The sequence below is a fragment of the Acipenser ruthenus genome, chromosome 2 (assembly GCF_902713425.1).
Source record: "Acipenser ruthenus chromosome 2, fAciRut3.2 maternal haplotype, whole genome shotgun sequence".
NCBI lineage: Eukaryota > Metazoa > Chordata > Actinopteri > Acipenseriformes > Acipenseridae > Acipenser > Acipenser ruthenus.
Genome location: NC_081190.1, coordinates 64,023,320 through 64,167,498, shown reverse-complemented (window position 1 = coordinate 64,167,498; position 144,179 = coordinate 64,023,320). Strand labels below are relative to the sequence as shown.

Genomic DNA, 144,179 nt, shown 5'->3' with positions numbered 1-144,179 from the left:
TGTGTGTATGGTAGGTATTCATTTAGGGGAATTTTTATCCCACCAAAGTTTATTTAGTTTGTGCATTGAAAGGTTCCAGAAGCGGGACCTCCCTTTTATTGGGAGCAGCGCACGGCCAGAGCTTGGTCACCTTTTATTTTATAGCTGTTTTTGTTTTGAATTTTTGTTATGTACACTGTGCTTGTACCCTAGTGGTGGCCACCAACCACTGCAACTGCCTGTAAATAAATAAAACCTGGACGCTTGAGCTGTATTTCAAATACAAACCCTCTGTGTCTCTCTCGTCTCTCAGCAGACACCCACACAGTAACAGAACACCCTTGTTAGTCAGGTAGAAGGGTAGCTGTAACAGTCTCGGGTGGGAAGATAAGGCACTGGCCAACATCTGTCTCCATTCTCCAATCTCTAGCAGCCTCCAATTGGGTGTCAGCTATCTCTGATATTGGCGGCGATCTGTTGATCTTCTTCCAGTGCTAATGCCAAGCATCGCATAACACCAAGTGTAGTGACCCTGGCTCAGAGCCATCTTCCATTCTGTAAGAATGTGCTTCAGGGTAGCCGGTGATGGACACAAAGGACATGCAGGGTTCTCCTCTACCCACGCATTCAGGTTTTGCAGTGATGGAAGAACATCATACATCTGATTAGGAAACTGATCCTCCTCTGTTGCATCGTCCACAGGTCTTGCCAGCCAATCTTACGCTGTTCCACATTCTCCCATCAAATCCATTGTCCCTGCTTAGTCTGGGACACACCTCATCCTTTCCTGCTTTTGCACTTCAGTAACTACCAACTTCCTCCTTTCAGTTGAAGCTGCTTTGTGCCATCTCAGACAAGGCAAACTGGGACCAAGGCCTCCTCGCCACTGTTGTACTTGCCCCATCATATCACTGATACGAAGGGCAGCCTTTGCATCTTCCACTGTGTCCATTGCTGCCCACTTTCTCCCAGTTCTCACTATGGGTGCTACCACCCTCACACACTTGAATTCCTCCGTTAGAGCCGGCACTGGCAGCTGCAGTTTCCCTTAACTGTAGAGTGCTACCCTGCGAAGGTATCGTGGAACTCCCATCCATTTCGTAATGGATGAACAAATCAAGGCTTCCAGTCTTAACTGTTGACAGGGAAACCTCATACACAGTAAGCGGCCACAGCAACCTCTGAAGAAGACCAAATTGAAAGCACCACACTTTAAGCTTGCCCGGTAATTCACTGCTGTCAATCCTCTTCAGCACTTGCACTCCCACTCAGACTGTGTCCATTACATTCCCATCATACCACCTCCCAAGAGTCTTTACAGGCTTTTCTGTTGGAATGACCTCAGCATCAATATAGAATACCTTATCCACTACTTTGCCTTTGATAATGGAAATGTTCCTCGACTTGGTGGGCTTGAACTGCATACATGCCCATCTGATGTCATCTGAGGAGTCGATCAATAGATATGTTGACAACCTTTGTGCCACAATGCTGAAGAATAGCTTACCCATCACATTTAACATAAATTGGACGGAATTGGCTGATGCTGGTAAATTATTTTTCTTTAAGGAATAAAGACCCCTCATGCTCCGCGCCATGCCCTTGGGACTACTGTAAAACAGGATTTTTTTGCAGCAACTTAATTTCGCTAATGGCCTTCAGGGTCCATTTTTGCTGCAATAAATGTTTGCACTTCTTTTTCTTTTAACGTACTGCACATGTATGAATAATATATTTCACGGCACATTAATTTTGCGGATTTTTAATAAACGTGAAATTAGCAAACATTTCTTACTCGCAAAATGTTCTTGTTTTACAGTACCTGTTTTACCCATGCTGCCTTCATCAACCTGCACAAGATTCTTAGAACCCCTGGTGCACTCTTGTAAACTCGGCATTGTACATCATTGGGTCCAGCCAATGAGGAAGCCCTTGGTTTCTTCACGGTTTGCTCCACCTCCTTCCAGAGTTCTCCACTTGATATTCTGGTAGATTAATAGGTGAAATATCAGAGGAAATTGACAGAAACGCTCCTCTTCTTGGGTCAGTGTGTCTCTTCAAGATATCTCTCCAACTCTGGCTTAGTTGCTGTAAGTATACCGTTGTTTTTGCTGGTGAATAAGTTTTTCACAAACTTGAATGGATTTTTATAAAAGCTGGTTCTTGCATGCTCCTTCCTTTTACAGCACTTTTGTAGGCACTTCACTTTGTGCAAATTCGCAAGCTTATGTTTTAGATAATATTGCAGAAGACTGAGGGCCTCCTTCTGACTTTCTTCAGCCCTCCTCCACTGCTTCCTCAGTTGCCTTATATTGCCTAAAAACGATTTAATTTTATTAAACTAAGCCAGGGGTTGATCATACATTTCCTGCCTTTTGGGATGGAGGGGTCAGTGTGACGGTCAGCTCAAAAGCCAAAATACTTAAAATAATAAAAAATGTAAACTTTGGGCAACCAGTTTAAGAATGGTTTTCTTACTTTTCAGATTCGGAATGTTGTAGCCAATCTTTGTATAGACAGTAAACACGGCTCCACAGGGACAGAACTAAGACTGGACGTTTGTGTGAAGGATGGCTCAGAACGGACATGGTCACATGAGCAGGTAAATAGTTTTGTTTTCATTCACTTTTCAGAATAATAGCATTGGATTGAGCACCTTTTAGGGAATCTGAATAAGAAACTAGATAAAAATAGTGAGGAAGTGAGAATTGTTTTTCTTTGCTTTTATCTGTAATTCAAATACTAACACACCCGTTTACCATATCTTGTATCAATGTTGGTATTGCAAATACTGTACTGTATATTAAAAAAGATAACCAGAAACCTACTAATACATATTGTGATTAGAATAGGAGCTAAACTGATCTACACTGTGAAATGTGGAACCATAACATACATGCCCTAAACAACTTTTCTTGTTGTCTTGCACAGAAGGATATTTTTACTAACAAAACAAAATATTTATTACTGTGGATTTAAGATCTATTCCTAGCAGGCTGCCCTTAGGGGTTGATCAACCTATACCCAGCCAGGAAGCCATACAGTGGTTGTATTATGTTCACCTCATAGCTCTGGGGAATCAGCCTGGATTGAATCAACCGTCTAACCAAGGTTACCCCTAAAATAAGTGGTTGATGCAATCCAGGTAGATTACATGATACTGTACATTTCTGTAAAATAATCCAGCAGTGGTTTATTCCAGTGGGATATAGATTGATCAAATCAACTCCTTCGTACAGAGACAGGTCTTATTTTCTAAAAATTGCTGAATGGGAACTCCTTCAGTGTGCATTGCAATCAGACCTACATTTTTCCAAGACACTGGTGACCAGCAATATATATATATATATATATATATATATATATATATATATATATATATATATATATATATATATATATATATATATATATATATATATTTCTGTAAACTTCATGCAGCATAGTTTTAGACATTTGACATTTACAAACATTTAATATGCATTCTTTCAAATAACAAATAACAGATGGTAGTCACAGCAGTAAAAGTCAGCCAAGAAGACATTGACAAACAAAACTTTTGCTCAGTTGCATAATTTTCACATTTCTTCCTGTGAGGAAATCATGGAACTAGTGAAACCACAAATTAAAGCTAGAATAGGAAGGGTTTAAAAAATGAATATTATCTTACATGTCATTCTTCTTATCTTGTTTCTGTTTTTCAACACACCACTGAAACTTAATATTAAAAAGATGAAGCTCAGCAATGTTCATCGACACAAGTTTAGCTGTTAAAGACTTTAAAAAGCCTTTCGTTCAGTCTCACACAAAGACTTTTTGCATTGTGAGATGCAAAAAGTCTTTGTGTGAGACTGAACTAAAGGCTACGCTCTACAGTCATTGCAAGCACTTGAAATAATGTGCAGTCCAGTATACAATAATGTACGGGGGTTGCCAAGGAAGTTATAACAGTGTAACACACCCCAGAGTCTGTTGCAGACTCCATGAATACCATTCTGTATTAGTGTAGTATCTTAGAAAAGGTGCTTTTCAGCCTTCCTGTTTTCTGCTCCTTCAGCATTCTTCTTGGTTTGCAGCACTGTCACTTAGCCTTATTTCCAGCCAGTAAGCCTGTGAGGGGTTGCAATTTCCCCCCAAGGTTTATTGAGGTGCTTGAGTACACCCGTGGGGTCACCTTAAAAGCCTTTGCTAAAAGTTAAAACTGTTTCCCTAGATTTTTACCTTTGGCTGGAGAGAAGATTTAAGGCCTGGGGACCCACTCCACACAAGGAAATTTTGCTTTGATGCTATCTCCCACAGTAGCCCTGTCACACTGTACGACTGCCATGGCATGAAGGGCAACCAGCTCTGGCTCTACAGGAAGGTAATGGACATTGCTGATGGTTTCTAACCATTAAACACATCTGGAGCTGTCATAGCTCTGGACAGTCACTTTGAGTTATAGGGGTCCCAAATCTTATTAACCGCTTTGAGAAGTAGCTACAATAGAAAATTCCCATGAAACCTCAATAAATCACTCAGGAGGACATACAGAAAATGAAAGGTCAAGTTGGCTTACCTAGGGGGCTCCCGAGTGGCACATCCAGTAAAGGCACTCCACGTGGAGTGCAGGTTGTGCTCTATAGTCTGGACGTCGCGAGTTTGATTTTTTAATTGTTTTCAGCTTTTAATCAGTTGGAGATGTCAAGTTAACTATACAATTTTATAAGTAACTTGAAATCGGCAACTTTTTAGGAACTGAGAACAATTAAAAAGGTCTAATTAAGCACATTGTTAGTTCAATTAAGGGTTTGATTAAGTAATTGAGAACTCAGTTGGAATGAAAACTAGCAGACACAGGGGTCCCCCAGGACCAGGATTGGGAAACCCTGGCTCAGGACAGTGGCGGAGGAAGAGAAAGATGGGCCCAGGTGCAGGACCTTATTGTGGCCCCCCAAACTTTAATACAACACTTGTTTTTAAACATAAAACATGCCAAGTCTATTTGTTTAGTATTTAACAATATTTAGTTCTCAGCATGTAATAAGAACATTTTCTACTCACCTACTTGAATAACAATGTGTGCTTCTTTACACCCAATGGCACACTATTAAAACACGAGTGGTCGCAGAGTTCAAAAAAGAGATGCCGATGACACATAAGACAATGCCAAGTACCAGCCTCCATGTAGACAGTTGCAAGGCGAAAAAGTTAAGAAGCTCATTTTAATTCAACAGTTTAATTTTTTAGACATAATTAAGAGAATAGCAGAACCTGTTGAAGTGAGGGAAGATTAAAACTTAATTACTGGCACTGGTAGCTACAATGATACGAATATGAAGGCTACAACATCTGCAAATATGAATGTGAGGGATAATATCACTGTTCATTTTTTTTCCCCACTGAGTCCGTGGGTTCCAGTTGCACCAGCTGCACAGGCTATTCCTCCGCCACTGCCTTAGGAGCTGTCCTTACAATGGTAACATGAAATTCTCCTGTCAGGACACTGCACTCTGATTGGCTATTATATTATTGTTTATAAAACAATGAATAATCCTAACCTTAAGGTCAGTATCCTATACTGCAGCCATTACACATCTAAAGTAGTTCTTGTTTGGCAGTGAATAAGCGTTTTTCTTACTTTAAAAAAAAGAGGGGCCGGAGGTGCTGACTTCCTCAGTTGTCCTGACAGGAACATTTCGTGGTACCTTTGTAAGCAAATCGCCTTAGCATTGGATATTTTTATATTTTCTTCTGTTATTGTCCTTTATTATTTTAAGATATATTTCCAGTTTAAGCAACACTTTTTAAAGTGTTTACTCCGGTAATTACATGTTTGTTTTTGTTTTGGTTTTGTTTGTTGTTTTTAAAGAAGAACATTCTATTTTAATTTTATAAAACAAAGAACTTAAAAGATATATACAGTTGCACCTTGTAATATGCCAGGTAATGCCAAAGCACGAATGTGGGGGTTTAATATACTATTAATGGTATATATTATGCAGTCTGGTAAAATCTAATTACCAGTAGCATATATTTGATGGGGATATTCCAAGATGTAGAAAGAAAGGGTCTGAGTGAGGTAAAAAATGGTAAGAAATGGTATGCCCGTAGTCATTCTACATTGATATATTTTTACAGAAAAAGTATTTATTTATCTTTCACAAAACTTGTTCAAATCAAACTCTAATCTTCGTAGAAAAATAAGAAGTAAAAAAAATCTGACTGTACAGCTATGGCCAAAAGTTTTCTATCACCTAGAAGTTTAGGCTTGAGACATAATTTAAAAAAACAAAAAAAACGATATGAACATAATTTAGATTATTTAACATAATGTAATGAAAGAAACTCCAAAATTATATCGCAGAAGCCTACTGGAAGCCACAATGGTAGTACAGTATTTCATGTTAAGCCCCTTTCACACTGGCATGCTCTGCCCAGGTCGTGTCATGTGGGTCGGCAACGCGATTTCACACTGCTTTGATAAAGCAGGTTGACCTGGGTGACAGACGCAAGGACACAATGCGCGTATGTGGTGTGTAATTCAATATGTTAGCATAACATTATTCAGCAAGTTTCATTTGACTTTATGAAGCAAAATGAGTTAATTCTATAGGATGATGCAAAACTTTTGTCCATAGCTGTAGTTATCAATATTTGTTCTTATTTTCTTTTGCCTTAGGATAAAACCTTGTACCACCCAGTGAGCAACAGCTGCATAGACTGTAGCCCTGGGGATAAGAAGATTTTCATGCACAGATGCGACCCTCTGTCTGAAACACAGCAGTGGATTTTCCAACACATCAATGCAACTGTTCTAGAAAAATTCAACAGCCCTGCCAGCTCCTAGGAATGCCAAGTGAAATAAAAAGGAACAGCAGATTACTCGCTTGCAGGAACTCCTAAAGCATCTTAATTGATGGATTCGGGTATTACATTTCTCATCTTTAGGAGGCCCGTTCTCAGGATCTCTTATTAATTGGAGGAGGAGGGGGGGGAGGGGGGACAACAGCTTAAGAAAGCAGACTTCCAATGTGCACACACCAGACACTCTCGACCAACAGATTCAGGAAGAGCAAATATGGGATTAAAAATGGGTGCCTTGCTGGTCAAGGTCAGACAGACTTTGTGACGACAAACAGCCAACTCTAACTTGAATCTATTCTTAGCTCGGGCCAGCCCCTCAGATTGTGCATTGCTGTGGAAAATACTGAATTTGTTCTTGTTACCAGACACAAAACTGCATGACTGTCTCTTGGCTCTCGAAGAACTACCCAGTGGTTCACAAGCTGTCCATTCACTGTTGGCCAACAATGTTTTTATAATGTGCAATGTAATGGTATTGTATCCATAATGTATATAAAAAGTCATTTTTTCTTGTTCTTACAAAAAAAGATAGTATTAGCAAAAAATACAGTGCCTTGCAAAAGTATTCAGACCCCTGACCAATTCTCTCATATTACTGAATTACAAATGGTACATTGAAATTTCGTTCTGTTTGATATTTTATTTTAAAACACTGAAACTCAAAATCAATTATTGTAAGGTGACATTGGTTTTAGGTTGGGAAATATATTTAAGAAAAATAAAAAACTGAAATATCTTGCTTGCATAAGTATTCAACCCCTGTGCTGTGGAAGCTCCCAGTTTACACAGATGAAAGAAATTGCCCTAACGAGGAAACAATTACCTTACCATTGGCCTCCACCTGTGAACCATTAAAATTGCTCTCACATTTTTTAAAAGCCCCACTGATGAAGGATCATTGGTCAGGCTGTGAATCTGAAGGAAAATGAAGACCAAAGAGCATTCTACAGAAGTTAGAGATAAAGAAATACAAATGCATAGATTAGGGAAAGGGTACAAAGCTACGAAAAAACAAAGGTACGAAGCTGCATCACACCACCCAGGCACTGCCAAGAAAAGGCCGTCCCTCAGAACTCATTGCTCAAACAAGAAGGAGACTTGTGAGAGAAGCCACAGAGAGGCCAACAATCACTTTGAAGGAGCTACAGAGTTCAGTGGCTGAGAGTGGAGTAATGGTGCACCAGTCAACCATATCAAGAGCTCTGCATAACACTGGCCTGTATGGGAGGGTGGCAAGAAAGAAGCCGTTACTCAAAAAGTACCATCTGAAAGCACGTCTGGAGTTTGCTAGAAAGCATGAGAGTGACCCAGCTGCGATGTGGGAAAAGGTTTTCTGGTCAGATGAGACCAAGATAGAGCTTTTTGGCCAAAACTCAAAGCGCTATGTGTGGTGCAAACCTAACACTGCCCATGCCTCAAGACACACCATCCCTACAGTGAAATATGGTGGTGGCAGCATCATGTTGTGGGGATGCTTCTCATCAGCAGGGACTAGGCATCTTGTTAAAACTGAAGGAAGAATGGATGGAGCAAAATACAGGGAAATACTGCAAGAGAACCTGCTTCAGACCGCTAAAAAACTGAAGCTTGGGAGGAAATTCACCTTTCAGCAGGACAATGATCCCAAGCACAAGGCCAAAGCAACATTGGAGTGGCTCAAGAATAAAAAGGTGAATGTCCTACAGTGGCCCAGTCAAAGTCCTGATCTCAATCCCACTGAGAATCTGTGGCACTATTTGAAAATTGCGGTCCACAAGCGTCGTCCAACCAACCTGAACAACCTGGATCAAATCTGCCAAAAAGAATGGGCCAAAATCACTCCGACACTGTGTGCAAAGCTGGTACATACTTAGCCCAAAAGACTTAAAGCTGTTATTGCAGCAAAAGGTGGCTCTACCAAATATTAATGTGGGGGGGGTTGAATACTTATGCAAGCAAGATATTTCAGTTTTTTATTTTTCTTAAAAATATTTCCCAACCTAAAACCAATGTCACCTTACAATAATTGATTTTGAGTTTCAGTGTTTTAAAATAAAATGTCAAACAGAACGAAATTTCAATGTACCATTTGTAATTCAGTAATATGAGAGAATTGGTCAGGGGTCTGAATACTTTTGCAAGACACTGTAATAGTAAATATGTCTACCCCAAACAGAGTGTTTGTTTTTTTTGCACGAGAGGCTCCTACAGCCCTCCTGTTTTCTAGAAATATTTATAAAATAGTTCAAAAGAAAAGAGTGTTTTCTTTTGACATTCATGATGAAAGCCAGAAACCTAGCAGATCAGTACAATTCTAGCAGATATTTGGAGCCACTTAATTTACAAAAGTAAGCCATAAAAACAGATATATTTAAAATGTCACTGCACTGTCTACTTGAGAAACTAGCTATACCTGATTATTGAAAACCCTGAAAACAGAACATATTTTTCCAATTCCTTCTATGTTTCTATAATGACTTATCTATTTGAATTATCTATTAAATATTTTAATGGAGAGATTCTCATCCTCAGTGGAAGAAGCACCACAATTGTAATATAGTATTGATAAAAATCAATGTAGCATTGTGGCAAAGTGGCTGAGTGGATGCAGATGAAGGGGTGATGCAGTGCAGTAATGAAACACACTGAGAATTATAATCCGGTTTGGAAACTGTTTTTATTTATAAACAGGTCTGGTGACCAAATAATAATCCCCGGCAATACACACCAATGTGTAGTGCACGAGGTAAATAACAAAAGTCCCAAATAATAAACACAAATATCCGTCCCACAATATACTAACTTGGTCACCAGTCCTGGGCGCGTGCAGTAGTGCTCGTGGTGGGTGATATAAGTTTATTAGTGACAGTGGTGGTGATCCGGTTTAGTGCTGGCCCTTGGCGACAGCTCTGGAAATGTATTTAGCCGTCTAGCAATGCACAAGACAATTACAAACAAACAAAACACAACACTCACGATTTCAGTTTCTGTATTTATTTTCACTGTCCTTCTCGGTTCTACTCACATTTAAACAAAAGTGAAGGAACAGATTGTGATTCTCCGCCCCCTTTTATGCCGTCACACATAACCCCTTGGTAAACGAGTGCAACCGCCTCTCCAATCTGTGGCTGCCGCGTTGTTTCCCTTCCGGGTCAATGCGTTCTTGCAACAGAGTCTCGCCTTCATCCAGATTGGCTGACTTCCCGACCCTGGGAAAGAACTGTCAGACCAGCCCGTCCAAAGAACTCTGTTCTCGCTGCTTAGCGCCCTCATAGGTTGGGAGGGAGATTTACAACCAAGAATCATTGTATTTCTGTCACAAGCATTGATAAAATTCATATAAATGTAAAGATTTAATAAATGAAATACTATACGCTGTGTTGGGAGAGATATTTTGAGTGTTATTAAAACAAATTATTAATATTAGTCAACCTGGATGTACTAATTTAGTAACAATAATGCAATACTTGTTTCTTTGGTTTGTAATATGATGTTGGTAAAATAAGAATGGAGAAGAAGTATTTCATGTAAGTGACGTTTTAAGGTTGTTTAAAATGCTGTAAGTATTGGAATCAACAAATGAGTGCTGTACTGAAACAGAGCATTACTGCATCAAATGACAGGAAGAAAGAGGTGAAAGTATCATTGTATCATACCCCAAAATAGATGGTTCGTAGAACGCAACTGTTATCGCACTTACATCTTTAAAAAAGTTATTATGGAGTTATACTAATGTACTGTAATAAAAGTTGAAAAACTAACCACAGACTAGAAAAACGAATGAGGTAATTAAAAGTGCAGTACATATTATTTATAATAAAAGCTTCAGTAAGTTTTACCCTTAAAGATATTCTATTATTAAAGAATGGAATGCATCAGAAACCATTTGGGGAAACATTTAAAACTTAAAGCTTTTCTTCAAGTTCAGGCTCAAACTGTTGAAAAAAAAAAAAAAAAAGCCAGTGTTTTTATTTATTTATTTATTTATTTTCAATAAATGCCTCCTGGATACAGCAAACTAATATGCCTGTTTTGTTTGTTTCCTAGGGGAATATCACATTGTGTTTTCATGTATAAATTAATGTTCAGATGTGTGCCTTATGGGTTTCATTACCTTGTGCTGGTGGATCTTTTGATGTCAATTTCCCAATTAGTTTTCATTTTGCATTTAATATCTTTTCAGTGCTTGAGTAGAGAATGCCATTGCCCTATTCAAATACAAGATTCAAAATGCTAAGATATAAACTATGATAAACATTGGCGAGTGCATGCAGCTAGTCATGTTGAAGAACATTGTGGTTTTACATTGTTGTAATACGTAAAAGTCTTACTGTTCCTTCGTCATGCTTTGTGTTTCACAGTTGTATGGTTTAGAAACAGATGCTGAGGTTCTGTAGCAATCACTAGCACAATCACAAATATTTTTTTTTTGTTTAGTGTTTGGGAATGCCTAACTGGAGGATTCCTGTAGTAAACATGTTGGTGCGTGTATAACTCAGCCAGCAAATAGGCAGAAGTCCAAAAGAAGAGGCCATGGTCCAAATATTCTGCTAATATTATCAACTGCTAAAAATAAAGATTTGAATGTATTTTCTTTAGTGGGTGTCTCATTACTGGAATGTTAATGTGACAGAGCCCCAGCATTTAGCCATACAGTCACAGTTTTATTAAAGAACAAGTAGATTAAAATCTCTATTTATTAGATTTTTTCGTTTACATTAAGTTTTTTTATTCTCATTTTAGGTCCATCTAATTAAATGGAAAACATAGTTCCCATCTGTTTTACAGATGCTTAAGCAATTATTGAAGAACATAAGTTTGTTTCCCTGGTACAATTCACCCAAAAGAAACTTACATTTACCTATCACCCTCAAAGAGCTACATGCTCAGTATATAACTTCAAAAAATAATTGAAGAAGACAGTTGTCTCAGATGTTTTTAGCTGTAGACTAAATTGTCTCACTACCCAGGAGATTTTTATGCATCGCCTCCAGGCAAGATGAGGTAAAGTATAGTTTCCACCTGGTGCACATGTATTTCAAACAAATCACAAAGATTAGATATGAATAATTATTGTTTGAAGTATTCTCCAAAGAATATCATAGTCATAAATCATATATAAGTACTGTATACAATATTTATATTTGAATGATACAGCTGACACTATTGTACTACACTTATGTTACATTTACTATAAACTGTTGTCCTCAAAAAATCAATAATACATAAATGGAGTGGTTAAAATATCCATAATGAAACACATTTTGTGTTCACCGATGTTAACTATAATAGCAACTAAGATGAGTTGACTATCAAACAACAGCAACAACATGCTAACCATTCAACCTGCTGTGATTACACTATGTGTGCAATATGTGTGTGCATTAATATAAAAGTTGGTATTTGGCAGACTTGTAGTCAAGTCCTCAAGGATAGCGTGTGCTAGGAACAAGTGGAGATTAGAAGACAGAATATTTAATCATACAGCGACTCACTGCAAAGACAACAGGGCTAACCAGTGATTGGATAATGTTTTGTTAGGTGGGTTTTTATTGTGCACATGTTTCCTAGTAACTGTAATATTATTTGTGTAATAGAAAATAAAAAAGGACTCATCATTAACATCTCTGAATCACAGAGCACGAATGTTCGAGTCCGAGTCACACAGGGTTGAGTCAGAGTCGAGTCTTTCTGGCCGTGACTCGAGTCCTACAAGTCTAGTATGTGGAGACTACAATAACTCTTTCGCTGCAACTAAAATAGTATATGTATGTTCTACCCTGTTTAATAGAAAACATATGTTTTGTCAGCATTCTTCTTGTTAGCATTTTCCTTTTCATTTTTTGTCTGATGCTTTTTCTTTCACATATACTAACTACTGAACAAGTGGTGCTTATGTGCCAAATGGGTTTTGGGATTGTTACTCAATTCATTTTTAATATTACATATAAAATAAATGTTGTTCAGTAGGTGGAGCTGTGGTGATACAATGCATCTTAAGGTTTTGATTTGCTGTGACTATTGTTGCCCGAATCATTCATCACACTTGATAGTCTTTTACTGAATGGAATATTCATTTATCTAAAGTTCTAACAGTTTTCAATTGGAATTTTCTGTGGGAATGTCCACAAAGAGTGAGGCGGACAGGAAGGTGGCAAGACAGAAATGCAATTCAGGCGACACTATTTTTAGCAAAATACAGAAGTTTCCAACATCTCATACAAACAATAAAAAAGCTTTTTTTCCTCTCAATAAGATTTCAAATTCAGTTATGTATCTTTGATATAGGGCATTGTTTTCCTTATACTTTTTATGACAACTGCCACCAGCACTGCTCCCAATCCATCTCGAAAACATCATTATATTTGTCCTCCTTGTATAACCCATTCAGGTGCTCATCAATCAGTTAAGGATAAGGAACCTAATTAATAATGAATTTGTCCCCGATTAATGGCCGAGCATGGATAGAAAACATTAGGCGAGGAATTTCCCTCTCTGCCTTGTATTACAGTTATATTTTTTTCTCAAAGCCTGAACAGCGTTTTGTTCTATAGTTACAATGACAGAACAGGAACCCCGCTTTGGAGGTTGTAAAAGGGATAGGCAAAAAAAAAAAACCCTCTATTTTTCAACAGCGAAAAAGAGACCCGGAGGCTCAAGATGAATGATAAGAAAACTGAATTTAACTTATTTTAAGGTACACGTAATACATACATTATTTTTATGACGTTATTTGTTATTTTTTTTTAAACCAGTTGTGAAGCTTTTTTGAGCGTGCTGAAAGTAAGTAAAATACAAACTTGTTTTCTGATATTAACAGGGTTGCCTTTTAGTGTATTTGTACGCATTTTTTTTTTTTTTGTATTCACAGTATTTTGTGCATTTGAGTCTTGCAATGAATATTCATATTTTGCTCCTTTTCCAGCTTTCTTATTTATCAGTGTACACGTTGTGATAAAACTGGTACTTGTTTCATGGGTGGGGTGACCAGGGGTAACCACAAGTAAATAAATGATTTGAATACTACCAACTACGCCACCTTGAGTTTGAAAAGGGCAAGGACCTTTATGACTGAGTAGTAATAGTCTTCCCAGAACAGGTTCTTTTGATCCCTGGGGGTCCAACACACACTAAAGGAAACCCAGGTCGGTTAAAACAAATGTTATTGTTTCTCAACAGGTTAAAATGCTCTTTAAAAACCACACACAAACTCGCAAAACAAATAGAAACTGTTAAAAATGAGGGAGAACCCCCCCAAAAAATACAAACTGAGGTAATCCCCTTCTGTTGGTAAAAGTCTCTAAAAAAAAAAAAATAAATAAATAAATAAATAATGTTTGTGCTTAGCTGCCACACAAAAAGTCCAGTAAAAGTATTGGAAGTCCGATTAAAGTTGGTTCCCAAATCGCTCAGCTACCCACTCGTCCCAACGTCCACCATCCCACATATCGAACCGCCAGTGGACCTCACTGCAACGATACGCTAACCCACTGAAGAAGATGGAGATCCCGGGGAACCTGAGAGGGGGAAGGGGGGCAAAGAAGGAGGATGTCAGGAATGTATACAACGGTAAGTAAAGCTTTCTCATACACTCCTGTGTTCTAGCTGGTTACTTCCCCTTAGCTTATCTTTGACTCGCATATCTCCCTCTCTCTCCGGGTTCTGGAACCCGACTGTTGCACCCTGGACTGGGCCACTGGACTTCAACCCCCAACGGTGGACATGTAAGTATCACCCTGGAATGGACCCCTGGACCTCGATCTCCGACGTGGAACCAGTAAGTACCACCATGGTGGGCTTCGGGCGTACCCTGATAGAACACAAAGCCGACTCAGGGTGGGTAAATATAAGTTATGGATGTACAGTTTGTAATATATCAAAGTCTCAAAAGAATAAGCGAATAATAATGAACGTCACTTCCCTTCCCTCTCTTCACAGGTCACAGGACTCCTGGCACCGTCTACTCAAACCTGGACAGCCCCTACAATGTAGCCCAGCCAAACGCAAGCACAACCAGAAAAAAATAAAAAAGATGTATACAGCTACAAAAAACACCTTTCTACAATCCCAATGAGTTTCGCAGTGTCTGGTAGCTTTAAAAAAAAAAGCCCAATATGACGGGGCATGAAAAGCAGTCACAAAAAAACAATTGGTGTAGTCAAGAAAAAAATTGGTGTGGTCTCCAATAGGTGTCGGGGCTACTGGCAAATATTGTAAATAATCACTGGGCCGTTTATTTAAAGTTATATATATATATATATATAGTAACACAGCCTTTGTTCAAGGCTTGTTTTTGCCCATTTATTGCGGTCAATTTATTTTCACAAAACCTGTTTATTTTACACGCACTGTTTAAAAGAATCATTGTATTTCTGTCACAGTCATACACTCAAAAACACAAATCTGTCTGAAGATTGCCCTGTGAGCATCTATAATGGTGAAGTCCATTTTCTGAAACTCTAAAGATAACTCACTCAGTTCTTCCAGTGCATGATACCTAAGTTCATTACAAATGCCTCTGATGAAAGCCTCTCTGCAAGTCCAGAATACATGGCTTTTTCTTTGTTATCCCATTTCCACATTCTCTGAACTCTGCATATAATGCTGGATAGGATTCCCAGACAGCCTTCACAGCTCTTCGACTTGAGGCCACCCATTTAGTGTCAAGTACTTTCCCAATTTTTAAAATGTCTGCCTCTAGTCTTTCTGCACATTCACCGAGTTCTTTCTGATTTTTGGGAGAAGCATGATAATGTGTATATAGTTTGTCCATAAATATTTTAAAGTGGTTTACGTCAGCTACTTCTTTGATTGTGTCATTAACACTGATCTCCAAGCGCTGTGCTGCACAATGCCAAATAACAACCCCTGGAAAAACATCAAGTAATAACTGAGCAACACCTGATTTCTGTCCTGACATGACTGCAGCCCCATCACAGCACAAAGCTACAAGACACTCACTGAGAATTTCCTGAGATATTCCAAATTTGTTAAGGCTGTTTAGTAGAGATGTGAAAACTCCTTTAGCTGAAGTATCAGAAAGCTCAATCAAACAGAGGAATGCGTTAGTTGGACCACTCATGTCACTGAGCTGCAATCTCAAATAAACAATTAGTGTTGCTTTCTTGCTTTCGATGATGTGGACCCGTCAAGAATAAGTACAGGTTTAGGTTTGTATAGAACTATTGCAGACACCAGCTTTTTGTGCATTTCTCCAGAAGTATGGATAAATATCCACAATATTTGCACAAGAAATTCTGGAGTGCAGAGAACACCCTAGGTCAGAACAATTCTGTATTTGTAGTTGAATATCTGTTTCAAAATCAGTAAATGGCCTGTTGAGTTTAGCAGTTTTGTAAGCTGTACGAAACACTCAAGCTGTACTTGCAAATTGCTCCCTTGCCACTCTAGCTATCATGTTTTCAAGACTGGATGTTTTAGTATTTTCTATAATTCTCAAAGCAGCCTTGTGTGCCTCAGAATTTTTATGTTCTCCAATCATTCCTAAGTGACATTAGTTGTTTTTCTTTAGTTTCTCCATAATGTGTTATACTGGATTTGACCACTCAAGTGATATTTTCATTCCTTTTGTTTTCGAGGCACCTAGACTTCCAACCTCCCTGCATGTTTTACAACCCTTTTTTTTATTATTCTACACTATCAACCAAGGGTTCTTTTCCATGAATTGTACCTTCTGAGTCACTGTCCAGCACTCTGGAAGGCTGTCATCGTTGGTTTCATCAATACTTATTGATTCAGGCTCAATCTCTTGTTCTGTTTGTATGCTGTCACACTCACAATCAGCTAACATGTCACTGTTTCTGGTACGCTTTACAGTGTCACTTTCACCGTCCTCACCATTGTATCTAGCAGCTCGCTTTTTAAAAAAACGAGTGAGGTTTATTTGAGATGCTATTATTCTTCTATTCTGCTTGTTTTTCTTGCTTTCCTCACTTCTTATTAAATTAACTTTGTTCTTTTAATAGATCTACTGTCCTGTCCTCACCTGTCAGGGCCAAAAATATATAATAAAAATGTATTCTAGACTCCAGACTGGTATTTCATAAAACAACTTTACAAAGGTTTTTGCACTTGTCTAATTTATAAGAGAGTTATAATAAAAAATATATAGCCTGTTTTTTTTTTTTTTGTTTGTTTGTTTTTTATTCTAAGAACTTCACATCATCTTATATGATATACCTGGTATTTCATTTTTCATTTCATTTCATTTGTACTTAGATACATTCTGTTATGTTTCTGTTTAGATTTACCTTCCTGCAGCCACTTATTTTTGCAATGTAAAAAATGCCACTTTTTTCTATAGATTTTTCATTCTCAGCCCTGGCTTAAGTAAACATTTTGCACAGTTTAAACAAAAAAAAAAAAAAAAATTGGTTTATTTTTTTACCACTGCATACATTTTTGTTGTTGATATGATAAACTCCTAGCCTATATCTGCTTCAGGTAATGTATTTAACTTTAAAAATAAAATGTAAAATATACATAAAGTAGGATGTATTTAGTTGTTTTTGTGGATTAGGTGCTATATTTTGACATACAGTGCTGTAATAGTGCACCTGCAAATCTCTTAGCTCGTATCCTTACATCGACCCTTTTGTCTGAACTGGTTTTTATAGGGTTTTTTTTTATTATTTAAAGGTTACCACCATGGCCTTTAGGGGTTTATGAAGAGGCAACATCCAACTCAATCCAATTTTGCATTACAAAAACAGTGAAGCCAGCCTAACTGTCTAAAGCACTATGTCCATGGATATAGGTGTGATCAAAAACATTTTTACATTTTACTTTTTTTTTTCATCTGTTTGTACATGTTTTGGTCAGAATCTCTATATATTTTAACAGCAGGTCAAAAAATAAAGTGAAATATAATGTTGCTCGTATATAATTTCTAACAAGTGTAATACAGCAAGATTGCAAACAGAATATTGCCACTAGAGGGCTCCTCATCAAACTACTTTGGCTGAAAGTGAACATTGAGTTTTGGGGAAGTTTGCTGTCTTGTGGTGCAATACAGGCAGCATCATATACTAATATATATATATATATATATATATATATATATATATATATATATATATATATATATATATATATATATATATATTAACAATAAACATGCTAATACAATGGGGGGTGCTGCAGGGCCAAGTACCACCGGGTGATTCTGGCATTGTTATCTTTCATCCGGTGATGCCATGCTAAGGGGGCATGATCTGTAACCAGGGTGGTGTCGCCCCAGGAGGTAGTACCGGAGTGACTCAACCACCCATTTTACCGCTAGACATTCCTTCTTGATGGTACTATAGTTTTTTTCGTGGGGAAGGAGCTTCCTGCTGATGTACAGGACCGGGTGCTCGCTTCCCCGCACCTCCTGAGACAACACTGCCTCGAGACCTGTCTCTGACACATCCGTCTGCAGGGTGAACCTTTTACTGAAATCAGGACTGCATAGCACTGGCTTGCTGCACAACCTTCACTTCAGAGCGAGAAAGGCCCTCTGGCACAACTCTGTCCACAGAACCGTATTTGGGGCAGCCTTCTGGTTGAGGTCTGTCAAGGGAGTAGCGAGCGTGGCGAAGCTTGGGATGAACTTCCTGTAATAGCCCGCTAGTCCCAAGAAAGAGCGCACCAGGGTTTTGGTTGTAGGAATCGGCCAGTCAGCCAAGGCTTTCACCTTAGCAATCAGCGGTCTGATCTGGCCGCTCCCTACTCGATACCCCAAATACTCTGACTCACTCTTCCCAATGGCACATTTCTTTGGGTTAGCCGTGAGCCCAGCCTCCCGCAAGGATTGCAGCACCACTGCCACCTTACCCGGCCAGTCCTCACTGTGGATAACCACTTCATCTATGTAAGCAGTGCCGTACTGCTGATGGGGCCGCAAAATATGAACCATCATCTGCTGGAAAGTGGCTGGCGCTCCATGCAACCCAAAGGGCATGGTCCAAAATTGGTATAACCCGAAGGGAGTCGAAAACGCCAGTACCCCTTCGTTAAATCCAGTGTCATCAAAAAATGAGCCGTGCCTAGATGCTCCAGCAACTCATCTGGGATAAGCGTCAAACTTTGATTTTTCATTAACTCGTCTGAAGTCAGCGCAAAACCGAGTTGAACTGTCTGGCTTGACTGACAGGCAGATCTTACAAGACTGCTGCCCTCTTCATGCAGCACCATGCATACATCAGACAGTCAGTACAGTACATCAGACAGTCAGTACAGATATCCCCTGTTATAGCTCCCTTAAACAGATAATCCCAGCATGTACAGAAATTCCAAATTTCCTTCACGTATGAATTCATCAATTTTTTCTTGATGAGCATCCACTTTAACCTGTATTTCCATCAAATGTACCCGTATCTCCTCTTCCTCTCTCAGTATTTGTTTCAATCTATCTGTAATTTCTGGGAAGGGAGTCACACGAAGCTTATTAAAATCATAGGTGTCAGCAGCACGATTCACTATTCTCTTTGAATAGAAGGAAAAACCATATTTCCTATATATACACGTTTAACAGGTGTGATACAAAAAGAAGCATTCTTAATCATGCAAACTTAATTATCTATGACATAGTTTTTCAGATTAGTAGTAAAACAATGTCTGCCATGACCTTGATAAGCTTAATTCAATACTGAACCATAATTAATTTTCTGGACAGTTATAATACAATTACCTTCCGTAGAGTTAACATATTTATTAGAAGATGATGTAACACATCCTGGCAAAAATGCATTCATATTGACGACTGAACAAGTAGACAGAGATTGACCCATCTTAATCTTGCAACACTCTAAGTGTTCCACCTGCACCCCAGTATCATCACTTTCCTTATGATTTCTGTGTATATAAAATTCCATCTTTCTAGAATCCAATATTCTAGACCATCTCAACCTTATGATGCATGTAAGATTGATTACAAATTATAACTAAAACTTCAAAAATTATCACTATGCATTGAACTAAAATAGTCTGTGAATGTTTAACTATCTGTAACACATTAGTAGGCAACTGTTCCTTTTCTCCTTATATAGTTATACAAACCTCCATTATATCTTGTGTTACTCTCTATAAAATACCCCCACAGATGTAATCCTTTGTATAACACTTCTATTGCTAATCTATTGCTACAAATAACATTAACATTAATTTCCCTTCATTCATTTTAGACATATTCAACACTACAGTATATCATTAAATAGTCAAATTATTTTCAAAAAAATGTCCATGGTATATTATTATTTATTTATTAACAGATGGCCTTATCCAGGGTGACTTACAATTGTTACAAGATATCACATTATTTTTACATACAATGACATTATTTTTTACACATTATTATTACATACAATTACCCATTTATACAGTTGGGTTTTTACTGGAGCAATCTAGGTAAAGTACCTTGCTCAAGGGTACAGCAGCAGTGTCCCCCGCCTGGGATTGAACCCACAACCCTCTGGTCAAGAGGCCAGAGCCCTAACCACTACTCCACACTGCTACCCCAATATTGACAATATTCTTCAGTTAAGAACAGTCGTTTTCAATGGTCCTATTCACAGCTTTTGCTGTATGAACAGCTCTGTTTCATTGTTGTCTCCACCTGTGTCCCCAACATCGCCATCAGAATCAGTAACCACTTCCAGAACCTAGAAGAAAATCAAGTGCAGTATTAATTCTTTTGATAACATTTGATTTAATTTCAATCTTTAATGGGTCATTCACTCTTTGAATTATCTTTCTTTCATCTGGGAATGTGTACCCTACCTGATGCAGTCTGTATGAGAGAAAGAATATTTGCTGCTTTTATCTCAATGATCTGTTTCGCTATGAAAGCTATCCACTCGCAAGATCTCTTCTGAGATATATTGAGTGCAAATCCTCCCTTTGTCTCAACACAAACAGATATCTCTGTTATAAGTAGTACATTCCTTAGACTTGAAAAAGGAAAATAGTGTAACTTGATTTCTTCTCTGAAATAATAATTGTATTGCAGTTCCAACAATCACCACCGGATGTCAGTATGTAACATGTGTTGTATACACAGTATTTATCAATTCCCCTATGTACCCTCACTACAAATATATTGCAGATGGGAATACCCATCTGCAATATATTTGTTCCCCCATTACCTTTACTGTTACAGCAGCTGTGCTGTTTTTAATTCGGAACATATCAAGCAGATTTCAGCTTTCCCTTAACTGATGACGGGTTCATTTGTAAACAAACCAAACATACTATGTATCAGCTCAGAAGTTATCTTCTAAAGTCATGTTACTCCCCCCTTTGGTTGCTGACACAATATGAAATACCAGTCCACAACCCACAAGGTGGTAACCATACGTAGTCAAATTATTTTGCAACTCCTAAAAAAACCTTCTATAGCAGCTTGAAAAGCAGCAGAAAGAAAAATAAAGAAAAATCAAAGAAAAGTTTCTCAGTGGCACACACACACAAATGAAAGTATCTATTATAGAAATAGTCCAGTAAGAACAACTAAGTATGTGTATATCAATAATGAGAGCAACAAGTTTAGAAATAAAACAGCTCCTTATCCCTTAAAAAAAATGCATAAAGCATTGAGAATTACCAGTTTAACAAAAGAGACAGAATCACCATTGTCAATCATAAGCATACTGCTGCTTTACTCAAGTCAAGACAACAGTTCTGTTGCATTCCTTTAACAAAAGTAAAAAAAAATGCTTGTTTCAAATTTATTTTAATGGTAGTCGACTTTAACCACTAAAATAATCACGTGTACAACATAAAAGTAACTGCTTTCATCACCGTTCCAATGTATTATTACACATTTGTAATTTAAAGTTTTTTTAATTCAGTTGATGTAACAAAATAAGATAAAACCACGTCTGGCTTCACTTATAGTCATTACCAAATTACCAGTAAACTTCAACACTCTAGAGTTAGATAGTATAATGTATACTTTCTTTCTCTGAGCAGTGAGTGGTGAAATATCAATGATAGCTTAAACATTGTGCCTTCAGAAACACAGTACATGCAACAACATTGATAGCTGCTTTCCACATTGACCTATTAGCCAAATTACTAATACCCTCAAAATATGTATGGATTTAGTATATGATTCAGAGGTGATTCTTAAACTCACCCGCGTCTTGAAAACATAGAACTCACACACAAAACACACAACAAAGTCTGTGACGTCACTGCTAGCACACTTAATTCACACACAAACATTCATTCATGAAAATATTTTTAATAAATTATTGCTGGCTAGATATCTTAGTTTGTTTCAGATTTACAGATCTCCAAAAACATTTGTTTTCTTTCCAATTTTTTTTTTCAAACTTTCAGTCTAACACACAGCTTTTCTTTTCATGCTAGCTTTTTTCTCTTTGAATCTGAGACAGTGAGACAGAAACAGAACCTGCGTACCAAATCAATACCACTTTGTTCTCAAGTTAACCCTCTACCAGAAAAACAAAACGTTTCTCAATATATTCCCGAAACAAACTTTGTCATTGTTGTTTTGTATATGTGCTATCATTTTAGTTCAAATTTTGCCCATTCCTTTGCATTCAAACAGTAACACAATACAAACAACTAATAGTCACATTCCAAGAATCTCATTTAGATTGCGCACATTGCCCAAACAGTATTTTTTTCTCTGTAGATATGTACCCTTCAGATTTAATTGTCAATCTTTTTTATGTTTCATTGTAATTATCACATTAATCTAGTTATCATCACCTCTCCTGTGTATGCCAATATTGCATTTGACCATTTGGAAAAGCAAACTTACAAGAAGCTCTGTAAAACATTAATTGTGATAAACATAAAACATATTATATACTAAATGTGCCAAGGGATCTGACACCAACACTTATCTTCTGATACTTCAAGAACACCTTTAATTTTATTTATTTTACCTGATATGATAGGGTCATCTCTCAATGAACGTAGTTTATCCATTTTATTTTTACACTGGAACAGCAGCGTTCACTTGGGGTAGTTTCTTAATATTGCCCTATTAATCCTTATTAACTAGAAACAATATCTACACTCACAACAGCACTTATTTATGTACAGCGATGCCCTAGACTAGTGGCTGTTAAATCAAAATAGAAGAAGCCATGCTCTAAGTACATTAAGAGTCTTACAGAACCAACAGTTCTTACATTCGCAGAATGGCTGCCAAAATAAAAAAAATAGAAAACACAGCACGCTCCAGTAGGTCCTGGAGTCTTACAATACCAACAGCGCTTACCTAATCTGGTTACATCAAAAATATAGAAAAGCCCTGCTCCAGTAGATCGTTGGAATCTTACAGAACCAACAGCGCTTACATTCAATGAATGGCTGTCAAGAGTATTATCGATCTCCAATTAATCTATTCACTCGGACATACTGGAGGTGATCAGCCTCGTTCGGTCTGGGCTAATGTTTAATTAATTCCTAAACGAGAATAAATCTTTACTAACTTTCCCTTATCAAACCTCTTACGATCGAGGCAGACAATATGCTGTCGTGCATAATATGGGACTTCCCAATTTCTGTCCCTTTGTAAGCCAGAAAACACTTCTAAATTCACTCACCTTAAAAGTATTTTCAGAAGTAGAAACTCGAGTTGTACACAGATCGAATCACTCTGCCATGCTGCCTGGTTCACAACTGCAGCCCCTCCTCATCAGAAGAAGCAACAGCAACAGGTATCTCCAGATTTCTTTCTCGCTCCTGGCTGGCTCGCCACTGTACGAAATAATGAAACTGATAAACAATATTAGCGGTGTCAAATATATATGTTTATTGGTATAGCTTAGAATAGAACAATTGTATTGAACAGAGTCGCGTCACTCTGGGCTAAAGTGAGATTGATAGAACTGAGCACCAGACAATGCATACACTTCAGTTTTTTAGATTCCAAAACACACCCTTTTAACCCTTTGCGGTCCACTTATTCAGCGCGTCTCAGGCGTCAGGTCCAATTTATTTTCACACGCACAGTTTATTTTAGACGCACTGTTTAAAAGTATTTTTTCACAGTAAAACAGGTTTAAAAGGCACTGCATATCAACAGGACACTCAGTACTACATCTCCAGCCCCGCCCCACCCCTCGTTCGCTGTTTTTTTCACATACCTCTTGATAGTAGTGCATACTGATAAATCATCTCCTGATCACTCTTTTTATCACCAAACTCCTCAATAATGTGATCCAAGTCATTATTTTATTACTATAACATCTAAAATAAGCTCTACAAATGTTTGTGATATTCTTTGAGCGCTGGATGCAGAAGCAGCTATCTTGTTTGTTTATGTTTGTGTTATCTATGTGGTGTCGGGGCTATCTGTATTCATGAGATACGCCCCTTTTTTCGGCTTCTCTCGGCTCCTATCGATCTCACTCAGCCATTGAATGGTTTTCTCAGGTTTTTCCGGAGAAAAAAAGACTAGAGACCTGTTTTTTGCGGCTTTTTGATGATGTCGGACAGGGTCCGACATTGGACCGGAAAGGGAAAATTGCAATGTCGGACCAGGTCCGACACAGGACTGCAAAGGGTTAATGATGTCATTTATGACCCCTCCTTCCTATACCTGTGTACTCATGGCAAGTTTCGAAGCCTCACAAACATTCCTTTACTTCACCAACACCACATAGGCAGGCAAGCAAGGCCCCTCACATTCCTTTGAATCTGTTATCTCTGAAATTCTCCCATCCCCCATGCAAGCAAGCAGAGCAGAGCAGAAGACTCTTCTTACATTCCTGAGCTAAAAAAAATCATATTTGTAGCAGAAAATAACGTATTAGAAAAGAATAATGAGTTATAATACAAAAACTATTACAAAATTCCTCACACCTCCTTCCAGGACCTGAAAAGGGTATTCACAGCTGCACTATCTAACATTGAGTCATTCTGCATGAATGCACTATAAAAGCATTGATCATTGTATGAGGTATCACAGTCAGACAAAAAAATTAACAGGTGTATATATTAGATTAAAGAGCAACTATCTGCTTTCTTTAAAAACTGAGTTATCAGTTCCCATGTGTTGCTACAGCTGTTTAAGTAAGATACCTGCAATTTTAACTTTCATTGTTACATTCTCCGACAGGTTTTTACACTTTAAAATTTGAAGTCCAGAGCAATGATGGTCGATCATGGAGAGCAGATTTTGTGCAGCATAAGTAAAATTAAAAAATTAAAAAATCCTACATAAACAAACTACTCTAATCCTGACTTGTTTTATACAGATGAGGCACACCAATAACAACCCACCATACTGAACCATTTGTGTGGCATACAGTATTATTATTATTATTATTATTTTGCATTTCTAGGAAAGATCACATGACTATGCTGCACAAAATCTGCTCTCCATGATCGGCCATCTTTGCTGTGGACTTGAAGGTGAATAATGAAGGTTAAAATTGCAGGTATATTACTTAAACAGCTGTAGCAACTCATGGGGACTGATAACTAAATTAAAAGAAAACCCAGAAAGTTGCTCTTTAGAATTGCCAAGGCAGTTTTGCTCAGTTATTCTTATTTCTACCATTTGCTTCTGCAAATGCCTCTGTACATTTAGTAATGTTTCCAGGTCTATGACTGGAGTACCATTGTAGGAATGTTCATCAAATATCTTGCAAAACTATCAACAAGTCTGTTTGGTTTGTTGGACTGTTCTTTTGTTTTCTAACTAATCCCCAAGGGCCTCAGTAAGAGTCATACTAGGACTTTGTACTGGCCATTCAAGCAGTTTCCAAACACTGTGTATTACCTCTTTCATTAAATCTTGCATCATTATCGTTATAAAATGGAAAGTGAAATTGCTCTCTCCAAAGTTATATCTAGACTAAAGTTGAACTTTTGCACAGCATCAGTTTAAATACCTATAAAGGCAAAAGCATGTTAATCAAATTATTGTGTGATTTATTACATTTTTCACACTGCAATTCCATACTGTTTTTCCAGAATAAATAAAACCGTGAAAATAGTGTCTCTGTTTATTCTTAACCAAAGGTTAAGAATAAACAGAGACACTAAAAGAAAACAAAAAAAAACAACTTTGCATTGACACATTAGTAGACAAACTGTAGTTTGTGAGTTTTCAGTTAGTGGACACTTATTGGTCACTAAATATAACATTTATTCTGGACCTTTTTTATACATCAAAGCCAATACCCATGAGAAGTATTACTCACATAGTTTATAACTACCACATTGCACATACAGTGCCTTGCGAAAGTATTCGGCCCCCTTGAACTTTGCGACCTTTTGCCACATTTCAGGCTTCAAACATAAAGATATGAAACTGTAATTTTTTGTGGGACACAATCATGAAGTGGAACGAAATTTATTGGATATTTCAAACTTTTTTAACAAATAAAAAACTGAAAAATTGGGCGTGCAAAATTATTCAGCCCCCTTAAGTTAATACTTTGTAGCGCCACCTTTTGCTGCGATTACAGCTGTAAGTCGCTTGGGGTATGTCTCTATCAGTTTTGCACATCGAGAGACTGAAATTTTTGCCCATTCCTCCTTGCAAAACAGCTCGAGCTCAGTGAGGTTGGATGGAGAGCATTTGTGAACAGCAGTTTTCAGTTCTTTCCACAGATTCTCGATTGGATTCAGGTCTGGACTTTGACTTGGCCATTCTAACACCTGGATATGTTTATTTGTGAACCATTCCATTGTAGATTTTGCTTTATGTTTTGGATCATTGTCTTGTTGGAAGACAAATCTCCATCCCAGTCTCAGGTCTTTTGCAGACTCCATCAGGTTTTCTTCCAGAATGGTCCTGTATTTGGCTCCATCCATCTTCCCATCAATTTTAACCATCTTCCCTGTCCCTGCTGAAGAAAAGCAGGCCCAAACCATGATGCTGCCACCACCATGTTTGACAGTGGGGATGGTGTGTTCAGGGTGATGAGCTGTGTTGCTTTTACGCCAAACATAACGTTTTGCATTGTTGCCAAAAAGTTCGATTTTGGTTTCATCTGACCAGAGCACCTTCTTCCACATGTTTGGTGTGTCTCCCAGGTGGCTTGTGGCAAACTGTAAACGACACTTTTTATGGATATCTTTAAGAAATGGCTTTCTTCTTGCCACTCTTCCATAAAGGCCAGATTTGTGCAGTATACGACTGATTGTTGTCCTATGGACAGAGTCTCCCACCTCAGCTGTAGATCTCTGCAGTTCATCCAGAGTGATCATGGGCCTCTTGGCTGCATCTCTGATCAGTCTTCTCCTTGTATGAGCTGAAAGTTTAGAGGGACGGCCAGGTCTTGGTAGATTTGCAGTGGTCTGATACTCCTTCCATTTCAATATTATCGCTTGCACAGTGCTCCTTGGGATGTTTAAAGCTTGGGAAATCTTTTTGTATCCAAATCCGGCTTTAAACTTCTCCACAACAGTATCTCGGACCTGCCTGGTGTGTTCCTTGTTCTTCATGATGCTCTCTGCGCTTTAAACGGACCTCTGAGACTATCACAGTGCAGGTGCATTTATACGGAGACTTGATTACACACAGGTGGATTCTATTTATCATCATTAGTCATTTAGGTCAACATTGGATCATTCAGAGATCCTCACTGAACTTCTGGAGAGAGTTTGCTGCACTGAAAGTAAAGGGGCTGAATAATTTTGCACGCCCAATTTTTCAGTTTTTTATTTGTTAAAGTTTGAAATATCCAATAAATTTCGTTCCACTTCATGATTGTGTCCCACTTGTTGTTGATTCTTCACAAAAAATTACAGTTTCATATCTTTATGTTTGAAGCCTGAAATGTGGCAAAAGGTCGCAAAGTTCAAGGGGGCCGAATACTTTCGCAAGGCACTGTAACTACCCACTATCTCCTCCACCCCACTTCAGCTCATCTAATCCAACCAATATATCTGCTCATACATTTACAACAATTAGTAAAACATTATTTACAATAACATTTAGGTATTGACATTGTTAAAACAAAGTATTTATTTTAATTTGAAGAAAAGCACTTAAATGTATAATGCAATGTTTGTCTTCACATTAAAATAAACATTGATAATTCTTGTAATTTTTTTATTTTTTTATTTTTGATATTTCTAAAAAATATAAAAAAAGGAAAATGTTTTTAAAAAAAACTCAGTGGCCCAAATGCAGTTCTTCATTCTTTTAAAATAACTACACGACAGTAAGGGTTGACAAGGATGGAAAAAAATACAAATTGTCTGGTAATCCCGTCTTGACCCATTTTCTAACAAATGTGTGCAGGGTGAGTAGGAGGTTTGTTCAGAAAACAGTATCTTTAAGTTTACTTATTTACTCACTATTCAAACTTAATTACTGGAAGAAGCATGTACTTCACTTATAAAATTTAGGACTCTTAAGTAAATGTCCATGCTGAGTTCTGGTGACCCCACAACAGGATTGATCCTACCCAGGCTCTTTCAATACGCTGGTTGTGTACACTGCATCCTCTGATAACAGAACCTCTACCTGGACCACGAAGAATTTCCATAATGTCACACAGATCATTGTTCTCTCCACCACGATCAACACGCACATGTGATAGTATGCCATACAGTGATGTTGCACCTAAGAAGTGTCTTTGCGGTTACTTGAGGACGCATGCAAAAATGTTAGCAGTCTGCTGAAGCCATCTACACCCCCATGGATAACAATCTTCCACCTATAAACCAATAAAAAAGGAAAACCATATTCAGCCTTAACCTCAGATAGTTAGCCAGACAGATTTTGCATTATCCTGCTGTTAACTGCCGATAGTGCTGAGAACTCCTAAACTTAATTGTGTAAAATATGAATGAAAAATATACAATTATAATTATAAGAACTTTGTCCACAATATAATTCACTGGGTTCCTACAAGGGTTTGAAAGTAAAGAAATACGTAAGGGGCAGCGAGCTTGAAGCATGTGAGTGCTTGACTGACAAAAGTGTTAGACATAGGACAGGCTGGACAGATCCCTGTACTCAAAGGACCGGGTCAGGCATCATCCTCTGGCTGCTGGGAGGCTTGAGACGAGTAAGGACCAGGACAAGACACTCTGAACTCTCATTGAGGAGGATGAGAGACAGAACATACGAAAGACGAAGCTCTCAAGTCCAGGCCAGGTCAGGCAGCATCCTCTGGTTGCTGGGCGACAAGGAGAATGAGAGAGGACAAAAGGGTAGCATCGGCTGGCAGCTGGGTGGCATGGAGAGTTAGGGAGAAGTGTCTTGGGTCCATATAGGAGAGACGAAGGAAGATACCCCCCCCCCTCCCCCCGTACAGGGCCCAACTCGGCGGGTGCGGGACTCGGCCTGCCTCAGTGGGGGCAAGAATGGTACTCGGACCTAGAAAAGAAACTGGGGAGAGTGATAACAGGTTGTGGCCTCATGAGGCTAGCACATAAGATGCGAAAGTATAGATCTGGCTACAGGTCCCCTCTGAGGAGGCCGAACCGTTTGGTCGGGGGAGTGAAACGCACTTCCTCCCCCAAAAGAAGGACCCCGCGCTCCCCGCAGAACCACACTGTGTAGATAGGAAAGACACACAGATGATAGAAAATGCTGGAAAGAGAAACAAAACAAAGAGAGGTTAGTATGACGGGCTATGGATTGGAGACCATCCGTGCTGTGGAGAAGAAATCCCCACCACCCCTATTGGGAGGAAACCTCTGGTGGACCTGGTGGAGAGGGCTGCCCAACTCCAGGCATACTAACAAGGGACTCTGTGAGCTGCTGCAGTGTCCGTGGGAGATGATCTGATATATGCCTCCACTGCTGAAGGGGACCAGCACCCCATGGTTTTAGTTAGGTGCTGGTTGATTCCGGCACCTGCTGCAGAAGTGGCTGCTCCGATTCGGAAGGAGTGGGGAGAATAAAACTGAGGGGAGAGCCTGGACCTGGACAGAAGGGTGTTGAGATGGGAAGCAAACCAATGTCTTGTAATGACGATTCTTGAAGAGTCGATGAAGAGGGGATCTGAAGGGAGACAAGAGTTCCTGGTGGCGAGGTACTTGGTTAGGGCAGAGCTGGGACAGGGAGGTGAGTCAATTTTTGAAAACTGAATGCACTAACCTTGATGTAACTGGTCTGTTTTTGAAGTCTTGATGAACAGGACGAAGTGATTTCCGGGGACTTGAGTGAGGTCGGAGTGCTGCAGGCCAATGGCTGGGAAACTGATTGATGGGACTGAAAACTTGGATCAGCGCAGGAACCTGAAGAAGGCGACTAGGCACAGCGCTTCCATGATGATGTCATCGAAAGGGGTGAAGCAGCCGCAACGGAGGGATGAGATGAGGTGAAGGAGGATATCTGATGAGATTGGTTGTCTTGATGGAAAGGTGGGAAGGAGACTTTTCTCCATGCCCCGGATCGACAGGCGGACCTCTGGGATGGAAAGGAGCGGGAGGAAAGGATGGACTGGAGGCAGAACTGGTGCTGGATACCTGAGAGGTAATTCCTGATGGAGGAAGGGGCCAGGTTAAGGGATAGCCTGAGGTGTGTGATAAAGGCAAGGAGGTGCTGGAGATTATAGGTGGTGGGAGAAATCTGATTCTGAGCGCAGAATGTGGTGAAGGAAGACCAGGTGATAGAATAAGAAGAGCGAGTGGAAGGGGATAAGGCATTTTCCATAAAGTTGCGGACTAACTGAAGGAGGCCGGAGAGTGTGGAGTTTAGTGGAACACAAGATGATCGAAAGGGGGAACTCGCCGTGGATTGGGGTCTGCTTCTGGGACCTGGCTGTGAAACTTATGGACCTGCAGGCGAGACAAAGCATTGGCAGCATTATTAAGGGTCCCAGGGATGTGACAGGCCTGAACTCTTGGCGCTGCCCTGGCCATGCCCCTTGACTGGTGTGGCAAGCTCTGCGCGAGGCTATTTAGAGATGACTAGAAATTAGCTGCCCCCCCGGATGTGATATGTGATTGAGCCGGCTGATCACTTCCCCCAGGCGGAGCGTGGCTGAGGAAAGCTAGAGTGGAGGGCACAGAGAAATTAGGTAAAAAAACAGACATGCTCAGATGGCACTTGGACCAATTCTCTGGTTCCCATGAAGGTTCAGACGAATTCATCCAGTTCTTGGTCAGTAGCCAAACTGTACATGCGTTGGATGTTTAAACCATATTCACTAAAAATAAATTTTAAAGAATACTGACATGAATCTTAAGTAATAGAAAATATACGCTGACCTTTCCCTTCCTAATATATCCTTGCCACTGCTCTCAAATAAAGCAAAACAAAAAATGTATGGACATGTGGAAAGAAATTACCTGCAATAAATGTCTGTAATTTAGTTAATGACCTTACCTCATGCACCTTTTGACAGTTCTCAATGAAATGTCTAAGAGTTGGGATATTCTTCGGATACAGAATTCACACTGAAGTAGGAAGGACAGCTGTTCCCTGCTTACATCATAGCATTGAGCTCTTCTGGAAGCTTGAGTCCACATTGATTGGTACCCACTGTGACCTAGACAGAAACAAATATTATAATCCAAATAATAGAAAAAAATGCATGGAATGTGTAGTCATAGGCAGGGTAGTGATGTAAGATATTTTTTTAAAGTGTATAGAGCAGCAGACTTGAATCTAATTAACCATTTTAAGTTTCATACTCCTTTCTACAGTAATCAGGAAAAATTAATAATGTTCAAACTAATAAAATATGTTAAATTCTCACCATGACTATCACGGTCTCCATTCATCTTCCTAAACTCTTCCAGGAGCCCCTCTAAGACAGCTTGAATAGTTGTGCTCTTGTCTTCATCTAAAAGAGTTCCATGGGCCCTCGTCACATTCCTCTCCAGAGCCTCTAACCTAAACAAATAACAAAATTGACAAATCACCCAAAAATAAATAAATAAATACAAATTAAGTTAACTATGGCAATGTATTATGATTTCCTGCACACCATTTTTTAAATAAAGTGACTTCACAACTAATTATATAAAAAAATATCCAATGGAGTTTTAAAAAAATCACTTTTAAAGACACAAGGTTTTCATTGTCTGAAGGTCACAAGGATAGTCATAATGTAGGGTCCAAATTAGCCTGCAATTAATTGTATATTGAAAACAATTCTTATTCGAGATGTTAAATTATCCTAATTTCCTACAACACCAAATTCCAATTGAAAAAGTAAAAGTAACTGCTGAGGTCTCAGTCAAATACACCTACATGGCATGCCACGTCCGTTAACAACTACTCAAAATATCAGAATAATGAGACAACCTTTGAACAAGATACATGTTAATGGAAGCTAAGATGACATGTAATTAAAACCTACCAGAAATTTTAATGAGACTGACAACCCATAGCAAAGACAGGTGAAGATATAAATACATTTAATATATATTTAATATATAGCAGCGTCTACTGTGCCCTTTTAAATTCAACTAATGATAATTTAAGGGTTCTCAGCAGGGATTGCAACTGACAGGTTTCAAGATAAACCTACCAAGAGACAAGAGTGGTTATGGTAAATAAAACCTAACAAGCAAATGTTTTTACAAAAAGGTAGGAAGTTTACCATGTGATGCAGTGAGTCCAGGTTTGTGTAGGTACACTGTCAGAAGACACTAAACAGACACAGTCATCCACCACATAGACAGATTGGCAATAAAAAAGGGGTGCAGATGCATTTCCCTGTTATCGTTTTAGGATTGTCTGAATAGATCTGCGAGTTGAAGTCATGGTCTCTTATACAAGTAACTGAAAGAAAAGAGAGGGGCTTTTTCATATTTGTAATGTTATATGTTTTAATTAAGTATTCTCCCTGCTTTTAATGCTGCTATCAACAATTCATAAATTGATGAATACCAGTTGTTAAAATATTTTAGTGCACATCTTAAAAATAAATGTAGCTGTTTGTATCCTATTAATAGAAGACACGCACTGATTTGACTAAAAATAAACATTTAAAAAGGCTTAAGGACAAATTGCTGTAAATTGACGGTAAAATTGGGCACAATTAAGTACTCAACAACATAATGAGGTGATTTATTCTTACTGATAACAATGAATTAGATACTCCCTACACTTCCGTGCCATGTGGAGTATCACTATCATTTAAGCAAATACAGTAGTTTTTTTTTAGTTTTTTTTTAATTAAACATTTTAATTTTGTACAATTCAGATAACTCTGTAATTTGAAATTAAAAATAATTTGTTAGCAGTATATTATGGTTAGAGGTTGTACCATTCAAAAAAAAAATTATACCTTCACAATGTTACATGGACTGCCTCAGGCTTCTTTTCTCAAGCAGAGTTCGTGACCTTTTCTACCTACAAAGTAAGAAACGACTTGATTGGCTTAGAGTCACACAGTACACCCACAAAATATACTTTCCTCCCCATTGGCTCCTTATGATACAGGTCAAATTTATTCCACCACGCGTTGGATACAAACTGTATGGCCCTTTTGGCTTTTAATGTTTTTTTGGGGGGGGGGTTTGTAGCGTGTAGTATTTATCAGGCTGTTCTTTATGCATTGATAGATAACGGTTCTCATTGGTCACTTTCACAACGCGTTGCCAAAATCAGTTACGCGTTGTGTCAATGCATTTATGGCCCTGATACATGTATACGTGTATACGTGTAGTACTGTGATACACTACACGTTCTATTTTGTTAACGACACATACTATTTTTACAACATGGGCCAATCAGTTCTTTAGAAATGAAATAAGAGCCAATAAAAGTACTAAATGATCCAATGAAAAGTCGCCTCACATTTTTCGTACTCTTCCAAGAGTGATCAGGGAATCTTTTTAAAAGCCGTCTCAAAACATACTTTTTAAAACTTGCCTTTCCAATTTTTTAACTTCTGTTTGTAGTGTTTTTTTTATATGCCTTTACTTTTCTTGTATTATTATTATTATTATTATTATTATTATTATTATTATTTCTGTCACCGTAAAACTTCCAATAATCACCGAGTCTTTTTTAAACGGCGAGTTATGAATAATAATAGTGTAACGGCGGGTTTGGACTTCTTGGGACGGGACGCTGGGAGGGGTGCGGGTGTGTTAGTGCTAGGTATTGGTGTGTGTGTGTGCTGTCCTGTCTTCCCCGTCGCTTGTGTGTGTGTGTGTGTGTGTGTGTGTGTGTCACCCTGTATAGGCAGTGCTGGCGTGATGCCTAGGGTGTCGTGCACACTGCAGCTGTATGAGAGAGGAGGGGGTCTGTGTTGGCTGCACTGTGATTTGTGTTTGGTTCCGCCAGTCAGGTGCTTGCGCAGGACCGAGGGTCTGAGCTATTGGTCAGTGTGTATGTAAATGTACCGGCTCTCCGGTAGGGGCTGTGGGCTGTCGGTCAGTGGCCAGAAGCCACCAACATACAACCTTATAGCATTAACATAACTAAATTGCAACATTCCAGCAACATCGTTAAAAGGTTGTGTCAGTGGGTATTAAGTATTATTATTATTTGTTTATTTAGCAGACGCCTTTATCCAAGGCAACTTACAGAGACTAGGGTGTGTGAACTATGCATCAGCTGCAGAGTCACTTACAATTACGTCTCACCCGAAAGACGGAGCACAAGGAGGTTAAGTGACTTGCTCAGGGTCACACAATGAGTCAGTGGCTCAGGTGGGATTTGAACTGGGGACCTCCTGGTTACAAGCCCTTTTCTTTAACCACTGGACCACACAGCCTCTATCTCCTCACACAGTTCTATCTTATAACAAAAAGCCACTGTATTGCACACCCCCAAAGTATAAAGCGAAAGTAAATAAGGATATGAAAAACATTAGAAAATAAACAAGCAGAAGAACAAATCTGCATTGAAAAACTGAATTGCATCTACCACTATTACAGCTATGGGGCGGTGCTAAGGTGTACAAAAGGGGCATCCTCTCCAGCAGTCAGGCCCAGGGCAGTGTTCCGAGGACCAGGGGAGAGAAGGCTGTGTGCTTGAAGAAAAACCACTAACCTCTAAAGGGACATAAAAAAACACTGTACAAACAGAAGTTAAAAAATTGGAAAGGCAAGTTTTAAAAAAGTACGTTTTGAGACGGCTTTCAAAAATATTCCAAAGCTCAGATTCCCTGATCACTTTCGGAAGAGCATGGAGGAGACTTTTCATTGGATCATTTTGTACACATACTATTTGCTTTAAATCTATTGGCTTCTAACAAACTGATTGACCCAAATGTGTACGTGTAGTAAAAATAGTACGCGTAGTTAACAAAATAGAACATGTAGTGTATCATAGTACTACACGTAGTAATTTATGTGAAACGTTTACTAAACGACACACGTTTTTGACCCAGATGGCCTTCCATACTCCTCAACATGACCCAAGTGTGGCCACATCTGGAAGTGTACCACAGCAGCCATCCTGAAGCCAATAACAGGTCTCTGCAGGTGTGTGCTTTTATACAGCTCTTAGTTATTATTTATTTATTTCTTAGCAGACGCCCTTATCCAGGGCGACTTACAATCGTAAGCAAAAACATTTCAAGCGTTACAATACAAGTAATACAATAAGAGCAAGAAATACAATAAAACAAGTAAAGTACAAGTTTGACAAACCACAATTCAATAATACAGCAGCAGGTAATAGTGATAGTTACATCAGGATATGATTAAATAGTGATAGTTACATCAGGATGTGATTAAATACAAAGTACTACAGGTTAAAAACTTGGCAGATTACAGTATTCTGAAGTACAGGATTAAATGCAGTAAAATAGGGGCTGATAAGAGCAAAATAAAGCACATTTACATGAAGGGTGATAGTGTCCCAGGATACAAACAGAGGAGTTCTACAGGTGCTCTTTGAAGAGGTGAGTCTTAAGGAGGCGCCGGAATGTGGTCATGGACTGGTTACTCACTTCTACATGGTTTGCACCTTGTAAGAAAGAGGTGTAACGTTTTTAGAGGGTCAAAAATTGCCAAAGTGCAAGGCACAATCCTTACATAATGTTTGCACCAGGTATCCAGATCCCGGCCAATTCTATGCTCCTTTCTTCATTTGAATACATTTCAATATAATTTTTAAAGGATTAATAATGGCAAAGTGCAAATTTGATAGCAGGTGCAGAACGCCAGGTGAACAGCATTCTTTATATACGCTGCATTTTTACCGGTAAAATCAGATTTTATTTTTCAGAATATTTTCCTGAATAATTATAACAGTTGATGTGTGTGTTTTTCTTGTGCTTCAAAATGAGACTAGGAACTTTGCAATCAAAAAAAAAAAAAAATCAAGTTATAAAGAAACTTTCTTCATTTTTGTCTTGTAGGTTCTTTTATTTTATTTTATTTTTAAATTTTTTAAACAATACAATGAATATAATTTGCTGTTCCATTTACAACCACATAGTGGTGCCAGTGCCACACATATTAATTCATCCAATGGTGGAAAGAGACAGGTTTCACCTTTCAACACAAATAGATCAGAGATCAAACAATACTGTACTATGAAAACCATGATTTACAATGATAAACCAACACTTTTCTGTTTGCCATGTACTCAAAGAGGGTATAGGTTTTCAAACTGTCATAAAAATGTTGCTATATGCATTTAGTCGTTCATTTAAATGGCTGATAAATAATTCAACAGTACTGTTTGTTCTTCATCTTTAAAACTTACGGTGTCTAATTTTGAGTTTTCTGAATATTGCTTTAAAAGAATAAGCTATGGATATAAAGTCGGTTTCAGTAGTTAGAATGTGTAGCGGAGTATTATGACTGTATAAATAGAAGTAACTAAAAAAGAGAAATCTGAGGAGAACAATTGAATACATTTTTTTTTTTTATCTCTGGCATCAGGTAATGAAGACTTCATGTCTAATGTCAAAGATTTAAACAAAGTTTGTTATATTAATAACAATGTGTCTTAATTCTTGAAAGAAATTGCACAAACCATTATAGTAAAGCAACTACAGTTGCTAGGTGTTTATTGCAAAAGTAGCAGTAGTGTACATTAAAAAGCTGTAGCAACTTTTGTTGTGGAATAAAAGTTAAAACTGTTTACTGGCTTGTGACAGGGTTGGTAGAATCCCTGCACTGAAAAGCTCACCTCCCACTAGCAGAGGGAACAGGAGGAACCTGTCCATCTAGCATGCTTTGGCAACTACGGGGTTAATATTCCATAGGTGCCGGTTAGCTAGGAGGCTAGTGGAGGGGAACGATGTACACCTGGGTCCCAGGTAAACAGCTAGGGGGCGGTAAGGTGTACAAAAGTGGCATACTCTCCACCAACGAGTATACCCACGCTCCACACCACTGAAGAGTTGCTTGTCTGCAGCACCTGACTCTCACTACTACAGCTCTGCTGTTCTCCCAGCAGCCTGAAGCGCTTCCACCCTGGAATCCCTGTGAATCAAAGCTGCACGTTGTAAATATGTCACTGCATTTAACGTCACAGTGCACCATTATTGTTTTGTTTATTTATGAACTTTTTGTTGCACTTTGTGGCTTCTATATAATAAAACCTGTTTTCTTCCACACCCCACCTTTTCCTGCGTGTCATTTACAGGGCCTTCCACATGGCCTTTAAAGATAATGCTGCTATAGTTTTCTAGTTTACTTCGTACACCTATCCCCTGCATTGGACTCAAAGATATATCTTGTAAAGGTTGTGTGGCATAAAAAACAAATTGTGATCAAGTAACATTCATAACAAGGGAATTAATATATGCTGTTGTAATACTAAACAAACCCTTTTTGAGATTCTAATTTGTAATTCAGATATTTTTCTTACTTTGTTTTAGTCTATTGTTTTGTAACTTTTTTCAGTCCTGCACTGTTTGTTAAGATGGTTTGTCAGGATCTGGTCTGGATTATCTAGTTAGTGATACCAACAACATATTTAGTAAGTAAGGAGCAGTTTCTAGGCTGGTGTCCCAATACTTTTGTCAAGCAGTGTATATTTTTTTACATATTAAAAAAACAAACACAAAAAAACAAATAGGCTTATTGTGGTTACTTATTTATTTTGGATGTTGTGAATTGACACATTTGGCACAAGTATCAAATCATGGTGCAAGAGCCAACTGATCCTGTACAACATGGTGTGACGGTGAGCCCCGCCCCTATGCATACACGCCAACAGTCCCTATATAGTCGGGACAGTCCCGATTTCCTAGCAAATGTCCCGCGTCCCGATGCATAGGAAGAAAGTCCCGATACTTACCCATAGAAAAAAAAAGGTAAGAACGCTTCATTATGTCTATTTTTACTGCCAAAATGGTTTAATAGATCAATTTAAAAAAATATTCTGCGAAAAAAGGAACTTTACAGAGCGTTTAAAAGGGACCAAAAACAAAGTACACAGAAAGAGTACTTGGAACTGCAAACGCAAGTCGAAAAGGAAGTTAGAAAGGCAAAGAGAGAGATAGCAGTCATTTGTCATTTCCACCATTTCAATTTCGTCCGTCGTGCTCCCCACCAGGTTCTCCCATTTTATATGGGGGAAGTTGCAATCCCCCTATTAGTATGGCTTCTCCTTTTCTACACGCATTTCGAATGTCATTGTATAACAGATTATTTTGCTCAGCGTCTGAATTTGGCGGTCTATAGCATGTTCCTATTATTATGCCCTTTGAATTTTTGTCCATTATTCTGACCCATATTGATTCGGCGTTGTTTTCTTTGTCCAGATTTAACACCTGGGCTTCAAGACTATTTCTTATGTATAGCGCTACCCCTCCGCCTCTTCTGTCCTGCCTGTCTTTCCTATACAGTGTTTACCTACTAATATTATATTCGTCTCCATCACTCTCAGACAACCAAGTTTCTGTAACACCTATCACATCATAGTTACTTGTTAGTGCAGTAGCTTCAAGTTCTAACATTTTGTTTCTGAGACTTCTAGCATTAAGATAAATACATTTAATAGTTGTCTTACCTGAGTTGTTGCCCTTGTTTTGATGTGGTCTCCCTTGTGTTTTTTTGTTTTCTCCCCCTTCCTTTCTAGTTTAAATGCTAGAAAGGAAGGGGGGAGAAAACAAAAAACATATTTAGACACTACACAACGGTTTTTAATACTGTAAGTATTGTAGAAACAACCACAGGCTCTGGGTGTTCCTTTCATCAACAACAAAGTGAATCCTATAAATAAAACTGGAGGCATTGTTACTGTGTAGTTGTTATTAAGAAGAAAAAAAAATCGAGTGAGCTGTTGTAAGAACAGACAACGTTATAATGTTATACAAACAATTACTAACAAAATAACAGTTTATAAAATTAAAAAGTAACAAGTGTGTGGGAAAAGCAATGAGGAAGAAATCTACTATGACTTTTCTTTTTAATTTGAATACTTTTAACATTTCTTAAGTGTGCACTTTTTAACATTGCACTTTGTTCAGAGTTGTGAATGCTTTATAAATCAAAACTAAATGATTTATAATTAAGCAAAATTCAAACATATTACATAACAATAATTTATTAACAATGCAAGCTTTTATTTGCTTAATCGTTACTTTTACTACTGTAACAGATCTCTGTTATGTATTGATTTTTATTTATTTATATTTCAGATGGTCTGTGACTCACAATGCCTCATTACTAATGTTGAGGCACAATGGCCTGGTTCAGTGCATGACTCAAGAATATTTAGGGAAAGTACGTTACATCAACGTTTTGAACAAGGTTAATATAAGACAAATACATTTTAACATATGTACCTAAGCAAAGTGAGCACCCGCATTTCTAACTGAATTGGTCAGGTTTTTTTCATATGTACCACTAAATTCCAATATTAAAAACTTATGTTACTTTTCAGGTCAGTATAATGGACTGGTTCCGGGTGACAATGGGTATGCGTGCCGACCATTTTTGATGACCCCATAGCTCAACCCCCAACCAGGGTCTCAGGCAAAGCTGAATTTGTCTTTATGTAAGACCACAGTAAAAACTGAGATGACCTTTAAAGCCAGGTTTGCCTGTTTAAAGGGCCTCCGGTGTCACCACAAAGAGCCTGTGACATCACAGTGGCATGTTAGGTCCTCCACAATATTACAACAATTAGGAAGGAGCGAGTCCCCCATCTCAGACAGCTGCCAGAGAATTTCAACCAGCCTGGCAGGCAGGCAAACTAAGATGGCATAGCTGTAACATTGTTGCCGGTTATTTTAGTTAGATGTGCCTACATTTCAAGTCTTTATTGTCTATTAAATAAATTAATTGTATTTAAATACATTAACAATGTGGTCTGATTTTAATATACTTTATTAAAATGTGGGTAACATTAAATATATGACACATTATAACAATCTCATAACAATATTTAGTATAATTTAATGATAAAACATAAGGCCATCAAGCTTCAAGACTGAAAAGTAAAGAAAATACACTTAATTAAAATACATTTTGTTACACATGGCAATATAGTTGTAGTAAAAGTATAAATCAAAAATGTGTGGCTGCTCTTTGAATATTAGCAGAAATGTGAACTGACAAAGATAATTAATTTTTTTTGGCTGGGGGTATTCTATTTCTTGATTTAAAAATTATAGGTAGACCTGCTGGACTTCCATAGAACGGTATTCTTGTGCGTGTGTTCTGTTCAAGGAAAATGTAAGGGAAGGGAGGGGAGGGGAGGGGAGGGGAGGGGAGGGGAGGGGGGGGAGAGGGAGGGAGGGAGGGAGGGTGGGTTAGGTCGGCCAGGGTGTCCTCGGCTCACCGCGCACCAGTGACCCCTGTAGTCTGGCCGGGCGCCTGCGGGCTTGTCTGTAAGCTGCCCAGAACTGCGTTGTCCTCCGACGCTGTAGCTCTGAGGCGGCTGCACGGTGAGTTCGCAGTGTGTAAAGAAGCGGGCGGCTGACGGCACACGCTTCGGAGGACAGCGTGTGTTCAACTTCGCCCCTCCCGAGTCAGCGCAGGGGTGGTAGCGGTGAGCTGAGCCTAAAAAATAATTTGGCATTTCAAACTGGGGAGAAAATAATAAAAAAAACTAATTGGCAACGACTAAATTAAAAAAAAAAAAAAATACATTGTAGTTTTGATTAATTTGCATTGCCGGTGCCGCATCACTTCCACTTAGCCATCCAGCAGCTCGGGTGAAAATAGTGGATGTTCTTCCATTATAGCCTATGGCAGTTTTGCTGATGTACTGCTAATTCATAATAATACGTTTATTCTAGCAGCAAAAATTTTGTTTTTTTCGCAATGACATAATGTACAATTATGTGGAGAATCTGTCATGTTGCAAAAGAACGATATGCAACCTCCAGGTTAGTCTGTTCATTGAGTAAATAAAATGCCCCATGGCAATGGCATTAAACTCTACCTAACATCTCCTAGTCTTTTATGCATTTGTTTGTTGTTCAATTTCAATTGTAGGATATGTTTTTACATGAGTTACCGGCCACTTTACAAACATGCACATAGATTTGAATGATGCAAACTACTGAAACACTATTCCATTTGACAATTTATTGTTACACTGATAATGTGGGATACAAATACAACATTAGTTTACCTGTACTCACTTAAACCCAAAAAACATGAATATTAGACATTTCAGTTGTTCTATTGCAATGCATGCTGGGACATGTGCATATTATAAAGTTGCATGCATTTATATTGGCTGCCACCAGTTCCTTACATGCACCTGATTTGGTGTTTCATACATCATTTACAAGTTCACTTGGATAAAAGTAGTGTTTTGTAGCACATCCATAACATATCCATTTATCACTTTTGACACCTCACTTTTGGGGTTTCAGAACATTGAAATGGTGTATTGAAACATGTTCTTTTAATAGTATAGCAGAAGTATGATTTTATGTTTGCTAGACTATATTTTGTTAGCAGAGTTCCTATATGGGTTTTGCTCATAAGTCATAATACCTGGCATCTGCATATGATTTAACCTTTTTCATTACGTAATATTAATTCTATTCTATAATAATAATTTCTTTATTACATAACTCTAAAATACATCTTTCCCCCATGAGGACAGCTAGCTGGTTTCAAGAATTGTCCCCCCCCCCAATGTTCAAAAGAAAGTTACGCCCTTGAGCCTAGGTCTGTATAATTTTTTTTTATTATAAAAATCCTGGATTCTGCCATTTGGACATCTCTCCTGAGCTTCATAAGGCATTTATCCGCTTTTTCTTTCAAAGTTTGTCCTTTGGAAAACAGTGAAATGAAGGCTTGTTTCCCTTCATCAAATTGTGGTTAGTTAGTACAACCAACTGTTTCACATTGTTTTGGCATTTTATTGCACAAATGCACTGAACACAGCACAGTTTCCCATTGTAAACATAGCAATAATATGTTGTATTTTCACTCCAGTCTCGGTTTGGAGTGCAAAGCTCCCGAATGTCTGACGAATATGATGTAATGACATGCGAATATGATGTAATGACCCACCTGAAGATCTTCCGGGGTTTTATCGAGAAGCTCCTCTGCATCAAAGAAATTTAGCGACTGAAACATAAATGCTTCAGGTATCACAATTTCTTTATCCTTATTACATATCTAGTTTAATTTCAAAATACAAAATAGGTCAGTGCATTTTTTTCCAAATAGATAATTAAAACTAAATTTGAATGGATTTGTGATGTTATACTTTAAAATGTCAGTAGATGTCTCTATGACTAGGCTTGTGCTGTAGTGATATAGGCAGAGAAAGTAACATAAAAGAGGTCAATTCTACGCAGTACAGAGTACGAGCAGTACAGCAACTGTTATCTACGTGTTGAATAAACCTTGTTATACATTATCTACATTTCTTTAATGTGTACAACAAAACATGAATACAATGTGAATAAAAAAATATGCAGACACTAAGCCTCTCGGTACATGTGATCAAATTACACTACAGTTAGTAAACTTACAATGTTTACATAACAGTCTAACGAGGTTCCGTCTGTCTGTTGGAGTGTAGGATCCTGCAGAATCATTGAGCCATAAAACTGTAAACATTTGGTTTGTTATATTCACTTTTTATTAACTGTTAAAGGATGCAACGAACAAAGAATTAGAACATTGCTGGGAAGATATATACAATACACTTAAGAAAGGCAGAACTGTCTATGTCTCCTCTGACACTTCTTCTTGTTTGCTGTAATTCAAAATGATGCCATGAATCTATATTTAATAAAGGTGACACTATAAAATGAGTGCCAGGAATTCATGATGAATACAAAAAAATAAATAAACATGTCCTATATTTAACTAAGAGCTCCAATATAAAAATTATATTTTTATATTTCAGCTTGACCTGTTGCCATGTTCTCCTGACACCTGCTGGATTTGACCTTTACAAAAACAAAAACATAATGCTTTTCATCAGCCTCTCTTTGTATCTTACTCATATAACTTACTGAGTGAAATAAAAACAAATTGTTATAGCCTATTGTGGCAATGTGGCCACGCCCTTGTGCGTAGTTTGTTTATATGTTACGTGTTGTGTGTAAATGTTGGTGTATAGTCATTGGTACATGGGATATAAATGGGTCTGTGTAACACGAGTGCTTTAAAAATGTAGATTTGTATTTAGGCACGAGGATGGCACAAATCACTTCACGTGCTGGTTAAAATGTAATGTGTGGCCACGGGAGTACACTTAATTAATTCACGTGCAGTTGTACCGAGATTCCAATTGAATGATTGACTAGCAATCGAGTCTCGGTACAACTGCATAAAAGCAGCATGTTTTCACTCACTGGTGGTGTGTTCGGTGAGTGGAGAACGGGATAGGAGACGGAGGTAATAATTGTAAAAGTATAAGTTGAATCTGCTCACCGTGTTTTGTCGGTATAGTTTGTTTTGTTTGTCTTTTTTGTTTTGGCAACGAGTGCCGTGTCCAGTGTGTTTTGTGTTCAAACCTTTTATTTTCTGTTTTGTTTAATTATTAAATGCTGAGCGCGATCACGCGCTCAGCTTCATCAAAACCTCAAGTCTCTGTGTGTTACTTCCTGTTTCTGGTCTGACGTCATCCACTGCAGCCGTCTTTGTGACACGTTGTGTCAGAAGAGGGATTATTAGCGCCTCCTAGACTCAGACCAGAGCAGGAGTACCGTGTGTTTTTTTTTGGAAAGAAAAAAAAATGGATTTTTTTTTGGAGAAATGGAGGGAGGAAAGACGCTAGAGAGGAAACAACAGCAGCACCCATCCTGCAGGCCAGTGACAGAGGAGGTGATCGAATGGCTGCTGGATCAGGAGAAGCAAGGGGGGCCCAGAGTAACATCAGCGCAGCAGATGCAGGCGGTGTTAAAAAGGTGCCCTGCACCGCTACTAGCAAGGCTGTTGTCCTCTCTAGCGCCCAAAGGGGAGGAGCCCGAACGTCCTACGTCTGAGTGGGAGGAGCCCGAACATCCTACGCCTGAGTGGGAGGAACCCGAACGTCCTACGCCTGAGTGGGAGGAACCCGAACGTCCTACGCCTGAGTGGGGGGAGCCCAAACATCCACAGCCCAAGAGGGGGGAGTCGGTGCATCCACAGCCCAAGAGGGAGGAGTTGGTGTGTCCACAGCCCAAAAGGGAGGAGTCGGTGCGTCCACAGCCCAAAGAGGGGGGAGTCAGTGCTTCCATAGCCCAAGAGGGGGAAGTCGGTGCTTCCACAGCCCTAGGACCCAAGCTGCCAGCAGAGGGAGAATGCCTGCTGGTTCCACCTCCACCAGCAGAGGAACAATGCCTGCTGTCCCCATGTCCACCAGCAGAGGAAGAATGCCTGCTGTCCCCATGTCCACCAGCAGAGGAAGAATGCCTGCTGTCCCCATGTCCACCAGCAGAGGAAGAATGCCTGCTGTCCCCGTGCCCACCAGCAGAGGAAGAATGCCTGCTGTCCCCGTGCCCACCAGCAGAGGAAGAATGCCTGCTGCCCCCGTGTCCACCAGCAGAGGGTGAATGCCTACTGGGTTCCCATCCACCAGCAGAGTGTGAATGTCTGCTGGTATCACTTCCCCCACCACCACCGCCCGGAGCAGAGGAGCAGGAGCTGCCTCTGCCTCCGCCACTGTCAGGAGCAGAACAGCAGGAGCTGTCTCTCCTTCCCGCACCACCACCACAGGGAGTACGGTGGCCGGAGCCCCAGAAAGGGGAGCTACCGGCTACAAAGACAGGGGGAGAGGTCAGGAGACCACTTTCCCCAGCAGCAGTTTCGCTGCAGGAGTTCCTGTGGCGTAGCCCCACAGGAGGGAGCTACCGGCTACGAAGAAAGGGGGAGAGGTCAGGAGACCAGCATCCCCCGCAGCAATTTCGGTGCAGGAGTGGACCAGCATGCTGTCAGCCGTGTCACTACCGGCAGGGGTGCTGACAGCATTGCCAGCCATGGGCCCACTGAATTCTCCCTTCCCAGCCTGAGACTTTGTCCTGGACTGCTGGGTTTTTAAAGGGGGAGGTGGCCGTTGAGGGTATATTTGGCAATGTGGCCATGCCCTTGTGCGTAGTTTGTTTATATGTTACGTGTTGTGTGTAAATGTTGGTGTATAGTCATTGGTACACGGGATATAAATGGGTCTGTGTAACACGAGTGATTTAAAAATGTAGATTTGTATTTAGGCACGAGGATGGCACAAATCACTTCACTGCAGCCGTCTTTGTGACACTATGCATTGTTGGAGTAATGTAGATTTACTCTTTGGGGATATGTGTCTATAAATCATGACCATAAACAATTATGAATCTAAATATAGTGACACAGAAATATAAAAATAAATATATGTGATTTTGTGCTTACTTGGGATACTGTATACTTAAGCATTGACAGTGTCTGCTGTAGTTCGCCAGGCTGCCTCCCTAGCTGTATTGGCATTCTTTTTTTTTTTTTTTTGCAAATAATATTTTTTACTTGCTCATGTTTAGAAATTAAAATGTGTTGCTCAGAGGCAGTAAAAAAACCTCTCTCTTTCTTTCTTCAACCTATTCTTTTTCAACTACTGTGTAATAAAGGTTACCATGAAAACATACACATGAGCGCTATGGAATCTATGTCAACGGTTGGTTCCACACGCACAGATAGAAACATTAACCCAGCTTGAGTTATCTAGATTAATTTAAACTCGATCTACGTTCAGTCCAGTTTTACACACCAACACTAAACACAAAACACAAACACAGTTCTTAGTGATAGTGAATACGTGCAAGTGGTGTAATACAGGGGTGAAAGTGATGTCTGGGTTTATGCTGGCTTTCGCTACAGTTCCAGATCGTGCAACTTGTAGTCTATTAAAAAACAGACAACAGTTAACAAAACACTAACAAACACAAGACAAAACTCACGGTTCACGAAACAGCACACAGACTCCTTGTAGGTTTTCAACACTAACCATTTACCAAGGAACAGATCACGTCAGCCTATTTATATCCTCACTCATAACCCCTAGGTTAACAAGCTCATCCGCTCCTCCAATCCTCAAATGCCACACCATTTACCATCTGGGTCATTGAGTTTGGATACCGTAGCTGCACCTCTTTCCTAAATGACCAACTTCCACCTACTCTACGGAGTAAATTGTCGTGCCATTTAGTTAAGGGTACTCTGTTCCCGTTACACTGTGCCCTCACAGGTCGAGAGGGAGATCTAACACCAAGCACCATTCGATCGCAGTCACACTTCCTCATAGATTTTGTTTACCTCGATTGCTTCATATTTTGGCAGATCTTGAAGAGCACTGATTCTATTCTTCTTTAATTTCTGCAAAAGTAATGTACAGTCTGTGGTTACTGCAATCCCTGTCTGTACCTAGCAGCAGAGACGTGCAGTCAGGGCAGGCACTGCCTACCCAACTAAAACTACATGACCAGTGGTGTGCTATCTATGTAAGCAACACATGCATTGCATGCCCTAGAGCTCACACAAAAGAAGAATATATACAGTATATATATGCAAATGCAGAAATGAATCGTCAGAGCGAGCAGGCCAACTCACAGCTGCCACCTTATGGGGCTCAGGTCACGAACGGAAACGGAAGGCAGAAAAAAAGGTTATTTTGCGAAACTAGAGAATACGATTTGACTGAAGCAGATAGAGAAATTGATAATTAAGTACAAAAATTGTTGCGACTAAAGCAGAAAAGGACCATCGAAACTGAAGTTAGAGAGCAGGTCCAAAAGTGCAGGGAAAGAGTTGAAGCAGTATTTCAGTGAAGCGGTGTACAAGTGCGAGTGGATCTTTGGATATGGGGAGACAAAAAACCGATTCTGCTGGTCATGTCTGCTTTTCGTTAACGAGGAGTGTGTGGAATAAGGCTGGTTACCATGATTTAAACAATGCCTGCAAACGTCACAAAACTAGTCAGCTAAACACCTAACAGTGTGTATACAGTTACGAACATTTGGACAAGCTTACATTGATCTGCAGTTAAATAAAAAATGGAGACTTGCTGTCAGACAACACAATGATAAAGTCCATCAGAATCATGAGATTTTACAAAAACTAATTAGGGACAGACTAAAACGAATGACAAAACAGAATGCCCATTGACTATAATGGGGAATGGAATGCCCATTAACAACGGGATTGACAGCCTCAAAATCCCAAACAGGAATATTAAAATCCTGAATATTGTTTCTTAAAAATAAACTAATGTACAAAATAAAAGTGGAATGACAGCTGCTTTCTATGGAATGACAGGCCTGGAATACCGAAAAAATAGGAATGACAGACTATATCTTGAAATCCCTAACAGGAATCTTAAAATCCTGAATATTGTTTCATAAAAATAAACACAAAATACACAGAATGCATGGGATGACACATATATTTAAAATAGGTAATCTAACTACATGTAAGAGTTTATTTAATTACTATAATTTAAATAGTTTCAGTCCCAACATTACAACAACCTTGAAGAGTCATTGTAATTCTATGTAAAATAATGTGATAGCTTGCAGCAATTGTAAGTCACTCTGGATAAGGCTGTCTGCTAAGAAATATAATAAAAACAATAATAAGAAATGAACAGCAATAAAGAGATGTACAGCATTACAATAATTAACTGATTAACTCACTTTTCATTAGCCTTGCATACTTCAGAAAATTAAATGGTCAATCCATAACTGTTTCTTTCCAGTAATTGTCTTTATCATTAAGGTAAGACAATGATAAAAAGGAAATACATTTATATTTTAATATAAACAGTAGGTTTTATTAATCGAATATCGTATTGTACATTAATCTGTGTTTCTCTGTAGATAAGGCTTGTTTACTTTTGAAAGTGAATGAACCAATCAAATGAGAAAGGGGAGATACCAAATGTTCAGTTGCAACTAGTGACAGTTATAGTGCTCTTTACATTGCTCTTTGTGAAGGAAGCATTCAGAGACAGAGTACACATCTGCTTTGATTTCAGTTTCATACAACTATTTTTCTTACAACATTTTGGTTATTAAAAATATTAATATAAAACTTGCTTTTTTCCCATTTTCTAATTTTACATAATAACTCACAGATTATGGTGTGCAAAAGACAACATCACAAAAGTCTATGGCCAGATACTGTGTAGATTCTGGAAACGTTTCCCTTTGTGCACAACGTAGCACTTTTGTAGTAAAAAGCATAGATGAACACATTGTCATGCAGTAAAACTTCTACCTGAGCCTTCTACTTGCTCTTGTCCAAGTACTGGTAAATGCTATCACATTTTGGATGCATAGATGGCAATTGGGTACAGAGAAGCTGAAGATAAGCACACAGTGCTGTGCAAAAGAAAAAGAAAACGTGGAAGATCAAACCACGAAAAAAACCACGAAAAAAAGCCCAGGAAAGACGACTATAAATATGACGTGGAACCAGCACCAGACTCTTCAAAGGGTGCAATGTGAGAAAACAATGTGAAGACACAATGCATAATCCTAAACCCAAGCAGAATAAAAATGAGTATAGGTACAGCATAGGAAATGCACTACATTCTGCTTGCTTGACTCCCCCACAGGAGTAAGCAAGTACAATGTGAAACACTGAATTTCAGTGAAATTGCTGAATGTGCACCACATACCAGCTTCTTTGGAGAAGAAACTGCACACTTTGACTTCAGTGATGAAGATGAAAATCCAGTTGTCAAACATTCCACACCAAAGTCAAGCAACAAAGTGAATGGCTTTCCACGTGACATGCCTGAAATCAAAATGAAATATCAGGGAATTCCGGAATGTACTGACATGCAAGCATTAGACCTTGGAAATTGGGTTAATTCATCAGTGATTGAAGAGGCAATTTCTGCTCTTGTTTGCAATACAAAGCAAGGTACCAGCCCTTTATCGGTCAGCCGACGAAGTGAAAAAAACACCCACAGTGCTTTTAAAAGCTAATAATAAATTTGAGACGTATGGGTGACATTTTGGTTATTTTGTAGAAACAATTTTCAAGAAACAGTATTCAGGATTTTAAGATTCCTGTTAGGGATTTCGAGGCATAGGCGGTCATTCCTATTTTTGCAAATTTCTTTTGTGTTTTTTCGGTATTCCAGGCCTGTGATTCCATGTCATTCCACTTTTATTTTGTACATTAGTTTATTTTCAAGAAACAATATTCAGGATTTTAAGATTCCTCTTTGGGATTTCAAGATATAGGCTGTCATTCCTGTTGTCAATGGGCATTCCTTCTTTCCTCATTGTAGTCAATGGGCATTCCATTTCCCATTGTAGTCAATGGGCATTCCGTTTTGTCATTTGTTTTAGTCTGTCCCAAGTAATTTGTGTTGTATGTCATCTCGGAGATCAAGAGTGGACATTTTGTGGGCACGACGAATCAGATGACTCCCTGAATCGTGGAAATTATGTCGAAACCTTACAGCTAGTCATTGAGTTTGAGCATTTGTTGCAATTCTACTTAATGAAACTTTAGATATAGCCAATGAGTCTCAGCTTTTGACTGTACTGCGTTATGTGACCAAGGACAGTGATGTTGTGGAACGCTTTGTTGGTTAGTGACAGTTGGACTGCAGCTGCCCTTTTCCAGCATGTTGATGCGGTGTGCCAGAAGTTTAAATGTGGTGACAAGTTGGTTTCTCAGACATAGGATGGTGCAGCAGTAAAGGCAGGCGAAGTAAGTGGACTTCAGAAACATGTGCATGAAAAGTTCCCTTATGCACTTTTTGCTCACTGCTAGGCACATGTTTTAAATCTTGTCCTCAGTTTTGCAGCAAAGAATATTAGGGAATGCAGGATTTTTTCCAAAATCTGGAAAAAATAGCTGCGTTTTTCTCTCGATCTGCAAACCGGACTGAACTTCTCCACAACATAGTTAAATGAAGACTGCCTTCTGTTTGTACCACTAGGTGGAATTTTCACTGAAGGCTTGTACAAACTATTAAGCACAGCAAAGGAGCTCTGATCAAACTCTTTGAAAGTGTGGTGCAAAATTCCTCAGCCAAGGGCTTTCTGACCATTTGGTGATGTTGAGTTTGTGTTTCTCTTTGTGTTGTTTGACGTGCTTCAAACCAATATGTATGATATCGGGTTTTGGATTCATCAGATTTGCGAGACATCTGACCGAATTCACCAAAAGCGAAAAACATTTGAAACATTTAAAACATTAAATTTACGTAAACATACCTGTCTAATAAAACTGCTTCTGATATTCAAGTTCAGTGTTGAATGAGGCTTCAGTTTACTTCAGTCAGTATCCAGAGTTTTTCAAAGATGCCGAAAACAATAACAATCATTCCTACAGATTGGATGAACGAGTTTGGCAAGGACAAATTTCACGTTGATGGTAATGTGCTGTTTTGTTCACGTAGCAAGGCTGTAGATTAGACTCATTGGCAGACCATTGTAGAACACATGGGAAGCATTAAACATAAATTGAATGAAAGGAAACATAAACAGCAAACTTGGGATTGTTTTCTGTGCTCAACGCCAGCGTCTCACGACAATCTGGCTGGAATGCTGCAGCTCTATTTTACAATAGCCATCCAGATGATGAAGACTAACTCTGAGTTGAACTAAATCATAAATCTCTTAACAAAATTTAACATTTAGCTAAATATTAAACTGGCCAGCTAAATCTGGAATTTGTATGCAAATGAGCTCTGCTCGCTTTGTGCTTTCACACGATTTGATTGGCTCTTGTAATGCTGAAATTTGCAAATTCCCCAATCAGCATTACATTTAAGATTTAGTTAAATATTTAGGTAAATGTTAAATCTTGTAACTAGATATATAAATTATATCTGAATGTACACATTTAAAAAAATATTTATTTTCACAACATTTATAAATCTGAGAAAAAATACAAGATTTCAGTTTTTACACATGGCACCCCATAGCGCAGTAGTGTGAACGGGGTCTTAGCTCACTGACAGTTGCTTAGGAATCTGCGCCCACTACCGGATTGCTACAGTTTAGTAACTGCAGAGTTTCTGAAAAAAAAAACAGACAAACGATATTTCTATTTCAGTAACAAATTATATATAGTTAAAAAAATATTTGTGCACAGCAAAAAGTTATAAATCTTTCATGTGGAGGTGCTGACCCAGAAATGGCGTAAACTGCATTAGATACAGGTGTACAAGCTTTATATATATATATATGTGTAGAAACTAGTCTCTGTTTGGTCATCAACAGTGTTGGTAAAAAACCGTATATCACAACTTACTTGTTGCAAAGACTGGGTGGGTCACACACTCAGGATGGATCAATTATGCGACCCACCCACTCTCTGCAACAACAAGTAAGCTTTGATATGCTTTTTTACCAACACTGTTGATGACCAAGCAGAGACTAGTTTCTACATATACTGTATATAAGACGCATTCCAGGGAATGTGTACCTGTTTAACTCTAACATGCTATTTCACAAAGTGGGATGAAGCAGAGCCAACACCCTGCAAGGCTGGCGTGGAAGTCGAGGTACAACTCTTTCATCATTTAGCACTGAATACTGTTTAATTGTAAATGTTCACAAACGTTGCTGAACCTTATACATGACTGGAGAAAGTGGCAACCTTTCCAAACTTGGTATAAATGTAAAATAAATAAATAAATAAATGAATGAATAAAAAAGATTGGTGTTTTTTGTGAATACTTTGTGTTTTATTTAAAGAAATAAAAGGTTTATGTCTGTAAAGATGGGCATGTGCCAACATAAAAAAGCATCTCCATAAGTAGGTGACAATATGAAACAGTATGTCTCATGAATCCTATTACTGTACCTGGGTTCTGTTGGATTAATTGCTGTGCTGGAAGTGTAAATGTGTTTGACAGTTTAGGAAGAAGCAAGACCATGACTACTTCCATGCGCCTCCTGGTGAAGCAGCTGGCACAGATGCTCAAACATCCAGGGAAAGAGATGGTGCCGTCTCACCCGCGTGTCCACAAACAGCCCAGTGGAAATGACTGTGGTTTGTAAAATTCAACAATATATATTTTTTCATGTAAATGCATTTTTCTGTGTTGCCATTTATTGTAGCTTGTCTTTCTTTTTTAGGTGTGTTTGCAATTGCCTTTGCTGTTGCACTGTGTTTTGGTGACAACCCTTCAACATGCAGGTTTGAAGCAACAAAGATGAAGGAACATTTGGCGTCTTGTCTGAAGAAGCAGCGATTTACCACATTTCCACAGCGTAGAGAAAAGAATTGGCATCGAAATTTAGGAATTTCACACTCACATGTTTCCAGTTTGCACTGTCACTGCAGACAAACTTGTTTCCCTGGTCATGGAGAAGTGCAGTGAGTGTCAGTCCTGGTACCACCAAGAATGTGGTTCCACAGGCAGCAATGGGCTCAGCTCTCAGCTGGGAGTGCAGCACTTGCTTGAATATTCATCAATCAGCATTCGTTTTGGTAAGTATAGGGTTTTCACGCATAAGTTTTGTTTGACTTTTTTGGAGAGCTTGTTTGGCTTGTAGTAAAGTGTCTGCAAATATGTTGTCCCTAGGCACTCAACGAATACTCGAGGACGTCTAACCCTGGGACACAAAAGAGGTATTTTGAGAATAATGTAAATATGTTGAGGTTTAGTTTAGCAATGTGTTTTTTTTTTTGGTTGGTTTTATTGCAATATTTTTTTTTTATTTCCCCAGGAAGACTTCATAGCTGTTTGACTATTATACGCTTCTTTGGTTCATTAGTTATGACATAAAGAGTATGTAGTGGGGTACTATAAAATATAGTACTACACATCCCTACATGTTGCTACAACTTTTTAAATAACGTACCTGTAATTTGTATTTTCATTGTTAACATCCTGACAAGTTTAAAGTCTGTTTCAAAGCACTCACAGTGCAGGGATTATTGCCCACATTGTCAATCAGGTAACACAGCAATATCAATCCGTGATGTAGTACTGAACAGAAAAGCCAGAGCACATGTTATTTTTATTTTTTTTACCTACAGTGATTTAGTTGACAGATCTCAAACCCCAGTGCAATAGAGCAGACATTTTGAAACAGACTTTAAAGTTATAAGTGTAAAAAATTGTTAGGATGTGTGACAGTCTGGCTCGCAGTGGTGACGTCACGGACCAGGAAGTAGAAACCAAAACAATGGATGTGCGGTTGAAGCTGAGTGCAACGGCACTCAGCGTATTTATTAATAAACAAAACATTTAAACAAAACACAAAACAAAGGCACAAGGGCCAAACGAATAAACAAATACTGTTTAGCAGTCGTCTTTAACTGTTGTTCTCTCTCTCTCTCTCTCTCTCTCTCTCTCTCTCTCTCTCTCTCTCTCTCTCTCTCCCCCTCTCCCCCTCTCCCTCTCTCCCCTCTGTACACTCCACCCCCAGTGCAAAGAGCTGCAGGTTTATATATTCTGGCCGAGGGATTAACTAGTTGTTAATTATCTTATTACCCCTCGGCCAGAGTCTGCACGCGTTTGGTAAGGATACATTACTGTTAGCTACTTAAATAATCAGTAGCTGATCAGCCATGCATCCTCACAGGGTTTTAAAATATAATAATAAAAGACGCGGCGCTTTTACCCCCGCCGCAAACAAAAATACAAATAATAATACATAGGGGCGGGACACTCCGCCACAGGATGTTAACAATGAAACTAAAAATTACTGGTTCGTTATTTAAACTATTCTAACAACACGTGGGGATGTATATTTTTCGGAACCCCAGTACTTACTCTTTAATATTGTTCTATTTCAGGTATGTACTGTAAGACACTTGTTTAGGAAACTAAAAAACTCATGTGAGGCAACTCTGAGTACACACCATATTCTTTTCTAAACCATGACTAAATCAGTTAACTGTAATCACGCCAAGGACATTTCTTACATGTGCTAGAGCATCAGCATTCATAGAACAAAGCCAGAGTCATTCATTCTCAGCAAGTACCATTCCATATATAGAGAGAGAGAGGTAGGTGTGAATGCATTTCAAGTGCAATACAAGTTACTGAAAAGCTAATGTAAGAAATCTTCTTGTCAGTCCCAAGCCTTAAAAAAGTGAGAGGGCAGCCTTCAAAAATAAATAACAAACTACTAAAAGAATGAGGACTGTTGCTGTTTTATATGTTTTGTGCAGTTCTTAACAGGAAACTTAAAATGCATGTACAGACAGTATTACACTGACAATTAACCCTTATACAAATGTACAATGTGAACTATGCATGTACAGACTGTATTACACTGACAATTAACCCCTATACAAATGTACAATGTGAACTATGGTACCAAGGTAAAAGTAATATGATATAATGTATGTTCTTTTGCACATGCAATTTGACAATAAGCAAGGGGATGCATTATCTCACAGGCCTTATTCATGTGCATAGAGGCTTGATTTGACTTTAAGCAAGGGGGTACACTACCTCACAGGCATTATTAATGTACTATATATTTTAATATATGGGATCCATGATTGAATTCTTTAAAAAGAAGGTAAGAACATTTGAAAATTTTAAAGGTGGTGTTCTACATATTTAGACTATTTTACTCAATATTCATTTTATTGAAAAATACTGTAAATAAATTAACAATTGATACATGTTCAAATCCAGAAAACAAATGTTACAGGATTTAGAAATCTTTAAAATGTTTTAATTTTAAGATATCTCTAAATGACAGTTTGGCGTACCATGCTAGCAAAATCTGCATGGTTTCCATAGTATTAAAATATACCTGTAAATCAATTTGAGACATCTTTATTTCATTTTTAGATATCTTAAAAACTGCATAATTAAAGATATCTGTAATTCAATTTGAGATAGCTCGAAGTGATTTAGAGATATCTTTAAATGTTTCAATATACTTAAAATGCAATTTGAGATATCTCTGAATGATAATTTGACTTGCCATACAGCATTCTGCAGTTTGTCCTTGGTAAAAAAAACACACGTTAACTGAAGTAGTTTGTAAATCGTTTCCAGTGATTAAAAATTGAAAAAGCTAATCCTAGAGTTTGATTTGTATTTATTTTTTGTCTCGTTACATTTGCCTGCTTGTTCTCTTGAGTTTGTTTCAATAAGTTATTTACAGTTTTCAAAACGTTTACGTGAATACATCTTTTTTAGTATAACTATAACTGTGTAGCCTACTAATTATTTATGTGTAGCACACAAAATTGCAGGCAATGTGACAATCAAAAAACTTACATCCTGTTAATACATTTGTTTAAATGGTTTTGCTTTACGTATTTGGGCCAATTCCAAAATAAAAAAAAAATAAAAAATTGACAAAGATGGCGAATTTGCAAGTGGTACACCGGGATAATGCGTTCAGTCTCAAATACAAAAATAAATACATTTTAAACGATTTTATTTACAGTTAATAATAATAATAATAATAATAATAATAATAATAATAATAATAATAATAATAATAGCATCAGTAAAAAAACTTATTTAAATTAGATGGATGTAGTAATTGTATCAATTAATATGCGATTAAAACCGAGATTAACTAAGATTAATTTTTTTAATCGAGAGATTAATCACGATTAATTTTTTTAATCGCTTGACAGCCCTATACATATTTCAAGTAACCAATGTGTTACAGATTTTTTTGTTTGATTTGTGTACATTTAGTATAAAGCCTTGCCAAATCTTTCCTCATATCTCTTGTTTTTCCTTCCTTATCTAAAATAACCTTTGTTTTTTGGTTTTGTTTTTCTGATCCCTATACCCTTGCCATACCAGAATTTCTGGCTTGTCAACATTTCATCCCTCAGGCTTTGTTGCATCCTTCAGTTACATTCAGGAGTAAGGCGTGTGCCACAATGCTATTTTAATTCCTGTGTGGGGTCACATTGGGGAATATATTTATATGTATATATGAAGTGGCTGTACATCATTAAATAATGCAAAGATCATGTTAGGATTATTATTTATTTCTTAGCAGACGTCCTTATCCAGGGCGACTTACAGTCGTAAACAAAAATACTTTTAAAGAATCACAGTACAAGTATTAATTCAATTAAGAGCAAGATAAAATACAATGACTTCGGTTCTAGCAAGTACAAGTATATGACAAAATACGATTCAATAATGGAGCACATAAGTGTCAGTGATAGTTACATCAGGATATAATTAAATACAAAATACTACAGAGTAAATAAAATAGGATGTGTTTTTATTGTATTGGCTGAGGAAGGAAACAAAGTTTATTACTTCAATCAATGATACAATATTTTGGAACGATAAATATATTTCACCTGAGTGAATTAAAAAAAAAGGTGCAAATTAGCCTTGGGTGTGGTACAGCAAATTTCTGTCTTGTACATGTTATTCATTTAAGCACACACCCTCACATACTATGCTGTACCTGCACATTGACTTTTTATTTCTCAAATACATGTATGTTTAGAATACCTGTCTAGAGCATGGCTGATATTGTAACGCTTGAAATGTTTTTGCTTACGATTGTAAATCGCCCTGGATAAGGGCGTCTGCTAAGAAATAAATAATAATAATAATAATAATAATGATGAGTTTGTATCGCAATGTACTGACAAAAAATAAAAGCTGACAGGCCTCTTTCTGACTTCAGGATTTATACATGTTTATAATACCAGTGACATCTCACTATTCACTTCCATTAAGATTCCAAATCATGCCATCCAGTAATACCATAAAATTCAGGTTCTGAAGTCAGACTCAGAGCAGAGGCAGCACATAGATGTCTTTTTAAAAATAAAACCCAGGACCTTTAAAAAGGAGACCAAATCAGTCCGCATATATCTATAACTCAGCTCTGTCTGTCATCATTCAGACCCACTACAATACATATATTTTTGTAACCTGTTTAAATAAGATTGCATTGATAAAATACAAGATTCCCCTAATTCATTAATTTCACACCTTTAGCTATGTGCAAATAGGTAGTTGACAAAAAGTCATGTCCGGAAATTGAAAAAAAAAAAAAATTCTCACATTGATGATGAAAATCATATAGTTGCATTACATTGCGTCTGAAGTTCTCAAACAAATATGTCGTAACCTTTGATTTTACATTTCAGTCCAATTTTATGAACCTTTTAACGCATCAGTGCCTTGAATTTGTCCTGCGGCGTGACACAATAAATATGTATTTGTAACATTTCAAATAACCAATTTTGTTATCAAAATGAGATTATCTTCAGCCTTGACTACTCCTGTTTCTAGATCATTGACTATCTTTTGATGATCAAGTGAAATGAGACAGAATTTGCTGTAATAATGGTGAAACCCAGGTGTCTCCCACTAAATTTTGAGTAAGATTTGCTGCGATTTTTCTGCACAGTGTTAAAAATCCATGACTTTACTTGTGTGTTATAATGGCATTAACTGCCACATACTCTACAGTTATTTTCATATTTTTCTTTGGACTCAGCCTTTTTTGCCCTCTCATTTATACACGTCACCCCAAAGGACATCATGTCACACCAAAGGAAGAAACAAGAAGCAGTGAGATTTTCCCCTTTCAAAAATATATTTTATGAAACTTTCAAAAGTGTGTGAACACCATACAATATTTTCTTTATTTTATGTTGTTTTGATTGCCTCTTGGAGTTTGGTAGACTTTTCTTTTTTACTTGTAAGGGAGGTGGTGAAGGTTGTGGTGTGCTGCATTCCCTCTCTCTTCTCCACTCTTCTTCTGTCCATGTCATCTCTCCCTCTCATCATCTTTCCCTCTCTCTATATTTCCCTCATGCTCAATGATAAAGAGATGAAACTGAGAAAGGCTTTAGTCAAGATCCAGGTGCTATCTATTGTTGCCACATACTCCTAATGGCATTGTCTTCTACCACCTACCCCCTTACACACACACACTTATTCTATCATCTTATTCTGTTAACTTTCTGCGTCTCCTTCTCAGGATTTCCTCTCTTTCTGGGATCAGCGTTTAGTCTCTTCCTGCATCTTCTTGTCTTCTCTTTACTTGTCATTTTTCTGCCTCAACCTCAAACTGACAAAAAGCATTCAGTTATCAACAGAATACAGTAAGATTACATTACATTAGTAAAACACAGTTCACAGGATTACAAGTTGTTTCAGATGATTGAAAAATAATTAGTTTGCATAAAATGTACCTCACATCACTTAAAATGTTCAACATGATATTCAATTGGTGCAAATAACTCTGTAAAACACCATTTATACTGGTTTATTATGAGAACATGTCCACTGGTGTGACAGCTGTGTCCTCTGGAGTGACATGAAAATGGTGTCACACCAGTGGACATATCTATCACACCAATGGACTTCTCATGATATTTGGCCATTTTGGGGCTTTATGATGATTCTCAAGCATTCCATTTTAACTCACTGGACTCTTTTCCCATTGGTTTTCATAGTTTAATGATTAAAAAGGTATACTTTTTTTGCATACTCATTTAAAAGGTGTCACACCAAAGGATGTAACAGATGGACACAAAGGGCAGTGCTAGAAAAGTGCAATATTTTGATACTTTTATGTTAAAAAACTCACCCTCTGGCCACACCATGTGCTCCAGCGATGTCATCTGTACTTCCTGATTGAGGAAGGACCCACTTCTCCACAATGGTGTCCAAGAAAATGCACGTTTTAAAATCACATTATGGTGTCACACCGCGGGACGTCCTCTTTGCGGACAACACATAAACTATCATAACTATTTAAAAATGTAATTTATAGACTTGAGGAATATCATTCTTATAAATATACTTCTGTGTTGACATGCCAGGAATTTGAGAGTGGACTTTTAGTAATCATTCTTAAAATGATCAATGTTTTTTCAATTTTGCGGCCCTTCATAACAGTCACACCAGTGGACGTTGATCATGTTTAGTTCAACATTCCCCCAGAATTGTTGTGCATTTTGCAACTTTTCATAGAGTTTAGATTAAATACAAAGCCTTTTACTATATGACACAGTTTTAATCAAAATAAAATTAAGTTATAATTGTTTTTTGCTCCATGGAAAGCAAAAACAACACGCCACATCAACTACTCAAATATTAGTATAGTGCCACATATGAAAATTATTGTAAGCATTACCACTCCCACTGGTAAATACACCAGGTATAAGTGTAACCTGAAACGGCCTTTTAAAATATTCGACGTTCTATAATATTCAACTTCCAGGATTGGGTAGCCAGTTCACACACCCTTGTCAATCTTTGGGCTAGGTACTGTATTAAATCGCATGGCTATGCCGGAGTAAGAGGGAGAAGTTTTACATACAGGAAGGCAAAGCAGGGGGCAGCACCAGAAGAGAAGGATTTGAACAGAATTCAAACTGGACAAGGCGAACACGGGCAGGAACAGCGACGGCATATACAGCCCCCTAAATTTAACATTTAATTGAATTAATTTAGTTTCGCGTTATTTTCATTATGAGGTTAAAAATAGGTTTTATTTTGCGCAGTTTGCTAATCGTAGGCACTTTTATAGGTTTGATTGTGTTCTGGTCATCTCGTACACCCAAATCCAGCGACGAAAAACCATTTGTGGAAGTGGTAAGTGATTTATTTTTTAAAATTGTATGTAATACAATTTTTTTGTTGTATCTTGTATGTATCATTCCCGTTCCATATTAAAGGTAATGTATTTTATTTACAGTATGGGTCGTTGTCATGGAGATCCAGTGTTTTTTTTTTTTAAACCAAGGAGTAACGAGTGAATGGAATGCAATTTAAATAGTACATTGATAGTAATCCATGATGTACATAGTTACTAGCTTTCTGAAAATGAGGATAATGTTATGTATAACAAACTAGCGAGCGTTGCTGGACGAGAGTAAACCCGGAAGAATGTGTTTGCACTTGATTCATACTGCAGGATGGGACCCCAACACAGCAGGCCTGATTTTTATTTATTTATTGAAAATAAAGATAATGCCTTTTTTTTTTTTTTTTTTTTTTTTAGCATGCCATGTCAGTAACTGATTTGCAAATATGTGAAGGCTGTCGTTTAGTGTTTTTTTTTTTAAACAAGCTTAGACCAAATATATTCGATACATTTAGAAAAGATGAGTACTTGTGTTTTTTTCTTTCCAGTAATTTAAATTAGTTGACTTTTTGTGTAGCGGTTTATTATGTTATTGGACTTTTGTTACGAGTTTAGTAGTACATTTTTAAATTGAGTGCGCGTTGAAATAAAAAATAATAAAAAAAAAACCCCAATAAGAATGTATCTACAGTAAGTCCCACGTAGTGTTTGTTAGTGCTAGCACAAATATTACTGGTGTAACGCAAGACGTCTACCCCCTGCATAACTCAATGTAGCTGTACTCACACACACACCAAAAAAAAAAAAAAAAAAAAACAGTACTTGCATTTAAGACGTAAATATATATTACAAAAGCATGAATGTTATACATATTTATTTAAAATAGTAAAAAGTAACACAGGTAATGTTATAAACGATGTATTTACTTGTATATGTTTTGCTTGTTTTTGTTTCCTCACAATTTTACAGTACAAGCACCGCTTGTGCAGTTGGTCCAAAAAAAAAAAAAAGTTTAAAATGTAACTGTCCTGAAGCACTTATTTATGCATTTGTAATATATTCAAGTCTTAAATGCAAGTACTGGTGTAGCATGAGAAACTGCACCCCATGAGATAATGCATCCAGTGTTGCCAGCTCCACAAAGCAGGAAGTTGCTAGAGAAACCACACAAAGTCGCTAGATGTCGCTATTTAGACATTCTAAAGTCGCCAGAAATGTCGCTAGACAATTCACCACTCCTCTTGGAATTGTTTAATCAGAGTTCACCAATATAAACAATATGAAATGTATTAATGGTGGTCGATCATTTTTAAACGTCCTATTTATGGTTGTCTGGATTACCTACTTATACAGAGTTAGTCTGATGTAATTGATTTTATTGTAACATTATACGTCACTGTGGTGGCTTCTTAGTAAACGATTTTAACACTTATTAGCTTGTAAGCTAGGTATCCTATACATTACGACTCATCATCCAGTCACTGTGCTTCACATATCACTTCCAACTCTTACATTCTAGAATAATTCCAGGCGTATAGACTTCCCAGTCTTCAGAAAACAATACGCTTTTATTTACTTGCATCCAATAATAGTCAAACGAGTGCAAAATCCTTCCAATACAGCAATAATATGTTCAGTGACACTAACTCCATCCAAAAGCATAAACGAGTATTCTTCAGTTTAACTAGTTTCTTATCCTTATGTCTTTATATCCTTTATCCTTAGGTCCTTTTATATTTTTAGTGTCCCTTTTTATGATTTCTATGTATATAGTCTTGTTATTAAGCTATATACGTATCAACGGTGGAAAACTGTATTTGCTCCTCCGCTTACAAAAACTCACTGTCATCTGTGTTCTTTTCTTTTTATCGCTTACTTTCCAAATCGAATTCAAAAATAATAATAATGTCATTAGCTATAAACGAAACTACCACTTGAGGGCGCAGTGCAAGAAAAGGCGCACATACCAATCCATAAACAGTAATAATAATTACACATCTAAATAAACTAAAATAAGAATACATTATTTTTATAATTATGTTGTGATGGTACAATCTGGCGGCTTCTTTCTCTGAAAATCCCCATTGTTGGCAGTGAAAGTCACTAGATTTGTCGCTAGTTGCTTTTTTTTTCTTCTTTTTTTTTTTATTTAGTCCTTGCCAATTATTATTTTTTATTATTTTCTCCCCAATTTGGAATGGCCAGTTATTACTCACCGCTACACCCCTGCGCTGACTCGGGAGGGCGAAGACAAACACATGCTGTCCTCCGAAGCATGTGCCGTCAAGCGACCACTTTTTTTCACACTGCAGACTCACCATGCAGCCATCCAAGAGCTACAGGATCAGAGGACAACGCAGCTCTTGGACAGCTTACAGGCAGCTTACCCTGGCTTACAGGCAGCTTACCCTGGCCGACCTAACCCTCCCTCCCCCCGGGCGGCTCTCAGCCAATTGAGCGCCGCCCCCTGGAAGCTCCCGTCCTCGGTCGGTAAAGGAATAGCCTGTACTCGAACTTGCGACGTCAAGACAGTAGGGCACATCCTGCACTCCACATGGAGCGCCTTTACTGGATGCGCCACTTGGGAGCCCCGCTAGTTGCTTTGACAATGTTTTTTTCGCTAGGGAGACCCAAAAGTCACTAGATCTAGCGACCAAAATTGCTAAGTTGGCAACACTGAATGCACCCCTTTCAGCGCTGTTGAGAAGGGTATTACTGCAGCCTGTAGCTGCTGTCTCATAGTGGCTGTCAAATAGCGGAACTTGAAGTTCTCACACGGTATGTGGTGGCCGTTATTTTATTTCAGTGTGAGGTCATTGTTTGGTACAGAAGCGCATTGCTGCCATACATATATATTGCAGCAATCTCGGTTAACGCGGGCAGGCGCATCACACAGGGCGAGGCAATCCACACAGGCGGAGAGCGGGCGCGAACCCAGGACCTCTCGCACTAAAGCATAGCACCGATACCGCTGTACAAAAGAGCCGGCGCCATTGCAAGGAGCACATATCGGGCTTACGTCTTTGTGTGTGATTGACACCTACCAGCCCTGCTGCTGCCTTTCCTGTGCACGCTACACTCTCCCCTGCCAGCCTCAAGTCCGCCCCGGACTTGCTCACCAGTCTACAGTCCGACGAGTGCGTGCTGGGGTACCTGTGTCCACTTCTGACACCAATGTAGTGATCTCGGTTAATACAGGCTGGCGCATCACACAGGGCAAGGCAATCCACACACAGGCCTGCTGCTGCCTTCCCCCGTGCATGCTACTCATATATATATATTATATATATATATATATATATAGGGCAGGTGCTCGGTGCACGCGGTGCTCGGTATGCGTGGTGCAGACGGTGCTTGGTACCCACTGCTACATTGTTAGTGCTTGGTGCTTCACGGTACTCGGTGCTCACAGTGTTCGCACTTTTAGTCCATGCTTGAGCGTAGTGCAAGCGGTGTTCAGTGCACAGCCCATGTGCAACACCAGGCCCATGTCAGGCAAGTCAGGGTTCCACCCCTGCATGTCCTTCAATGCGAATATCCCGCAAGAGGATAAACATACCCTCTGTGCTTGGGTTTCCAACGTGCCACCTTGGCACTCAAGAGAGACGTGGCCTGCAGCATCTGTGCGGCTTTTCAGCCCCGGGTGAAGGAAGCTAGGTTGGAGAGGGCCACGAAGGCGAGCTCCGTGTCCCCTATGGCCGGACCATCGGTGGCTCTTGGAGCGCCAGAGCCCCTCCTCCATGACCTGTCCCAGGAACCCCTGCTGGACATCATTGATGCACAGGCCTCCCATAGCTGCTCCCCATCTCTGCAGACGAGAAGGGTGAAGCGTTTCAGGCTGGCGAGGGACATTATGGACCTCAAAGCCCAGATGGCCCAGGTCCTGCAGCTCTTGGCCAAACAGGCACCCCGTTGCCGCCCCAATTGCCATACCCCCAGGGTGGATGGGAAGAGGTGTCCCAGCTGGCGCAAGAGGACACGCTTTCCATAGAGGCCTCTGGGGAGGGGGCATCCTATTCTGACATGCAGGTGGACTAACCACCTGCAGAGGTAGAACCTGGCTTCAAGGTAACCTCTGAAGCCAGTGCTCCCCTGTTGTCTAGCTCGGTTTTGGCACTTCTGGGACGCACTGCAGCCTTCCTGCAGGTCCCCTGGATGCCAGTGGCAGAACCACGCCGGTCCATTTTCCGGACGCAGACGATGGCTCCTTGACCTCAAAAGTTCCCAGCCTTTCCAGATTTCATGGAGGAGGTACACTCCTCCTGGGATCGTCCGGCCTCAGGTCCTAGCGTGTTAAAACAGGCCGCACTGCTTGCCTCTCTAGAAGGCATGGAAAAGCTTGGCCTAGCGGGTTTCCCCCGGTAGACTCCACCATCGTGGCCCTGGTTAAGGCCCTGCCGGTGGGTGGGTGGGTTGGCTAGAGACCCGGCGTGCCTGAATCCTCATGCAGCGTGACGGAAATGCATCTCACACGGGTGTATGCAGCAGAGGCACAGGCAACTTGCCTGTCAGACACGGTGAGTGTGCTCATGGCTTATATGGATGGTGTACTGCATGAGGCCCCGCTCCCTGAGCCGGTGGCCATGGAGCTGCGTCTCTTGTCCAGCACACTGCTGCAGATCTCCGGTCTCCAAGGGCAAGCTCTTGGTCGGAGTCTGGCTAGCTTGATTGTGGCTCGTAGACAGCTGTAGCTGTCACAAGCCAGAGTTCTGATGCTGATAAGGCCGCACTGCTAGACACACCTATATCCCCAGGACATACTTTTGGGCCAGCTGTGGAGGAGATCTTACAGAGATCCCACCGGGAACACGAGGCGTCCCGACAGGTGGCCGTGTTGCTCCCTCCCCGTGCTTCCGCTTGGGGCAGGTTGAACCGCAGATGAGCTCCTCGGACGCGGACTGTCACCAGAACAGTACCAGTCCCCACGGCTCCGCTTGGTGACATAAGACATCGCCTACAGGGCACACCAGCAGCAAACAACTGGGCCCACACGACAGGCAGAGGGAACGGAGGATGTGGCCAGCCCACACGCCAGCATCACAGGAGGCTTAGCAGCCCGAGCAGGCTGGCGGCCTCAGACCCCCGTTTTGGCACAACAACTGCAGTACTGGCACGCTTGCACCTCAGACTCCTGGGTGCTTGCCACCGTGCACAACGGTTACGTGCTTCAGTTCTGCTTGGGACCTCCTCCCTTTCGAGGTATTACGAATACTTTCGTGACAGACCCTCTCCAGGCCTCGGTACTTCAAAAGGAAGTGGCCACCTTGCTGTGCAAGCAAGCCATTTGTCTTGTAGACCCCACCTGCCATGGAGAGGGGTACTACTCAAGGTATTTTCTGGTGCCCATAAAAGATGGCGGCTTTTGCCCTATCCTAGACCTGAGTCTCCTCAACGGGTTCTTAAAATAAACTGTCACATTATCCAGTCCGTCCGGCCGGGCGACTGGTTCACCACCGTGGGCTTACATATACTTTCACGTTCCCATTCGTCCAGAGCACAGGAAGTATCTCCCTTGAAAAGAGAAGCGAAGCGTTTACAAGTTTGCTGAGCTGCCATTCGGCCTCTCCTTAGCTCCCTGCGTTGACGCTATCCTGGCCCCCCTGCGGCTGCAGGGGATCAGAGTAATAAATCTCGATGACTGGTTGATCTGTTCCCAGTCACGAGATGGAGCAGTGGCCCACATGGCGGTCGTGACAGAGCATCTGGCGAAGCTGGGCCTCACCATCAACGATGCAAAGAGTTGGCTTACACTGGTGCAGTGCACAACGTACTTGGGGCTCTGGCTGGACTCCAGTATGATGCGTGCATACCTGTCAGATGACAGAGTTGCAGCTATCCAGGGTTGCCTCTCCCTGTTTCAACAGGGATCGCAGGTCACCCTCCTATTGTGCCAGAAACTATTGGGTCGGCTGACTGTGTCTCACGCGTGTTCGGCAGCCCTACGCTGATGGAGGACGACCTCTCACCTGAGCGAAGGTGTGTGAATGGGGAGTAGTGTTAAACTGCAAAGTGGTGACGACAGATGCCTCCAACTTGGGTTGGGGGGGGGGGGGGGTCTGCGAAGGCAGATAAGTACGCAGATCCTGTTTTTATATGCTTTCCCACCTATACCGCTGCTCCCGGCCTTTCTCAAAAAGGTCCGGTTAGAGGAAGCATCAGTTCTTCTAGTGGCCCAGGAGAATCTGGTTTTCGACCCTGTGCCAGCTGTTACACGGCCAGCTCTGGGAGATCCCACTGCGCATGGATCTGCGTGTTCTTTGATAGGCTGTTTGGCTGTGTTCTGACTCATGAAAATGCATTTTACTTCTATTAATGTGATCAGCTGAGAGGCTTCTTGCAAACCGCACAGCCCTGAACTCGACAAAACACCCAACTACCAGTCAATCAAGCATTGTCTGAATAACAAGCCTGAAGTATCCCACTTAAAATGAAAACGTCAAATTCTTCGAAATACACCAGAACGGTGTTTCTGGTTGTCAGGTTTTCTTTCTGAGCGCTCCACTTGCCTTTAATGTTGTAATTAGCATTATGAAACCATCACAGTTTCATAAGTTAATTATGGAAAAATGATAATGACAAAATAAGCTCACATTCCTAAAACAACAGTGGTGATCGCTTTACCGTTGCTGCTCGGAGGTTGTAGCTACACTAACTGTTTCATTAAACAAAGACTTCACCCTCACTAAACTAGTCAAATAAAATGAGTAATGATTGCGATGATTAATTATGTGTTTGCATTATAAGAGCACTTCTTAAGATGTAGAGCAATTAATTTTTTTCCGCCGCCTTTATTCTGCACGTTAAGTTATTCGTTGGAGTAGAAACAAGTCTTTTAAAAGTTCATCAGTTCATCATAATAAAAACAATCAGCATAAAACATATTTAAAGGCAGGTACATTGTCAAAGAATAGCGACAAAAATTATAAATTATTAAATTAAAATACAGACAGTAGCCTACTACACACATCAATCACTCTACATAAGTAAATAGACAGTAAACATGTTGAAAAGCACAGTGGCTATAGATATCAGCGGGATTTGGGAATTTATGTATGCACACGAGGGATGAAATGCATTTTATTTTGCAGCAAAGCAACGTGTAAAAGAGCCTAATAAAATAATTATTACTATGATTTTTTACGGAGACCCGTGCCTCATAGCTGGCTACGGCCTGGAACACTTACTTTACATAAATATTACTTTACACTGACTCGCAAGGTGCTTGTCCCTAAAACTGAACTCAACTACACCTTATGAAGTCTATTAAGTACTACATTCTTGTTTTTTATGCATGCTGAAATGGAAAAAGCATTATCAGTTTCACACAAATTTAATCGTTAAACATCAACAGTGGAAAGGTGTGCACTCGCCGTACTCGTACCATATTCTATTTTCCTTTTCTTGTGTCAGATCGGGACACGCATAGCATCAGAATAAAGGGGATGAATTGGCATTTAATATGTTAATAGTACGTAATACGTTATTGAGATATTTAGATTTTAAACATGAGAAGTTTCGTTTCCACCTTTCTATTGATAAAGGAAGGGGATGCAGGATATCATATTCTGTTGTTCAATGACACGTTTGGTCACGTGACTGTACAGGCCTGCACTATCTCATGGGGTGTGGTTTCTCATGCTGCACCAGTTTTGCGTTAGAAGTGGTACATCGTCAGAATGTGGTACATGTACCAAAACCTGATCCATGTAATGTCAGAACGTGGTACACTGTCACATTGAAAGTGGTACTTGGTACAGGTGCAGTCAGTTGCGATCTGATGGGTGTTTTCCTATTGTCAAACAGATGTACATTTTTTATAAACTTAAACTGGAAACAGACAATCAATTTCTCTAAAAAGAAAAAAGTTGCATAAGAAACAAAATGTACAAGACCCATCATATGATAAATATCCACATACTATTTTCTTAATGGTGGAAAAAGATGACAAATTACTTTAAAAAAGACGTAAAAGACAGAAAACAGCATAACGTACCAGATTTGAATGTGCGCTTCCCGGTTTTCATAGCAGAAGTTGTTTAGGCCTGCGCGAGCAAACGCATTGTGCTGCGTACCACTTTTTAGAGCATACCTGAAAATAACGCTACACCGTTTTTTGTTGAAAAAATAAAAAAACACAATTTGGCTGTTACTTCCAAAATTTGGTATATATAATGTGCCAGTAGGTTTTGGGTCTGAGAGTAAACTACCCTCTAACTTTAACACTGAGAGAGTAAAATGTATTTTCAGGGGGTAAAATGCAACATTACCTTGAAGTCATGCATAATCTCGATAAATAGTACACAATCTTATGGAGTAGGCATTAAAAAAGAACCTTCCATTTTAATTGCAGTTTTACTTTGAACTACTGTACAATTGTTTGCGTGTGTTCTCAAAGTCCTTTATCGGCTCGGCGCATTTTTTTCGAGGTAAAACATTAGTACTGTTAAATTTTCAGATGTTGATTTTGCTTAAGTGTCCTTCCAGCCCCCCCCCCCCCCCCCCCAAAAAACAACTTTGTGCTGATATTATCAATAAACACGTACAGTAATCTGTCATGTATCCACCCATCACATATCCGCCCTAACCGTTTATCCACTACAATTAAGCTCTTAAGCAAAATGCTACAGGAAAACGAAAGCGAGTTGTGTTTAGAATTTATTTTTATTTTTTTGTAAACCTATGCATTTTGCTAGTGTGTAAATTATCTGACACTAATGTAAGTGTATACAGCAGCCCTGTGCATACACTTCGCTGACGTGTGTGTGTGTGTGAGAGAGTGAGAGAGAACCAGGGTTGCATACCAAAGAATAAGTAAGCAAGTCAACAGCCGGACAGCGAATGCACGCACCCACACGGCATGTATCTTTCTAAACAAAGGATTTAGGGGAGCTCTCTAATAAAAGCTGAATCTCAAAACAGTAATTGTGTGAATATAGTAATTGTTACAACTGTGTATAATGGCATTTAAAACCTGATTCATTTATCTGACTTTTTAGATATCCGCCTTTACTCTGGTTCCGCTACAGTCGGATATGCGACGGACTACACTACTTCTGTTTTAACTATAGGGTTATGATAGTGCTTTGAACGAAATCACAAGGGAGAATCATACTGCCTCGCCCTTGTTCCATAACTTGGCCCATCTAATTACATATAGGTGTCAGACAACCTTATTTTTCGTGTAGAGGTATGGCATCAGCTAGATACTTCGGTTATCCCACTGATTTTTAAATTAATTGTTTCAAACTATAGGTTAAAACATAATTAAATTTAGTGCTGTTTAGGGCCAGTATTTTGACATTGTCTGGCAACATAACATGAATTGAGGGTTCCTTCAGACACATCCCAGTCTGTATTTCAGATTTGCTTTTCATATATAATATAAAGTATTTCAGAGTATTAAAATGGGTTGGTTGTGTTGGTGCCGTTACAGTTTAGCTGCTTTGTCATTTAATATTGTTGTACTTTTACATATTTATAACTGCAGAAGAACTGCTAAAGAAAGTTCTATTAATGTGATCAGCTGAGAGGCATTCTTTAGCACAAGGTATGAAGATGCTGGGGATATTAAGAAATGTATGTCTGTCTGTCTTGATGTACCTATGTCACACATGTTTTAATACTGTACAATTAATATAGGTCATGATGAACTGTCAGTATTTTTTCATTATGATAGCTCTAGGTTTGTATATACAGTATGGTGGGGGATGTATTTTACTTGCATGCATTTTGTGTAGGGGCTGTGTGGCCTTTTTTAGAACAGTTGAGACCAGTGAGGTGCTGAACCAGGGAGATAAAAAGCAAGTGTAGCTACAGTATGCAAACAAGCATGTGTTACAATGTATACTTTGCATTTAGTATTTGTTTAAATCAAATCACAGATTTGTCTGTCAGGCATGTGCTATGATCATAGACATACCAAAAATTACACAAAAGCTTGAATGTCACTCTGCTAGGCTGCTACTGTATGCAGTTGAAGTAGAATCTACACAGCAACATACCACAATGTGTTTGCCACATTTATTTATATATTTTATTTTTTCTATGTTTTCAGTGCATTTAGTACTTGGTAGTTTTTTTTTCTCTGTTTTTAACTGGGAGCAATAAGTGTAGACTCTAGGTTAATGCCTTTTAACAGACATAATAATATGGTAAATCTTAAATGTATGTTCCCCACCCAAAAACAAGTTAAGGAATAAATGTTGAATTAACTAGTATTTGGAAAGGGAACATAATTGAGAGTGTGTGTTGTGTCTTTTTATTTATTTATTTATTTATTTTATTTTTTTACAACATGCACTCAGATTTCAGGTTCTACTTGATATTTTGCATGTGATTTGTGTAGTCTTGGAAATACTGTATCCTAGACATGGTTTCCATTTCATAAGAACATAACAACGTAGGAAAGGTTACAAACGAGAGGTGGCCATTCGGCCCATCTTGCTCATTTGGTTGTTAGTAGCTTATTGATCCCAAAATCTCATCAGGCAACTTCTTGAAGGATCCCAGGGTGTCAGCCTCAACAACATTACTGGGGAGTTGGTTCCACTCTCACAATTCTCTGTGTTTAAAAAATAATAATAATAATAATAATAATAATAAATACCTTCTATTTTCTGTTCTGAATGCCCCTTTATCTAATCTCCATTTGTGACCCCTGGTCCTTGTTTCTTTTTTCAGGCCGAAAAAGTCCCCTGGGTCGACATTGTCAGTAACTTTTAGAATTTTGAATGCTTGAATCAGATCGCAGCGAAGTCTTCTTTGTTCAAGACTGAATAGATTAAATTATTTTAGCCCTGTCTGCATATGACATGTCTTTTAAACCCTTTTAATTCTGGTCACTCTTCTTTGCACTTTCTAGAGCAGCAATATCCTTTTTGTAGCGAGGTGATGAGAACTGAACACAATATTCTAGATGAGGTCTTACTAATGCATTGTAAAGTTTTAGAATTGCTTCCCTTAATTATAAATTCAACACTTTTTCATAGATTCCTTCTTCAATTTCAGTATCTCCCATATGGTAGTTATAATGCCCATTTTTATTGCCTGCATGCAGTACCTTACACTTTTCTCTATTAAATGTCATTTAACATGTCTGCCCAGTTCTGAATGCTGTGTAGATCATTTTGAATGACCTTTGCTGCTGCAACGGTGTTTGCCACTCCTCCTATTTTTGTGTTGTCTGCAAATTTAACAAGTTTGCTTACTATACCAGAATCTAAGTCATTAATGTAGATTAGGAAGAGCAAATGACCTAATACTGATCCCTGTGGTACTCCACGGGTTACCTCGCTCCATTTTGAGGTTTCTCCTCTAATCAGTACTTTCTGTTTTCTACATGTTAACCACTCCCTAATCCATGTGCATGCATTTCCTTGAATCCCTACTGCATTCAGTTTGAGAATTAATCTTTTATGCAGGACTTTGTCAAAAGCCTTCTGAAATCTAAATAAACCATGTCATATGCTGTGCAATTCTCCATTGTCGATGTTGCATCCTCAAAAAAATCAGGCAAGTTAGTTAGACACCATCTCCCTTTCCTAAAACCATGATGACTGTCTCCCAGGATACTATTACCATAGGTAATTTTTAGTGCTGGGACAAATATCTGAATATTCAAACAAATATTTTTTTTACATGTATTCAGATATAAAAATCAGATGTTCGTATTTAGAAATGACAACTGTATCTTGCACTTCTTTACCGTCTTGCCAGAATTTGCGTGACAGTTTTCAAAAAATGGCAAATGAAAAAGAGCTCCGTGTGTTATGTGAGATTAATATAGTGCGTGGCTAAGTATGTGAACTTGCCCCGCGCACTGAATGCATGCCTGCCACAGGGCTCCCCTGGGCCTGAGGGAAGCATACACTTGTGGGCCCCCTACCCTTGAACAAACAGCCACACACACATACACACACACGCCTCTATATACATTATAGCCTTTATATCTAGCCCTCCACCCTTTTACAACAGGTACAATTCTCAGTTTAAATTATTATGAACGCCTGCATAAGTTTGACAGAATTAAACTATAAGGGGTATGCTAAATACATTTCAGAATAATAGTCCCTGTGCATGGAAAGTCTAGGTGTATGTATTGAATTATCTTAACTATGCATAACAAAACCTGAACCGGCCCATGAAACAAGCATAAAAACCTCAAGATTCTGTATTATGGGAAGTTAATTGGTTCTTGTCAGGAAATAAGGTATTCTTGTTAGGTACCATATTTCAAGTCAACCAAATCAATAGCAAATGATTTCGAATATATTTTTTGTTTGTTTCAATTAAAAAATGTAATTTTTTTTTTTTTTTTTTTTGCTTTCAGGCATGTTCTGTAATAGTCAACACCATCATTTTCTTGAAAGAGCTGCGGTGTTGAAAGACATTTTTGTCAAGTAGTGTTCTTGTGGTTTTTTTTTTGTTTAATTTATTTTTCTGACAATCTTTTTACTGCAGGAAGAAAGACTTGCCAACAATCATCTGCCCAATGTGAACGACAACGCCTTGGAGAACTTTAATCCTGTGGTCCCCTGGCCTCATGTAGAAGGGGTTGAAGTTGACCTAGAGTCCATCCGACAAAAGAATGATGGTAAAAAAGGACCACCTCATCCCCCGCAGGCTGGTGCAGATAATCAACAGGAAATAATGCAGAAACAGTATGTCAACTTTAAGCCACAGGAACATATCTACCCAGATCCTGTATTGAGATCTGGAGTGTTGGGAAACTTTGAACTGAAAGAACCTGAGCCTCAAGGAGTGTCTGGCGGTCCCGGTGAGGGAGCAAAGCCATTCGTGCTTGGGCCAGAGTATAAAGATGCCATCCAAGCCAGTGTCAGAGAGTTTGGTTTCAACATGGTGGTAAGCGAGATGATCTCCCTGGACCGCACTATAAGTGACCTGCGCCATGAAGAGTAAGTAGTCTTGCCTCTTTAAATGGGGTTCTATTGCCAGAAATGAAGGGTATACTCATGACATGAAGATTGTTATTTTATGTTTTCTGCTACTTCGTCACAGTTTTAGGGCAGCAGAGATCTGATATTCATTCACAGAGGTAGATTCAATGAAAAAATACTGTGCTGTTTCTGATCTGTGTTATTTCCCTGTTTTATGGCTCTGTATAAACTTCCAGTCATATAAGGACACTGTCCTAACAAACCATTGCATTACCAAAAGTGTTCTTTTAGGCTCTTTATTAAAACACCTAATATACACAGTCACATTAGAATGTTTGATTGAAAACTTCCATTTAAACGGGAACTAAGAAGGGAGCTGTATTTTTTATTTTTTTTTATTGAGTCTCCACCAAAGTTCTTCTAAAATGTATTTATTTACTCTGGGTACCTCAATTGAGATGTCATGTCTGATAGTGGTTGTTCCCAATGGATTCGTCTGTTGTGATGAGCCCCTTGCATGCCCAACTTACAAGACAAGAAGGAAACTGAGGAGTTGGAATTGGGTACTAAACTATTTTGGCTCTATAACTATCTGATATTTATAAGACGGTATTCCAAGAAGTGCAAAGAAGCCACTGAGACTAGATAGGTGGCAAATACCGAGTGCCAAAATACGCTATAGCTCCTGTGTTTGGATTTATACCCCCTAGTGGATGAAATGACACAATTCAAAGACTTTTTGCAAACTCATTCAGTTGTAATAGTGTTTATTCTGATTTATTAATCTAATTATCCTTGATTGAAAATGATGACCTGTATAGATCTCTACAGCTATGGCCAAAAGTTTTTCATCACCCTACAGAAGTGGTTCCCAGCCTTTTTCAATGTAGGGACCACCTTGGTGTTTGGATTTTTCGCATGGACCACTTGCCACGCATTTGTTCACAATAGCATTTTTAAACACATTTTTATGTGTACATGTATAATTACATGTAGAAAGTAAAGTATGTATATAACTTACCTAACTTAACGAGATCCCTGCTACCAGTTCATCAAGCAATGTTGTCATTTCGCGCATTGAAAGTTGCTGATGGCAAAGTTCCCTTTTCTTTTGACAAATCCTTCTGACAGAACACACTGGGTTTTAGGGTCGCCCTGGAATCCAGTGCATGTAAATCCCAGTGTTAAATATACTGGATTGGATTGATGACACAGAGGCTTTCTTTTCTTAGAAGGTGGCTGAGCTTTGTCAGTTCCTGTTTCGGTTAATGATGGCATCAAGAACAGACTGTAGACATTATTGCCCGAGGTAGTGTTAAGAGAATTTCCTTTTCAGATATAGTCTTGAGATATTAAACCTGGAAATAAAACCTGAAATTGATCATTCACACTACGGTACAATTCACAAGCCAAGCAACAAATACAGCCTCTTTTTGTTTTACATGAACTTCTGTTACTGTGTTAATCTCTCCAAAAACATCTAATATGAAAATAGGAATATTCTTATATCCCTGGCAAAAACTGTTGCACATATTTGAACTGTTGCACGTATTTTATATGAAAAGTACAAAAACTGTGGTTTTAATGTTTTTTTTTTTTTTTTTAATTTAGTCATGCCAACGAGTTGGGAATATTGATACAGTGCGCTACTTACTGGCTAAATAGAGAAGTCTGTAATTGACAAGACAAATGTTCCTTCACAATGTGTAAGTTATTTAGTTACTATTTGTTTCACATAGAAAGCTGTTTCAGTTAATGGTGGCTTTGAAGGCAATTTTTGGTATTCAGAGCTAATATAAATTATAAATACACGTATTAATAGAAGACGGATGCAGACTATCTTATAATGACATATAATGTGGTTAAAGCTGTTTGTTGGGTTGCATAGTAATACACATTGTTGTAGTACAACGTGTGATTCTGTAGAAATGGTTTTTTGCAAGAACTGCTTAAAATAATTTTGGGAGTTGTTTGCGGACCACCAGTTGGGAACCACTGCTCTATAGAATTATCTAATTTTGCTTCATAAAGTCAAATGAAACTTAAGTTAACATATTGAATTACATACCACTTTGTAGTTTTCCATATACAAAAACTGAAAAAAGTGACATTACAAAATCTAACATGAAATACTGTACTGCTATTATGGCTTCTGGTAGACTTTTGCAATATCATTTTGTAGTTTCTGTGATTTACAGGATGTTAAATAAAAGCTCTTAATTATGTTAAAAAAAAAAAAATGCTAGGTGATGCAAAACATTTGGCCATAGCTGTAGTATGCTAGCAACGTATGGAAAATAAAGTAAGTTTAAACCTATATTTTATAGATGAGTTTAGGTAATTACTTTCCTCAGATCAAGCTCTGCATCTGCTTAGCAATGCTGTTGTTGGATTTGGACAAATGCAATATGGATGCTAAAATGAGATCCAATAATTAATAGTCATGGTTACCTCATTATCAACAAGTTGTTTTTTTTCTGTTTATAATCACTATATCCATATGGCCAATCCATCAAAATATTGGCTTCCGTCAGTTTGACTGGCAGCAAAAGGTCTGTGACAGGCAGCTGGAAACATTGGGTGCGTTTACACTAGCGGAAATACTCCAGAAAGAGCGGACAAGAGGACGTATTCCGGAATATTTTAGTAGTGTAATCGCTAGCAAAAGCATTCCGGAATCCACCCTCTTATCCTCACAAAAGTTGAGTTTGTATTCTGGACTGAGAGGACAAGAGGACGGATTCCAGTATAATTTGTGAGTGTAAACGTGCTGAGGAAATATTCCGGCAAGATTTGAGAAAATACACAACAGGCACTGCACACCAACCAGCAATGTCATCACAGTGCTGCCTTCCCATAATTCATAAACACAAACAAGAAGATATTTTCAACTTGCAAGTCGTACCATCTAAGTAAAGTGCAACTTATTTCTGTACTTTTATGATAGGTTTGGTGTATCATCTGTTTGTTTTTTTTTGCATTTGTTTACTTTTTTCGATGTATAGACTGGGGGTCTGTGTAAGTAACTTATCAGTTCAATTTTTAAAACGTTTTCTGGAATTGAAAAGATTCAAATATGGTCTATTTTTTGTTTTCATTTTTTCGTTTTGGTGTAACATAAATACTTGCTATTTGTGTAATGAAAGGGTCGTAATCATCCTGTACCATAACGGCGGGGTAGAACACTGCAAATCAAATCAAATTGTATTCATATAGCACTTTCCACAGACCTACGGTAAACGACAAACGATTAAAATAAATCTAGAAAAAGCTTTTATTTATCTATTATTAGTTTTAATATTATTATTATGATGATGATGATGATGATTGCTGTACAGGCATAATTCGTGATATAAGCTGGTCATGATAAACCCGGTTTCACGTTTACCTATGACAGTACATTACAAGTGCAAGAACAAAAAGAAATAAAACTAACAGTGAATTAAGAGCAGTGTACAGGACAAATACGTTTTGTATCATTAACTGGAACGAAACTGTGTTATCTTAAAAAGGCATGAATTGTCGACTGATGAGAGCTGTCAATTAGGCATTGCACTTGATGTTTGTTTGTGTGCATTTGTATAAGACTGACTTAAAACAAGCAAAAATTGGTGACTTTGGACGGGGCAGCAGTGTGGAGTAGTGGTTAGGGCTCTGGACTCTTGACAGGAGGGTTGTGGGTTCAATCCCCAGTGGGGGACACTGCTGTTGTACCCTTGAGCAAGGTACTTTACCTAGATTGCTCCAGTAAAAACCCAACTGTATAAATGGGTAATTATATGTAAAAATAATGTGATATCTGTATAATGTGAAATAATGTATAATGTGATATCTTGTAACAATTGTAAGTCGCCCTGGATAAGGGCGTCTGCTAAGAAATAAATAATAATAATAATAATATTGAGAGGTAATTTCTCAAAGAACCTATGGAGCATGGCGAGTGGTTTTTGAAAATCATGATAATAAATGGGGTATTATATTAAGCGAGGCTATATAAAAGGGGTTCATTTGTATTTTCAAATGATAGTACTCGATGATATCGTCATTACAGCACAGCGTCAGCACATCTTTAGTTTACAAAGTACGCATACTCAGACTCTTTTCCTGAGAGAAGCACCACCTACTGTTTCTTACAAGTGTAAACGCACTGTTCCGGAACAGATTGTTCCAGAATCCTATCGGAAGGATTACGGAAAGCAAGTGTGAATGCACCTATTGGCTCACTAACAAGAGCGGATGAGTGCACCGCTAGACTACGGCCTTTTAAAGGCACAAGCAATCGAATAAGTGAGTGATTCGGCAGTTTCTGTTTTAGCGTATGTTTGTTAACAAAACAAGTCACTGATGGGCCAATTCAATCCACGCCCCTTTTTTGTTCCTCCTGGAGGGGAGGATTTATTTATTTGGTTTGTATTCATGATTGTGATTGACTGTGCCTTGTGTGTTCGTTGAAATGAAAGTATAAAGCAAGTGCAGTTTATTTTCATATTTTTGTATGATCTTTACATGTTATCTTTAGTCTAGATGTCAGTATAGTCTTATGTAAGTTTGTGCACCCTCCTGTCTTTTCAGTACAAAATGCTTTAACACTAGAACCTCCGCGGTTATACTCATACCTAAAACCGCCACCAGCAGTCATTATGATGGTTACATTTTCAACAACATCAATATTAAAATGAAAGACAAACTATTGGATACAACTCAAAAGTTTTATTCAAGCACATCCTATCAAACACCTGCACAGCCTGAAACACTATTTAAATGAACAATTAAACATAAAAGGGTTTATTTTCTAACTTGCCACATATAAAGCACTACTTCAAAAAATTAAAAACTATAATAAAATTAACATTTCAAAAGAAACTAGTGTGTAAACAGGTATAAGTACACAAAACTGTAAAAACGAAATTATTTTTTAATTTAAAACAAAAGTAACATATGTTTTCTCTTGCATGTATCAGTCTGTGCAGCACTGAATCCAGGTTGAGCTACAGCAGCCTGCTGCTTTGCAGTTTTCTGAAATGTTTCTGCCGAAGCGCTGTGGCTAGCTTCAAGATGAAATCTTCCTACTGATATTTTCTCTGGTGCATTCCTTGTACAAAACAAAGGAATTGATGGTTGCCATATATAACAAATAGAATATTGTAGGTTATATTCAAAATAAAAACTTGTATTGTAAAAGGCAGTCAAAAAGGCTGCTTTGGTGGTTCTAGGTAGAGGGGATTATAACTTTCTTATCTGCGTGTGTTGCTGAGGAAGAAGCAACAGAAGCATACCAGAGTAGTGATTTGCTGAGAGTAGGAGAGGGAGGGGTGAGGTGGGGGAGAGGGTGGTGGTGGATTCTAGAGGAATAGATAGAGAGATCAGCAGTGAGGGAGGAAAGGGGAAAAAAAGGAGATCTGATTTGTAGAGGTTGCGTTTAAGATGTGAGTGCATCCAGGAGGACATGGCCGGCAGGTTAAGATACGGGAGGAAATGTTGGAGTCAGAGGGGGGAAAGGGGAGGAAGATCTGGGCATCATCAGCATAGAAATGATACGAGAAGTCATGGGAGGAGATGAGGGGACCCAAGGAGCGGGTGTAGAGAGAAAACAGGAGGGGTCCCTGGACTGAGCCTTGGGGGACACCTGTTGAAAGAGAGCAAGAGGCAGAGGATGAGCCACGGAGAGCTAGGAGGAGAACCAGGTAAGAGCAGTGCCGGAGAATCCCAGATCAGCGAGAGAGGACAGGAGAATAGAGTGGTTGACTGTCAAAGGCAGCAGAGCGATCGGGGAATTAGGAGAATTAGGACAGAGGAGAGGGAGGCGGCATGGGCAGAGAGTAGAGAGTTTGTGACGGAGAGCAGAGCAGTTTCAATAGAGTGCCATGCGTGAACCAGATTGGAGGGGGTCGAGCAGAGAATGTGTTGACAGGAAAGCAGATTTTTCATTGTATGAGTCATCAAAATCAGACTGCAAACTTTTGTACAGTTTTAGAAGAGACCCATTATCAAAAAACAACCTTTTCCGGTTTAACAAATGTACCATTTTTATTTCATGGCATTTATTAAGGATGGTGCAGTGTTAAAATATTATCATTATATTGCATCAGCAATAAGAGAAATGCTTTTTAACAGGGGCTTTAATAAACTCCATAAATATAAGCATTAGAAATACTTCCCTTACAATGTAGAGAATACATTGTAAATTACAGACCTGCTTCTTGCAAATTCAAATACTTTTAAATAGACTTTCAGCTTATTCTGTGACGCAACTGCTTTCCAATAACATTACTTATTTTAGAAAAACAGAATATAAGATAATTGAGCTGGTTATATTATGATTTCATATGATTACATAATCCTGTTATGAATGTTCTGAAACTAGACCAGTCTGTTATAGTCTTAGATACCAGGTAAGTGTTATATAAATTACTGTTTACAAGTTCTTAGTGTACTATCACACAAAGAAAATACTGCCAGTATATACATATAGGCTACTGATTCTGTACGGCATAGAATTGACTGTGAATTCACTTACTTATATTCACTTACTTATGTTGTACCCTTGAGCAAGGTACTTTACCTAGATTGCTCCAGTAAAAACCCAACTGTATAAATGGGTAATTGTATGTAAAATAATGTGATATCTGTATAATGTGAAATAATGTCTAATGTTAAAGTTGTAAGTCGCCCTGGATAAGGGCGTCTGCTAAGAAATAAATAATATAAGTGAATTCACAGTCAATTCACAGGTGTATACAACATTCACAAAACAACATGTCTTCTGTACTGTATTTCCTACAAGGCTGCCCTTTTATAGTGAATAAATGGCCAGTAAATCTAGTTGACTTCATTTTGTTGTCGTGTTTTGGTTAACACAGGTTAAAGTCAGGCATTTTAAAATTAAGAACAAAAAAGAAATTGAAATAAATTTCGGTTTTTGTATGTAAAACCCATTTGCTAGAAATATTTGACATTGTAAGAACATAAACTACATAGCATAGCCTTCAAAAATAAAACCGCTTATTCAGCTTTATATATGCCAGATGAAACCAAATCCACCAATACAACCACCCATATTAAATTCAAATAGATATAACTTAAAGTTGTACCGCATTACTGTTGTCCATAACAAGAAGCACTCCAATCAAGTTTTACATACATGTATGTGGAATAGACTAAATACTGGAATATATAATATATATATATAATATATATATATATATATATAATATGTATGTTGATTTTAAAATGAACTCAGATGAAAAAATTGCAATCGTACAGTATTTCTTTATACTGACAACACAAAATGTTGCCAGTAGATGGCACTGTCACAAAAAGTGAGTGCAATTTCAATAGTGCCTACAGTAAAAGTAAAAGTAGTCACTCCTCCACTTTCCTGGGACCAGCATGCTACTGCATCATGTGTCTACAAACAGTACTGTATTTAAGTTTACAAAATAGGCTCACATCTCTAATAGATGTCTTATTTTCAACATTAACATTGATATCCACATAGTGACAGTATTTACAGTCTATTCCCTATTGTAAAAGGAGTAACAAAAGATTTTTGTTTTACTGTACCATAATAGCTTCCTTGCAAGTCCCTTATCCTACTGTACCTTCACACTGTAGAATCATTCCCAAGTGCAGTGTTATGGTTTAATGCTTCTGATGGGGTTTAGAGATATGTTATGCTTGAAAAGCTATACCTCATATTACACTACAGTGTACTGTATTGCTGAGTTTTTGATACTAATGTATTCCTGCCTCTCCTCAGACTTTCTATAGCCCCCCTATGTGTGGGGGGGGGGGGGGGGGGGGATTAATTTCCCTAGAGCTACCACCATTGATCTGCAGTCCCACAACTGCTGTTCCACACAATACAACCTGGTTAATCCTGTCTTTGAATTTAAGAACACTGCCAAGCAGGGAGAGGTGAGGCTTTGCATTGCATTCAGCTGGCACCCCACCGCCCTTTACATACTCAGTTTCAGTTGTCTGTTAACTCTTTCATAATGACTGCCTGATCACAGTGTAAGAAAGTCACATGGCAAACAGATCTCTATCCATTTATATTGTAGTTCGTTCTCTTTACAGAAAGCAAATCATACTCGTGTGAATGAGCTTGTACAATAGCTTTGCCTCGTCCCTGTTTAATTAGTGCAGTCGCAAAGTGTTGTACATGTTATTTAAATTTGTCTTTTGTTTTTTTAATGTTGCATTTCATGTATTGGCATTAATTAATACCACTGAATTTGTAGCAGATTTTTAATTGTTTTTATTCAATTTAAACTTAGTTCAGCTACTGAAAGTTTGTAATTGTGAACAAGAGGTTCCTATGATGTTTTAAAGCAACATGTTTTTGCCCTTCTTAACTTACAAATATAGTCCTGCTCCAAATGTTTTGGTTGATTTTTACCTGAAAGATTTACAAACTCTGTCCATTAGCAGTTTAAAAGCGGAAATGAACAGCACAGAGTTTGAGTCAAATTCCCATCACAGTTTAGTTCATATGAAAGCTTGTGAGGCTTGGACTATAACTTCTTGTGACAAGCAGGCTCTAGTGGTTACGTCAGACCAGAAAGGAGTACACAGACAGACGGTGGATGAAATGGTGAATGCGCTTGCTTGCGCCGTTTTATTGTAAAATAAAAGGTCTGAACAAAACAAAACACAGGACATGGCACTTGAGGCCAAAATAAATAGACAAACAAAACGGACTAACACTTAACAAACGGTGCACGGACAGACACACAAACACGGTGAGTTTAAACACTTATTATCTACGTTATTTTACTTTCCTTTCTCCTCTCCACATCCGTTCTCCACTCACCGAAAACACAACCGCGAGTGAGTAAAACGTGCATCTATATATACTGTTGTGCCGGGATTCAATTACCAATTAATTATTCACTTGAATCCCAGCACGTGAATTAATTATGTGCAACCTCATGCTCACATATTAAATACTTTAAATGCACGTGAAGTGATGTGCCATCCTCGTGCCTAAATACAATTCTACATCTTAAATAACTCATGCTGCACACACCCATTTATATCCTATGCAGCCATCTCTATACACCAACATTAACACACGCAACATATAACACACAAATGCACACAGGGGCGGGGCACATTGCCACACTTCTGAGTGGCTTGTTGGATTGATCTGTATGTATCCATATGGTGGGAGAACAAAATGGGAACAGTCAAAAGATAGATATATGTATATTACTTAACATCCGAAACAGCATAGAAAAAATGTCTGCTAACTATTAATAGATCTAATTAGTTAGATCTGTATGATTTGTCACACTAAGTGAACACCCTTCTGCTAACACCTCGAGGCTAGTCTTTGTGGGCTATGGTCAGTTGTAAGACCTTCCACTAAAACCCAAGACAAATGTGTTAAATGTAAAGGTTTTTTTGGATTTGTTTTTTTTTTCTTTGTGACTAGCACTAGTGCGCCCAACTGAGCAGCTCACAACTCTGCCTCCTCCATTCCATTCACTCATGTTGCAACAGGCTTCGGATAATTCATTCTGTTTGCATACCAGGCTGTCACACTGCCTGACCCAGTTATACCCTTCTTGAGTACAAAAATCTATTTGAGTGTTTATAAACCAGAAAATCAAATTTTCCTGGATTGCAGAAAGGCAAAGCTTATTGGACTCTGGGATCATGTAATGATGGTAAATGTTATCTGTCATGCAAGATCATTTACTGTGTGTAGGAGAGGGGTGTGGCCAGGGGATCACCGAGCAATACAGAAAATGGGTTATAGTCAGGTAACATTGTTGCTGTTCAACTTTTCCTGTCTTACTGCAGTGAGTGTGGAAGTTCAAAATTAATATATAAAAAAATCCTACAAAACAGAGATAATTAGCTTCTTCAAAAGTGGACTAGAATGAAAATCTTTTTTTTGATAAAGAGAAGAAAGCATTGTATTTACTGATTTCAGTCTTTTATTATTTAGTCATTTAGGAGATGGTTTTTAACCAAAGTGACTTACAGAGACTAGGGGGTGAACTATGCATCAACAACTGCTGCTGCAGTCACTTACAATAGGACCTTGATTTTACGTCTCATCCGAAGGATACCATCATAATGTAATCTGAGTCCCTATGTAAGGGCCTCGGAAAGCTTGTATACACCACTATAACATCTTAAGGTAATAACATTCACAGGATTGTTTGGAAACATACAGAAAGCTGCTTTGTGGAGCAGTACGGTAGCTGCATAATGTTAAACAAATGTTCTTTTGTTTACATCATTTAAAACCATGCAGGCTGTAGGAGGGAATAAAGTCCATCTATTTAGAGCTGTTGGTACTCAATTATGTTAGCAAATACAAAGTAGAACACTACCGTTGGTGTTCTGAATTTTTGAGAAATAAGATTCACATGCTATGTGTTTTATGAACAGCAAACTTTGAAAATGGACATGTACCAAGGACCACCACCACCACCACCTTCTTCTTCTCCTCAAATACCTTTTCAGGGTGTATGTATTGTACCTTGGTTTGCATTGAATAATAAGAACATAAGAAAGGTTACAAACGAGGGGAGGCCATTCAGCCCATCTTGCTCGTTTGGTTGACTCCTACCGGGTCATCTCCTGTTTGTTCTTGGAGCCTGTCCACGTTCTCAGTGATGTGCATGACAAAGGCTCCCGGAAGGCAGTGGAAAAAACTGTTTGAACTGTCAGTGCAAACAAACACTTGTACTAAAGCCACAATAACACTTTAGTTTGTGTTGATCCCAGTGAAACTGAACTTTTTCTCAGAACAGCAGCTGAGCTTGTTATCAGAGGTTCTCAGTACGAGCTTTGTAGCAGCGTGCAGCTGCCATTTTAAAACTACCCCCCTACCCCCCATATGCAGTTTCTCTTTGTATTGTGTGTGGAATGCAGTATGTACAGTAGCAAAACAAGTCATGTTGGAATTTAATTTGAATGATCATTGGTTTTCATTTTAAAGAATAAGTTGAAAAAAATGTTAATTTGTTTAGAAATGTAATTTAACAAAGCTAAGTAAGAGGTAATTTACAATATACAGTTTGTATTAGTGCTGCCCATTGCTAGTAAGAAGCCAGATTCAATGTGCAGAGCCTACTCAGAGATACTGTAGCCCCACCTATTCATGAACTTAGGTGACTACTCAAAAACAACAAAAAGGAATTGAATACACCCCTGTCTGTTTGTAGAAAACACATTTTTAAGCTTTTCTCTGCAGCTGTATAACCACTGATTTCTCTCCTCTAGGTGCAAGTTCTGGCATTATGATGAGAACTTGCTTACTAGCAGTATTGTTATTGTCTTCCATAATGAAGGATGGTCCACCTTAATGAGAACTGTGCATAGTGTTATTAAACGGACACCTAGAAGATACCTAGCGGAAATTGTATTGATTGATGACTTCAGTAATAAAGGTAAAATACTAAATAAAAATACTATAAATTATGTTGGTGTAATATAGCTGCATCATTGAGATCAACACAGTAATAGGTCAAATATGTTAATTTCAACACACATTAAACCATTCAAGTAATGTTATGACTGCTGAATCTTTGAAATGTTTCTGAATGTTATATTTCTTCAGTGGAATACAGGATTAACTACAGCACACGTGTAGATAACATTGCTTCATAGTAGAGTAAAGTAATGTTTGTAGACCCGTAAATTAGCAGTGACTGGTTAATCCACTCATTTATAATCACTGACTAAACACAGTTGTTAATAAAGACAAGTGGCTACAATTGCAGTATCTGAACCCAATGCCAAGTAACCTATAGGTGTGAATTGGTTGCTTTGTAGACCCTAGCTTTAAACCACTGCTCTGCTCCTACTCCAGACAATTGCAGAATCCTGAAATGTTAATCGTAAGACTGTGAAAGCTATTTGAACTGTCCTAGGAAAACATGTTTCTCTGCTTTGAAGCAGGTCTTTCAGCCTTGTGTGAATGTCTTTCAGACTTTTAGGTGGGTGGAACCCTCTCTAATATTTATACAGTAAAATATCACTGAATACAGAAGATTAATTAAGTCATTTGATCAGTATTCTCATGTATCAAGGTCACGTTATTTTTAATAACTCTGTAGTTGAACCACATTTATATGCCTCCTCCTTTACTCGAAATGGCAGAACCTTGTTTTATCAGATTCATACTAACTGCCTTTCCGGTTGTTCATTTTGTCATTTTCTAAGCTATGTGAAAGGTAAAGATTTATTGTTTTCAAATGTTCTCCAGTTCACTTGAAAGAAAAATTGGAGGAATACATAAAGCAGTGGAATGGCTTGGTAAAATTGTTTCGAAACGAGAGGAGAGAGGGCTTAATTCAAGCAAGGAGCATTGGGGCAAAAAAGGCTGTGCTTGGCCAGGTAAATATAAAACTAGTATTCCTTTTATTTTGTTGTCCTTGGCAGCATTACTGGACTTTAAATGGCAAAGCATAGATATCTTTTCAGCTTGAGGGTTCTCTAGTTTCACCCAAATTCCTGTAAACTTATGGGCAATATTTTTGGTTTCATTTCACAATTGAATAATGAATCAATGACATTTGTGTTTTATAAACACCAAAGCATTTGTGTTAAGAAGTTTGTCTGTAGTACTTCTGTAAGATTTTGATGTTTTGAAGTTGTAACTAATTTAACCTAATTTACTGCACAGTTCTCTAAACAAGAAGTTAGTGTCTGAACAGAAGGAAAAGTAATTTGTGCTAATAAAAAGTTTTTCATAAATTATAACTACTGAGGTAATGCATATGTACTTGTCTAATCTTAAATGAACAGTACAAAAATGACTTGACAAAATATTTTATGTTTAACAGAATGGTTCCCTTAAAACTGCTTATCTTCTGCTCTTGTTCTGAAAAATTCCCTAGGTGCTGATCTATCTGGATGCTCATTGTGAAGTGGGACCTAATTGGTATGCACCACTAGTGGCTCCTATCACTAAGGACAGGTAGTGGAACTTTACATGTATCAATCATATTTGATGTAATAATGTATATGATTTTATTTTGTTAGATAGTGTTTGTTTTTCTTGGTGCTTTAATATTTGGTTTTGTTTTATTTATGCTTCAGACTATGTTTACAATGGACTTTCATGCTGTTGTCATAACATTTCAGTGTACCTTGCTTTTAAATAGATGTAGCAATGATATGAAAAGCAGGTATCTGGCTAAAACAGACCGGTAATTTCAAGCTCACATCAAGCGTACTTGTGTCCTTAATTTCTATCAACAAATTTTAACCAGCGCTACATCAAACATTTTAACTATCAAAATATCAACAAGGGAAACGTTAATCGATAATATCAATATTCACTGTAAATTTTTGTATTCATAATTGTTGTCCGTGACCCAATGAAGCAGGAAGTGGCTCTGTATTGAGCAGTAAGCGGCACTGAACTGTATGCGTGAGGCGTAAAACATGATCTGTGTAAGCACGGTGTACATTGGAAAGTTAAGTATTGATTTTAAACAATATGCTTTTAACTTTACGTCATGGTATCATTTGATAATAAGTTGTACACTGGCAAAGCATGATTGGTTTTCTAACATAAAAACACAATATTGTTGTTTTATAACTGTAAAATTAAACTGTCTGCATACAAGCAGCGATGTGCAAAGCGCACTATGTTCTTAATAGTATTTTTTTTTTTAAAAACCTAGTTTTGATTCTCTTAATGGCAGATTTGCCACACAAGTAAAGAAAACCAATGCTTCCAGGTAATGGTAACAATTTTGTTGCTTTATATTAAAACATTTGGTGGCACTTTCTTTTATGAAAGTAAACATTCTCAAATTAACATAAATGTTTCAATAAGCAAAATAAATGGGTATTATTTTATAGGAATACTACATAATTTATTAATATACAAATTACAATAGGTGTATTTTTATACTCAAGTTTGTTCTGGGCACCCACCAGAAATTTAAAAACTTGGCGCATATACTGTCTAGTTCTTCTAAACTCAGTGACTCAAGGGGCATTCACACCGGGCGCCGTGTGGCAGTGCTGCGCGGCAAAAGCAATTGTTTTCAATGAAGGCGGTCACATGCAGGGGCAGAGGGAAGCAGCACTCAAGCGGCAAAAGCTTGTGGTTTTGATTTCACTTTTTCCAGAGTTGTACAACATTAAGTAGGTTTGAAATCTGCATTCATCAAAACGGAGCTCCTGTATCAGCCGATGATATTCGCCGTACCTTTTTTCTTTTCTTTAGGATGTCATGGACCCACAGCGATCTTACTTCTTTCTTTCTCTAGTAGAGCAGGGCGATTGCAATTATCTTGTTTAGTTTGCCGTTCATTGTTCCAGGTATTGTGTTGTCAGATGCACAGTACCACTGAATGTTGCCGCTTTTAGTTTCCCCCCAAAAAGTTTGATATGGCAGTAGTTGCATTGATATGGCAGTAGTTGCATTTTTTTAATCATGTGTATACAATAATGCTCAGTAATATCAATGTATAATGATGCCTTTAACTCGCACTCTCTTTGCCTATACTCACCAAGAAAGAAAGAAAACATCTAAATTTTTAAAAGCAACATGTTGGGGGTTAAAATTTAGGTTTTATGAAAAACAAATGATAATGTTTCACTCCTCGTTATTTGAAATATATATATTTTTTTTACTAAGCTTTGTGTCTTCTGTATAAAATGAGTTTTCCCTTCCCGCTGGCATTAACTGTTTGTTGCTTGTCAACCAAAAGTCATTGTACATGCAGCCATGACGTAACAGCAGACCGCCCACTGACTTTCCCCTGCCACTCCCCTGCTTCGTTCAGTGTGAACAGTGGTCTGTGGCAACTGCAGAGCAACGTGCAAGGAGACGGCATGCGCGCCACGTCCAATGTGAACGCCCCTTCAGACTGGCGGTTGTCATGCTGCTCAAGTATAAATTTGATAAATTACAAGAATTTAAAATATTTTATTTATTCAGCCGATTTAATCATGATTATCATGATAATTTACAGACAGTAATCGATAGCTGAAATTGTCATTATCGTCCAACCCTATGAAGTACCACATTTTCTGTACTTGTGGCAACCTCTGATTTTTAATAAGATAAAATGGGTTTACAACAACTTTAAATGTAATGTGCTAGTAACCATTATTGAATCTTAATTTAGGTGGGGCCATACTGATAATTCTATAGTCATCTATCTATCTAATTTTAAAAATGATGACTGCTGTGTACCGTAAGGTGCAAAATTAAAAAGAAAAAGGTAATTTAGGTACACAAATGTGAATAATGATGAAAAATATGAATGAACTGAACAAGTACAAGAAAAGTAATAGGTAAGTGTATGTTAATAAACTATAATAATAAAGTAACATACAAACTAACGTTAATAAAACAAAAGCAAAACAACACGATCAAAAAGCTTAAATCTCTATGTACTATGAAATTAGCTGCCGGTGTGTTTCAGTCTATCACAATGACGGAGGCAAAAATAATGGGCATTACTTAGGGTTAACTTAATGTTAATAAGCAAACTATCAAACTAAATTAACACAACAGCCCTACACATGTTACAAAATGCAGCAGCAATATACAAGACATGCACAGTATTTAAGATAATGGTGAAGCAACTCACCAGAACACCAAATTGCTCTGCGACTTGTGTCTAATTCAGGTTTATTCAAGAGCTCGAGCAATTTCCAACTGTGTAGCAGAGAAACAGTTGCGCATTTTGCCGTTTATTTACATGCCATTTTGTAGCGATGAGATGCACTCGTGGAAATCAGAATACAAAATAATTCAATGATAAGGTGGCGGTTCTGGAAAGATTTAATAAACCAATTAGTGTCCCTCAAGACACTCTCGCAATGACAAGTGGTAAAAGACCAATTTTATGAAACAAGCATTCCCATTTGACTAGCGAAAAGTAATTGTAAACATAGCCAATAAGAGTCAACGATAGCTTTGACATTTATTGTTTTTGTCAGTTGTTGTATTTGTAGTTTTTAAAATCGAATAGTAAATTGAAAATTACTCTAAGATTATATTTTACTTATGGTCATTCTGGTTGTCAAAATAGCACAAATACATTTAAATACTTAGTGACATAACAGGTGTCTAAAATGATATAACATGTTTTGCTGTTGTTTCTTGTTAATGTTCCAGAACCATATGTACAGTTCCCTTAATAGATTACATAGATGGAAATGATTATACCATTGAACCCCAGCAAGGTGGGGATGAAGATGGTTTTGCCAGAGGGGCCTGGGACTGGAGTTTGTTGTGGAAACGTGTGCCCTTAAGCAGCAAGGAAAAGGCTAAAAGAAATCATAGAACTGAACCTTATCGGTAAAAAGTTTTTCATGCTTGTTTTATAAGTACATACATGTCCTTCTGTTTTTATTCCTGTCTCCCCATTTGTATGCATTTGATGCATGGATTCCCTCACACCATCCACCTAACGACCACAGAACTATATGCACAGTACCACTCATTGATTCCATAAGTGGTCACACTTACAATATTCAACCACAGTGGGGTGGTGATGAAGATGGGTATGCGAGAGGAGCATGGGACTGGAGCATGTTATGGAAACGTGTGCCGTTGTCAAAGAGGGAGAAGGAGAAGAGAGTAACTAGAACCGAACCATATCGGTAATTGTAGAAAAATGCTTACAAAAGTGTGGTTTGTCACTAAGGTGGTGGATGTTTTTGTTGTAAATGTAAATCTTTACTCTTGGAAATGGGTTCAGTTGGAAGGAACATTTTTTATGTGGCCATTGTCCTTCTACAGTATGTTTGTGTTAATCCTGCATGCTTCTAGTTCTATGTTTATACTACTACTGTACTGTTGCATGCTACCTTAAACTTAATTGGCTAAACTGATTTGACTGCTTTGGAATGCTGGCTGTACCCCTTTTTAATTGTGTTTATAAGAATATACCGATTGAAAAAATTATGACTGGAAATTATAATCAAATTCCAAGGTTTATTGTCTGATATACTCCATCTTTAGTTTGTACACTTGAAATATACAAGTAGCTTTTATTAGCACAATAAATGCCACACACAGTACAATTTACACACCAGTTAGATTACCACATATATACACATTATCCTACAATGCTGGTTCATGCCATTCCCATTTATAATGTTTGTTTTTGTAACTCACGCATGAATTATGTGTTGCAGTACATTTTATTTTCCTATACCTGTTTTATACTTGTTTACTGTTTTATTTGTAACTCGTCTGCTGTTTTCTATCTATTCCAGTATATAGCTGCTGTCTGCCATTATACGAGAGTTGTTCTAATGAATTATGCATTTCAAGGTGTATTGTTAAAAGATCATGGTGAAATGATTTATATACGTGTCCCAAGTGCCCACATGCCTGCAGTATACAAGTGTTTGGATTCATCAAAACGTACAGTAAAATGTAGTTTATTTGTAGAGTTATTTGTTTATTTTCAATTGTTTTAGGTCCCCAGCTATGGCTGGTGGATTATTTGCCATTGAACGAGATTTCTTCTTTGAACTGGGATTATATGATCCAGGTCTGCAAATCTGGGGAGGTGAAAACTTTGAGATTTCCTTCAAGGTAAATACACATTAGACAAAGTGTTCCATTTTGTAATGTACAATCAAGGGTAAGGGATGGATGAAAATACTGTGCTTTTTAATTAGGAGTGAAATCAGTTTAGTTGTCATAATAATGTCACTAATTAAAGTACATTGCCCTTTGTAGCATCTAGAAATAAATAAGTATAGTATATAGAACACAAATATTCTGTAGTGGCCACGATACTTAAAACAGCATTTTATTGACGGCCTTTTGTGGCATAATTAGAAACCTACGTCAAATAAAGACAATATGTTCTGGATTAATATAAGGATCATAGAAATCCAATATAAATCTCTATATTCCATACAGTAAAAAAAAAAAAAAAGTGAATAAGTACAAAATAAATGTTTGCATGTGTTCCTGACAAATGATGTTAGGGTAGATGGTATGATTTGACTGGAAGCTATAACTGTTCTGACCTTAAATGAATTGTTTTCTTACTGAACAGTTGCATTGATAATTTAGTCCTTTACAATTGAAATGGTGAATAAACTGAAATCTAAACACTGGTCTGTACTATGCAGATGTCTTTGGTGAAGTTTCTGTACTTTTCACTGTGTCTCTTAATCTCCTGTTTCTCTGACCAGTATCACATGCAATCATATTGCTGTTGCCCCAGGTTTCAAATACACTGTGTCTTATGAACAGTGTAATTCCTGTTTTCTTTCCAACATTCAGATTTGGCAGTGTGGAGGCCAGCTGCTATTTGTGCCTTGTTCTCGGGTTGGACATATTTACCGTCTCAAGGGGTGGCAAGGAAATCCACCCCCTGCTCATGTGGGTTCATCCCCAACGCTGAAGGTCAGTTTCATATTGTGTACAGTACAGTTACAAAATTCTGAAATTTGTCAATAAGAATCCAACAAGTTTTCCATGCAATATCATGTGTGTATGGTAGCTAGCTGGCATAAGGAGCTAAATCTCACAGCTGTATACAATAATTCCATTTTCAGAATTATGTCCGTGTTGTGGAGGTTTGGTGGGATGAATACAAGGACTATTTCTATGCAAGCCGTCCTGAGGCTAAAGCTCTAGCCTACGGAGATATTTCGGACCTGAAAAGATTCCGGGAAGAACACAACTGTAAAAGCTTTAATTGGTTCATGGAGGAAATTGCCTATGATATTCCAGCACACTATCCACTGCCTGCAAAAAATGTGGAGTGGGGAGAGGTAAATGTTTTTACCTTTTATTTACTACTTTATTTCCCCCATCTATGCATACAAAGCCCCTATCTCCTCAAGTGAAACAGAACTGCTAGCACACTTGATGTTTTTACTACCAATATGCGTCCTTTTTTTTTTTTTTTTTTAATCCTCAAAAAATATGCTGTATGGATAAATGGTAAAATGTTTGTATTTTATTTTTCAGATAAGAGGATTTGAAAGCAATTACTGTATAGACAGTATGGGTCACACCAATGGGGGCTTTGTAGAAATGGGGCCATGTCACAGGATGGGAGGAAACCAGGTAAAATAATGGTGGTGGTGGGGGGGGGGGAAACAATATTATATGTATTTGTTTTAAATGCCAGCTTTATTTTCTGTGCACCCAACCCATATTTCAGGTAATTTATTTTGGAGTAGTTTTAATAAGTAAAGACATTACAGTCAAACAAGAGTGATGGTGTGTTGTTATGCATCTCCTGGATTAAGTTGTTTACAAGCTACTAGCTAGATAAAGTCCATTTATCAGTTGATAATCAATTCAGAGCAGAGTTATAGGTCCTGGATTACTGATGTCTGCTCATTTTAGTTAAATATATCAACAAGTCTAATCAGCAGGCCTGGGTGCAGTACATTATAATTCTACAACCGCCACACACTGCTCTCCCATAGTTTCATAGGGAGGTCAGTCGTTCTGTTATAACTCAATAACTCAAAAGATGATGCTAATAAAGGACCTGTTCTAAAACTACTGCTTACTGGTGAAATGCTTCACAGGCTCTCGAGCACTGTATACCGTGTAACACGCCACAACATTGCCATTATCCCTTAAAAATTTTACGTTTTGTGTTGATGTATGCTTATGAGCTTTACATTTTGTCAAACTACAGCAACGGTGAGTTCAATGTTGCCTATTCATTTTAAAAATTACCGTAAAACATCAAATATTCGCCTGTCTCCAATACGCGCCGCATCTGCTGGCAAGTATTGTAAATAAACACCAGAGGCATATAATTTAAGTTTTACGGTACATAAATAATTCTGTGTGGTCACAGAATCACCTGAACATCATCATATTCTGCTGGTGGAGTGGAGGTTTGACGTATCAACAGAAATTAAAACCTACAGTTTATTGCAGAACTGGAAATGCTGAAAATGTTCTCATATATTTTCTTTTCAATGCAAAATGTGTAAATATTTGAACCTAAAAAGTCTGTTTTCATTTAGCTTTTCAGAATTAATGAAGCCAACCAGCTAATGCAATATGATCAATGCTTGAAAAGTGGACCTGATGAGTCCAAGGTTATGATAAGTCACTGTAACTTGAAAGAGTTTACAGAATGGCAGTATTTCAAGGTTAGTGTTAGTCTTTTTGTATCCCTGAATTCCATGTATGACAATGGTAATATAAAAATAAAAAGTTAATTATTTTTTTTAACAATATGGTATATTATTTACCTAATGAAATGATCAGATTTTCATTCTTTTGTTTCAGGATTTGCACAGGTTTACCCATACACCTACAAGGAAATGTCTAGATCGTTCAGAGGTTCTTCATCAGGTCTTTATATCAGATTGTGACACAAATAAAAGTACACAGAAGTGGGAGATGAACAACATACTGTCTATGTGAAAAACTGGATGTGCAGGACTGAAAACAAAAGTAGCCTGTGAAACTGCTGCACATAGGATTTTTTTAAGTGTAAATATTTTAATGAAGGGGGAACTGGTAATAGGCTGTTCATTCATGAATTGTTTACAAAATAGATCATTTAAATTTCTCACCTTGAAGTCTTCAGATGATGTTTACATAATTTCCTCTTGGTTTCTTGTATCTTTTAAAAGTCCATCTTTTCTTTGTGATTTTGTTCAGGGGTCTACAAAATATGTTGCTATTAAAAATGGTGCATTTAAATTATGGGTGGGAGTCAGTGCAGTTATCCAGACAGATCATTAAAATATCTGTTTAAAAATCCAAAAGCACTACCTATGGTTTGATTCTTTTAAATCCCTTTTTTTTGTTCAGTTTTATTATGTTCAAACACTACTGGGCTGAAAAATTACACCCTAAAGGGACGCGGTGGACTCTTGTCAACTGGAAACTTTAGTGTTCTTTATATCTGAGTCATGTACATGGAAAGGGCATTTATTAACTAATATTTTGCAGTTTTGGAAAGCAGTGACACTATCAATTAATGTGATCACTTTCTTTGAAAGTACTGCCACTTAATAATGCTGTGCATTTTTTTTATTTTTTTTTGTGGGGAGGGTTAATAATTTGTCACCAAAGTGATAATCTATATAAACTTGCAGTGGCTTTCAGTAGAAATGTTGTTTAACTTGTTAAAGAAAATATGTATTCAGCTCAGACAGAAAGTTTGAATTATACGAGTTAAGAATGTACTTGTCTCCACGTAAACCAATTGTTCATTGTGTCCATTTTAATTTTCACATGAACATCCTCTCAAATTGTTTAGACTAAAATGTAAAAATGCACTGTAAATGTATTACACCACACTGATTTATATGAAGATAATTGCGAGAATGGGTACATATTTTAAAATATTTAAATTAATCCATCTTAAAAAGATGAATTGTTCACTGAAGATCTAATAATCATATCTGAATCACTGAAACAGAAGTACATTACATGGATGCTAAAACAAATATACTTGTCTACATGGCAAGCTATGCATAACTAGTTGAACGTATGCAAATTTTTATACAATGTAAATATAGATGCTGTTTCTATATAAATTAACTACTTGAGATTTACAGTGGGTCTTTTAATGACGGTGTATATGTATGTATGTCTGTTTTGTCTATGGGGAAATAAATTTATCTTTTTACTGCTTTGTGATGTTTTTTTTAAACCAGTGTCAAAACAAAATAACCTCTTGTAGGAACTTCAACCACTTTCCCTGTAATAACTTTGCATATCAGGTAAGGGGTTGTTTCCTTTAAATTTAAATTGATTACTGGTCAAACACAGCTCAGCACTTGACCATAAACAGAATGACAATTAATTTATTAAATTATAATTTATTTGTTATTTCCTTAATTCAGCTGAGCTGTTCTATTTGTTGGGTTTTTTTCTATTATTTTTTAAGCTGAAATCAGTAGTTTTACAAATTAACATTTTCAGAGAATAAGAAAAATAAAGATGCCATTAAAATTACATTTCCACTGGCTTAAAAATAAACATAGACTAGCCCTCCCTCTAGCACAACTAGTCTTAAATGTGTAATATCAAAAGCCATTATAAAACAAATGTACTCCTTAGTATAACATTATAACCCCTAAACTGCTAAATGGAAGTGTGCTAAACTCTACTATACTTCTGTATACCTGAAATGAAAATCCTCACTTAAAATTACATTGTAAATAAAAAATGAATTTCAGCATAACTCCTCTTAAATCAGCTCCAAATTGGCTTAAAAAGGAATGTCAAAATATTGTGTTTAACATCCATATCTGATTTTAATAGTGTGTAGCAGGCAGCAACCTTGTTTTGGTTTAGTGGGTTGTTTGGTAAGGTTAAGTTTGTGGTTCTTAACGTTAAAGGTGCAATGTTATTTTAATAACGGTTCATACTAAACTGCTTGAAAAAAAAAATATATATATATAGGTTTGCACTACATCTAGTTGACAATAGGTAGGTCTCACTTCTTGCAGGAATAGGTTGAGAAACTCAGCTCTACATCTATGAAAGTCTGACCTCCAACTTCTAATACTATAAAACAGCAGGAAACATCATTGAGGACATCCCACCATGGACATATACTGTATATAAACACAATGTAGAAATTATGTAGCCTGTATATCAATGTTGCAGGCTTTTTATTAAATAAGACTTCATAAACTTGCTGGCCTGCAATACAAGCAAAGTCCAACAAGTATTCTAGTATATAGTGCAATAAAATGGAAACAATACAATATACACATTTTTTATTATAAAAATTGTGATCTATACATGAAGTGAAAACAAAAAAGTACAAGTTTCATGTAAAAAAAAGTTTTAAAAATCCGCAATTTGTTTAACAGCAATGTCCTAAGTTCCCTACATAAGCTACAAGTAATTAAAATTGAATAGGCTGTGGAAGGGAAAGCAAAAGAAATGAAGCAGTGCTTTCAGGATCAGCTACTTACATTACAAAACAGTACTTGACCCTAGTAGGTATGTTTTACAGCTATACACTTCTGTACATTTCTTTATAAAAAAAAAAAAAGTAAATGTTTAGCCGCCGAGTTCACATTCGTGTTTTGTAAATAGAATTCCAGCTTAAGTCTTCATTCTCAAAAGGCACATCACTCATCATCATCATCATCATCCTCCTCCTCGTCATCGTCTTCCTCATCATCATCGTCATCATCGTCATCCTCCTCCTCTGGTTCAACCTTCTTCTTGGACCCAGTTGGCCTGCCTGGTGCCTTCTTTCCAGAATCACCCTTGTTCTTGGCACGATATGCTGCAACATCCTAGGGGTTACAGGAAAGCATTTTGTAAAAACGCATTCTATATTTTACCCCTCCACAATCCAGATTAGGATAACAATTTGATACATTTGCACACCAGGTGTTTCATTTTGAGAATTCTTATTAGAGGTGTGCATTGGGATGCATGAATAAATGCATTTTGGTGTACTTATTGGATCTTCAATAATAAGATACATATTGGTATAAATACACCATAATTTCACTTTTGGCATTTCAGAAATTAATGGTATTTCTATCTTATGTTAACACAAAAAGTAGCCCATCACTGATATTTGGAAATTAAATGTATAATAACAAATACATACATCTTCCTGTAACAGAGCAAAAAACAATTTTAGAAACTCAACCTACCTTTTCATATTTTTCCTTTAGTTTAAGTGCTTTCTGTTCAAAGGGCACCTTGTCTTTGGCCGTTAGCTTGGACCACATTTCTCCCAATTTCTTTGCAGTGTCACCAATGGAACTACCTGGATAGTCAGCTTTGATCTTTGGACGGTGTTCAGAACAGAATACAAAGAAAGCTGATCTAAAAAATAAATAAACAAAATAAGTAAGAAACTGCTAGATTTGTCAAGGCCAACTATGATTTTACAGACTGCGTAAAACACGTACGGTGGTCTCTTCGGGGCATTTGGGTCCTTCTTTTTCTTTCCTTGTTCACCCTTGGGAGGAATATAATCTTTCATTTCACGCTCATAGCGTGTCTTGTCACTCTTAGCTAGGTCTTCAAACTTTCCTTTCTCTTTTGCAGACATTGTCTATAAAAAGAAATCATGTTATTTTCATGTACAGCGTTATTTTTAAACGTGGATGTCAATTTACCACAAGTCTTGAGATACATAATTACTTACACTACCGTTCACTTGATGCCACGGTTATAAATAACCTACATAACCAAAAGGAAATGCCTTAAACTCCACCCACCAACAAGCCAACTTTGTTTTTATATTGATAAACATGCACTAGCACATAACGTGCTGCACCTACCCGCCATCTTTCTGAACACTTCTTGGAGAACTCTGAGAAATTCACTGAAGTGTCCGGATGTTTCTTCTTGTGCTCTTCTCTGCACGTCTGGACGAAGTACGCGTAAGAGGACATCTTCCCCCTCGGCTTGTTAGGATCTTTACCCATGTCTGGTATTATCTAAAAATTAAACGTAGGAAACTAAATACAAATACCTAATGAAACGCCCAAGAGACCTGGCAAATCTTGAAAGCTGTACTTCCTGCTCACATAATGGAGCCTGAACAATGAGACGCGTCCCTCCATTTTGTTTCCCGCCTAAACCCTCGCTAGACCAGACTTGCTGCCCCAAAACAAAATCCAACCAATTTTCAATAAATAGACCTTAAATATACATTTATAATACATTCTGAGTCAAACACATACAAAGCAAACCGTGTATAAGTCTACAGCAAACTGAACATTTTGAACAACGCACGCTTCTTATTTATTTTATATAAATTTTGCAAACAAAAAAAAAAAGTTGTGTGCAAGCGTTTACAAACATGTTAGCCAATATATCGATTTACATTGTCAAAACGCCAAAACCAAAGCAATCATACCACATTAGCGAGATACTTTATTGAGTATTTATTGTATTCTTTTGAAAAGCCTTTACTGCGGTTATAGATTAGCACGTTAAATATTGCAACGCGCAAAGCATTTAAATAAACGCATTGAAGAATAAATCCAATTGAAACAAATGTGTACTTACCTCAGCTTTCGTTACAGTGCAGTCTCTGTTGGATAATGTGCAGTTCCTACTTACGCGCAGTTTTTTTTTCACTAGGTCACCAGTCATACAAGCTTGATAAACTCTACAAGCGCTCCTCCCACTCAAGCTCGCATTGGTTAACCGCTGACTTTCAAATTTGAGCTCCGTACGGTAATGATTGCATCACGAGTTCGGGTTGGCTCTTTTTAACTCTCTGTTCTTACAGTCCTATACATAAAGACTGTATGTCACGCCTATTTATTACAATTAAACCAGTTGATACAAGGAGAGTAGCAATGATTGGCCAACGTTATGATTTAAAATGCGCGGGGCAAACGACATTGGTGAGTAAACAAAAAGCCACGTTATGATTGGTCCTAAATGTGGCTGCGTGGTTTAAAATACAAAAGGAGCGAATTTTGAGGAAGCAGAGAATGGAAACAAAGAAAATAAAAAGTCCGGCTAAAGGCACAGAGAAATAGACTATAAACAAAATAACAGTTTAACAGTTTGTTTGTAATATTACAAATGCATATTGTCAGATTTTAAATACTTTCTGACATCAATTTTAATACGTATCACTACTAAGAAAGTAGTCTCACTCCGTAATCCCTCATTTTTATGTCTGGTGTGGTATCTCAGCAATCATTAACGTTACTTTTTAAGTATTTTTTTTTTCTTTTTCTGTGGGATCTCACTACCAAATAAGTGAAATATGTAGGCACGTTCAGTAAAAAGACAAGCACGCTTTGTATTGTACGTCTACGGAATCAGCTGGTATATATTTTTTTAAAATCTGTTTTACATTAGTATACCACTGGCTACAAAACATTACACACTTATTCATGTGGCAACTGCTACTACAATTTAAGAAACAAACATGCTTTCACTGAAACGACTTTAGGCTTAGTATGTACTTCTATGTTGTCTCTAAACATTATATAATTCCTTATTGGGTGTAGAGGTATAGTTAGTATATGGCCATTTAGTAGAAATGCAACTGATAATAATAATAATAATAATAATAATAATAATAATAATAATATCGAACCCTAAAGCAAATTAACTGAACTAACAGGTGTATTTTTTATTTTTATATGAGAAGGAAAAAAACCCTATGTAGAAAATCGTGGATTTTGTTATTCTTTGTTAAATGGCATACTTCAATTTTGGTAAATTAAGAGCAGATTAAGAGGGGGTGGGGAATCAATAGTGAATGCATTCCCACAAACTGTCTCATAAGACGCGTGTTGTGCGTGGGTATTGCAAATCCCGCCCCAGCCATTTGTCGCAGTTTTAAACTGAATTTTGTATAGACTTTTTGGAATGCCCAGCTACTAACTGTTTTATACGTATGTTTTGTTTTGTTTTGTTTTTTCATTATATACAGTTTTAGTACATGTAGTTTGAAACTTTAATAACTAACTAAAGTGATGATGTAAAATGTAATACTGCAATATATTTTTGGTGGTAAATAGTAGATTCGTTCATAGTTTACCCTTTTGCACCACAATGAGATATAGGCTCTTGTCAAATAGACTGATCTTTTTGTTGACAATACAGTTTGTTTGCACTCTCTTAAGATAGTTTCAGCTGTTCCAGGCGTAATGCATACCTTAAGTAAGTTACTCTATACATGTAATTTGCAACTCCCTTTCCTTTTTGGTAGTATACAGAGGTGCATATTGAGCTGATATTTTTTAAATATGTCTTATCAGAAAATAACAAATGTTAGGAACTAGGATAGGTTGTTTGGAACATCAAGCCTGTTCCCTGTAAGCACACCAGTTTCCCCATATACAGTAATCTAATAGGGCAGAACCCTGCTTTTTAATATTCCTATTGTGTTTTACATGTTACTACAATACAGTAATTAACTTGGTAAACTATTATATGCTCTGTGAAAAGGTGCTTCCTACTTTTGGTCAAATACAACTTTTTAATAAAACTGGGGGTCACTACCATGAGACACACTCTGGCATAACTTGCTCCCTGCAAGACACAAAAATTGTATATTAATTGCCCCTGCACTAAATTAATGGCTATGTAAACCAGACACAATGGGGGACATTTGTTTTTAATGGCAGTGCAATCAAGTTGCAAAGTGAGGGCTAATTTTATGCATGAATGAGTGGGGGGTTGGGAAATGTGGCCCCAATTTGGTCTTTAATTATTTTTACATTTTTTTTTTATTTTTTTAACTCACTGCAGTTTTAAAATGTCTGCGATGCATAGCAAACGCTCACAATGCAGGCTGTTGGATAGCGGGCAGTTCCATACACTGGAAGTAGCAACTGCACATTTGTTAGAAGTGAAATGCCCTTTTCTTGCGTACAGCAGTTTTTGTAGGTCAATACCATGTAATAGAACAAACATTTATGATCATAATCAAAGCCAATGAATCAAGCTTCCACCATTGTTGTAACAAGTGTGCAGTGAATTCACTTTTTTTTGACAATTGAGATAAAATAGATTTTTAAAGCAGACTGTGCTTTTTGCTGACATTCTGCAGTTTGTTTGCATTCTCTCTCCAGCTCCAGGCACCCCCCCTCCCCCCCTTGCCACTCAATTTATGAATTAAACAAGCATGATGCATACTTGCATCAGTAAGTTATGAATATCACTTACAATAAAATGGGATCTCCCTTTTCCAACATAATCAAAGCCAATGAATCAAGCTTATCCACCATTGTTGTAACAAGTGCGCATACAGTTTTCTGTCAATTGAGTAATGTCCCAGGTGCACAGATAACAACCCAAATGTATTTCTTGGTTCATCTAATCTAACTTGGTGTTAACATTATTTTTTGAGAATATCAGATTCTAAAGATATACGCAGGTGTCTGTCTGTACATTTGTCTAACTGTATGCCACATTTTTGCATATTTCTGGGAAACCGCTTATTCAATTATCATGAAACTAGGTATTACCCTGAATTCGAATATAGTCTTGAGAATATTCTGGAGATATGAGGGAGGGTCTCTGGCTGTCCATATAACCGTCCACAATGTCACACGTACAGTTTTGCATATATCTGGAGAATCGCTTATGAAATTGTGATGAAACATTTATTGCTAACATTTTTTATTCTATACTATTTTGTACTTACTGTTGATATATGTCACGGTCATCAATTTTTTCATTCTACTGATATCCAATTTTGAATTTACATCTGCCAGGAGATGTATATTACTGACATACTTGTTTATTATACCACACTATAGATTAAAAAAAAAAAGTTTAAACTGCTGATACCTTGTGACTTCCTGTGCAAATCCCAGTTTCCTAAAATCACACACAATGCTCCCTATGCACATACCAGAAATACACTAAACAAAAAAGTTTGTGAATTCTTACACAGTATTAGAAACAGCACATACTTATAATTGCCAAGTCATTTATTTGAAGTGATGTCCCGCTGATATAATAATATTATAAGGCTGGATGACGGATCCGACATACTGACAGTATACAATACATTCGTAACTATATCCAGTTCAATGAGAAAACACAAAAGGATAGTAACTGTTTTCTTTGTGACAAAACTCTAATTTGAGGTATGAAACCAATAGTCAGCTCTATTCAGTGTGCTGTTTCAATACATCTAAAAATGAAGACATCAGTGCCATTTTCTCATCGTGCATCTTTTTCAGTGTGTCCATGGCCTGCTGGTGCTCTGACTTTAGGTCCTCTTGTAGCTGCTTAACAAGAGCCACAATCGCTGATCGCTGTTCCTTCTTTGAAGAATTTTTTGCGTTCATTTCTTTAAGCTTTTTCACATTAGAAACATGACTGTCTTCTGTGGTGTCACTTCCTACAACCCTCCTTGCTGGGATGCCTGATGACTTTTCTAATTTTCTTTTCTTAATATCACATGCCTTTGTTGCTATAGAGACCGTCTCAGCACTGGGCTTGAATCTGTACACTTCTGAAAGCTCCTTGTAGAAAGAACAAGTGCGGAGACTGTTGCCAAACACACTGTTATGGGCAACAGTGTCTCTATATTTCTTTGTAATATTTTTCCACTTTTGCTCAGTCTGTTGAACCGTTACTGACACTTTGCAGATCTTGATCAGTTCGCTTGTAATCTCTGCCCATACTTCTTTCTTTTTATGTTTTTGAGAAATTAACTTATGTTCATAACGAGTGTGAAGATTTATGAGAGTCAACACCATTTCTCTGCTCCAGGTGGTCACACCAATATCTGCTTCACTAAAACCTGCCACATCAGTAGTGTGCTCTGACTCCTTTTTCATCTCTGGAGTATTACTTGGAGCTGGTGGGTAGTCCTTAAAAGGGGACGGAATCTGTGATAATGACAGATAATAATTATTTTAAAAAATAATTTAACTACACAGAGATAAAATAATTTGGAAATTGAAGTACAGGTGAATACCAAGACTCAACGTTGATATAGGAATTTTCTAATATGTATGTTTTGGGTAACAGTATACAGTGCTGTGCAAGCTTCATGAACTGTTGGTATTCATTGAATAAACACTACTGTAGATTAATAAACAAATTAAATCGTATAACTGGGGCTGAGCTGTGAATGAAATGTGAGGCACAAGTACATTAGTTGATTAACTTGATCAGTTGGTGTCTGTCAACAGACCTGGCCTACTCACACATAGAGACTTCTGCTGCAATGGTTCCATAACGGTGGCCAATTCTGCATGATAACTGTTATATATTTCTTTATCCTCTGCAGTCATATAGCAACTTATTCCATTCGGTAATATGACCAGACAGTAGTGACTGGAGGGCTCTCCTTCCATTGATAAACAGAAACTGTAAACACAAAAGTAAGGCTACTAACAGAGTTGTTTTCATTGCTATTGATGAAAATGAGTTGTGTGGTCTCCAGCGAATGCACACATAACTATTTTCAGTTTCACTTTAATTTCTCTGAAGTCAAACACTGATCAATACATGTTTTGCATGATTGAGCATCGGCATCATAGGAGTTTTGACAAAGCAAGTTGACTAAAAATATAACGAGGCATTGTATTAATGTAACAAAAAAATGTGAACTTCTGAATTTTTTGTGAAGTTTTTGAATGGGTTAACTATTTTTAAAAACAAATATGGCTTCATCCAACTTTTCCGACGGGATAACGGGTTAAACAAACTTGACACGACTGGTAAACACCAATGTTTGAGTAAAACAATGAAAACAAACTATAACATTTTTCAAAGAATTCAGTTTGAAGACAATGGTGCAATAACATTGAGATATGAAAGGGTTGCGAAATGTATTTGAACGTAAAATTATGCCTATATTTAAAAACATTTTAAAACGTGCAATTTGCTTTCATTTTTACCATTAAATTACAAGACCATGCAATCACTGCAATATTTACAATAAAATTATAAATACATATGTTTGTGTACATTTAAAGTAAAAGTCACAGCTGTAATAATAATAATAATAATAATAATAATAATAATAATAATAATAATAATAATAATAATAGTTTCGGTTTTTCAAAACTGGTTCATACGTTTAACGCTCTCAAACCAAACTTGTTTGTCCAACATGGCCGTCTGCTTGGTTGAGTTATTGTTTATTCTTCTCGAGTTTTAATGCATGAAACAGTTACATTTTTATTGGAAAGTAAATTTTAAATATTTTAAAGTCATGAGCGACTGTAATGCAAAATACAGTAGTGTGTGCTTTGCATCATTGCCATTTTCCTTTGTAAATTACATGGGCGGTTCCAAGAACCAGTTTTCGTTCTCCCTTGTAAAACATGCAGCAATGGTGTCAGTTTCGGGAAACCAGTTTCAGTTAAGGGGTTGTTTTCAACTAAGATTTTTTTTTTTCTTTACAATAAAATATCCATCTGCACTTTCATAAAATACAACTAAACATACCTTTCTGTCTTAACGAAAGAATGCGATCCTGAATCCAAAATATGTGTTCACCAGCGTGCTTTAAATTTTGAATTAAAAAAAAAAAAAAACATATTACATATTACTATGTGTTGTGGGGATTGTAGTTATATAACGAATTCGCCATGAGGCATTTTTCATAAGAATGACCACACTACCCACAGTTCCTACCGTTAACTAAAATCATGCGCACTGAAACTTCGTGTGTGTGTGTGTGTGTGTGATGGTTCTACAGGATTTCCTTATTGGCAACATTTAATTTAAACTGCCCTTGAAGAAGTATTTTCAGGAGAGGAAATAAGTAAAATCGATGTTTCTTGTAACAAAATGCAAACTAATCCAGAAATAACTTAGTATATCTAGGATAGATGCACTGTTTTCTATGTTGTTTTGTAGTTCATAAAAGTTAGATTTCACGTTGCATTACGCCGGAGGACATTTGCATCAAAGGTTTGATTTTTTTTTTTTTTTTTAGATTGACTTTTTGTAATAGTCCTGTTTAAATTAAAGAACATAACATAAATAACGCAGAAATTGGGGAATTAAAATGCCGTGCAGCAGTATCTCGATTTAATTGTTTTCTGCACGTGACAACTGCAGAACGTGAAACTGATATCAAGAATGCGATCCTACATCTAAAATAAGGAAGAAACAAAACAAACAAGCAAATAAATAAATAAATTGTAAACCAGATTGGTTACTTTAGCAGTTTTCAGAAATATATAATGACATTTCTTTTTTTTTTTTTTTTTTTACACATATTAACTGTTTGAAGTAATGAATAGCTATACGGAAGACGAGAGGGTCGAAGGCTTTATTGCTGGAGGTCCAAGCTTAGGGCAGCTGTGCTGTCTGGAGGAGGAAGGAGAGAGGTGTAAGAAACCCGCAGGAAATGCCAGCTTCAGCAAAAGAATACAGAAAAGCATCTCCCAGAAGATGAGAATGAATCTAGTTGTCGACAAAAGTGTAAGTGCTGTACAACATGTCGAAACTATGTTTCACGGATCACAAGTTCATTTTAAAATATATGGAAAACACGGTTTTACAGTTTTCAAAGACTGTGAGTCACAACCTTGCAAAGCTTGAGCAAATGTATTATTTTCTACTTTCACATATAGCAGAAGTATATCTTTTTCTCAAAAAGGGTAACGTAGTAATCAAGGGGGAAAGTGATTTTGAGGAATGTAAACAAACATGTCAAAAAAGGGTACTCCTGAGAGTGTACTGCATAAGAGACTTTGGAGTACTGTAGAAACACTAGATCTTTTGCAGTCAAATTGAGAATCTGACCCACTATGCAACAAGTATGTTTAACTATCTGTTATCTCATAAACCCATTGAGATGGCAACTTACATTTTTTAATTTTATGGGAATGCGTCTAGTAGTACCCTTTGACCTATGACCTAATAAAGCTAATAAATAACCTTACACTGCCTCATTGTTTTAATCTCACCATAGTATTAACCTTTTTTTTTCTACCTAGCCATTAGCCAATAACAGTTAACCAATTTACTGCCATATTTGTTTTCCATAAGCCAAATCTCACAAACAATTAATGATGCATGTACTGTACACAAAGGGTCACAGATTAATACAGGTTTTACTGTAGTCACTGTCTGTAACAGGAATACTGTCTAATAGGGCAGCAGTGTGGAGTAGTGGTTCGGGCTCTGGACTCTTGACCGGAGGGTCGTGGGTTCAATTCCATGTGGGGGACACTGCTGCTGTACCCTTGAGCAAGTTACTTTACCTAGATTGCTCCAGTAAAAACCCATCTGTATAAATGGGTAATTGTATGTAAAATAATAATGTGATATCTTGTAACAATTGTAAGTTGCCCTGGATAAGGGTGTCTGCTAAGAAATAAATAATAATAATAAGAAGAATTATATGCATATTTGCATTAGTCCATTGTGTTATTTCAATTAAAGCAGATACTGTATAATGTTTAGCTGTTTGGTTGTCTTCCTAGTTTGGAAAGTTACTACTGTATGGTAACTGCCTTTTCCATATAAAACAGAACAGTTGGTACTGTAGCCCGTTGGTACTGTAGCCCGTTGGTACTGTAGCCCAGAGGTAACTGCAGCAGTTGTATCTTTTTATGGTTCTAATCTAGAGATGTGATTGGAAAAATGTTTGCTTATATCAAAGTTTAGCTTCTACAAACCATTGTTATTTATATTTTAACAACATGTTTGAATAGATTCATGCATTTAAATGCCTTGGCTTTTAAGAAAACACTTTTTGAAAATCTGAAACATACATTAGTGTGGACACTGGAATAAACAATACATGTACCTGCAGTTTGTGCCCAGAAACTAGATCACGGGGCAGTCAACTGATGTGCACTACCATATGGATCTCAGATGTGCAGTTTTGAAAGAAACACATTGTTGTTCTTGTTTATTGTACTATGCAAGCTGTGCTTTCAGTTAGTGTTGTAGTTGCTTGGTCATTTCACCTGGAGGGTTAGATTGGCCCCATCCCTTCAATGGTTTCTTTCCTGTCAAAATAAACTAGCTGTCATGCTGCATGCTGTCAGCCAGTAACATGTTTTGGCCCAGATAACATCGCTGAGGCCAAATAACCTAGGAAGTATAAGTGTAACAGATATCCAGAGAATAGGGTGTAGAAACTGCTAACTTTCTTTAACCTACAGTAAATGGCACATTTGAGACCTATGTAGCAAATGAAAGTGCAAAAAAGTTATTTTTTTTAATGTATTTTGTTAAATACAATTCATTGTTAATGGTTCATTACCTAATGGGCTAGGCTACTTCTTACAAATGGAATGAGAGTGGGACAAATGAAAGTTGCTTTTGCTTGCTGAGCCAGACCCTGTAAGCCCAGCACCATTGGCAGAATGAAAATGTGTTTTTCATACGTTTTTCCAAATTCTACCTATGCTAACATTTATAAAAAATAAAGTCTCTTACTTTCTAAATGTAATATATGTTTTTCCCCTCCAGGCTAGGCATCTTTATATTTGTGATTTTCACAAAAGCCTAATTCAGAGTGTAAGAAATAAAAGGCGGAGGAAGGGCAGTGATGATGAGGATGGAGGGGATTCACCTGACCTTGACTCTCATTCCCCAGAGGTACCGTAGCAGGGATTTCTAATGGTTGTGCGAATTGGTTTGCTGTAATCTTGAATATGTGCTGCTAAACAGAAGCCTGATTGTTCTTGGATTTAATATGTTCTTCTCTGATACTTGCTATTTTTACTGTTTTTGTTTGTTTTGATAGTATTGGATTTGTTTTATTAGGTTACAACCAAACCCGAGTTTTACTAAAGCAGAGATGCTTGATACTTTCAACATTTCAAAGTTGTGGGAATTATACAGTAGGTACCACTAAACAACAGGACTTGGAATTATGCGTCAGTCTCATTATTTGTTCACTATACTTTTGTTTATATACAGGTGCATTTATATTTCCAAAACTTGTTGTTAAGCATTATTTATTTTTTAAATGTGTGGGGTTTTTTTTTGTAATTCTGTTGCCTCAAAGATCTAGTATCATAGTGTAGTACATGCATTCCTTTTCAATTCTAAACAATTTGACCTTACTTTAAAAAAGTTTCTATGCTGTCTTTTTCCCATTTCGGAGAGACATGCTCTCTTGTTGGATTATCTGAGCACATCCTTCAGGATTTAGATCCCAGAAATAAAATTCCAGCCATCAAAGTTGAACTTGAAATAAAAAAAAGTCTTGTTTTCAAAAGACTGCAGGATTCGAGATTTTTTCTGCTCACTGCAATAGAAGTACAATTCAAGTACTGAGACCTTATCAGTGGAGGAAAATTAAACTGGTTAGCTTTTTTCTAAAATCACTAGTAATGATATACGTTCTTAAAATCATGTTTGTGTTAAACATTTGCAAATTATTTATTAAGAGATATGTTTTCAAGACCCATGGTCCTAATCACAGCCAAGAATAAAAGGATAAATATGGGCAAAATAAAATATAAACTATCATGTCTACACAGGCGACAGTTATTATTCAGTTATAGCCCAAATAATAATAAAGAAACAATACACATTTATGTAAAAAAAGGAAAGAAAGGTGAAATGTTGTTCAATTTTATTTCTTGCTGTCACAATATACAAAAAGATACTTTTAGGGATGTTTTTCAGAGATCGCGATGATCTTTTGTTTCTATTATAGCAACATTATCGTAACATAAAGAAAGAATGACCCTCCGCTCACAAGCAGACCTGCCTTGGTATTTGATTTACTGTATACAATTAACGTTTTTAAAATTAAACCAGCATTATAAAATGCTGGTTTAATGGTGTAAAAAATACAAAAATAAAACATATCTAAAACTGGTAGTTCATTGAATTACTTCCTCCCAGGTGACACTACTGCACATGACTTCAGGTAAACATACGACCAAGCTTCAGGATAGATCGCAGTTTACAGATGCAGTTCATAATCCCAAAAAAGCACTGGAAGTTATTTCAATTTATCTGGGAAGATAAGAAATAGCACAGCAAGGTCAAATACATCTTCTAGGTATTGTAATAACTTGTATGGACATGATATTTGTTCTTTAATTTCCACTTTACCATTCTTCTGTTTTGTAGGTTGACTTGTTCCAGTTACAAGTAAACACACTGAGGCGGTACAAGAGACACTTCAAATTACAGACCAGGCCCGGACTAAACAAAGCACAACTAGTAGAGGTATGCCATGGCAATTACTTTGCTTCTTGCATGTTTTTAAAAAAAAATGTTTTATTTATTTAGTGATGTATTTCAATGACATTAACATGGAACAGTTGTCATTCATAATTATTTTTTTTGCAGTAGTATGTTTTCATTGTAGCCTACATAGAGTTGTATTTTTTTTTTTTTTAGTCGTTGCCAATTAGTTTTTTATTATTTTCTCCTCAATTTGAAATGCCCAATTATTTGTTTAGGCTCAGCTCACCGCTACCACCCCTGGGCTGACTCGGGAGGGGCGAAGATGAACACACGCTGTCCTCCGAAGCGTGTGCCGTCAGCCGCCCGCTTCTTTACACACTGCGAACTCACCGTGCAGCCGCCTCAGAGCTACAGCGTCGGAGGACAACGCAGCTCTGGGCAGCTTACAGGCAAGCCCGCAGGCGCCCGGCTAGACTACAGGGGTCGCTGGTGCGCGGTGAGCCGAGGACACCCTGGCCGACCTAACCCTCCCTACCCCCGGGCGACGCTCGGCCAATTGAGCGCCGCCCCCTGGAAGCTCCCGTCCACGGTCAGCTGTGGAATAGCCTGGACTCGAACTCGCGACGTCCAGGCTATAGAGCGCATCCTGCACTGTAGCGAGTGCTTTTACTGGATGCGCCACTCGGGGAGCCCCCGCATGTTGTATTTTATACTATACCTATGTTTCTTTTTTAAACGTATTGCACAGTGTAAATATTACTATTTATCCAACTATGATGTATTATGTTGTTTATTGTGGTTTTTGTTGGATAATTAAAGATTAAATTGGAAGGGGTTTTTTTTGGTAATAAATGATGTCATTAATTTTTCTTTAACAGGCAATTGGCTGCCACTTTAGGACAATACCAGCGGATGAGAAGGAAACCCTAACATATTTCCTCTGCACAGTAAAAAATGAGAAGAGCATGACCTGAAGGACAATTGCATTCATTAGTTAAATATGATATATATATATACACATACACAGTGCCTTGCAAAAGTATTCAGACCCCTGACCAATTCCCTCATATTACTGAATTACAAATGGTCATTGAAATTTCGTTTTGTTTGATATTTTATTTTAAAACACTGAAACTCAAAATCAATTATTGTAAGGTGACATTGGTTTTATGTTGGGAAATATTTTTAAGAAAAAAAAAAAAACTGAAATATCTTGCTTGCATAAGTATTCAACCCCCACACATTAATATTTGGTAGAGCCACCTTTTGCTCCAATAACAGCTTTAAGTCTTTTGGGCTAAGTATGTACCAGCTTTGCACACAGTGTCGGAGTGATTTTGGCCCATTCTTCTTGGCAGATTTGATCCAGGTTGTTCATGTTGGTTGGACGACGCTTGTGGACCGCAATTTTCAAATAGTGCCACAGATTCTCAATGGGATTGAGATCAGGACTTTGACTGGGCCACTGTAGGACATTCACCTTTTTGTTCTTGAGCCACTCCAATGTTGCTTTGGCCTTGTGCTTGGGATCATTGTCCTGCTGAAAGGTGAATTTCCTCCCAAGCTTCAGTTTTTTAGCTGACTGAAGCAGGTTCTCTTGCAGTATTTCCCTGTATTTTGCTCCATCCATTCTTCCTTCAGTTTTAACAAGATGCCCAGTCCCTGCTGATGAGAAGCATCCCCACAACATGATGCTGCCACCACCATATTTCACTGTAGGGATGGTGTGTCTTGAGGCATGGGCAGTGTTAGGTTTGCGCCACACATAGCGCTTTGAGTTTTGGCCAAAAAGCTCTATCTTGGTCTCATCTGACCACAAAACCTTTTCCCACATCGCAGCTGGGTCACTCTCATGCTTTCTGGCAAACTCCAGACATGCTTTCAGATGGTACTTTTTGAGTAACGGCTTCTTTCTTGCCACCCTCCCATACAGGCCAGTGTTATGCAGAGCTCTTGATATGGTTGACTGGTGCACCATTACTCCACTCCCAGCCACTGAACTCTGTAGCTCCTTCAAAGTGATTGTTGGCCTCTCTGTGGCTTCTCTCACAAGTCTCCTTCTTGTTTGAGCGCTGAGTTTTGATGGACGGCCTTTTCTTGGCAGTGCCTGGGTGGTGTGATGCAGCTTCCACTTCCTGGCTATTGATCCAACTGTGCTCACTGGGATATCCAAACACTTGGATATTATTTTGTACCCTTTCCCTAATCTATGCATTTGTATTACTTTATCTCTAACTTCTGTAGACTGCTCTTTGGTCTTCATTTTCCTTCAGATTCACAGCCTGACCAATGATCCTTCCAACAGTGGGGTTTTTATCCAGAAAATGTGACAGCAACTTTAATGGTTCACAGGTGGAGGCCAATGGTAAGGTAATTGTGTCCTCGTTAGGGCAATTTCTTTCATCGGTGTAAACTGGGAGCTTCCACAGCACAGGGGTTGAATACTTATGCAAGCAAGATATTTCAGTTTTTTATTTTTCTTAAAAATATTTCTCAACATAAAACCAATGTCACCTTACAATAATTTATTTTGAGTTTCAGTGTTTTAAAATAGAATATCAAACAGAACGAAATTTCAATGTACCATTTGTAATTCAGTAATATGAGAGAATTGGTCAGGGGTCTGAATACTTTTGCAAGGCACTGTATATATATTTTAATCATACGCTAAACTTTAAGACTTTTCACCTTGTTTTACAGTCAATTTTTATTCAATAAGTGGAATTTTATTTTTGCAGATATGTATGTGTAACTTATTTATGTTATTTCTTTTAGTATCTTTTCCACATTAGACATACATAGGATTTCCAACGTGCCGCTCAGCATGTTGTCCTAAACTCGCTTCACTATTTCTTTTCAGGTGGGTACCACTGTTTTAATGCAGAAAAGATACAGTTAAACTGAAACGAAATGTACAAACATATCGGCTGTGTAGTTCAGTTTCCATCATTACAAGACATCCTTGAAGAGACAGCTTATTATATGTGAAAACCCTTTTCTCCGATGTTCTGTTTTATATCGGCGACAAATAGTACATTTTATAATGATCAAATCTTTATAATTTCTAGATAATATATTTATCAAAAATGTTAAAGGGATCAGAATTTATGTTGTAATTTATCTGACTAACGAGCTAATCAATTTAATGAGACATGCAGTGATGTTGCATCCAGACCACCTTGAATTTACTGTTTTGAAGAGCAGAGAATCAGAGCCAGACACATTAAATCAGAATATATATACCTACGGAGCAGTAGAGGTTGAAAGTAGAAAGCAGTAGAGACAGTGTGAAACAGTAATATGTTACTGTATCTTTGGAGACAATCTCAGACAGAAACAACAAAGACGCTGCAGAGTGCAACAATGCCAGGGAGCACTTGCGTGACCTAGTATTTGAGAAACTCCATGCAGCTGCACATGAGTACTAATTTACATGAAATTCAAAAGGTTTCTAGACATACTCACTATTCTACTGCACCCCTATGAGTTTATATGTAACTATCAGTTCAATCCAATGTAACAGCTAATTTTGCATAATCCATTTCGATTGCATTTTTTTTTTCCACTCCACTGTGGGACCTGCCATATTGTGATCATGTGTCGTTTTGGTTTCTGGGTAATAGGGACCGAATGCTTCATGTCAAACAGTAAAAAAAAAAAAAAAAATACTTTCAATATTATCCATTTTACTCCCTGTTTATAGACAGAGAAGAATAATAATTATTATTTAGTTAGTCCAATAAAATGTATCACATCTCCTTCTCTTTGTCTATCATCTCTGGACTACTACGGCTACCATTTCATCTATCAATTACGCCCTGTTTACAAACTCAGGCTGCTTTGTTTTTGTACACAGAAACTCCCATTCTTAGTTGTGAGACAGATGTAGTGAGGGTTGCAGTGCCTGGCATACTGTACGTTCCGCTAACCTTACTGCACACCTGTAAATATACCGTGTTTTATATGCAGTTCACTGGGTAGTATTATGTATAATGTCTTATTAAATAATTATAATACATAAACATGTTCTTAATTACACAAATAAGTGAAAACCATTTACAGTTTGGCTCACCAATTGGTTATTTACAATATGTAGTTTTATAGAATGAAATCAATTTACTATTAGCTTTGGAAATTATTCAGTATTTAAAAACAATATTCAAACATTTAGTAAAAATATTTTTTGCCCTGACTGTCATCAGTGTTATAGATTTAGGTAATCTGCTTAGCATAGATAGATATGTGATCATAAATTACATGAAATTTTGCACTCATTAATGGCAATTTATAGATCTAGCATCCAGAAACGTTCTCCTTGTTAGAATTGAATCTGACATGCCCTCAATCCGCATAGCCACTTGTGATCAAAACCACCCAAAGTGTTCTGGTCTCTAATAGAGCACTTGCATACAGATTTTTATTGGACATTGTGGTTTCAAGTGATAGAGTACAAAGAAAGCACCATTTATGTTACCTCAATGTAAATGTCAATAGACAATCATACTCTGGAGGTGGTACTATGGGATCTGAACATAAAGGGATGAAAAAATAAGAAACACTGGCAGTTCCTCCCAACTTAATATGTTACTTGGTGTGGTAAGTGGTATTCATGACATGCATTTCTGGCTGTATCTGAGACTACTGTTTTGAAAAAAAACAGACTTTGCTTAAAAAACCCTTTTTGAAGATGCGGCAGTATTTTTTTAAGGAATGGTCAACCGTCTGTCCAGAATAATTTAAAAAACCAGCAGACTGAATAAGTGCTGTCCTGACTTCCTGTGCTTGTAAACCGTGTTGGCAGATGTTTCTGATTTTTGTTCAACCCCTGTAATTTAGGAACATTCTAGCAGTGTTACTTAAGTGAACATAACAGTTTTAATCAAAATAATAATTGGTTTTTACAACAAGTTCATAACTTAAAACTGCAAAAACAACAGGTCAGAAAAGTTCTGCATTCGCTATACCACTACCATGGCTTGTGAAACATTTTGTAATTAAAGTACTACTGTATAATCACTAGATAATTGTTAATGATTAAAAGATATACTATATACTTAGTTTTCTTTTGTGCCTGAAATGATATAGTTGTCCCTCAAAAAGAACCCACATTAATGTGACCAATACTGAGAAGTTGTACAAAAAATTAGCAAGTTATAAACATACTGTTGTATCATCGCACTACACATCAATACATGTTTTAAAAAGTTATTGGTAGGCAGTACTGATAAAACTATTTCTGTTTCACTGTCCGGATTTAAATCCTGATGTTTGTCGATTTTGTCCAGATCCCTCTATGGACTGTTGCAGGGAATCACAAATGAGATCTTCGGTCCAAAGAAAATGTCCCTGAAACAGATTGTAAATTAGCCATGATAAAAAGCATTAAAAAGTTCCTCCAGTTTCAGACTGCTGATTTACACAATGCAGTAATCTGTAAATGAAATACATAGGTTGATATATATATATATATATATATATATATATATATATATATATATATATATATATATATATATATATATATATATATATATATATATGTGTATATATATGTATATGTATGTATGTGTGTGTGTGTGCAGGTAGTGGACAACAAAATGGAAACACCTGGGTAAATGAGGGACACCAAGTATATTGAAAGCAAGGGCTTCCACACAGGTGTATCTCATGCGTTAATTAAGCAAATAACATCCCAGCATGCTTAGGGTCATGTATAAAAATGCTGGACAGGCCTGGTTGTCTATAATTATGGTTAGTATGGCTGCAATAGGAGACCTCAGTGACTTTGAAATAGGGGTGATTGTTGGGGCGCGTTTGACAGCTTCAGTGACCAAGACAGCTCAACTTGCTGATGTTTCACGGGCAATGGTGTCGAAGGTGATGTCGGCATGGAACTCTGAGGGAAAGACATCATCAGCAAAGGAAGCGCATAATCCAGGATCGTGATATTGGTGCATTAATTCGAAGTGCAAGGCAAAACAGGTGAGCAACTGCAGATCAATTGACTGCAAATTTTAACCTGGGGCGCAAGCAGCCAGTTTAATCAAAAACGGTCCACTGAGAACTCCACAGAGCGGGATACCGCAGAGGCCCAACGCTCTATTAAGTGACTTTACATTGGTGTTTCCATGTTTGTTATATATATATATATATATATATATATATATATATATATATATATATAGCTAAAACTACAAGAAGCTATAAATTAATATAACCTAGGGATAGTGATTGGTTATAAAGGGGTTGGGGCAGCATAATAGCCAATTGCCCCACAGTGCCCAAACTTTGCCCAATGTGTATGGGTTTACTTTGACTTATGTATAAAGACCAACTGAGTTTCTTAACAGTACTCTGGATACATATAGAACAGCATTTTACACCACTGCTGTGCTTTGTTTGATTGAACTCCTGGTCTTTGGCTGGAGCCAGCTAGAAATGTTGGGGCAACCTCACCACAGTCAAGGTTTAAATAAAGTATGGAATACTAAATTATATACAGTAAAATGATAAAGGATTTATGCTGTGGTTTCCCAACATTTAGACATTTCTGAAAGTATTAAAGTGTCTGGCTTCAAATACGTATCACATTATTGTGATGCATGCAACTCCTGTCTTGTGCATTTCTATCTGGCCCATACTAGAAACAAGCTTTGAATCCTTGTTGAGATTCTTAGCTTTTCTGATCTTGTGGGGTGGTCCGCCTGTTTATATGATTTCCGAATAACCCAAGACATGATGCATTTGACAAACAGTCTGATCTACCAACAGTTCTCCTTGGAAGATTAGTTTTTCACTGCCTGTATGTGGTTGTTGTTCCACAGCCACTGAATGATGAAATGGTCATATATAAACGAGGCATGGTTTTTTTTTTTTTTTTTTTTTTTTCTTCCTGGAAAGGCCACAGCTTGGATTTAGCTTCTAGCCACGTGACAAGGCACGTGTTTGAACACTACATTGCATAGGGGAGAGGTGTGGGAGGAAACCATCATCGTGCCAAATGGGGATGGAGTGTGTTCTAATTCAGTGGCAGGGACATCCATGGTTTCAAGAATTGCAATGAATATTATTTCATGCAAACGAAAAGACCTTAATTGGGGTGGTCGTTATATTGAGCTGGTTACATGAGAGACTGTGTTCCTAACATTATTTGAGGTGTGCAACGGTACTGTTTTATACTAGTATTTCTTGTCTACTAAAATTACATAATAATAATAATAATAATAATAATAATAATAATAATAATAATAATAATTCACTAGACATGATCGAGGGCTGCGCGGAGGAAGAGACCTCGGGAATTGATAATAAAAGATATGTGCTTATATAACCTAGAGAAGAGTAAGGTGATTCCCCTTGGCTCGCGGACCACCTGGAAGTTGGTTACTTATTCCCGGTTCCTTATTTGCGATGTAGTTGACAAAGCAGCGTGTCCCTTTTCTGTGTGTTTTAACTCACTTACACATCTTGCTCAATTAATAAAATATTAATATATTAATATATATTAATAACAAATCTGTATCAGCAGCATAGCGGTACCCTATATAATTTTACCTGCTTGTTTCGCAACCTTTTACCCCCCTTAGACGCCTTGCTCACTAAATACCGAGGTATCCCTAGATAGGTTATAACTCCCTCTTTGCAAAAACACTAAAGATTTTAGTGAGCAAGCCGTACCCCACGAACAGCAGCACCCCAAAATGTAGCTTATTATAACCAATACAGAACGCATGGGGCACGTCTTTGGATGCCCCATTTACCCCCCTTAGACGGCTTGCTCACTAAAATATTTAGTGTTTTTGCAGAGGGGGTGATAACCTATCTATGGATACCTCGATATTTAGTGAGCAAGTCGTCTAAGGGGGTAAATGGGGCAAAACAAGCGGGTAATATAGGGTACCGTTATGCTGCTGATACAGATTTATTAATATTCGTTTTTGTTTTATTTTTTAAAGAAGGAGCGATTATTTTTTAAATAGTTCCAATATATTAATTGAGCAAGATGTGTAAATGAGTTAAAACACACAGAAAAAGGACACGCTGCTTTGTCAACTACATCGCAAATAAGGAACCGGGAATAAGTAACTTCCAGGTGGTGGATCGCGCTCGCTAGTGGTGATAGGCTGGGAAGCAACCGATAATTCCCCTAAGGGGGATCAAGAGGAGAGAAATGGGAACAGCTAGGACAGTAATAGCTACATTTGGCCGGGGTCCCCCTTGACTCGCGGAGGACGAATCCAGCGGCGGCTGGGCTTCTAAGGTTGGGAAGTGAGCTTCACTTCCCCAAGAGGGAGACCGTTGCAGAGGAGGGCGCAGTTGCAGAGGTGGAGCAGCCGAAGAGGGAAGCGCAGTGGGGGGAGGAGGGGAGGATGGTGGAAAACAAAAACGCAAGATAGCGCAAAGGCAAGGCTTGGGGTTTAAGTAGGGGATTAGCAGATGTTATTGGTATGAAGGAAGTAGGGGGAGGAGCCCTCACGCATGCCCCCCAAATAACTCATTTTACAATAATAATAGAATTACAAAAAATACAGTGTTTTTTTTATTTTTTTGGCACGTATAGTCTTTCTGTTTTCTTTTTTTCCCGTGTGTGTGTGTGTGTGTGTGTGTGTGTGTGTATATATATATATATATATATATATATATATATATATATATATACAGATGAATACTGCATACTGAACTGGAACATAAATTAAATATAAAGTCGTTAGTACAATGCGCCCACTGTTTTGTGGTGTGCTATGGGGAATATCACGTCACTTGCCATGAGGCGCCGGCTGTGTGGTGGTGTAACCCAACACGTTTGGACAGAGGGAATATTCCGTTTTAGTTTTGGCCTGTGCTCCCTCTATTGACGATAAAGTTGGCTTACCTAGGACAGCAGAGTAATTCACGGAAATTGCAGTAGCAAACGATTTCGCAGCCTTCGCCCTCCCAGAAATGATCCCGTAGAGTCTTTTCAATGGGTCTGAGCGGCTCAATTCCATTAGGGATATTGTGGCAGTTTCGGTCTTTTAAAATCTTCTTGTAACATGACAGACGACTGGAAGGAATCGCATCTATTGCCAGAAATCCAACCAAGAAAGCAAGAATCGCTAGAGGTGCCTTCATTTTCTTCACACTGAGGAATTAAGGTGTTAGCAAAAGCAAAATACATTTACAGTATGAAGAAATATCGGTGCAAACATTCGTTTACAAAAAACCGTATCCTTCATAAATATGACCTAACATTTTCTTTATATAGTAGGTTACTATTATTTAAACGTTAAGTAAACCACTAAAAAAACTGTAGATGTGTACTGTAAGCTGCTGAAGATTTGGTGGTACAGTAGCCTACTGTATCAGCAATAATATAAAATACTTTAGCGCACATGGCATGCAAGAAACAGTTTATGGTTCCATGTGTGTGGGTACCAAGTGCATCAAAGAAATACAAAAAAAACAACTATTAAATTTATATATAAATAAACAGTTACTTTTGTACTGGTAACACATGGTCCATGTGTTAACTATTTGTTTCTCACATAAAAGAAAACAATATAGGGACCACCAGATCATACATCCACATCCCGTGTTACTAATTAGACTATTATACTGTTTTTGTTTTCTTTTCTTTTTTTTGTTCAATAGTAGAATGTTGAAAAAACCTACCTTTTACTGCGCAGTGCTCTCTTCAGGGGTGATAACAGATTACTGAACAAATTTCTAATAAATATGGTTTTTATTTAAGACATACAAACAGGTCTTTGTCTTGTTCAGTTACCAGCCAAGACTGTCAGGCACTGCTACCCATGGACTGGGCATGGAGTGAAATAAGTACTGTACCTCTCTGAACAAGTTCCCTCCTTAAGAAATAAGTTACACCCAGTGAATCAAAACACAACTAATCTACAAAACACACCATACATTGAGCCAGTGGGGTACTAGATTCTTTCCAACCCACAGGAAATGGCATATGGGGTAGGTGGTTTCCTACTGAAGATCACTATTCATTACTATTATCCCATCTTGCAATTGGTTACATTTTTATGCCTTTAAAAACTGGTGTGGTTGTTGGGTTCACAGTATATTAATTAAAACATTTGAAATGATTTTAGAATAATGTTTGTACTTATTTTATTGACGCCATATTCTGTAGAACCTTATTTATGGTTCTATTCATACAACTATTCTGCCAGTATTGATAGTGTTAGGAAGACGGACTAAAGAGAGACCACATTTTAAAACAAAAGATAAGGCTACCCTAAAACATTCCTGCAATTTGCAACTTTTTTTTTTAATTTAGTCGTTGCCAATTATTTTTCTCCCAATTTGGAATAGCCAATTATTTTTAGCCTCAGCTCACCGCTACCACCCACCCCTGCGCTGACTCGGGAGGGCGAAGACGAACACGCTGACTTCCGAAGCGTGTGGTGTCAGCCGACTGCTTTTTTTTCACACTGCGGACTCGCCATGCAGCCACCCAAGAGCTACAGCGTCGGAGGACAACGCAGCTGTCGGGCAGCTTACAGGCAAGCCTGCAGGCGCCCGGCCAGACTACAGGGGTCGCTGGTGCGCGGTGAGCCGAGGACACCCTGGCCGACCTAAACCCTCCCCACCAGGGGGACGCTCGGCCAATTGTGCGCCGCCCCTTGGGAGCTCCCGTCCACGGTCGGATGTGCCACTCCGGGAGCCCTTTCGAGAGAGTATTTCTACTGTTTTATTGTTGATTTTGCATTTGTTTGTTAATGTCTGGCCTGTTTCTATTTTTGCTATGATTTATATACAAGTTAATACGGAAAAAGAAAGCTATTAGGTAAACCTCAATTTTTAATGAATAGCGGACACACAAGAGACCTTAACGGTTAACCTAACATCGTACTACGTTTCCATGAACCGCACAACTCAGGTACGTGCTCGTCTTGCCCTTTAACTCGCAAGTATTTCTGGGGAACATTGGTAGTATTTCAGGCCCAACTCGAGTGATAACTCGGAAAAACATGGAAGTGTACGCGAGTTGGCTGTCCATGGAAATTCTATTGGTTAGAAAAAGATTCCGATAAAAAAAAAAAAAAATTCTGGCACAGTAAACATGTTTGAGAGCTTTATGAATCCAGCCCGTTGCCTTTTAATTGTGCTACCCAACCTTTTAATCCAAGGAGGTTCCTTTGCCTTTGTAAAATAATATAGAAAAGTGTTAGAAAGCATTGTGAAATCAGGCAAGAACAATAACAAACAGGAGCATCTTAAAGATTATTAGTAAATGGTAGGTTCCAAAAGTATAATCTTAGGAAAAGCATTGTGAAAACGCAAAACATTTCATACTTTAAATAGATACAGAGAAAATGTTTTAATAATGTTGTATTTTTGTTATCATGCACGATTAACAGATTCTACTGTTAAAATGTCTACGCAAATGCTATTTTCAGTATGGTTACTATTAGGAAAATGAGCCTACGAAGTTCAAGTTCTCTTTGATCAGGTACATCAAGCAACAGCTCACACGACAGGCAAAAATCTCCCTCCCAGCCCTTCTCCCTCCAGCTGTGCCTTGCTTTTGTATTTGGTTCCTGCCACAAAAGATTCAAACTTGCTGGCTGTTAGGCGAGTCTGTTTTAGTCCTTTGTCCTATACAATACCCATACCTAAACAAGTAATAGGCTTGGGTTGAACCTCAGGAGTTTGTATCTATCTTTGATTTAAGAGTACATTAACACCACACCCAGTACATATAAAATGTATACAATGCCTGTAGTCAGCCTCAAATTTTAGTCTGTACTCTGAGATTTCTAACATATTAGTATTTCAGTTTAGATAGTCTTCATTGTAAGGTTTACAATTTGCTGTAGTCGTATGGTCCAATAATCCCTTGCATTTTTTGCAGTCAAGTTATATACTGTAAGTATTTATTTCTTAGCAAACACCCTTATCCAGGGTGACTTACAATTGTTACAAGCTATCACATTATTTTGTTTTACATACAATTACCCATTTATACAGTTGGGTTTTTACTGGAACAATCTAGGGAAGGTACCTTGCTCAAGGGTACAGCAGCATTGTCCCCCCACCTGGGATTGAACCCATGAACCTCCTTTGAAGAGTCCAAAGCCCTAACCAGTACTCCACACTGCTGCCTTTATCAGTAAAGTGGAAAGGCAATGTAGGTATTACTCCCCCCCCCCCCCCCACCTCCATATATCTACAATGCAACTAGAACACATAGAACCAGAAAAAGAAACAGTTTGGTGGCAAACATGAATTCTTATTATTAGTTTCTGCATGTAGTTCGTGTATCCCATTAGTTAAAAAGCCTACAGAAGAATTAAAAAGAAAGTACCACCCTCTTGCGGACAGACTGGCATTTGGACCTGCATACCATTCTGATTATCCATTTTTTTCCCTTTTAAATGCCAGCTGTTTAATGTGCTAGAATATGTCATACTTGTCTGACTTTACTGTTTGTATTGGCCTGGCTGTTAGTAGCTCATTAGTGGTCCTGTCTGTGAGCCTGTTATCACCATCTGGTGGTACTTTATTGCAAAAACAGGAATAATATCAAAATACAACAGAAAATACACACAGAACAATTTATTTTAGGTTTCTATTTTTTATTATGCCTGTTTTTATTATAGATACATAAAGGTGTGTGTCCTTTAATTGTTTTCTTAACTTAAAAACATTGACATGTGGTCTACAGGTATTACATCCCCCACTTTAGTTATCTGTGCATGGGGACTCTTCTAGGTTCAGACCAACACGGAGGGGAGAACTGTCCAATACTGTTGAAGTGATGAAAATGTATTGAAGAAAAGTTTACCTGCACACTTGTACAGGTATCTGTGGAAATTGTACAAATGCTGATGAAACAAACTGGTTTTATGCCTTTAAGACCACATTTTAATATTCCAAACTTTTATTGATGAGTCACAGTCTTTTTAGTTTGTGCTGTCTATATACTACTGAATATTTACAATAACCACTAGACTTTAATGTTCAGAAGTATGGTCCCTTATAAAAGTTGACCCAAGTAAATAACACTTTAAAGGTAGTATAACATATTATATCAGTTATAAGCTGATGTCACAAAAATAAATAATCATGGTTCAATAAAAAGTTGCAGAAGTTAAAATCAAGAACATTCTAAAAAATGTACTGGTAAGTTTGAATAAAATACTTCATGATTCATCCATTAACTAGACGGTGTACCGATGTGTAGGAGTTATATTGCCACCTTGTGTTCATAGATAGTCACTCAGAATTCTGTTTTCTGCTTTTATTTTTCTGCTCTTGCAGTTCGAACACAGTTTCAATTTGCCTCTTTGTGGCAGCCTTTATAATGTTCTATATTATAATTAGTGAACAACTTAATATATACAAATAATTATAATAATAATATATAAGTGAAAAAGCATGCTGGAGTCATTCATTTTAGCCTATTAGTATGTGTTTTGCTGCCACCTGGTGTTTCTATGTCAACAGTTTGTAATGTTTTTCTGATACTTGTGGTTCTTCCCTGAAGTGTAAGGCATTGTTAAGAGCTACTGCAATTAAAAAGCAAAGAAAAAAATAAATCTTTACTGAAAGATGATTTGTGGCAAGGTAAAGTTACCCACATTTCTTACGGTACTAAAATATGATTCATGGGCAACTGTTTGCTGCATTCCTCCATAGTTTACAGTTCTTCTGCACCCACGTATTTCAGCTAAAGCCACTGCAGCTGCTACTGATCTCCCACTAGAGATGTTAGAAGAACCTGTGTTCAGTATCATATCAAAGCTGCATCTTCCTGCTGAAAGTCAGTTTCAGTGGATCTAACTTTGATACTTGGCTTCTGTATCCAAGACTACACAATATTCATCCACAACTTCCCTGCATGAACTAGAGGGGGTAATCATTAAGGAATGCTCATGTACCCCTCAAGAACAATGTTAATAATAATCTTTATTTAGCACATTTCATTCTGGACCACCATCCCAAAGCACTTTACAAGATACAAGACTAGGGAGTATGAACTATGCCTCAGCTTCAGAGTCACTTACAACAACATCTCACCCGAAAGACGGATCACAAGGAGGTTAAGTGACTTACTCAGGGTCACACAATGAGTCAGTGGCTGAGCTGGGATTTGAACCAGTGACCTGCTGGTTACAAGCCTGTTTCTTTAACCACTGGACCACACAGCCTCCTACGCCCAGGCAGCTGTCCTATTGACAGGCAGCCTTTCTATGTTATATCTTACCACTATATCAGTTTTACAGTCTGAGTACGGAATCCATCATTATTTGCAATACTTGAGGCTATACCCTGCAATAGAAGCACCTGTCGCAGGCTTATTTTTAATCAGAGATCTTCGTGTGACACCGTGTACATAATCCCCCAATTCTGACAATTACACTCAATAATAAGAAAGTGCAAATAATTCAAAAGTTCCAAAAACTAAGGCATGAGTTGGCACCCTGGGTTTTCATTCTTGTGCTTTCATTTTTGTCCTGCCTGGAATTCATTACCCCTTAAAAAAAAAAAAAAAAAAAACACACAACCAGCCGGCAAAGGTTTACAGTTGTAATTAGAGACTCTCTGCAATCTGTGTGTTATTTTGAATAACAGTATGTTTGCAAAGTCTTCCCTACTATGCTGTAGCTTTTCATCAGGTTATTAACAGTAATTCACTTTGGGTTCTTATTCTTTAAGAAGTGGTGAAAAACCAGTGAGGCAATCTTTGTTTTCAATTTACCAGTATGATTAAGGCACACGACAATGTGAGGAACTTTGGTAACACTAATGGTATTGATGATTCCAGCGCTCCTTGGATTTGTTTTGTACAGAATATTAAAAAAAAATAATAATAATCCTTTAGGAAATACAGGGCATTGATGATGTAAGCAACTATCACTAATATAAGTGAATTCTCTGTTTTAGATAAGCATGGCAAAATTCTAGACTTTGGGTGCACAGTCAACCCCCTAAAACAGCCCTGGACATTCTCACATTACAAAACAGATACGGACATATTAATAGGGTATTGACAAGTTGAAACGATTTCATGGAAATATGTGCTTTTTTGGTCTTTGAGTGTTTCAGTACTGAAGACTGTTTTTAAAGGAAACAGGTAAAAAACTGAGGACAGTTGGCATGTCTGAAAAAAAAGGTTGTAACAACAGGCTAGCACGTGGTGGAAAAACTAACACTCCAAGCAGTGTGTTGTGTGCCAAAGCTTACAATAGTGATGAAGAGCCTGGGGACTCATGGGTTAGTAGCAAGCCGTGGGAAATGGCTCAGCGTGAATGACATCCCTGAGATCCAGCTATTGGTAATATATGTAAGGGGAACCCCAAAGGGTCACATAAAAAGTATATAGTTTCTGTTTAGCACAGGAACGGTTGCATAGGGGTAAAGACAGGGTCATATCTGCAGTACATTTCTTCTGTTTGTATAATATTATAATCTCCTTGTCTGCCTTTAAAAAAAATAAAAAAATAAAATAGAGACAGCCTTGGTGTCTGTAAACCCAGCGGACCCTAAATGTAGCTCTTCATCTGCTTGACTGGTGCATTTTCTGAAGTGTGACTTGATTCACATGAGAGCTGGGCTTTGTGTTTTTATGTCCCTAACCTCTGGAACTCTTTCCCTCGAGATTTAAAGGAGCCTGACTCAGTACAGATGTTCAAATCAGAAATTTAAATGGACTCTCTCTACAAGAGTCACTTGCTGCTCAGGTTCTCTGATTTGTTCTGTGGAATGTTCTAAATGTGATAGAAACTCATATTTTTAAAAAAAAGAATTTTCCATTCAAACAGTTTGTTTTGGCTATTCCTAAAGAAATGGTGCAAACTTTTTAATGGCTATGTAAAACCTACTTTTATTGCTATTATTCTGGCTGTCGTGAAAAGTGAATTTATTTTATTTTTGCATTAGAACAAAGCTTAGTGCTCTTACTCATAGTGCACCACTTAGACAATCATAAAGCATGTGGACTGGGATAAAGCAACAGACTGTAGAAAGTAAGGATTGACTTCATAATTAAATGCAGCCCCTGTTCAATCCCTGGCTGGTGAAGTGGGTCCTCTGGATGTTTCAAGGGGTCATTTTAAATGTATTTCATGAAGACCTGCCTGTATGAAATGAATGTTTCAAATAAAAAAAAAAGCAAATTAGAACAAAACCCATTTTAAATTAAAGTGAACGATCAACTTTAATGCTTGTCGATGTGGAAATTAGGTGGGTAACCTGAAGATGTGATAACTATAATCTTTGAGAACAAAGGAAAGAAATTATGGCACACAGGCTTTTTGAATTAAGTGGGGTTGTGCCCTCTATAAAACCCTGAAGGATTTTTTTTTTTCCCTACAGTACCACAGCATACAGCTAAAAGGAACCTAACCAGCAAATAAGTGCACAACCTTTTTTGTCTTGATGACAGGAAGTAATGAGAAACATGCACAAAGCAGGTGATAATGCAACCTTTACTGAGCCCAGAGTTTGCATATTGGGTGGAGAAAGAGCAGTAAACTATACCTGTTACTCACTCCGATTCTTATTTGTGTTAAATGTTCAGTACTAAAAACCCATGGTTTTCAAAAGAATAACTAGATTTTGAAATAAAAGTATGATTTCTGTATGACAGCTTGCGAGAAGTATTTGTGCCTTAAAGGGACATTTACATTTCACAATTTATTTTTTTCTTTAAATGTTACTTGTTTAATTATAGTATTATACTTTCTTTTTATAATTTTTACAGTCATTCTGTCTTTGTTGTTGCAATTACTAAAATCTTGTGCTTTCCTTTTATATACATCTCTGTTAATGTGCTTTGTCTATGAGTTCAGGGGCTCCTCTTCACTTTTAGTTACCTTCCATGGACATATATAAGCAGCTCGATCAGCCAAATTGCCTTTACATTCGCCTCCTCTAGTGCACAGAAGCGTATTGCCAGAAAATAAAAGAATACTTGATTCAAAGTTGCAGATCACTATGTGTTACTGCTCTTACTTTTTAAAAGACAATTTGGCTGATGTTACAATTTTCTATGGCAGGTGGAACTAAAGAATAACTCCTGAAAGCACCTCAAGACCAACTTATCAAAAAGTTAAAAATAAAAAGTATTTGAGTAGTTGCAACAGGAACCACTTTTAATTTCAAACATCAAAAACTAAGAAAATGAAACACTCTTCAATGTTATGCATGTTCTCTATCATTAAATGTTGTTTAAGCATAGATCACTTTTTAACATGATTACTAATTATTTAATGTAATATTTAATTTAACATTCTGCAGATGTAAAGTGTTCCTTTAATGTGGGTTGGTGTTAGTACAAATGTACCACATCATCACCAGTTTAAATAATTACTGGAAAAGCATGTGTGCTTTGAACTGGATAGAACTCTGATAGGGATGGACATCTGCAGTGCTGTACATGTTTAGTTATAATATTAAAATCAAATTGTCTGTTTATTCTTCCATATTTAGATTTATGTTCATTTTTACAAGTTATTTTTTGGATTCCATGACCATGGTAAATGGGACAGTCCAAGACCTACGAGGGCCCCACAGTACCCCCATTTTTTAGCTTAAGGGAGAAGTTATTTTATGTAAAAAAAGATTAATGGGGGAATTGTAAGCCAGTTACTTGTGTCAAATAATAGATACACACATGCATGGTATATCTATTGACTGTTTATTAACATGTCACTAAACTTCTGCAAATGAATTGCATATTAATTAAATCCTTATTTACCGTTCTGTTCCATTTTAATAGGAGCACTATTAAAATAAAACGGAACATCAGAATGATCGAGTTATATTGTTACTCCCCACAGATGAGAGTAAATCAATGGCAGGGGCCATTTCAGATCTGACAAAGGTCAGGAAGGGTGAATGATGAGGTGCCTTTTTGATTCACCCTATGAACACTGAACTTGGTTTAGGCCCATAGGTCACCGCTCATCATAAGGGACAGCTGGGTGAACAGCTCTCTACAGTCCAGAGGCCACAATTGGAGGAACTGGTTGCCCCATTCTCCATCTGAGTAGAAATCATTTTCCCTGGGAGACTCCCCAGGAGGGTTTAGCTGTGAAGTGGGCATGTTAGTCCCTTTATTACTACTGTACCTCCTGGGCTGCCAGACAAGTGCGGCAAAATTCAGCAATCAGACATACCTGCCAGTAATCTTAATCGGCAGGTCTTTAAAAGGATGTAAGAGTGGCCATGAAGGGGTCGCATTTTGACCAGAGCAGTCCTCGAGTCAGGACCTCGGTTTGCGATCTCTTGAAGCAGGTCATTATAAACCTATAAAACTATGGTTACTTATTTTTCTGACATATATAGATAGGGTCTGTGGCAGGGGAAAACATGTTAAAGTGTGTGCTAGATATGGCAGGGCTGGGAAGTTAAACTTAATGTGCAGCAGGTGGCCATGTGTTAATTGACTAATTTATTATCAATTAACAATGGCCACATACCTTTAAAAAGTGGCTGAAAAAGTGATTTTGTTCTGTTCTTATGTACCAGTGTGGAGACTCATGGCTGTTATCCAGATAAAGTGAAGCAAAGCTGAGTGGACCAACCAAGAACAACTGCATGTATACTGGGATTCTGTGTGTGTGTTTATGGCATGGATTAATTTAGTGTTTTTTAATCCCACCACAGTATAGTTTATTTGTGCAGGGAGAAGGTTCCTGAAGCAGGACCTCCCTTTTTAGTGGGAGCAGCACTCTGCCTGAGCTTGGCCACCTTTTGTTTGATAGCTGTTTTACCCGCTGTGTTTTGTTTTACATTTTGTATTTTTAAGTACACTGTGTTTGTGCATGTTTCCCCGCTCCAGGGATACCATTGTTGGAACCCTAGTGGCAGCCATGTACTACTGCAACTGCCTGAGCTGTGTTTTTCAATCGCAAACTCTCAGTGTATCTCATCTCTCAGCGGATACCCACACTGTAACAGAACACCCCTGTTACCGGGTCTCTTTAGGATATTGTTTTTTACAGGGCACACTCAATTTTATTTTTGTTAGTTTAAGTATTTGTTTTATTTTGTCCTTGTGTCACGTGGGCTAAAAGTGTACCTGCGAGTACAGATTTGAAAGTGTGTCTGATCTACTTTTAAACCGGTCTACCATTGCTGGTAACCAGTAGAAACACAGTCCTGCATTTTGGAATAGATTTAAAAAAACTGTTTGTAAGTGGGCTCAACCTGTGCTAGACCCCTGCTAATAACATTCTTGGTTTCCTGAGTTCTTCCACATTCTCCACACTCACACCCTTGTTCCTGTCTCAGTTCCTCAAATAAGTTTTCACAGTCTCATCCCACTTATAAATATGCTTGTAACCAGCAGGTTATAAGTGATGAAATTGTTTTATGATATTTAATAGTTATAATGTTTTAAAGAAAACATCTATTGGCTTTATATTTAATACAAGTTTACACTCTTTTGGAAGGTAAAAATAGTTTTTTAAACCATACAGTTGTAGTCAAAAGTTTACATACCCCACTGGAAATTTTATAATTTCTAGAAATTTCTCAAACTAAGAATTTTTGTAGCAAAAGTTGTGCTTTTGTGGATGAATCATGCCAAAAGCCCATTGGCAAATATCCTAATCATTTAAAAGAGGTTCTTATTGCTAAAGGTGCCTCAACTAGCTATTCATTTCATTTTCCTTGGCAGGGTATGAATACTTTTGAATTGGCATTTTTTAAATAAATAATTGTAGACATCTCTTTCTTGTATCCTCATCCACAAAAGCAAAACTTTTGCTACAAAAGATTTTTCCTAAAATTCTTTGTTTTCGAGATTTTTTGAAATGATAAATTTCCATTGGGGTATGTAAACTCTTGACTACAACTGTATGTGTTTAAACTAATTTAATTGTGTTTTGGCAGAATTGAACTCCTCCTCTCACACAGTAACATACATACCATATTTAAGGTTTATTTAACAACAACATGTGTTAATATTTGATATGTTTGTTTTTGTTTCTTACACTTGAACAGGTGCCAAGTGGCTCACTGTACAAAAGCTGTTTGGAGTGCAGGGTGAGTCATGCAAGTGTTCGAAATCAGCCAATCACATTTTTCAAATGCATGCTACATATGTTTTTTTTTTTTTGTTTTTTTTTAAAGAATGTTAACTAGAGTTTTTTTGGTATTTTTGCTAATGCAGTAGCATTGGAATGTGGTACTGTTGATAAAATGTTTTAAGGATGGAATAAAATATTTCTTGAAGTGTTAAGAGTGCAGATATTCTTATTTAAAAAAAATGGGCCATAAAACAGGCAAATAACATGGTTTGCAAAGCAACACTTTGTTTTGATTTGAATCTTTTTTTTTTTTTTCAATCAACAGTAACATGAGGACAGTGAAATCCAGAGATTAGGGTGTGTGAACTATGCATCAGCTGCAGAGTCACTTACATCAACGTCTCACCCGAAAGACAGGGAGTGAGCTGGGATTTGAACTGGGGGCCTTCTGGTTACAAGCCCTTTTTTTTTTAACCACTGGACCACACAGCCTCCTCTTGAAAGTAAGGCATTCTGTACCCAAGTATGGTATTAAAATATTTTTTCCTGTGCAGATTCATCTGGTACCTAATAGTTTGGGGTCATACACTCTGATTTGGAGAATACTATTTTAATAGTCCTAGTGGGGGACTAAATATCAATTGTATCTTCTTATAGTGACCATCGGGTTAGAATTAAGGTAAGGGTTTGGGGTAAAAAGTGTTTGCTGTAAAACATGTTTCTTTTAAAACTGAATATGTGACCTACACAATTATTGGAAATACACAAGTACAATTGCTTTCTTAATGTCTGATGGAATGGTACAAAGCCATGAGTGGCCTACCAGCCTGTGGCGGAGTGTCCCGCCCCTATTTATTATTATTTGTATTTTTGTTTGCGGCGCGGGTAAAAGCGCAGCGTCTTTTATTATTATATTTAAAAACCCTGTGAGGATGCATGGCTGATCAGCTACTGATTATTTAACTAGCTGACAGTCATGCATCCTTACCAAACGTGTGCAGACTCTGGCCGAGGGATAATAAGATAATTAACAACTAGTTAATCCCTCGGCCAGAGTATATAAACCTGCAGCTCTCTGCACTCGAGGTTGGGTGTACGGAGGAGAGTACGGGGAGCGGAGAGAGCGAGTAACATTTAAAAAAACAATTGCTAAAACGTGCTGGATTACCCAGCACATCACTTACTTGTTTGTTTGTTCATTCGTTTGGCCCTCGTGCCCTTTTGTTTTGTTTAAATCCTGTGTTTTGTTGTTTATTAATAAATACGCTGAGTGCCGTTGCACTCGGCTTCAACCGCCCATCCATTGTTTTGGTTTCTACTTCCTGGTCCGTGACGTCACCACTGAGAGCCAGACTGTCACACAGCCCCTTAACATTCTTATTCGATCTGAGAAGCCAAGCAGATTATGGGCCAGTTGGTGCTGGTGGCCCTGAATTTGAACGAGCATTGGTTGGGCATGCTGTAAGCGGCATAACCCTTTTTAAAACCAAAGTCCTGTCTAAATGCATGCCTCTAAGTTGACCTTTCCCTGCAAGAAGTACTGTAGAGAAATAAACAGAATTGACTAGTCTTATTGGCCTTTTACAGATGCTAGGTATAGTACTTGGAACTGCAAACACAAGTCAAAAAGGAAGTTAGAAAGGCCAAGAGATAGAAATGAACATTGCTAATGGGGCTAACAAGAGAACATTCAAAGAGGAGGTTAAATGTCTAAGATACAAATGTCAATCATAGATGAAGAAAAAAAAATAACAAATATATTAAATGATTACTTTTCACAAGATTTTACGAAGGAGGATACGGACAACATGCCCCACATGTCAAACTGTTCCTATCCAGTTTTAAATAACTTTAGCATAAGAGGCAGAAGTGTTAAAGGGACTAGGAGCTCTTAAAATAAACAAATCCCCTGGGCCGGATGAGATCCTCCCGATAGTACTCAAAGAAATGAAAGAAGTTATTTACAAACCGCTAACCAAGATCATGCAACAGTCTCTTGACACAGGGGTTGTACCGACCAGACTGGAGAATTGCAAACGTAATACCGATCCACAAAAAGGGAGACAAAACCGAACAAGGTAACTACAGACCAGTAAATCTGACTTCTATTATATGTAAACTTATGGCAACTATAATACATGGTTAACATGTAGAAAACAGAAAGTACTGATTTAGGAGAAATCTCAGAATGGAGCGAGGTAACCAGTGGTGTACCACAGAGATCAGTATTAGGTCCTCTGCTATTCCTAATCTACATTAATGACTTGGATTCTGGCATAGTAAGCAAACTTGTTAAATTTGCAGATGACACAAGAGTGGCAAACACTGTTGCAGACAGCATTCAGAACTGGGCAAACACATGGCAAATTACATTTAATAGAGGAAAGTGTAAGGTATTGCACGCAGGCAATAAAAATGTGCATTATAAATATCATATGGGAGATACTGAAATTGAAGAAGGAATCTATGAAAAAGACCTAGGAGTTTGTGTTGAAATGTCTTCATCTAGACAATGTGGGGAAGCTATAAAAAAAAGGCCAACAAGATGCTGGGATACATTGTGAAAAATGTTGAATTTAAATCAAGGGAAGTAATGTTAAAACTTTACAATGCATTAGTAAGACCTCCTCTAGAATATTGTGTTCAGTTCTGGTCACCTCGTTACAAAAAGGATATTGCTGCTCTAGAAAGAGTGCAAAGAAGAGCGACCAGAATTATCCTGGGTTTAAAAGGCATGTCGTATGCAGACAGGCATACGATATGCCTGTCTGCAGACAGAGGACTTTTTCAACCTGAAAAAAGAAACAAGGACCAGGGGTCACAAATGGAGATTAGATAAAGGGGCATTCAGAACAGAAAATAGGAGGCACTTTTTTACACAGAGAATTGTGGGAGTTTGGAACCAGTAATTCCTCAGTAATGTTGTTGAAGCTGACACCCTGGGATCCTTCAAGAAGCTGCTTGATGAGATTCTGGGATCAATAAGCTACTAACAACCAAACGAGCAAGATGGGCCGAATGGCCTCCTCTCGTTTGTAAATTTTCTTATGTTCTTGTAACTCTAGAACAGACTGGTTCATTTTTCACAGGCAACTCTGTCACTGGCAATCTTCAGGAATTCAAAGATGTTCTTCTATACCTGGACCAAGGTGTGATGCAGACCCTCAATCCCATTATCAGGCACAAATGGATACAAGAATTTTGCACTTGTCACCATGAATTATTCGTTAGTACCAGCAGAGTGCGCCAATGAGGCAGATTTAAAGCCTTTTAAAAGTTTTTGGAATTGGACAAGTTAACAAATATTTAAAAGTAAGATGTTCTTATTTTTTTCTGTAAAATCTGTGTAAGACAAATATGCAATTTTATAATATAATTGCTGCCATTGCCTTGTGGTATAGTATTGAGAGTTTTAGTAGCAAGTGATTTGCAAATGAAATGTGTTAATTAAATCAAAGATGCAAAGATATTTGCAAAGATATCGGCCAGAACATCAAAATCAGGTTGCCATTACAAGCCGATAACTCAGACAAGAATTGGTCATGGAAGTTCATAAACAGGGTTTAACCAAACTAAAAACAGAAAACAGATGCTCATTGCTTGTAGTGGTTACTGGAAGAGTGACTACCTTGATAGCTTTTAGTAATATATGAGTATAAGTTATAGCAAGTATCCTTTTGGAGTTGTACCAGCTCAAAAAGTGAATAAAAACTACCGGTGGTGCGAGTGTAGCTTTTTGTTCCCCTTTTTGACTCGGTAACTTATTAATTAATTAAAATGGCACTGGCTATTATCAGGGCCAGCGCCAGGTTTTTGTGAGCCCCGGACAATGGACCTCCATCAAAGTTTTCATAATCGGTAGTCCTTCGCTAAACTGGACATGTCTGAAGACATGAGTTGTCTGATTTAAAAAAATAAATACATTGTAATAAATCTGTACAGTAGGCCTATACACAAATCAAATTAATACCTGTAGCAGACTTTCTTTTTACTTTAGCCTACCGGTAATGCACAATAAATCATGCTGCTGCATTTTACACATTACTGTACAATGTGAAAATAATACAAAAAAATGTGTTTAATTGAAACCACTGTATCTTTTTTTACTGTCGCTTACTTCGTACACAATTAGCAGAAAACTTAATAAACAAACTTTACGTAAATTATATATTTTTAATTTAAATAGAAACATTGACAGTGTACTTACTGCAGTTTTTTCTTTTATTTTTAGTCTCTTCCTTCCGTTTTTAACATCAAGATTTCAGTTTCTTTTTATTTGGAGGTTCCAGAGGTTCGGCAAGTTTCATTTTTGATGGTTTAAAATCGTATAATTAACAGGCGTTCAGAGTCTCGACCTGCCCGCCTCCAGCAGATCTTGCAGAAACTGTAAAATAGTTGCTACAGGGCAATAGATGAGATCATGACCTCTGGTCATACACCACTTTCGAAAATACCTCCACTTCTAAGCATACAGTGCCCTTGAGCCCTAAGGCGGACAGATGGTCCCGTTCAGGGGCCAGACCCACAGTTGGAGTCTGCACGGTTCTGAGTGTCAGAGGATGCCCCTCGCCTAACCTGAGTAGATCCAGGCGCAGCGGGATCTTCTGGGGCTGACCTTGCAGCAGTTGGCAAAGGTTCAAAAACCTTCTCTACTTCTACTTCTTGCCTGAGGGCCAGAACCAGGAGAGGGTCGTTCACGGATGTAACCATGATCCCGCGAAAGGGAGGAGGTCCCCTGCGGAACTGCAGTGCGTAACCGTATGCACGGTGGCAAGCACCCAGGAGTCTGAGGTGCAGTTGCGCCAGTATTGCAGCTGGTGTTGTGTGAATCGGTGGGCCTGAGGCCACAAGCCTTCAGGGCCCCTGCTGGGGCTACTGAGGTCGGGGCGGAGAATGCTGAGATGGCTGTCTAGGGTGACGGCCCTGGAACTGCCTTCTGGAGCACTGCTGCGTGGGTGTACCACGCCCTGCGTTCCCTCTTCCTTGCGAAAGGGTCCAGTTGCCTGCTGCCACGGTGGCCTGCAGGTGGTGCCTCGGGTCACCCAGCGGAGCCATGGGAATCGGGACCGTCCAGGTTATCGTGCGTGCCTGGGGAGATTGCCAGCAACTTGACCTGCTCAGCGCTGGAGCATGGGGAGGTAGTAGCGCGGCCACTTGGTGGGATCACTACAGGATCTCCTCTACTGCTGCCCCAAAGGTATGCCCCGGGGATATCGGCGCATCCAACTGAGCCGTTTTATCCACATCTGGGACCCACGCCTGTGACAGCCATAGCTGTCTGCGAGCCACCACCAGCCCTTGAAGGCCTGAGATCTGGAGGAGCGTTCCTGAAAAGAAGCCTAACTCGGAAGTCATCGGCTCAGGGAGTGGGGCTTCCCATAGTATGCCATCCATATAGGCGGTTAGGATGCTTCCGCTACTTAAGCCTGCATCAAGTGCGTCTCCGTGACCCTGCATTGCGGGTTCGGGCACGCAGGGTCCTTGGGCAAGCCCACCCCTGGCGGAGCCTTAAGAACATAAGAAAGTTTACAAACGAGAGGAGGCCATTCAGCCCATCTTGCTCGTTTGGTTGTTAGTAGCTTATTGAAACCAGAATCTCATCAAGCAGCTTCTTGAAGGATCCTAGGGTGTCCGCTTCAACAACATTACTGGGGAGTTGGTTCCAGACCCTCACAATTCTCTGTGTAAAAAAGTGCCTCCTATTTCTGTTCTGAATGCCCCTTTATCTAATCTCCATTTGTGACCCCTGGTCCTTGTTTCTTTTTTCAGGTCAAAAAAGTCCCCTGGGTCGACATTGTCTATACCTTTTTAGGATTTTGAATGTTTGAATCAGATCGCCACGTAGTCTTCTTTGTTCAAGACTGAATAGATTCAGTTCTTTTAGCCTGTCTGCATACGACATGCCTTTTAAACCCGGGATAATTCTGGTTGCTCTTCTTTGCACTCTTTCTAGAGCAGCAATATCCTTTTTGTAACAAGGTGACCAGAACTGAACACAATATTCTAGGTGAGGTCTTACTAATGCATTGTAAAGTTTTAACATTACTTCCCTTGTTTTAAATTCAACACTTTTCACAATGTATCCCAGCATCTTGTTGGCCTTTTTTATAGCTTCCCCACATTGTCTAGATGAAGACATTTCAACACAAACTCCTAGGTCTTTTTCATAGATTCCTTCTTCAATTTCAGTATCTCCCATATGATATTTATAATGCACATTTTTATTGCCTGCATACAATACTTTACACTTTTCTCTATTAAATGTCATTTGCCATGTGTCTGCCCAGTTCTGAATGCTGTCTAGATCATTTTGAATGACCTTTGCTGCAGCAACAGTGTTTGCCACATCTCCTATTTTTGTGTCGTCTGCAAATTTAACAAGTTTGCTTACTATACCAGAATCTGAATCATTAATGTAGATTAGGAATAGCAGAGGACCTAATACTGATCCCTGTGGTACACCACTGGTTACCTCGCTCCATTTTGAGGTTTCTCCTCTAATCAGTACTTTCTGTTTTCTACCTGTTAACCCCTCCCTAATCCATGTGCATGCATTTCCTTGAATCCCTACTGCGTTCAGTTTGAGAATTAATCTTTTATGCGGGACTTTGTCAAAAGCTTTCTGGAAATCTTGACCAAGGACGCAATGGTGGAGTCCACTGGGGGAAAACCCACCAGGCCCATCTTGTCTGTGCTCTCTAAGGAAGCAAGTGGGGCTGCTTGCTTCAGCACACTGGGTGCTGAGGCCGGACGAAAAGTGTATATTGTACATAGTGTGGGCGGAGTCTGACACGCAAACAAAAGAAATAGTTGCAAGAAGCATGGCTCGTTAAAATATTAACATTATTTCGTAGACCAACATCATTTCGGAAATCACATTAGCACGATTATTTGATTAACGAAATAGGTATAACAACTGCTTGAAAACGTCACAGTCAATGCTACATACCGATTTCTTGATTTAACACGAGTTATCATTTACGACCTTTTGAAAATCCTGCCCTGTGTGTGTTGTGAATGCCACAATTGACCTCATCTGTCTTTGAGGAAAGCTAGTCTTAAAAAATGGATGCATTGACATATTCAAATTGCTTACCTTTTGTTTTTATCTGTATACCTAAACTAATGAACTAATTACTGGTGGTGTTACTTGCTTTGGACTTTCTTTTTATGTGCTTTTACACATTAAGAAGAGACTAATATAGTAACTTTGTAATATTTTTTTGTGTGTCGTCTTTCTTATTGTTACAGGTTTACAACCTGTTCATTTTAATTATTTAGCATTGACTTGGTTATGTTCCATTTGTTAAAGTTTAACCGGATATTATTATAACCTTGGTTGTGACCCCTGTTCTGTCCCGCCAATAATATCTGCCAACCTCCCTATTTAAAACCCAAGTCATGCCCTTGCTCTACCTTGCATTTTTTGTTTTCCACCATCCTCCCCTCCTCCTCCACTACGCCTTCCTCCTCCAATATGCTGCCATAACATAACTGAAGCTCCAGGATCCATGTCTATTCAATTCTCAACCTTAGCTCTCCTCCTACATTCTCACTCCTCCTACCCATCCGGCTGGTCTGCCTTCACAGCCTTCTGCAAATAAAAATCTGATTTCCTCTGCACTCTCTAATGAGGATTTCATTATGTTCTTGTTCATGGAACATATAATCTACGCAATTCAGTGATTTGATATTCAACTAAATTCATCCCGTCACAATCTCCTCATGTCCGCTCAAGATTACATGGCCGCTGCCCTCGCCCCATCTCCTTGCGCCTCCTTCACAACCAGCCGGTCTGCTTTCCACACGCAAAACCGGATCTGCCCTCGCTCAATCTCCTCGTGCCTCCTTCACAACCAGCCAGTCTGCTTTCTGCAAGCAAAATCGGATCTGCCCTGCACCCTGCAACCAGGATTTCATTCTGTCTTTCCTTGTTCACGCATTAGATAATCTACACAATACAGCAATCTGATATTCAACTAAATTCATATCGGCTCATCTTTTCCACCTGCCTGTACCTCCATTCCTAAAGAAAGGTTTAGTTTAGTACTCCTGGAAGGAGTTAGGCTTTTTGTTTTGCTTTTGTTTTATTTTGCATTTAATAAAAAGTGCACTTGTGTGCTTTAAAACATACTTGGTGACTAGGATTTTATTGGCGCACCCGCATAAAACAGTGATAACATTTCCACGATGCCTGAGCAGGGTAAAACTATACAGTAAAGTGAAACTGCAGCTGCCAGCCTCAGCTCTAACACAGGAATTAAAGTTTGTTAAGGTTCTGCTAGAAATGACACTGATGGAATTGCTAGACAACTGTGTGAGCGAGGTAGCACCCGTAGTGAGAACTGGGAGAAAGTGGACAGCAAAGGACGCAGTGGAAGATGCAAAGGCTGCCATTCATTTTTCACTGTATTGTATTATGCATTGTTTTTTTTTACTGTATATCATGTATTATGCATGTCTCTGTATTTAAAGTAGTATGGATTTTCTTCTTGTTACTACATCTTGTAAAGAGCTATGTGATGGTGGTCCACTATGAAAGGTGCTATATAAAATATAGATTGATTGATTCATATCGGTGATATCATGGAGCAAGTACAACAGGGAAGAGGAGGCCTTGGTCCCCCAGGATGGCACAAAGCCGCTCCAGCTTAAAGGAGGACGTTGGTAGTTACTGAAGTTCAAAAGCAGGAGAGGATGAGGTGTGACAAGACGACATCCCAGGCTAAGCAGGGAGAATGTGGAACAGTATAAGATTGGCTGGCAAGACCTGTGGACAGGAGGATCAGCTTCCTAATCAGGTCCACATGTCATGTTCTTTCATCACCGGTGAACTGCTTTTCCTTTGTGTTTTGAAGCACATTCTTATAGGATGTGAGGTGGCTCTGAGCCAGGGTTGCTTCACTGGGTGTCATGCCCAGATGCCGCAATGCTTGGCATTAGCATTGGAAGAACGGCGTAATAAGATCAACAGTTCACCACCAATATCAGCAATAGCTGGCACACAGAGAACACAATTTCTCCGATCAAGAAAGGTTTTTAGATCTAAGATTCGTCTGAGATTGAAGGCTGCTGGAGATTGGAGAATGCTGGCAGATGTTGGTCAGCACCTTATTTTTCCACTTGAGATTGCTACATCTACCCTTTGACCTGACATTGTCCTGTGGTCAGTCTCCGAACGCCTTGTTTTCCTGGTGGAGCTAGCAGTGTCATGGGAGGATTCCATGGATGAGGCATACAAGAGCAAGAAACTCCTGTATGCTGTTCGCTGCTGAGGTGGAACAGTGGGGATGGAGCGTACAGGTTTATCCAGTAGAGGTGGTGCTGGGGATTTGTCGCACACTCCATGACCCGGCTTCTAAGAGATACTGGATTCTGAGGAGAGGGAGAAGTAGCAACTGGATCTGGTTAAGGAGGCAAGAGGCCAATTGGGGATCTCAAAAGAGAGGAAGCTAACATCAATGGAAAGGAATGGATGACTTACCCAGGAAATCCACGTTACCTGGCGGAGGAAAAGTGCTAAATGCTCATCTATTACAGCAAAGATACGTCTTGGTTGGTGCTCACAACTCCTATCTAATTTTATCTGGATGAAAGTTGAGTCCAATATTAACATGAAGTAACTAGCTACTCTCATGTAAATAAATCATGACCCTGTATAATAAAACCCAGTGAAAGATATCTAATTGATCTATTAATTCTGTTCCACTATGATAGTGATCCAAATCAATAAGCATTATTTTGAGAAGAAACCACAGATGGGGAACTGACAGTAATAACCTGGCCTACTCTAGATGCTAATCCAATGTAGAAGCTGTAGCAGTACTTCAAGTCACAAGTCACTAAGACAAAGCTAATCGATCATCTATTCAGGCATACTAAGATACTGAGTAAGAAGGGGGTCTGAGATGGGATAAACTGGTCAGCTATTGTCCCACCCCAGTTCTGCATTAATTCATCTGTTCTAATACTTCTTGGAGGGTATTGAATAGGAATATTGCTTCACAGAAAAAGGGATGACTGAAATTAAGAAAAGATAACTCGCCAACTGTATTTATAACAACTTAGGCTTTGCTAAGGTGATAAATATTATATGAATAAGCCGTGTAAGACAGCAGGGAGGGGGTTAAAACCTCCCTGCAGAAAAAAACATGTGTGTAGGCACATTTTTGGTTTAATTGTTTTGTTAATTGTTTTATTGTTAATCATTACCTGCACCTGGCTATTATTGAAAATTAGAGCCAGGTGCAGGGTTTATAAGGAGAGCAGTCAGGCCACTCTTGGCGGCTGCTGAAGAGGGTAGGTGTGTGGGTACAGCCGTAATTTCAAAGGGGAAAGGTAGAGTGAATCCTTTTCTGTGTGCTGTTCTGTTTGTTTTGTTTTTGTTACAGGTAAACGGCTTAGCTGTCCTGTTTTTAGTTTAGGTTCCTGTTTTGTTTTAGTTATTGCTCAAAGATGAGCTAGGTGTTTGTTTTGGTTATTTTTGTATGTGTTTGTTTATTAAATTGTGCAACTGCGCTTCAAAAATCCATATGTGTGTGTTGGGTCAGTGTTTTTAAAGGGGCAAAGAACCGCGGTGAGGGTGGTTCTTTTACAGCCCATAATACTTGTATGAAGTATACACAATTATTGATCTAATAAATGATAACAGACACTGGTTCTGCAGTTGAAAGCAAACTATTATAAATGAAAAAGATGGAGAAAGAAGTTTAGGATAAGTCCCGCTACAGTAGGCGACAATGCAGATCTTTACAGCCATGTAATCTAAGAACCTGTTGCTGATATGTGCCTGAAATTGAAGCAGCACTTTAAGGAAAATGGGATTTAAATCCACAGGAGGTTGTGAGCTTACAAGTTAAGCTTTACTGCATACTTCCGCTAATTATTTCAGTTTCTTCTTCCTTTTTGTTTCCTGCCACTAGCAAGAAAGAGGTGTTATGAGCACATTTAGTAGGTACAGGTATGTTTTTGTTACACTGCTGTGATCTTTTAAATAACTGTTGAATTAAACCCCTCTGACATAAAAACACACACCTTAACAGCATTCACCAGATTAGCTGTAGATGCTATTAATTGTATTAAACTATAAGTTAAACTTTTACATCTCTATTACCCCAAGATAAAGGTTAAACATGTTTTATTTTCAATGTGGCATATAACAATAGTTGGGTTGGGTTTGGCACTTTGATGTATGGCAGTAGGGTAGGTGTTTCAAAACCAATAAAAAAGATGTGTAAATAAGAAATACACATGTGAGGGATATGGAGGAGTATTTAAAATGTTTAATTTATGGCTATACCCTGTATGGAGGAAGCACATGTCATGTCACTCTTACAGTCCTCTATGTGCCACATATAAATTAATCATTGTTTTACTGTTTGTTTCAAGTGTCTTATTAGCAGGAGAGGCATCACATATGAAACCTGTTTAGGCTTACCATCTGAACCCAAACATCTACCTGATTTACAACTCTGCAGCCTCAGGGAACCACCCTCTTAAGCAAAGATTACTGGTAGTTCTAGCCCTATGGTGCCTTCATTATTCATCTGAAACCCTTATTTTGTTTAGGCTTTTTAAAATGTCACTTGGTTATACACTGAAAAACAATGGATTTTAAAACCTTGTTTCATTCATAGTAGGTTACCTGAACTGGTCACAAATCCAATGCTCCATATTTGCATTTAAGGTGTTCCAAATTAGCTGCATCGAATTATAGAATTAGTTCTGCCTTATATTGGGTTAATGATAGCGACGTATTTCCCAATTTATGTGTTTAACAAAGAATATTATCATTAGTTTCTATTGAATGTTTGCCTCGACAATATGTGAAGTACAGATTGCAATTTGAATTTGTATATTTTGTGTAACAATGATAGGAGTTTATGGAAAATGAGTACCATTAGAGAAAATCCATTCTGTTCATACAGTTTAGCAGTCCTGTTTTCATTGTCAGTGTAACATCCAGGCAGCACTTCCCCAAGTGCGTTTAATTTACATAGAGCTCTGTACTCTTAAAGCCCACAAGCGCTGGTATTCATCATTTCTTAAATAGAAAAAGTAAGTTTCACCTTTTTCTCACTTTATTTTGGTAGTACTTTCAGGTGTGTCTGTTTCCATGTAGTTTTCTAGCCAGAGACATTCTCCTTCCAAATGCTGATAAACTGGGCTTCCAATAAGTTTGCATGTGAAGTGCAGCCTGCCTCATTTGGCCATCCAAAAATTAATAAAAAAAAAAAAGCAGACATACACTAATAATTGGTCATTTATCAGATGCTTTTATCCTAACCAACTTACCCAGACTAGGGAGTAAACTATGCATCAACAACACTGCTGCTGCAGAATCACTTTTAAATAGGACCTCGGTTTTATGTCTTATCTGCAGTATCTACACAAACATACATATATACATGTTTTCCTACAGAACCGTAGCTTCAGCAAATCTGATCCTTGTAGTCTAAGAACGGAGCTAAAATCAGCACTTTAGGTTAATGATTTAAAAGGATCAAGTCCAAATGTTTAGTACAGTACATTTTTTTTTAATATTGGTAGTAAACCTACAATAGGATACCATACCATAGCCCAACTGTATAATGGGTAATTGTATGTATGAAATAATGTGATATCTTGTAACAATTGTAAGTCACCCTGGATAAGGGCGTCTGCTAAGAAATAAATAATAATAATACTCACTCACCCTTATTTCCCACTTCCTATTATTCTTGTAACAACAATATAATAATTTGTGGAACCAGGTTTTTTTTTCATGTTCATGTTTTCTTGCTCAGTGAATTTGCTCAAACCTAGTGTTGTCAGTAGATTGTAGCAATAATACAGCTATGCTAATTTAATACATATTACCAATGCTACTTAAGCTAGTTTACAATTAATTGTATCTTAATGCTAAGGGAAAAGTCTAGTGTAAAGGGCTTTGTTATTTATTTATGTATTTATTGCAAAGGGTATTTTTTTTATTTGTAGTAGCTTTGGTGTCAAGTGGCAATAATTTGAAACGTTGAAAAAAAACTCATACTGTATGCTTATTTTTTCCTATTTGGTCAAAGAAGCTTGCCAATAAAGTATTGCCTCATATGGCCTTCAGTTCGTAGAAAGTTGTGCAACGTTACGTCACAGACGTGATTTTCATTGCTGAAGTGTTTGGTCAATTGTGGGGTTGAGCAGCAGTGTCAGTAGCCACCGCTTCAGTGGATACCTGTTGTCCCCTATCAACCATCCTCTCAGACTGTCATCCCATTGAAACGCAGCTGCCACCTGCAAATTAGTGAGGATAAACAAGCCATGAGCAGAGCCAGGATGGTTTGCATACACATCTGTGATGTTGTTGGCGTCACACACTTCTTGCACGTTGACAGAATAGGTCCCCTTACGATTTATATAGAGGTTCCTATTCTGTGTTGGTGTGCGTAGCTGCACATGTGTGCAATCAATGGCTCCCAGGACACCAGGAAACACATACCTACCAAGAAAACACTGCTTTGTATTTTGTTGCAGCTTGTGAGAGACAGGGAAATGGATGAATTCTCCTGCCCGCTTTAGTAAAGCTGCAAGTACATGGCTTATGTCTGCAGTACACTGTAAAGCCATAAATATTTGCAAGCCTTTTTATAATGTGTTTTTTTGCAAATGAAAAAAAAACGCAAACATTTTTGGTACGAAATCAAATTCCAGTAACAATACGTGCTTTGCATATTGCAACATGTAGCCAACATTTCTGGAGCAACATAGGCTTTATAGGTGTGATTCGCCAAATATTTTGGTCGCAAATATTTATGGTTTTACAGTAACCCACAATATGTTGGAACAAGCCAGTGGCATAAAATGTTAGTGTAGTGGGTACCCTTATGCTACAGGCAAACGGTGTGCTCTCCGCATGTCTCATTCCAGGTCAGCCTGAAGCAGTTAGCAGATGTCGGTAATTGTTTGTGTGTTGAGACAAAATTGCTGCATACATTGTGTGTCAGACAGGCTCAGAAAAGTTCTAAATATTTGGGGACGTCTCCTTCTCCTCTCTCTCTCTTTGTCTGGCCATGTAGAAATCCAGTGCACACTCCATTTTTCTTTTATTTCTCTTTTTTCTCTCTCTCTTTACTTTACCTGCTTCCCTGGTAGCTTCATCAGTATTTATAGTCAACCATGTAATTTGCTAACATTTTGAGGAGTTACTCGGTGGGTATTTCAAAATGGTGGAGGTACCAGTGTGGCGACTGTGGTGTAATTTCCCCACATATTGGACTTTTTGACCAACATATGTCTGTGTGCATTCTTTTTTGTAAAAAAATGATTTATTTAAATTAACTGCGTAAATTATTTGACTATTTTTCCTTTTAAACGAAGTGAATCTGCAGCATCGCATGCAACATTCAAAACGCTCAGCTTGTTATTGTTTGTTCGGTTGGCCTTACATTAAGGAATATTTTCTTAACTGCATTTAAAAAGAATAATGGATGAAATGAAAAGATGAACTATATGTGACGCTGTTTTTTTTTATAGTTTTGCTATTTCTATGAGATTAGGCTTCACATTGTATCTCGGCTGAAAAAGCACAGCAGTATAGGCTACAGTGAAAACTTTAAACCTTTTTTTTTCGTGGCAGAAAGGGGACGTTGGAATAAGAGAACTTTACTAACATTCGGTAGTTTTGCAGTGTTACGTTACTATCTAATCAAGAGCACATTATAAACAAAATGATATATGTACTATAAGACTTAAATCATATTGGAGAAAAAAAACACACTAGTACTTAAATTGCAAGACTTTGCAGAGGAACAGAAAAGGCAGGTGCAGGACCTCATGGAAATGCAGAAGGTTACAAAACAAAGAAACTAACTGCTAGTCATTCACAGGTGTATTTAAAGTATCGTTGAAGAAATAATTATTTTGGAAAGATTTTATTTATTTGATTTGCTGTATAAAATGTTACTGGGTTGAATAATTGTTGAAAAAATTGTTCTATTTTTGGAAAGGTTTTATTTTACAACACTTGCGTACAATAAAAACATCTAAATTGCAAGCGTAAATTTCACTGTAGCCACCTGTAAATAAAACATGCAATATGCAACAATCACAGTACTGAGGAACAATGCTCTCAATGTAGTTTTCAATCCGTACAGGACTCTTGCATGTGTTTGAATTCACTGCCGCTAAAGCCATGGTGTTGGCTCTCGATCCAAATGCAATAGACGCATTAAACAACAGATGTTCTGCACAATCTTCCATAAATTCATCCACAAACAGCGCTAGGGCAGTATTTTCCGCCATCTTGAAAGTTCTCTCTCCACAACACGCTGTTCAATGAGAGCTAACTTTTATGTTACATAGCACCACGGCTGAGAGCTCTGCCTATTGAACGCAGCCCTGGTTTACACTTGAGCAGGTACTGTAATCCCTTTCAGAATAAATACAGTGCATTTGTCATACACAAAGCTCTCAAAAGTATTTAATACATGCAGCAGCCATACAAAAAAACAAACAAAAACAAAACACTTTTTGGAAAACTGAGCATTCAGGTCTTCAAGGGAAGAGCTTGTCAAAAAGAATCCTTACAAAAAATCATTTTTGGTGAAATCAGTGCAGTTATTGTATTTTGCTTCATAACTGAATATATATTAATTTAAAGTGCATAATACATACAGTATAAACAGAAATAATGGAAAAACACCATAGTGTTACATTTAAAGCTTAATAAACAGTACAATAAAAATTACACAGAAACTGTAAGGCTCTGCAATGGTCTCTCTTGTTCTTGTGTATTGTGCTGCCATCAAGAGATAACAACTACTGTACTGCAGAGAGTAAGTGCAAGATTCTGTTATAATGTTCGAAAGAATTTAAAAAAAAATGTTTCAAACAATGCTAGTATTTAAAATGTCTTGCTCGCAAACATTTCATGTTTTACAGTATGTCTTGCAGCTCTCGGCCATATGAAGGTTTTGGTAAGTGGCTCGTAGGGTCAGGAAGTTTGGCCACCCACTATAGTGTGGAATGTGCGTGTTACGTCACATAAAGACTGCGGAGACAGGCAGCCAAAAGTAATATCTACTAGAAACTTTCCTCTGTGCTTCAGATGATTCTAGGGTATTTGCCAAGCACTCCCACCTTTCACTTCCTGAGCTCGGCACCTCTCCAACATCAATCCACCCTTACCCTAACCCAATCCCAGCCCTAAAACCTAGCCCTAAACCAATACCTAACCCTTAAGAATTATCTGATGTCCTGAAGACAGTTTCTAGTGGATATTCCT

The 144,179-nt window shown here is 38.0% G+C and overlaps 5 protein-coding genes and 1 long non-coding RNA gene across 8 annotated transcripts in view; 3 read left to right on the top strand and 3 right to left on the bottom strand.

Annotated features, from left to right (window-relative positions):
* Positions 1 to 7,412, top strand: part of galntl6 (polypeptide N-acetylgalactosaminyltransferase like 6) — a 385,099-nt gene extending 377,687 nt beyond the window's left edge. Inside the window, exons 10-12 of the mRNA XM_034014430.3 lie at positions 2,465 to 2,581; positions 4,193 to 4,342; positions 6,641 to 7,412. Of these exons, the coding sequence (XP_033870321.1) occupies positions 2,465 to 2,581; positions 4,193 to 4,342; positions 6,641 to 6,808 (435 nt within the window). The 3' untranslated portion in view covers positions 6,809 to 7,412. The remainder of the gene's footprint in view (positions 1 to 2,464; positions 2,582 to 4,192; positions 4,343 to 6,640) is intronic.
* Positions 7,413 to 57,520: 50,108 nt separating this feature from the next.
* On the bottom strand, positions 57,521 to 58,601 carry LOC131700607 (uncharacterized). Its single transcript, XR_009308444.1, has 2 exons — positions 58,539 to 58,601; positions 57,521 to 58,016 (listed from the first exon to the last, which is right to left on the bottom strand). It is a non-coding gene; the product is annotated as an uncharacterized LOC131700607 (long non-coding RNA).
* A 610-nt stretch (positions 58,602 to 59,211) lies between these two features.
* Positions 59,212 to 94,017, top strand: LOC117409513 (N-acetylgalactosaminyltransferase 7-like). Of its 2 annotated transcripts, none has more exons than XM_034015692.3 (12): positions 59,212 to 59,548; positions 72,000 to 72,454; positions 83,681 to 83,847; positions 84,666 to 84,796; positions 85,300 to 85,379; positions 88,853 to 89,035; positions 89,861 to 89,978; positions 90,681 to 90,803; positions 90,956 to 91,174; positions 91,374 to 91,472; positions 92,396 to 92,524; positions 92,664 to 94,017. In XM_034015692.3, exons 1-12 carry the CDS (start codon positions 59,426 to 59,428, stop codon positions 92,799 to 92,801), a joined length of 1,965 nt encoding a protein of 654 aa, XP_033871583.2. In that variant the 5' UTR covers positions 59,212 to 59,425; the 3' UTR covers positions 92,802 to 94,017. The 2 variants fall into 2 exon arrangements, with proteins under 2 accessions (XP_033871583.2, XP_033871582.2); XM_034015691.3 differs by lacking the exon at positions 88,853 to 89,035 and adding an exon at positions 88,548 to 88,730 and having other exon boundaries at positions 59,213 to 59,548.
* A 1,084-nt stretch (positions 94,018 to 95,101) lies between these two features.
* Positions 95,102 to 97,568, bottom strand: LOC117409452 (high mobility group protein B2). Its single transcript, XM_034015541.3, has 5 exons — positions 97,386 to 97,568; positions 96,653 to 96,811; positions 96,278 to 96,423; positions 96,017 to 96,191; positions 95,102 to 95,647 (listed from the first exon to the last, which is right to left on the bottom strand). The coding sequence occupies exons 1-5, from the start codon at positions 97,470 to 97,472 to the stop codon at positions 95,477 to 95,479; spliced, it is 738 nt and encodes a 245-aa protein (XP_033871432.3). The 5' UTR covers positions 97,473 to 97,568; the 3' UTR covers positions 95,102 to 95,476.
* A 132-nt stretch (positions 97,569 to 97,700) lies between these two features.
* On the bottom strand, positions 97,701 to 103,406 carry LOC117409451 (uncharacterized). Its single transcript, XM_034015540.3, has 3 exons — positions 103,263 to 103,406; positions 102,014 to 102,176; positions 97,701 to 101,692 (listed from the first exon to the last, which is right to left on the bottom strand). The coding sequence occupies exons 2-3, from the start codon at positions 102,161 to 102,163 to the stop codon at positions 100,964 to 100,966; spliced, it is 879 nt and encodes a 292-aa protein (XP_033871431.3). The 5' UTR covers positions 102,164 to 102,176; positions 103,263 to 103,406; the 3' UTR covers positions 97,701 to 100,963.
* An 89-nt stretch (positions 103,407 to 103,495) lies between these two features.
* Positions 103,496 to 112,429, top strand: LOC117409453 (histone deacetylase complex subunit SAP30-like). Of its 2 annotated transcripts, none has more exons than XM_058999036.1 (5): positions 103,496 to 103,730; positions 104,056 to 104,246; positions 106,251 to 106,379; positions 107,871 to 107,969; positions 108,206 to 108,790. In XM_058999036.1, exons 2-5 carry the CDS (start codon positions 104,058 to 104,060, stop codon positions 108,254 to 108,256), a joined length of 468 nt encoding a protein of 155 aa, XP_058855019.1. In that variant the 5' UTR covers positions 103,496 to 103,730; positions 104,056 to 104,057; the 3' UTR covers positions 108,257 to 108,790. The 2 variants fall into 2 exon arrangements, with proteins under 2 accessions (XP_058855019.1, XP_033871433.3); XM_034015542.3 differs by lacking the exon at positions 108,206 to 108,790 and adding an exon at positions 108,809 to 112,429 and having other exon boundaries at positions 103,498 to 103,730.
* Positions 112,430 to 144,179: the final 31,750 nt, after the last annotated feature.

Coding starts and splice junctions, on each gene's coding strand:
- LOC117409451 (XM_034015540.3), bottom strand. CDS start 102,163: ATGGAAGGAGAGCCCTCCAGTCACTACTGTCTGGTCATATTACCGAAT. Junction 101,693..102,013: donor TGCAGCAGAAGTCTCTATGT/GTGAGTAGGCCA, acceptor TCATTATCACAG/ATTCCGTCCCCTTTTAAGGA.
- LOC117409513 (XM_034015692.3), top strand. CDS start 59,426: ATGAGGTTAAAAATAGGTTTTATTTTGCGCAGTTTGCTAATCGTAGGC. Junction 84,797..85,299: donor AAAAGGCTGTGCTTGGCCAG/GTAAATATAAAA, acceptor AAAATTCCCTAG/GTGCTGATCTATCTGGATGC. Junction 89,036..89,860: donor ACTAGAACCGAACCATATCG/GTAATTGTAGAA, acceptor CAATTGTTTTAG/GTCCCCAGCTATGGCTGGTG.
- LOC117409453 (XM_034015542.3), top strand. CDS start 104,058: ATGAATAGCTATACGGAAGACGAGAGGGTCGAAGGCTTTATTGCTGGA. Junction 104,247..106,250: donor ATCTAGTTGTCGACAAAAGT/GTAAGTGCTGTA, acceptor TTTCCCCTCCAG/GCTAGGCATCTTTATATTTG. Junction 107,970..108,808: donor ACAAAGCACAACTAGTAGAG/GTATGCCATGGC, acceptor TTTCTTTAACAG/GCAATTGGCTGCCACTTTAG.
- LOC117409452 (XM_034015541.3), bottom strand. CDS start 97,472: ATGACTGGTGACCTAGTGAAAAAAAAACTGCGCGTAAGTAGGAACTGC. Junction 96,424..96,652: donor AGTGTTCAGAAAGATGGCGG/GTAGGTGCAGCA, acceptor TTCTTTTTATAG/ACAATGTCTGCAAAAGAGAA. Junction 96,192..96,277: donor AATGCCCCGAAGAGACCACC/GTACGTGTTTTA, acceptor TTTATTTTTTAG/ATCAGCTTTCTTTGTATTCT.